Here is a 121896-nt window from a genome sequence, read left to right on the forward strand (position 1 = left end):
ATTGTCTGCAACTCCACATTGGGACCTCTAGAGCCCTGTGTCTCAGTAGCAGCCAGTGCCAGGCCAAAGAACCCAGACTGTCCTAAAGAGATGCAAGTGACAGCCAGCACATACCAGCTCTGGGAAGTGATCAGGATTTCACAGGGCTCAAGGGTCCCCCAGAAACATCTTATACTGTGATTCATCCTTCACCATTTTGGAATCCAGCAAAATGACAGCCCCTCTCCTCCCTTGGAGCCAGTCAATGAGGAAGCCTCACAAGTTTGCAGCCCAGTTCAAGTCCCAGGTCTGCCACCTACTGGCTTTGTGACCTATAAGATTCCTAAACTCTCCAGCCTCAGTTTCTTCATCTGTCAAAGGGGAAATTGTGACAGCCAGTGAGATCATTCAATGGCATGTTTAGCCTGTTGCCTGGCACATGATTTTAAAAAAAAAAAGTACTAGTTGCTCGGTCGTGTCCAACTCTTTCTGACCCCATGGACTGTAACCCATGAGGCTCTTCTGTCTGTGGAATTCTCCAGGCAAAAATACTGGAGTGGATAGCCAGTCCGTTCGCTAGGGGATCTACCAGGGACTCCAGCATTGCAGGCAGATTCTTTTCTGTCTCAGCCACCAGCATACAATAAATTGCCCCTAAATAGAAGCTACTGTGGTTATGAGGCCACCAAACTCTGTGTGCCCCCAGGAGTATTATGTTTCTCTGGGGAAAACTAAGATAGTATGACACTCTGAAAGGGCTCTAAAGCCTTAAATATATCAACAACTGCAGCTATTTTAACATCCCTGGGAGCAAAGAGAAATCTTGGCAGCAGCCAAATGGCCTAAAAGAGAAATAAAATCAAGTAGTAAAATTAGCATCTCATTTTCCCGTCTTCACTCCAGGACGCAAGTGCTCCCCAGCTCCCACACACACCCCCCCCCCCCCCCCCCGGCCAAGAGTGAGTCAGTTCAGGCAGAAGAGAAATGAATCCATCCTGAAAGAATCTGTTCTTCTTGCCCTGCTAACCTTTCTCTTTCAGACTCAGTGTTTTGGTCTCAAGGAGGATGCTTGTGAATGACTAGGCTTACGAAAATGGTCCTGCGTGCTTCAGTTTCCATAAGCACATGCACTCTACTCTAAATGCTCCCACTTTACTCTGCTTTCTGAGGGCTTGAGGTTCTTCTTAGCGCCTGTTTCCTAGCACCAGTGATGGACCTGTCTATCACTGATCAAACTTCAACACGTCATTAGGCCCCCAAATGTCTACAGAGTCCCACATTTGTGCCAGGCCTTGGGGATAAAAAGGGGAGTCTCTAGGGAAAGACTGCTTAGACGGGGAAACACATCACAAAACAGGTGAGCGCAGAGGTTCAAGCATTTGTTCAACAGATACTGCTGAGCCCAGATGATGTGCTAAAAGCTATAGACTTGCTGCCTGCCCTTCAGAAACATGCGATCTAGGGGAGAGGGCCAACACAAGGAGACCAACAGTGTGAAAGGTGGAGTACTCCAATACGCCCTTTCTAGGTAAGTCCAGGAGTCTGTACCAAGATGCAGTGCAATTGAAGCCACTCTGTACTGAATTCCCGGACACACCTCAGTCTTCCTGTCTCTGGGTATCCTCCAAAACACTCCTCTCTCATCAATGACACTTTTACGTTTATCAAATAGGGCACAGATTTTCTTAAGGGTTGATAAGCATTCCCCTACAAGATTCTTTCCTGTCTAGCTAAAAGCCACTATTGAATTACCAAGATATCTCAGTCCCCAGGATCATAAGGTCTGGAGAGAGGGGTGAGTTTCTCCTACCCCACAGAAAGCCTGCCTAGCAAATTTCCTATTTCCGGTCCCCACACTGCCTCTTTCCAGGTGATGACAGTGGCAAAGTCCACTCGGTTCAGGGAACATCCCTCTCTCAATGCCAAGGCTGTATCCATCTAATATTCATGGAGTCTTTGAAGTGTGTCTCTGCTTCCTAAACTAGCAAAAATTACCGAAAGAATGGACAGCTCTTTTCTTAATTATATCAATGTTTGTTGCTATACAATATACCTCGAGAAAACTGCACAAATTCTAAGGCATGTCTGGATGAATTATCTCCAAGGAACACCTCCCTCCCAAGGCAACTATCGTGGTCAACAGCCATGTTTTCCACTGTATTATTACGTTTTATTTATTTATGTTTATTTTTATGTATTTGTTTCCTTGGCTGTGCCAGCTCTTAGTCTGCAGCATGTTGGATCCAGTCCCCTGACCAGGGATCGAATCCAGGGCTCCTGCATGGGAAGCTTGGAATCTTAGTCACTGGACTACAGGGAATTCCCTCCATTTCTTATTCATTCATTTATTTTGGAGTATAATTGCTTCCATTTTATTACATTTTAAAGTCTAGATTATTCTGAGACGCAGAGGAAAGCCAGTGCACATTTGCCAAATGCAGTCCAGCATTTGCATTGCCCTCTCTCCAGCATGGGGCCAAGGCGACGCCAGCATCCTCTTCCTGTGGGCTTCAGCTCTCAGCTCTTTGTGGTCTGCAAGCAGCTGAGCCAGACCTAACACACTCAACTCCACAGCACATGGTCTGCAGGCACTGCACTGGGTAGGTCTGTCCCAAAGGAAATATGGGGTGCAGAGATACTCCCCTCCCCACCTATACAAAGATAGCCTTTATATCTGTTATTACTGTTGTTGTGTGTGTGCGTGCGTGTGTGTTGGCCTCACCGAGCAGGGATCCTAGTTCCCTGACCAGGGATTGAACCCAGCCCTGGCAGTGAAAACACTAAGTCCTAACCACTGGACCACTAGGAAATTCCCACAGCCTTTATATTGTTACAAAGAGCAGCAACTAACTGTTGGCATCTCTGACTTCTCAATTCAATGGCCCATTCGGGTGGATCTCCCTAAAAAAAGGAATGCGTGCTGGCTCAGTCGTGTCTGACCCTTCGTGACCCCATGGACTGGAGCCCACCAGGCTCCTCTGTTCATGGAATTCTCCAGGCAAGAATACTGCAGTGGGTTGCCATTTCCTTCTCCAGGGGATCTTCCTGACCCAGGGATCAAACTCACATCTCCTGTGTCTCCTGCATTGGTAGGCAGATTCTTTACCACCTGGGAAGCTCAAAAAAAGGAATGGTTTCCATCAAAGGTATATTCAAGACCTTACCTCATGCATGATTGAAAACGGCTGAGAGTGCTGAAATGCTCTTCCCCGCCCCCCACCCCCCCATCTCAAAAAGGTTTCAAAGACCTACTATTAAATCCCACTTTCCCCCAGAGGGCTCTGAAGGAAGGAAACTTCTCTCCAGCACGTAGCCAAGGACAGGGATCTTCACTAGGAGATGAGAGCAACAGAAAAGCCATTTCACTGGACCATGGGACAAGCTGCCATATCCACACACACATTCTCCCCTTCAAGATCAGCTCTGGGACTTCTTGGTGGTCCACTGGCTAAGACTCCAGGCTCCGAATGCAGGGGGCCCAGGTTCGATCCCTAGTCAGGGAACAAGATCCCACAGGTTGCAACTAAGAGTTCCCATGACACAGCTAAACAGCCCACTTGCCACAACGAAGGTCAAAGATCCTGCATGCCACAGCTAAGACCCAGTGCTGCCGCATAAATAGATCAATGTATTATATACACATATAGACAGATAGATCAGATCAAGCTCCATCTCTGCTCAGCCTTTTGTGCCCACTCCAGGGGCCGCATCTGGTACATGTCATCTACTTTCTCATATGCCAAACCATCACACGTGCTCTGGTACCTAATGGACATGTAGGGCTCAGACAAAATAATTCACACCAACGACATGCTAAACATCAACTTGGTGTCAGACATGGGGTTAGGAGCTAGGAATGCCAAAGAAAATATGCCTGGAACAGCTAACTGACCAAATCAAGGGAAAATATCATTAACAAAAGCAAAACAAACAAACAAAAAACCTTTAAAATGGTCACTCTCTCCCATTTACATCTCACCTGAAATCCTAATCTTCAATTTACAACTTTATAATTCTCTCCAGTGATGACTAGTTGCAGCGTCATGAACAAAGGATGATAACTCTAGTTGAGGAATAAGCAGTAGAAGGAAAGACCCTGACTCCCTGTCAGTGTTTCTGGCAAATTCGTTTTCAAAGGTGCGAAATAGACCGTTCACTTTATCCTCACGTTTGATAATAACAAGAATGCCTAACATCTCTTGAGTCTCTTGGTGAGTACTCTGCTTCATACATCTTCGTATACGTGATCCTGATAGCAAGATGCCTTTCTACATCTTAAAGCCTATATCCTCTGCTCTCAGTGCATCCAGAGAAAAAGACAGTCCCTCTCCCCACAATTTACAGACATTCTGGAATTTCATCTCCCCTGCTTCCAACTGGCCAGTGTCCACTGCTGAACCAACCGTGTATAGAGCGACATTCCCACACCTGAAGTCAGCTCCACCCAAACCACAGGGACAGTAAGTGCAGGAGGGTGAGTGTCTCACAGACAATCAGAATGCTACTACCAGAGGGAGGCGGACAGGAAACAGGAGATGTCTACTGAAGAGTGAAATCCACAGCCTAGCCCAGTTCTCCTCCAGTTACATGCTCAGTCCCTTCAGTCGTGTCCGACTCTCTGCGACCCCATGGACCATGGCCTGCCAGGCTCCTCTGTCCATGGGATTCTCCAGGCAAGAATACTGGAGTGGCTTGCCAGTTCCTTCTCCAGTGATTAAGTATGAAGTGAGTGAAGTGAAGTCTCTCAGTCATGTCTGACTCTTTGCGACCCCATGGACTGTAGCCCACCAGGCTCCTCCGTCCATGGGATTTTCCAGGCAAGAATACTAGAGTGGGTTGCCAGTTCCTTCTCCACCCAACCAGTTACAACAGAGGTTAAAACAAAGTCATCATATGATACAAACTAAGAAGCCCCCAGACTCACAGCCCTGTCTCCCATCCTCTGTGAAGTTTGGTTTTGCAGCCAATACAATCTTGAACAGACCGGAACATTCATCTTAAATAAATAAAGACACAGTTTGATGTAGCAATACAGGGATTCTCAACTTCTGCGATATTGACGTTTGGGGCTGGATGCTTCTTCGTTGTGAGAGGTCTGTTCGGGGCGTTGTAGGATGTTGAGCAGCCTCCTCCATCCTAGTCTCTACCCGCTAGATCCTGTCCCCACCCTAACTCCAGTGGTAAAACTAAAAATGTCTTCAGACGTTGCTAAATGTTTCCAGGGGGGCAAAATCAGCCTCCCAGTTATGAATCTCCATGTTAGAAGGCAAGAGAACAGAAAAGAAGAGTTTTCAACACACCAGGAAGGACAAACCCAAGTTACCTGGTCCATCTGGGTCCCTCTGCGGCCTTGAGGCCTGCCCAGTTGGAATCCTGGGTGGGAAAATTGGGTTACTGGACACTAGGTGCCAGAGACAGAGATCTTCCAGTCCTCTTTTAAAACTGCTCAGGGCTTGTCTCAGAGGTACCAGGGTCTCCCCTCTGATTTAAGTGTTATGGTCACAAATCTTACCCCTTACCGAGTGCTTACTGCATGCAAGTCACCACTGGGTCCGCTTATTTGTATTTTCTTACTTTATTACTACATCAGCATTCCAGTACAGATGTTAGCTTCATTTCACAGAGGAGGAAACTGAAGCCCTGAGAAGCTGCTGCTAAGTCACTTCAGTTGTGTCCGACTCTGTGCGATCCTATAGATGGCAGCCCACCAGGCTCCCCCGTCCCTGGGATTCTCCAGGCAAGAACACTGGAGTGGGTTGCCATTTCCTTCTCCAATGCATAAAAGTGAAAAGTGAAAGTGAAGTCGCTCAGTCTTGTCCAACTCTTCGCGACCCCATGGACTGCAGCCTCCTCCGTCCATGGGATTTTCCAGGCAAGAGTACTGGAGTGGGGTGCCATTGCCTTCTCCTCTGAGAAGTTAGCTACCCCCAAATCACACTTGGGCTTCCCTGGTGGCTCAAATGATAAAGTGTCTGCCTGTAATGCAAGAGACCTGGGTTCAATCCCTGGGTCGGGAAGATCCCTTGGAGAAGAAAATGGCAACCTACTCCAGTACTCTTGCCTGGAAAATTCCACAGATGGAGGAGCCTGGTAGGCTACAGTCCATGGGGTCACAAAGAGTCAGACACAACTGAGCAACTTCACTGGTTCACTGATTCAAATCACACTTAGTAAATGCTAAAGCTGGGATGTAAAACTGTCTTGCAGAGTTTAGAGTTCCCACACTCTGCAGCCTCCCTGCATGTCCACTTGTCAACTGGGGTCCTGCTGCTCACCACTCAAAGACCAATAAAAAGGCAAGGTTGGTGGAAAGGAAAGTGTGCTTATTTTGGATGGTGGCAGACAGAGAGTGGGGAGTGGGGGACACCTGTCCAAAGGCCAGCAATCAGTGGGCGAGAGCTTTTATACATGGAGGAAAGGGTTACCTACAAAAACAGCACAGTCAGCTTCGATCGTCATCTTGAAATTAGTTTTGCGGTGGTTTGATCAGCGTCATCTTGATTGTTTCAAGTACAGTTAGTCTTTAGTTCGAGGGCTGGTTGGTTCTCGTTTCTTTGAGGCCAGTTCTCAGCACTGTGGCAGCTTATGTCGTGGCTACAGTCTAGTCATCACGTAGTTAACTTCTTCCACCTGGTGGGAGCTTCAGTATCTACAAGACAGCTCACAGGAAAGGGCTCAGAATATAATCTGTATCCCTCAAGGAGGAACTAAACGTCCTTGACGTTGCTTCATAACTAAACTATTACTGTTTGGTTCTCTGACCATTTTTCTTGGTTTCTGCATTTTCTCACTTCTCTGATTAAACTTACCCTTTGGCTAAAGTTTTTCTATAGACAAAAGGCAGGTCGAGAATGTGGAGGCAAGGATCACATGGCCCTGCTCCATTTCACACTCAGATGGCTTTCTGTAGTCAAGCTCCCGTGACTCACCATTTCTATTGCAGTTTCTCTTTTCTTGGAGATTTGTTTTCTCTCCTTTTCCCTGAGATCTTGGTTTCTGCTTTGAAGGTTTGGTGTTTGTTGTTGTTGTTGTTGTTTTGGATATATTTGGCTGTTATTTTTGGCTGCATCGGGTCTTAGTTGAGGCACAAAAGATTTTTCTTGAGACATGTAGGTTTAGTTGCCCTGCAGCATGTTGAACCTTAGTTCCCTCAACAGGGATCAAACCCACATCCCCTGCATTAGAAAGCAGACTCCTAACCACTGGACCACCAGGGACATCCCTACTTTTAGAATTTAACTGCTTCACTTCTACAGATTTAACAGAACAAAGGAACTGAATAAAGGAACTGAATGACCGTACTTCACTATTCTCTTGGATATTTGGTTATTTTAGAGATTGGTTTCCTTACTTAACTCTGTTATCATTTTAAAGATCAGAGTATGATGAAGGGGCCTCTATCTGGGACTCAGAAGACCTGGGTTTTCCTTTTGGCCCTGCTCCAAACTCGCTGTGTGACCTCAGGAAAATGCTTTGACATCTCTGAGTCTCAAATTGAAGGGCTAGATTTTTTCGTCTAAGAGGACTCTTCTAGCAGTTCGATAAAGGCTCTAAATCTAAAATTAATTCCATGGCCAAACAGAAAGTCTGAAATATTTAGAATAGGTTTCAAATGTTAATAAGTAGCAAGTGCTGCTTCTCAGCAGTCAAGAGCCCCATTGTGTGGAATAACAGCTCATGGCTGACTTCAGCGTGTTCCACGAGGGCAGAGAAGCGGGCAGGCCTGTGTCACCTGAGTCTTGATAGAAAAGATAGTTTAAATTGCATGCCTGGACTGAAGGGGGACACCTAGCGATTCAGTGATGGCTCTCAAATGGCTGCACTGCATGGTGGTGGTGAGACAAGAGGTGGGGCCCCGAGTGAGGTCCAGCGGAGGATAGATGTAAAGGGAGCGCTACGCTCAGAGGCCCTGAGTATGACCACGGGGCAGAGATGCTGCCTCCAAGCATGAAGCAAACACAGCTCATTCAGCAGGAGAAGCGGGGCAAGCACAGTGCTTCTCACAGCACCAGTGCACCAGGCCAAGCCTCCTGCCTTCTGTCTCCCAGGCTGCTGGCTGCCCAGGAAACAATAGCATTGTGGTCAAAAAGGGGAGGCCCAGGGCTGGAAGGGGGGAGCCTCCTGCAGAGACAACAGAGTGGCCTGAAGCCCTTCCAGGAGCCAAAGACCTCTGAGGCCAGGAGGGACCAACTGCCTTCCTCCCTTCCTCTTAACCTCCCATCCCAAACTCAGCTGCGATCAAACTGCACTTTCAGTTGCGTCCTCAGAGAACGTTGCTAATGGATCCTCACAGCCGAAGAATTAGAAATCCAGGAGCCGGGGGAACACACCTCAGCTTCCTAGTAAAGGTGGTCTGAGGGCTTAAGAAGACCTCCACGGAGTGGCTAAGGAAAGGAAGCTCTCCCTGTCTCTGCCCACACCAGGGGCCAGGGGCCAGGGGCCAGGTATCGTGTTGAAGGCAGCTGGGGGGACAACTCAGAGATGCTGAGAAGTCTTACCCAGGGCCTCCCCTGGCTCCTCAAGTCCTGGGCAGATCCAGAGGCCAAGCAGGTAAGGACAAGCTTCTGCTCTGGTCCTGTGCACAGCTGTGGAGACGAGGGCACGGTTCAGAGAAGGATTTAGCACAAGAGGAAGGGAACGAGGATGGTTAGAGTGCTGCAGGCTGGGAAAGGGATCTGGCAGACCCTGGTCACCTAGGTTGGGAAGTGGACACATCCAGCCAGAGGTAGACAGAGGGCTTGGCGCTCAGGGATCATGCATTTGGGGTCATCAGGGAGCAGGAAGGGGTTGACACTAGGAGGCTGGACAAATATGCATAGCAGAAGTGAGTAGAGCGAGAAGATAGGTAACACAAAACATCGCTTTGGGATGTCCTTTGGGACTTCCAGGGGTTAAGACTGCACTTTCACTGCAGGGAGCGTGGGTTCCATCCCTGGTTGGGAACTAAGATCCCACATGCTGCACAGTACTGCCAAAACATTAACAGAATAAAATAAAATGGCCACTGTTGAGAGGCTGTGTTTCCTGGGTCAGGTCACTTCTGAGTTCTTAGGAAGTACAATGGTGATGATCACCACACATAAACTTTGCAAAGTTACAATTTTAAAAAGCAGTCTTTAGGGCCTTCCCCTCTGCTGGTCCAGGGACTAAGATCCCAAGCTCCAATGCAGGCAGCCCACGTTTGATCCCTGGTCAGAGAACTAGGTCCCACATGCTGAAACTGACTATCTTATGTGTTGCAACTAAGACACTGGCACAGTTAAATAAATATGTTTTCTTTTAGAAGTAGTCAGCAGACCTCCTCAGTGTCTTCCACACTTTTATGGGTAGCTGTGCTGAAATAGCTTCCTCAGCTACTTCAGGCCAAATGGACACCTCCTCCATCCACAGGACATGTGCCTCCTCCCTTTTACCCAGAGAAAGTAGCACCTTCGGCAGCTCAGTTTTACTTGTACCTAAGCAAATAGCACATGGATGGCACTCGGGAACTATTTGATGAATGAATGAATCATTTAATCATCAGTCTTTGGAGTAAGTTGTAGACTCCCTTTAGAAAAATCATTTCTAAATCCAAAGCCCCTGTACCAGTGCATAACACACAGTAAGTGCTAAATAAATGTTTTCAAATGTAGTAAATGTTTCCATGCCATCGGCAGGCATGTTTGAATGCCTCCTAAATGGTTGCTCCCTGGCTGCCCTGGAAATCATTTACCCAATGCCTCCCACCCCACCGTCCCCATCCCTCACATAAAATTGGGGTGAATTTCTGAGCTGTTCTCTAGACAAGCAATACAGTTCAGTCAGTTCAGTCGCTCAGTCATGTCCAACTCTTTGCGACCCCATGAATCGCAGCACGCCAGGCCTCCCTGTCCATCACCAACTCCCGGAGTTCACTCAGACTCACGTCCATCGAGTCCGTGATGCCATCCAGCCATCTCATCCTCGGTCATCCCCTTCTCCTCTTGCCCCCAGTCTCTCCCAGCATCAGGGTCTTTTCCAATGAGTCAACTCTTCTCATGAGGTGGCCAAAGTATTGGAGTTTCAGCTTCAGCATCAGTCCTTCCAAAGAACAAAGACCGGTCTCCTTTAGAATAGACTGGTTGGATCTTCTTGCAGTCCAAGGGATTCACAAGAATCTTCTCCAGCACCACAGTTCAAAAGCGTCAATTCTTCGGTGCTCAGCTTTCTTCACAGTCCAACTCTCACATCCATACATGACCACTGGAAAAACCATAGTCTTGACCAGATGCACCTTTGTTGGCAAAGTAATGTCTCTGCTTTTGAATATGTTATCTAGGTTGGTCATAACTTTTCTTCCAAGGAGTAAGCGTCTTTTAATTTCATGGCTACAGTCACCATCTGCAGTGATTTTGGAGCCCCAAAAAATAAAGTCTGACACTCTTTCCTCTGTTTCCCCATCTATTTCCCATGAGGTGATGGGACCAGATGCCATGATCTTCGTTTTCTGAATGTTGAGCTTTAAGCCAACTTTTTCACTCTCCTCTTTCACTTTCATCAAGAGGTTTTTCAGTTCCTCTTCACTTTCTGCCATAAGGGTGGTGTCATCTGCATATCTGAGGTTATTGATATTTCTCCCGGCAATCTTGATTCCAGCTTGTGCTTCTTCCAGCCCAGCGTTTCTCATGATGTACTCTGCATAGAAGTTAAATAAGCAGGGTGACAATATACAGACTTGACGTATTCCTTTTCCTATTTGGAACTAGTCTGTTGTTCCATGTCCAGTTCATGCAGTTGCTTCCTGACCTGCATACAGATTTCTTAAGAGGCAGGTCAGGTGGTCTGGTATTTCCATCTCTTTCAGAATTTTCCACATGGTCAACAAAAGAGTCTGAAATGCAGTACTTGGATGCAATCTCAAAAACGACAGAATAATCTCAGTTCGTTTCCAAGGCAAACCAGTCAATACCACGGTGATCCAAGCCTATGCCCCAACCAGTAACACTGAAGAAGCTGAAGTTGAATGGTTCTATGAAGACCTACAAGATCTTTTAGAACTAACACCCAAAAAAAGATGTCCTTTTCATTATAGGGGACTGGAATGCAAAAGTAAGAAGTCAAGAAACACCTGGAGTAACAGGTAAATTTGGCCTTGGAATACGGAATGAAGCAGGGCAAAAGCTAATAGAGTTTTGCCAAGAAAATGCACTGGTCATAGCAAACACCCTCTTCCAACAACACAAGAGAAGACTCTACACATGGACATCACCAGATGGTCAACAGAGAAATCAGATTGATTATATTCTTTACAGCCAAAGATAGAAAGGGTCTTTACAGTCAGAAAAAAACAAAACCAGGAGCTGACTGTGGCTCAGATCATGAACTCCTTATTGCCAAATTCAAACTTAAATTGAAGAAAGTAGGGAAAACCACTAGACCATTCAGGTATGACCTAAATCAAATCCCTTATGATTATACAGTGGAAGTGAGAAATAGATTTAAGGGACTAGATCTGATAGACAGAGTGCCTGATGAACTATGGATGGAGGTTCGTGACATTGTACAGGAGACAGGGATCAAGACCATCCCCATGGAAAAGAAATGCAAAAAAGCAAAATGGCTGTCTGAGGAGGTCTTACAAATAGCTGTGAAAAGAAGAGAAGCGAAAAGCAAACGAGAAAAGGAAAGATATTCCCATTTGAATGCAGAGTTCCAAAGAATAGCAAGGAGAGATAAGAAAGCCTTCCTTAGCGATCAATGCAAAGAAATAAAGGAAAGCAACAGAATGGGAAAGACTAGAGATCTCTTCAAGAAAGTTAGAGATACCAAGGATACAGTTCATGCAAAGAGGGGCTCGATAAAGGACAGAAATGGTATGGGCCTAACAGAAGCAGAAGATATTAAGAAGAGGTGGCAAGAATACACAGAAGAACTGTACAAAAAAGATCTTCATGACCCAGATAATCATGATGGTGTGATCACTCATCTAGAGCCAGACATCCTGGAATGTGAAGTCAAGTGGGCCTTAGGAAGCATCACTATGAGCAAAGACAAGCAATACAGTCGCTTCTAAAAATATGTGTGCAAACCTTCTTTTCTTTGTTTCTTTCTCTCTCTTTTTTATTTATTTTATTTTATTTTATTTTATTTTGGCTAAAAATCAAGCCCAGCAAATGTCTAGCCTCCTCCATCAGCAGAAAAACACAGGACATAGTAAGGACATGGCTGAGAGGAGAAAAATGTCTACCTGTTTCAGTTAATTTGAAGAGTTGGTTTTATCAGAAACTTCGTCTATTTGTCAGATTACAAATGAGAGCTTCCAGACCCCACGGGCTGTCTTTGGTGATGCTAACCCTCCCGCATCAATGCCCTCAGGAGCAGGCTGGCAGGACAGCACCTTAACCACCGAATCGGCGCAATACACAAAATGACAACCATCAGGATGAGTGCCAGAAACACTGTCATTAACACTGTTGTGTCACCTTGCTTTTTAGTGTTGATCTGCGGTAAATTAAGCCCCTCTCCCTCTCCTCTGCAAGGCTTCAGCTGTCCTGATCCCCTTTCTCCCCCTCCCCCCGCACTCCCCCACCCCCGAGTCTTTAGTTCTCCCTTCTATTCCCACCCCATGACCCACTGACTCACCTCCCCCTGATTTCCTCTGGGACCCAACCAGAAGCCCCCACCTCTCCCTTTTAATTTAGGGGTGTGACGTCTCTAACAAGGTCGTGAACCTTCATTTCAGAGACTGAGAGCCACTACCCATCGAGGCAGAGGGCGGCCCAAAGCCTTTGGTCTCGGAATTTGATCCGAAGGAAGCATCACTGCTACCCGAGGGCTTCCATTCGGAAACCTGTTTGGCGCACAGAATTCTTAGCTGTGTTTTCTGGGTGCAGCGGGAACTGAAGTCTAAGTGGTCGCGTTTGAAGCCACTCTGCTGGTGGCCAAGCACAGGGCAAAGGCCAGCCTTTTGCTGCAAGTTATGCCGCTTCTGAAAAGCAGGCAGTTCCAAGGAGGAAGAAGCAAGTCCAAGTGTTAATATAAAAAAAAAAAAAAAAAACTGAAAGCAGTTATAAAACGACCTTTTGTGCTAGTTTCCTAGGGCTGCAGGGACTACTGTATGTTAGTTGTTCGGTCACATCCGACTCTTTGAGACCCCATGAACTCCTCTGTCCATGGGATTTCCCAGGCAAGAATACTGCAGTGGGTTGCCATTCCCTTCTCCGGGGGATCTACAGGTTGCCACACACTGGATGACTTTAAACAACAGAAATGTATTTTCTCACGGTTCTGGGAGCTAGAAGTGCAAAATCAAGGTACTCTCTCCAAAGATTTGGGGGAAGATGTTACCCTGCCTCCTCTGAGGTTCCGGCACCACCAGCCATCCTCCATGGCGCCTCACAGATGCCTCACTCCCATCTCTGCCTCCATCTCCACGTGGCCTTCTTCTCAGCATGTCCCTGGGCTTTCTCTCCTCTCCTTTAAGGACACCATTCACTGAGTTTAGGACCCACTTGTAATCCAGGATGCTCTCATCTTATTAACTATCTGCATCTGCAAAGACCATTTCCAAATCTGAGATTCCAAATGGACATGAACTTGGAGAGGACATTATTCAACCCAGCACACAAGTTGAAAGACATAGAAAGGTAGATTTTTTTAAAATTTTATTTCTTTATCTTTGGCTGTGCTGGGTCTTTGTTGCTGTGTGAGGGTTTTTCTCTAGCTGCCGCAAGCGGGGGCTCCTCTTTGTTGAGATGTGACGGCTTCTCATTGTGGTGGCTTCCCTTGCTGTGGAGCATGGGCTCTAGACCTCGGGCTCAGCAGTTGGAGGCACTGGATTTGATGCTCCACGGCATACGCGATCTTCCAGAACCAGGGATTAAACCCATGTCCCCTGCACTGGCAGACGATACTTAACCTCTGACCACCAGGAAGTCCAGAAGAAGGATTTTTGAAAAGAACATGTCTGGATTTCTTCATATTCTCTTTGCATATCTTTCAAAAACCATGTAGGGGAGAAAGAAAAATTACAGTATTTTAATTCAGGGAGTTTTTTAATCCCAAAGAGTTGCCACAATGCTAATTTAAACCTAGGGGCCTCAAAATAATATTTCACAACGATCCTCCTTAATGCTTATTTTTCAGCTCAATATACACAGCTCCTCTTTAGAAAAGAGCCCTTTCCAATTCTGTGCCTTGCCTCTCCCACCTCCCAAGTTCAGGGCCTGCTTGTCAGGGAAGAGAGGTGCACATGGTAAGAAGAGTAAACATGGCAGTGTCAAGTGTGGAGGAAAGATCCCTCAGGGCTTTCACAGCCTCATTTTAGAGTGAATTAAACTTACCTGTGGGACTTCCCTGGTGGTCTAGGGGCTAAAACTCCGCACTTTCATTGCAGGAGGGCATGGGTTCAATCCTTGGTTGGGGTACTTGCATGCCATGTGGCACGGCCAAAAAAAAAAAAATTGTTTGTATAAACATCATATGAGCTTTTCTTAAATTTTCAAATAAAATTCAAGAATTCTAATGAAGGTTGCCTTCCCACAACTTAAAATTTCTCCTTCCTATGTCTCCTTCCTATTAGAGTGGAAGGAGCAACGTCAATTACCAAGATACTTCAAGTCCAAAAATCTGATTTTTGAAAACCAAAACATAAAAACGACCTAAAGCAATTTTTTTTAAGCATTGGCAATCATCTGGAGACCATTTTGGTTGTCATGCCTAAAGGGGTTCTTCTGGCATCTAGAGACGAGAGATATTGCTACACATCCTTCAATGCACAGCAAAGCCCTTCACCACAAAAAAAAAAAAAAAAAAAAAAAAAGATCCATCAACAGTGCCAAGCTTAAGAAGCCTTGGTGCAGTACCAAGGAAATGTTTCTAAAACCACATTTTGATCATGCTTCACTCCTACTCAAATGGCTGCACATTATCTTTGAGAATTTAAGCTCCTTGACCTTTAAGACCTTCTAGAATTTTCCCCAGTTTCTCTTTCCAGCCTTTATCCCCTACTCCTAATAAGAACCCTTCTCATGTACTACCCTGAACCTGCACTTACACTAGTTCAAGCCCTTCACAGTTCACCCTGCTTTGAAAACATTTTCCGCTTCTCTCAGACTTAAATCCTATCTGTCCTTCCAGGACCAGCTAAAGCTCCTAGCCTTCCAGAAACCCTCTGGGCCCAGCCCCTTCCTCTCCATCTCAGCTACCTCCCTTTCCCCTCACTCACATCACTCCAGACACACTAGAGCCCTTGCTGGTCCATTCACACCCCAAGCTTTTTTCCCACCTCTTTGCCTGGCTCCTCGCACGAGTGGTTTCTTCACCAGAGAAGTCCCTCTAGTCTTTTTTCTTTCTTTTTTTTTTTTTTTTTTTTTAACATTAGGATGTGCACTTTGAGGCCAGAAATCTTGATTAGCTTTTCATCCCTTTCACAATGAGTCTGACTCATAATAGTAAGCATCTTTTGAGTGAATGGATGAACTCACAGGCTGGCATTTTGTTAGTGAACTCTCAAGGTACATCTCTCTCATTCTCAAGGGCAGAGCTGCCGAACCCCCACAGTCCAGCATGACACTTTGGGCAAGGTTTTAGTAATTGTACACTGGGCGAATACGTGCCTGCCACACATTTCCTGTAACACTTACATTCCGGTATTTCTAGATCCAGACTCCACAGTGGACCTGCTTTAGAGTTAATTCTAAGTGGTTGAAGGCGGAGGCAAGAAGCAGTATCCTGACTGATGAGCTAAATTAGCTGGTAGCCACTACATTCTCATGAAGATTTCAGAATTGCTCCAATTCTGTTTTATGGCATTAACATGCCTTGTTTATTATAAGTGGGCTTAATATGTTTTCTAGGAATAAATTTTCATTGCTTTGTTCATCAAAATCCATGCAGTTCCTTGCTCTGCAAAGACCTGGCAGAGAATCTCTCAATTTCCATTTGATTTTCCTCCCCTGGGGCAGTTGCAAAGGAAAGCCAATATTGTACTTACAAGGCATTTGACTGTATTTCCTCCAGTCACCCATGGCAGATATGCTGTCTCCTGATATCCTTTTCTTTGTGGTTGTAGAATGTTCACTTGGGATGTGGCCACCTGGTTAAAAACCACATCTCCCAGACTCCTTTGCACTGAGGTATGGCCATGAGACAAAGTTCTGGCCAATGGATGTGAATGGAAGGTATGTACGAGCTTGTAATGTGAGTGTCTTTCCCCTTCTTTCTTTTTTCTGGTCTAAATACGGATGAGGCAGTGACCATCATGCAGATGAGGGCAGTATTCCAAAGATGGCAGAAAAAAAAACTGGAAGGCAATTGGGGCAATGACTCCATCACTGCCTTGCAAGCCATTAGTGCTTTAGGCTCATGTGAGAGTTTCCATGTGACAGAACACTTCTTATCTTATTTAACTGACTGTTATTTGAGGTCTGGCTCCCAAAGATGACCTGACAGTCTCACCCTTTCCTACCTTCTCCACTAAAAATATCAGCAGTACCATCCTCATTTTGCCAAAGATAAAGAGGGGGTATGCCTACATCATTCAATAAAATCAGCAGAAATGCTCGATTTGAGCCAGTGCCTCCTGAGACTTGCTTTTTTCTGCCTCCTCTGCTACCCAAGCTTCTCCTCCTCCCTGTTCTTGGCCTTTTCTTAGCTCCTTCCAACCTCGATCTTGCTCACGGGGATTCATCAGGAGGTCCAAGATGATCTGAGTAGAGGATGTTTTGAGAAACCCTGAGAAGGCTTACTTTCAGTCAGCAGTGCTCTTTATGTTCCAAGAGGGAACCCACCCCATTCCTTTTTCTCAGCTTCCCTGGAGGTTTCATTTACTGCACCCAGACAGAGCACCATTCCTTCAGACTTAAGGATGCTTCCAGAACTTGTGATCTGAGCCTGTCGCCGTGGTTTGCTTTCAGCTTATCAGAGACCCCTGAAGCATGAATACTCTTTGCCAATATCAAAGCGCGTTCAGTGGTCTCCACTGACCTTCTCCCTTTCCCCATTTGTTGAAAATAGATGATTGTAGTGTCCTGAAGGGCTCCCAACGGAAGCAGCCAAGAAAGAATGTGGGTGAGTCAGCTCGTTCAGACAACACGTGTGTGGAGCACCTGCTCAGGCAGCATCCTAGACACTGAGAATGCATCAGAGAGCAAGACAAACAAGTTCCCTACCTCCCAGAGCTCCCATTTTAGTCAGGGAGACAGATGAGGAAGGGAAACAGGAGCAACCAGGAAGGAGAGAGAGGGAGGAAAGGGGAGCTAGGACAGGGAGAGCAGAGGGTAGATTCATACTGGGATGAAAGTATGATGAAGAAAATACAACGGGGGGTGGGTCAGGCTGGCCCCTCCCCAAGGAGATTGATGGAGCTGAGGCTCGAATAATAGCAAGCCAGCCATGGGGATAAGGACCTGGGGAAGTATTCTGGAAGAAGGGACAGCAGATGCCCATGCCTTGGGTGGGAACACGCTGGGTGTTTAGAGGGGCACACAGAAGACCCTTGCTGGCTTCAGTGACATGAATAAGGAGGAGGACATGAGATGGGGTTAGCTCAGACTCCTTTTAGCCCTTAAAAGTCCACACATAGAGTTGGAAAGGTGGGCCTGGAGTCAGGAAAAGAGGAAATGGGAGGTCCACCCTTAATCAATGTCCTTCCCAAGGAGAGAGGAGCTTAAGAAATGTCTGAAAATCTATTTCAGTTGAATCCAGTCCCTCACAGTCTCAAAATCCTTTAGAGAGGTCTCTGCCTGTGTTTACACTTTGACGTGTAGTAACTATGGTGATGATGAGATGGGTTGACAATTGAAAGCTTCATTAAACTTTGGTATTAAATGTATCCACTTCAAACTTCTCCAAAATATGTATCTTCCAGCACAAGCAGAAATTTAAACTTCCATGCATATAAAACAGCAAAGATACATATTCTAGTGAGTTACATACGCCTCAAAAGACTATTTTACATTTTTATGACACATTGTGGATCAGACGGCCCCTCAAGACCTCAATCTTGAGCAACCCAAAATAGATGCTTCCTGATCAGGTCTCTGGGCTGAGAGAGATTGGCTCACAGGATTTGCTTTATGCCTTTGAACCTCAGTTTTATCTTTGACATGAATGTAAATACCTCGAGATTAATGTCAGCTACATTGGTAAGTAGACTCTAGAACCTGCCTGTTCTCATTTTTGTAAATCATGATGACTTCTGCCTCTCTCTGTGGCATACCTCCCATAATTTCCCAGGAATGACTGCTCACAGGTCTGTGATCAGTTACTCATTCAATGCCTGAACAGTCAATGGCCATAATATAATGGACAGGATGACCGTGTCCCCTGCCTTTGAGAAGCTAAGTCTAGCGGGGAACACAAATACTGAACAGGTAATTTCTGGAGTGAGTGTCATGCAGAAGAAATTCAGGTCTCTTTGGGAAACAGCCATCTACAATGTCTGGGATCCCCAGAGGTTCAGTGGCAAAGAATCTGCCTGCAGCGTGGAAGACCAGGGTCTGATCCCTGGGTCAGGAAGATCGCCTGGAGAAGGAAATGGCAACCCACTCCAGTATTCTTGCCTGGGAAATCCCAAGGACAGAGGGGCCTGGTGGGCTACAGTCCAGAGGGTTGCAGAGTCAGACACGACGGAACACACACAGCACACACACATCTACAGCGTTCAGACTTGAGGCTTGGAGAACCCACCCTCCGGAAGGTCTCATCCGCCCTGAGACCTTTTCTCCAGCCTTTCAAGATGGTTTTGCTTTATGGTGCATTGAAGAACCTGCTAGTCTTGCTTTCTGTCACCTGCCTGTGGTACACTGGCTCCCTAAGTATGGCCCTGCCCCATCTTTCTCTAAATATGCTTTTGAGCATTGTCACAGAAAGAGATGTGGAGTCATGGAAAGACCCAGCATTTGGCCTGAAATGATCTGGGCTCAAATCCCAGCTTTGCCTCTGAGACATCCCCCACATGCTCTGAGGATAATAACTCTTACCCATCCCATCCCCCAAGGATTATTGTGAGGATCCATGTGATCATTTACATGAAAATGCTTTGCAAACTATGGAGCATTATTCTCATGTCAGCTGCTATTTCACAAGTCTTAGCATATTCTGGACTTCAGCTTTTCCTGACACTAATATACAGATTCCTGCTATTCTTTTGTGACACCCTTCATTACGTCCCCCTCCTTCCATCTTTTGTTTGTGTTCATCTGAAATCAGAGCTCTAACAGCCTCCTCTCACCAGCACGTCGGTTCTTTTAGCTGCCTCTTCCTTTTCTTCCACGTGATGTTTTCAGTACCTGTACAGATAGCATGTCACATAAAACTTCATAACCTTCCCGGGTCCTTTTGGAATCTTCCTCAAATCCAAATCACGAGCATCTCTCTATCCTGTTCATGAACTCGGAACATCAGGAAACTCCTTTTAGTCCAGATCAAAATGATCTTTCTCAGCTTGGTGTCAAGTCAGGACCAGGGCAGCCCAGCTTTTTCAAGAAATCGCTCCTCGCTGGTGGTGTCCCTGGAGGAACTTTATAGAAGCCATAAGGGTCAAAGTCTTCCCCAATGGCTCAGTGGTAAAGAATCTGTCTGCAGTGAGGATGATGCAGGTTCGATCCCTGGGTTGGGAAGATCGCCTGGAGAAGGAAATGACAACCCGCCCCAGTATTCTTGCCTGGAAAATCCCAAGGACAGAGGAGCCTGATGGGCTACAGTCCGTAGGGCTGCAAAAAGTTAGACAGGACTCAGCATACATGCACACGTGCATGCAGGGGTCAAAAGTCCTCTGACGGTCTATGAAGCGGTTCAGAGAACCTAGCAGCTGCTTATCCAGGGACTCCTCCTATCAGCCCAGAGCTTTCTTAGGGCTCCCAGACCCACCCCATAACTGACCTCATCAAGCCAAAAAGCTGAATCTCTGTTCACTGGCCCACCAGGTACCCCACCACCACCTCCCAGGCAGTTGGCGGCAGGATGGGAGCAAGCTGGCCTGGGAGTAAACCATTTCTCCCAGGAGCTACCAGAGGCAATTTCAAGCCTAAGCTCCCCTTCCTCGTCCAGACAAGCTACCACCAATGCTGGTGGCAGCCTGCCAGCAGCTGCACTGCCCTCTCTGTTCCTAATCATCACCAAGGCCTTTCCAATCCAGGCGCTTGGAGTCAGAGCAAGAAGGTCCTAACCTTCACTCGAGAAGTCCCAAAGGTTGCCGGGTGACTGGCACAAGCAAGGTTTGGGGAGAACGCCTAAGGCAGGCAACCAAGGAGACTGGATATGATGAAGTACCAACATGGGAAAACCCAAGTACACGGAAAGGAAATGAACGTCACTTTTTGCCCCAATTCAGTGAAAAAAAAAAAAAGGGTTGCTGGGTAATTGCAACTCAGACGCAACTTCGTTATTGGAAGTGTCTTGCTCCCCAAGACAACAAACAGGGCAGCAAGTGGGATGGATGATAAGACCCTGAGTTGTTACCATGAGGAGTTGGGGGCAGCTGAGTGCTGCTGGCAAGGATGCTGCTATGGAAACAGCTCTTGCCCAGCTGTGGGCACCTCCGCCGAGGTCCTCAGCCCAAAGTCCACAGCTTGCTTCCCTGGCCGAAGCAGTGAGGTCCCTAGAGACACAAAGAAACATACACAAAGGGTGGCCCATTAAAAAGGATGAGGCTCTTGAGCAAAGAACCAAGGCATGGCGGGACTGTGGCTGCTCCCCAGCTCCCTGACCTCCGTTTCACCAGGCGACAGTAGCTTTCTCCCGAGTAACTCATGAGGAATCCCAGGAGAACGTTGCCTGTGTTTTCAAACAAAGACTCCAGAGCTCTTTGGTTACTGAGCAGGACACAGTCTTTCTTCTTCTCCTCCTTTTTTTTTTTTAAGCCTTTTCAATCTACCCATGTTCCATAGTCATTCCCCAGTGTCACTGAACCTCCCGTATCAGACAGAAATAACTACTGTTTGCCTGAAACACAGGTTCATTTATTGCTGGAATATGGCACATCGTAAAAACAGCAAATCTAGAGGCATTCTGAAATATAAGCACTAGCATTAAAAAAAAAAAAAAGTAGCTTTATACTGTTCAAAACACTTACTGGGAAATACCATCATTTTCACTTGTTGCAGTTAGAGACATTAAGTGGGCTTCATCTTCATAATTCGGAGTAGTTTTTTTAAATGTGTGTCCCTATGGGTTCCGGAAAGCCTGCTGGTTTTCTTGTTTTGGTCATATGGTTTAAGGGTATGTTAAAGCTGTTCAAGAAAGTTTTCCTTTTACCTTTTTTGGGGGGTTTTATGGAAATATTGACCCACGAGGATTTAAATCCTCCTTGGTTATAGGCCTCCAGAGACAAAGCCATATCCATGGCAACCACAGGCGGCCCAGCAGAAGAGAGAACATGCCAGACCCAGAGCTTAAAGGCTCTGTTTACCGATGACAGAGATCTTGAAAGCATTACTGTACTTTCCGACTCCCGGCTGAGGGCAGGACTCCAGGCAGTCCTCACCCTTCAGACCAAGCGATCTATGATTGGAGCCACAGAAAGGGGAGAAGCTCTTTTCCCAGCCCCTGGACACTTCTCCAAAGGCCCGGGTTGGTCCTGCAGGAAAAGAAATCCTGAGCCAATAGGAGAAGGAGGCGGGGACAGGGCACGGTCCTGGGGTGGGATGGGACGTGGCACCCATCAGGACTTCCGGGCTCTGGGTGGGTGGGGACCTGCTTAGCTGCGGGCCCCCTGAAGCAGGTCTCCTACCGAGACCACCTCACTCTTGGGAGGCAGACACACGCATCAGAGCAGGTCCTACAAGAGCTCAGGTCCCCAGGTCACAGCCAAGCGTTTTGTGAGTTACCCTTTAATGCCCCCATCTTGCACCAGCAGGCCTAATTCCATCAGCCTTTTCTAGGTGCCAATACAATTCGGGTAGTGACTTCCCAGGTGGCTCCAGTGGTAAAGAATTTACCTGCCAATACAGACGATGCCAGAGAGGTGGGTTCCATCCCTGGGTGGGGAAGATCTGCTGGAGAAGGAAATGGCAGCCCACTCTAGTATTCTTGCCTGGGAAATCCCATGGACAGAGGAACCTGGTGGGCTACAGTCTATGGAGTCGTGAAGATCTAACATGACTCAGCATGTGTGCAAGTGACAAATCAGACAAACACTCAAACCCAAGTCAAGAGTGTGCTCACCGAGCACCTCCTTGCTTTTTATTACCCGGGCACTAAACTGGAGCTCACATAGCTCTCCCTGCAGCTGAACCAATAAAGTCTCGGCCTTGCTGAGTGCCCTCGGTCAGCCAGCGGTGCCTCCTCTCCAGAAAGAGAGTTCACCAAAGTGGAAAGAATTCAACCCCCAAATGCATGAATTTTAACCCAGAACACAATGGAGCCCTCCCTAGGAAGTTTTCAGATGCCTGAATCTAGGGAAGGGGAGGAGACTGTAGAAAGAGGCTGGGTGGAGGGGGGGGAGCATAGCAGGGACCAGCGATCTGACTCTGTCGCTGTAGTGGAAACAAGGACAGACTTTATTTTCTTGGGCTCCAAAGTCACTGTGGATTGTGACTGCAACTGTGAAATTTAAAAACTCTTGCTTCTTGGAAGAAAAGCTATGACAAACCTAGACAGCATATTAAAAAGCAGAGACATCACTTTGCTGACAAACGTCGTATAGTCAAAGCTATGGTTTTCCAGTAGGCATGTAGGGATATGAGAGTTGGACCATAAAGAAGACTGAGCACCGAAGAATTGATGCTTTTGAACTGTGGTTTTGGAGAAGACTCTTGAGAGTCCCTGGGACAGCAAGGAGATCAAACCAGTCAATCCTAAGGAAAATCAATCCTGAATATTCTTTGGAAGGACTGATACTGAAGCTGAAGTTCCAATACTTTGGCCACCTAATGGGAAGAACCAACTCGTTGGAAAAGACTCTGATGCTGGGAAAGATTGAGAGCAAGAGGAGAGGGGGGTGACAGTGGATGAGATGGTTGGATGGCATCACCGACTCAAAGGACATGAGTTTGAGCAAACTCCAGGAGATAATGAAGGACAGGGAAACCTGGCATGCTGCAGTTCACAGGGTCACAAAGAGTTGGACATGACTTAGTGACTGAATAACAACTCCCCCCTGGGTCTCCCAGTAAAGGAGAAAGGCCATCCCCAAGGATTAAATTGCAAGAAACTTCTGAGGAAAGACAGGACCAGTCAGGCACTTCTGTAGCAGCTTGGGGGTTTTATCTATTTTCTATGCCTGGCTTCTACATACATATACATTTAAATGTTTTTAAAGTTCCAGACATGGGCACCCCCTGGCAGCCCAGTGGTTAGGACTCCACGCTCCCACTGCAGGGGCCACAGGTTCCATCCTGGTTGGGTAACTAAGATCCTGCATGCAGCGCAGCAAAAAAAAAAAAAAAAAAAGGAAGTTCCAGACATTAAAACAGTTTGAAAATTACCACTCTAGAGACAGAAAAAAGGGATGGAGAGCAGAAGAAGAGAAGGTAGGGGGAAGATTTTGGAGTGCTTCGTGGGTGCCTTTGTATTAATTTATTTGCTTATTCTTTCACTGACCTTATCACACAGGCACTGCATTTTCTATTGGTTTTCAGATAAAGAACTGTAAGTTGAAGAAAATACAGAATCTCCCCCCGATATCACACGTTGGCAATAAAATCAGTTCCAAGTCTATGTCAAGTTGAAGCTGTGCACCAGGGCTGTTTGATTCACTGCCCAGCTTTACTCCTCTATAAAACTAGCTGTTTGCCTATGATTACAGATGACAAAATAAAGAAAGCTTATGCAGTCGCCCAAGCCTTGAGAAGAAATTTGAAATATTCGTGCCCCAAATTGAAGCAATCACTGTGACCAAACCTTCAGTGCCAGATTCATTCTACATTCTAAAAGCTCTCTGCTGAGCAGGGGGGACTCTGTTGCTTGTCACCGGGGCCCCACGTACTTTCTGTTTTCGATCCCAGTGCTTTGGGAAAGTTCAGGCTGCTCCATGTTTACCATCACAGAGCAGGAGCCTCGTGGAATTGCTAGGGAGCGGAGCCAGCGCTCTGGGTACAGGCAGTCTGCACGGCGTCCTTGCCAGAAAAGGAGCATGAGCTCTGGCTGCCAAGTGGGAAGGGCTGGGGAAGAGCTCCATTCAGAGCTGTGCGCTCAGCAACCGCTAAGTGCATGGAACCAGCTTCTGCGTTCAAAGAGTGTCATGGAAGCAACCAAGGTTCTCTGACCAGACCTGCTAGCTTTTTAAAAATGTAGGCCAGTTGAGGATCTTGCCAGAAAAGGTTGGGTCTAGCTTCAGCCTCCAGGGCGAGCAGAACCAGTGAAGGAAGAGCATCCCATGGGCACCCCATCCAGTCACTGAGGTCATTTTATCCACCAGTGGCTTGTGCCCCAAGCAGAAGTTGCAGAATGAACCCACGACACCAACTGAAAAAAGAATCTTACATTGGCTGCACACTTGATCCCTCAGAACATCTCCAGGAATTGTTGAACTTGTTTGACCTAACTCAGCCCTGGGCGGAACAAGCTAGCAGCTGGTGGTGAGAAAAGGACAGAAGACCTCATGTGTCTATACTGGAATTCAACAGCAATGCCAGAGACGCGTGTCTGCACCCAGTGATCTAAATGTAAACAACCCAACCCAAACCAAAGCAAACCAAAAATCCACACGACCAACTCTAGCATTACCCCTCCCCCCAAACACTCACATACCCCCCTTCCATAATATTCCATCCCATAATACCAGGGCTTCCCTGGTAGCTCAGATGGTAAAGAAACTGCCCTTAATGAAGAAAGCCCAGGTTCCATCCCTGGGTTGGGAAGCTCCCCTGGAGAAGGAAATGGCAAGCCACTCCAGTACTCTTACCTGGAGAATCCCATGGACAGAGAAGCCTGACGGGCTACAGTCTGTGGGGTCGCAAAGAGTCAGACATGACTAGCGACTAACACTTTTCCTAAAATATTCAGAGAAATTCAACTCCTGCCCCCTCTGTCCTGTAGTAGTGGTGGAACAGTGGGACCCTAACTCGTTTCTTCTAGTCTCTCTGTATCCTGTCTACACCTTACCCCGAAGCCAGTTACCATCCACTTAACCAGCATCTAACTTTACCTTTATGTCATATTCCTAGGGATGGTGGCAAAAGTCACTATAATGAAGCTACACTCCTTAGGCCTCTAATGTTTCTCGTTCTCACTTAATTTCTTTTAACTTTCTATTTTCAAATAATTGTATACACAGAGGTAGCTGTAGAACATTTGAATGTTAACGTTGTTCACCTGAGATGAGAGCTGTAGTCACACGTGCTACGGTCCCCTTCTCCAAGGTCTCTGCCCTTTGGGGTCTCAACCTGAGGACAAGAGTCCTTGGTGACTAGAGAGTTACAAACTTTTGGAGTCTAACTTTCTTGGAAGCCGAATGACTTTCTACATATACATGTCAATGTTTTGTTCCCTCAAAAGACCATGTTTAAGGGATTTCCCTGGTGGTCAAATAGCTAAGACTCCAAGCTACCAGTGCAGGGGGCCTGGGTTCCATCCCTGGCTGGGAAACTAGAACGCACAGGCCGCAGCTAAGAGTTTTCCTGCCGCAATGAAAGATCCTGCGTGCCACAACAAACATGGAAGATCCAGAGCGGGAATCACAGCTTAGATCCACAACTAACGCCTGGCACAACCGAATAAATAATTTTTTTTAATCCATTAAAAAAAAGAGCATGTTTAAAAGATAGAGAGCTTTCTCTAAATATCCAAGTTATTTTGTTTTCGTGATTATTGAGCCTACTAGAAATGAATTCAATTTTCTCTTTTTGCTATTTTAATTTGTCATATCTGACACTGGCCTCTCCCCACCTTGTGAAATTACCCATTTTTTTCTGCTAACCCTCAAATAAGAATTCCAATTTTTGCAATTCTTGATATAGAATTTCATTTTGAGAAGTATCTCAGGGATTTCTACACCCAATGGATCAAAAATCCACCTGAAAATCATTTTTTTTAAGCCACTCTGATTTTCATTTGCAAAAGAGCAATAAGGAAAGGGAGCACTCTGTCAGGAGGAAAGTTACCAGATGGAGAAGACTAATGAGATCTAGGTTTGTGTTTTAAAATCTTTCAGTGCTAGCAAAGAGCTGTCAGTGAATGGTTCAATCCTGTCTTCCTAAAGGAATGTCAAGTGCGACCCCATGGACTGTATCCTGCCAAGTTCCTCTGTCCAAGGAATTTTTCAGGCAAGAAAACTGGAGTGGATTGCCATTTCCTACTTCAGGGGATCTTCCCCACCCACGGATAGAACCCACGTCTCTTACATCGCCTGCTTGGCAGGCAGATTCTTTACCACTGGCACCCCCTGGGAAGGCACTTGCAGCTAAAATGGCACTTCCTGCATGAGACCCAGGGCACTCAAATTTTGTTTTCTGATGAGAAGGTGGACCACCCACGTCAGCCTGGATGAGAACCCGAAGGGGTCCTTAGTCGGCCTGAAGCCTTGTCCCTCAATGCCAGCATTGCCCACTGCAGGGGTCAGCCTAGGACCCTCGTCTAAAGGGTAAGAGCACCAAATCGAGACCCACAAAATGTTGGATGGCTCTGAAATGCCCTTGTGCTGGGGGTTGCTGAGAGCTTACCATGGGGTATCTCATGGCACTCAAAACAGCTCCCAAACTGTTTGGTATTACTTTGGGGAGAAGTTCCTGACTATGAAAGCAATCATATACTCATTTCAAAAACAATTGGGGGAACTGAAATAAGTAAAAGGAAAAAAATTAAATGTAACTGGCTATCACTGTTAATGTTTGGTATTTCCTTCCTGTTTTTAGGTATGTGTGTATTGCCTTCTAGACAAAGTTGGACGCAAAGTATACATAGAGTTTGGGATTCTGCTTCCTTCCATGTCATTAGATAATCTTGGCTGTAAATAATCAGCTGTACAATATTCCACCATATGGGCGTACCATTTGTTCATTCATTCTATTACAGGACTTTTTTTTATTGTTTCAAGTATTTTTTTTTTAATGATAGATGATGCTATAAGGGAAAAAAAAGGCATCCTTGTTCATCAGTCTGTATTTTTGCTCTTCTCTGATTCTTCCCTGGATGTAGATTTCTAAAAATATAATACGCAGATAAAAGGAAGTAACATATTATGACTCTTGATGTGTATTACATGCTAAACAATTTTCCATGAAATTTGTACCAACTCAACTTTCCAGCATGTCCCACAGTCACACACAAAACATGTACAAGAAACACTGCGCCAACATTACAGTGCCCACTTTATAAAATAGTAGTTCAGGGTCTCTGATTCTTATCATGTAACAAGATCAGAAGGGATTAGAAATTCTGCAGGCTTTATTTATTTTAAAAAGGCTGCCCACATGGCACCAGTGGTAAAGAATCTGCCTACCAATGCAGGCAATGCAAGAGACATGGTTCAATCTCTGGGTGAGGAAGATCCCCTGGAGAAGCAATTGGCAACCCACTCCAGGATTCTTGCCTAGAGAATCCCATGGATGGAGGAGCCTGGTGGGCTACAGTCCATGGGGTCACAAAGAATAAAATAAGGGCGGGGGGACGTCCCTGGTGGTTGAGTGGTTAAGACTCTGTGCTGCTGACGCAGGGGGCATGGGTTTGAACCCTGGTCAGGGAACAAAGATCCCACAAGCCACTCAGTGCAGTCAGAAAAAAAGAAGGCTGACAAACACCCCAGAGCCCCTGGAAGCGTACATAGTACCTTTGCTCAAACTGGAAAATTCACACCTTTTCAAGACCCTCTACTGCCATCTGCCAGAAAGCTACCAGCATTTATGATGACTGCAGTGGGAGGCCCTGTGAGCTGTGCAGGGCTCGCTTGGTGCTCTTGAGCAATGTGTCACTGCAGGCTAGAGGTTTATGCACAAAAGTGTGTGTCTGTCACTGCAGGCCAGATACACGACAGCATCTCTCACTTCTTCCCCAGCACACACACTCTCTCCACCACACCGCTGCCTGCAACAGCCAGGCCCCATTCTTTAGAAAGCCTCAAAGCCTCCTGTTTGCCTGACCAGGACGATTGCCCCCCACGGTATCTGCTTTCACAGGTGTTTCAGCCTGGCTTGCCTGCACTCTCTGTTTGTTTCCTTCAGACGTCCCCGCAGTGCCTCAAATTTGTCAGAGGAGACAAATCTCACTCTCTCTGCCCCACTTCTCAGTCTCTCCCAGGTTGCTTATCATCTTGGGGTTGTCAGCAAATCACCCCTGCCCTTCACACCCCACCGCTGAGCTGTTGCCAAATTCTGATTATTCCTGCTTCACTCCCCTTAACGCGCCGTTCTCTTCGATGCCCCTGAATCCATTAACTCCAATCCCAGGATATTAACAAGCCCCGGTGATGGAAAATTACTCCAGCTTCTGATAACTGGCAGCTTCATTGTGCCCACCTCAGATTCAATGAATGCACTGATGCTTATGAAATCTCCTGCGTTCCTCTGCACCCTCCCTGCAGCCCCAAACTTCTATACTGAGCCTAGAATGGAAAACAGCACCGAACAGAGGTACCCAGAGGCAAGAAATAAATGATGGAGCTCTCTGCCTTTGGCAAATAGACGTTCGAAGTGTCAACTTAAAAAAAAAAAATAGTCACAACCTGGAAGTTGACAGTTATGTTTTATTCAGTGGGAATTTTTAGGACTTCAAGCCCAGGAGACAGCATCTCAAGTGATCCTGGGAGAACTAGTCTGGGGATGGGGTTGCGGGTGGGAGGAGTCAGATTATATAGAAGTTTGCAGCCAGGTGCAGGTAGTCTGAACATCCAAAGATTATTATTAATTAAGTAAAACCAGATATCTCAAGGAATTTAGCACTTTTCTATGTATGGGATGGCACAAGATTCTTGGCTTACTGAAATCATCCTGCAATTTGATTTTTCACGTCCTTACTTCCTCGCTCACAGTAGGGAGTGGCGGCAGTGCAGTGGCTGCCAGATAACAGACACTGTTCTTCCTAGGCTCAGAAATTCACATTCGGAGGGCCAGTATCCCAAATGACCGTGACACCCTTGTTTATTGATATGGCAGGAAATACTTCATTTCACTTAAGTTTATACATGAGTGAGTCAGGGTCAAAGGCAATGATGCCACCAGACTGCTGTAGGTGTTGGGGAAACATAGCTCAAACCCACTGAGGGGAGGGGGTGGGGTCCCTTGATAATAGCCAGATGAACACCTCAGCTCCACTGTCAGACACTGCAGGCTCCAGACAGAGCCCTAACAGACCTCCATTTTCTGCACGCGAGTGCAGTTTTGCTTTTGAGCTTCCAGTGGAAATGCTAATGCAGGTGACACCCCTCAGACTCACTGTGGTTCTGATGAGACAGAAACGCCCAGCATTGGACACTCCCCAAGGGGCCATTGTTTTCATTTTAAGATCAGAGCATGAGGTGAGGCGGCCAGACAATGTACACCTCAGAGAAAACCTGCTACTCCCCAAAGCCCCTCCTCACCTCTCATTGTGGAACTTCCCCTTGTGTTAGTTGCTCAGTCATGTCCAACTCTTTGCAACCCTGTGGACTGCAGCCCGCCAGGCTCCTCTGTCCATGGAATTCTCCAGCCAAGAATACTGGAGTGGGTTGCCAGTCCCTTCCTTCTCCAGGGGATCTTCCCAACCCAGGGATTGAACCCAGGTCTTCCGCATTGCAGGTAGTTTCTTTACCATCTGAGCATAGGAAAATTCCCCTTAGGAAATTGGGGAAAAAGAGAAAGCAGAGTCATGAGCTGGTGCCCTGAGCACCTACCTACATTTTGGCGAATAGTTTATGGTCATAACTAATCCTGTCTCCTCCATTTCCACTGAGGAGAAAACTAGGGAAAAAATGGTTCATAGTAAAGAATTTCACCTTGCCCAAAGAGATTTCTGAAAGGAAATCAGCCCTGAATATTCATTGGCAGGAGTGATGCTGAAGCTCCGATACTTTGGCCGCCTGATTCCAAGAGTTGAACTCACTGGAAAAGACCCTGATGCTAGGAAAGATTGACTCAGTGGACATGAGTGTGAGCAAACTCTAGGAGATAGTGAAGGACAGGGAAGCCTGGAGTGCCACAGTCCATGGGGTTGCCAAGAGTCGGACCCGACTGAACAACTGAATAACAGACAGACCTGACCTTTGCCCTTGACTTGTGGAAAGTATTCTTTGTCTCGAGGTGGAGCTAGTGGTAAAGAAGCTGCCTGCCGCTGCAGGAGATGTAAGAGACGCGTGTTCAATCCCAGATTTGGAAGATCCCCTGGAGAAGGAAATGGCACCCACTCCAGCATTCTTGCCTCGAGAATCCCATGGACAGAGGAGCCTGGCAGGATACAGTCCATAGGGTCGCAAAGAGTTGGACATGACTGAAGCGACTTAGGACAGACGGACCCGATAAGAGGGTCTTTGTCTAGGGCAACACCTGATGGCTTTAGGGAGTTGGCTGAGCCAGAAAGACCAACCGTGGAATTTAGGACGGGGGCTTTGGGTCACATGTTATCAAGGAGCCTAGAGAATGAGTTTAACCACATGGGAGATCAATCATGTCCATATAACGAAGCAAAAAACACACTTAGGTGAGCACCCCTGTTGGCAATATTCCATGCATAGTGCCACACATCAATACTTGGGGGGAGAGGACGCAGTCCATCCTGACCCGACAGGGCAGAGAGGACACCAGGAAGCCGGCCCCGACTCTGCCCTGTGTCTCTCCCTTTGGCTGATTTCAGTCTGTCCCCTTTTCCTGTAACACACCACAGCTGTGAGTGCTGCAGCTTCCACTGAGTTCCGTGGGCCCTTCTAGCACATCATCAAACCTGAGAGTGGTTTTGGCAAGGCCCCAAACTTGAGGACAGTGTCCAAAGTGAGGGCAGTCTTGACGACTGCGCTCCAAACTTTGCAGTTTGGCTCACAGGCAAATGGGCTGAAAACAAAGTACAATGCGATCCAGGTTGGTCCACAAGGACACTTTATGACAAAGTTGCCGGGTTCTGAAAATGAGGTGACATAAGCCATTTCAAAGACCTGTTAAACATTTCTCATCTTCCCATGAAAGTGTGGTTCATGCTGACCACAAACAGAGAAACTGGCCAGAAGATTCTCGAAGCCCCTCAAATCCAGAGAGTCTCATCCTGGGGGGTGGACCCCACTCTGTGTGTAAACCTCCAGAAGTTTCCCATCACATTTAGAATGAAACCCAGGCTTCTAACCCTGTTCTTGTGTTGTGTGTTTGGAGGATTCCGCAACTAAAATGTAAATCTAAATGGGTGCTGGGCCATAATAGACGCCTACAAATGTTTGCTGAATAAATGAGTAGCTCAAGTAAACGGAATTAGAAGTGCTCATTTTGCCAACAAAATTTTATCTCTGGCTTAATTCTTTTCTGTTTTCTTTCTTTAATTGATATATAATTCATATACCATAAAATCCAGCCTTTACCTTTGGGGGTTTTAGTGTATCTACAAAATTACACAATCATCACCAGTGTTTAATTTCTATAGCTTAATTTTTTATCATAGCTTTCTCTTTCTCTTTTATTTTTTAATTAACTAGCTTATTTTTGGCCATGTGGCAGGTGGGATTCTAGCTCCCTGAGCAGGGATCAAACCCATGCCTCCTGCTTTGGAAGTGCAGAATCTTAACCACTGGACCTCCAGGAAAGTCCCTCTGTGGCTTAATTTTAGTCGCTGTCTGTCCTTCCTCTCCACCATGTGGTTCTAATGAAAGTGTTAGTCGCTCAGTCGTGTCCTAATCTTTGCGACCCTATGGACTAGGCTGTCAGGCTCCTCTGCCATGGCAAGAATACTGGAGTGGATAGCCATTCCCTTCTCCAGGGGATCTTCCCGATCCAGGGATCGAACCAGCGTCTTCTGCCTTTCAGGCAGCTTCTTTACCCTTTGAGCCACCTGGGAAGGCTGCCAATCACTATACCCTATGCACATCAATCATCAGGAGGATACACAGCCCCGGGAAGGCCACACTCCTCCCCAGCACTTTCCAACAAAAACTAAGAACACCAAGAGCTTCCCTCTTAGCTGGAGGAGCTGTGAGAAATGAATATGGAGCTGGTGGTGCCCAGATCCCTGCCATGTGGAAATAGCTGGTCCCTAATAGGTGGAATACATCTGACACCCAGAGAGACAGAGAGAGGGAACACTGGTTCTGGTTGTCCCTGAGGCCAACCACACCACCTCACTTCCCACAGTTTGGTTACGTAACCCAATCATTCTCTCTCCGGCCAGTGGTTTTCTGTAACTGGGAACCTAAGATGTTCCTTGAGACAATACCGTCCTTGTCTGGCTCACACATTCCCTCTACACATGTTTATTAAGTATTTACTGCTTGCAGGGCACTGGTCTTGGAGCATGTGCTCTAGAAGGTGTGTGGCCAGGGTTTTGAGAGAGAAACATGCAGAGCAAAGCATCTCCTCCACTGCCAGTGAAGCAGGAGAGACGTAGGGCGAAAATGACATCTAAGCTAAGACCTGAAGTCAGAGAAGAATTAATATCAGAAGAGAAGTACATAAGATGCTAAGGGGAATCAGAACACATTCCCATCGGGAGTCTCCCAGCAGGAGAGGTAAGGGGTGCTCGGCAAAGGGCAGGACATTAGAATTAAGCCTTAAAGGATGGATAAGATGCAGATATTTAGGGAAAGGGCACAAGAACATCTCAGCAGAGGAAATGTTGAGCAAAAGCCAGATACAGGGCTCAGTGAGAAGTTAACTGGAAACTGGGATGCAAAGAGGGAAGTGGTAGGATTTAGGTTGTAAAGGTAGGTTGGGAGCACACAGCAGGTCAAAGCCCCAAGGTGCAGAGGAGCAGCACCCTCAGCTCTGCGCTGCAATGCGCAGTAGGATGTGAGATAGAAAAGTTGGATGAGATAGGGGGTCAAAGAAACCAATTTGGTGCTTATTTAACAGTGCAGGGAACAAGACGATCTGCCCAGCACAGTGGCAGGAGAAATAGATAAGAACATATCTTGGCATTACTGAAGAGGTAGAAAAGATCAGATTTCACATTGTGATTAAAAGTAGAGAAAGAGGAACTAAACATGATAACGGTAACAATGATGATGGTGGTGATGGTAACCAGTGGCCACTGGCCCCAAACTGGACCAAGCCCTTTAATATGCATTATCTTGTCTAATCTTCACAACCCTATAAGATAGATCTGATTATTACCCCCCCCCCCCGCCCATTTTACAGTCTAGGAAACTGAGGAACAGAGAGATGATGTCATTTACACAGAGAATCTGAATTAACACTTTTTTTTTAAAGGAATCCAGGCAGAAAAGACTCAGGAAGGAGGATAGAGTCATTGCTGCATAGAACGAGGGTAAGCTGCCTATCAAGATGAAGCTGAGCCCCAAACTTCAGCTTGAATGTGTCCCTGCCAGACAGCAGTAGTCTTTCCTACATTTTATCTTCATGAGTACAACAAAGTACAAAATCCCAAGGTTTCTTAAATCAGGATAGATTATCTTGACTGCTCCCCCATCCACCGTGCCTGTCACTCTGTGACAAAAGGAAATTAGATTAGTCTGATCAGCTTTGTTTTTCACAAAACTATGTGGGATGATTACCCAGTACGCTGTGGTCTTCTAGGTGTTTGCAAATTGATTTTTTGATTATTTGTTCCAGTGATTTTCCAAGTATTCAGTGTTTTTCCAGGTTGTTCAGTTTTACAATGTGGGTAAGTTAAAATTCATATTTGCCTTCCTTTTCCTGCATTAATATGAAGTGTTAATGTTACAATTAGTTAGGACATTTTTTATCTGTAACATATATTTCTGAGGGAACATACATACAAATCTATGTGATTCTATGTAGATGTGATATAGGCATAAAGGCATATAGGCATAAAGTGCTATCTATGCAGACTCCCCCAAAATTTATGACCATATACAAAAATAAAAGCATACTGAGAACCTACAACTAATTCAAATGTCCCAAAGATCATCACTCTCTAGAAATGTTTATATGGTGAATTAAAAAAAACTGTGAACACTGACCAAAAGCAAGATACAATCAAATTCTTCAAATTTATCTTCTCTGCACCCAGCGGTGCAAGAGGGAGTGGTGCCTGTGGAGGACACCATGAAAGATTCAATTTAGGGAGATACATAATCTAAAAATTCAAACCTAGGACGACCCTGCTGGAGCAGTGGTTAAGAATCTGCCTGCCAATGCAGAGGACACAGGTTCGACCCACAGTCAGGGAATATCCCACATACCACAGACAACTGAGCCCGTGCACCGCAAATACTGAGCCCGTGAGCCACAGCTACTGAGCCCTCATGCGGCAACTCCTGAAGCCCGCACATCCTATAGCCCGTTCTCAGCGACAAGAGAAGCTATTGCAATAAGTCCGCCCACCTCAACTAGAGAAAGCCTGTGCGCATCAGGGAAGACCCAGCGCAGCCATAAGTAAATAAATATTTTAAAGATAAATAAAATCCAAACCTGGGGAATCCGAAGCATAAAATCCAGGACCCAGTGCTCCATGGGTAAAATGAAAATCTCCATCAAATGATTGCAAAGGGCATTTGTAGCTCAAAATAGTCCATGAATATAAAGACTGATAAGGAAGATGATTAATGAAAACTACGGCAACATGTTTTGCAAAAAATACAAAGTTATAAAAATGGCAAATAAAACTCAAGCAAATATTTCCCCCACAAAGTTAAGCTGTTTTCATTTAATTAAGTACATGTCTATAGAGGTATCTACTATGCTCTGTGTCTCTTAAGTATCATATTCATCCAAAGGATGCTTTTGTCAAATCTATGAGGCCACAGATCTATTTTATGGAAATGAACGATTCATAGGATGAGTGGATTTAACAGTCTTCATGTGAATGGAACTCACTTGCCATAAGAAAGCAAGTTTTAAGACAAACAGAAACCACAGCTCCTCCGTGGCAGCCACCCTCTCTCCACTTACTCATTTTAGATCCAGGAGTGCCGGAGACTACATTACTCCTTGTTGTTTTTCTAGAACCTCAACAAAACCCAAGTAGTCCCTTTATTAAACTCTGTTAAGAATGTCATCAGTTTCCTACTGGGCCCCTGGTTCATACAGACATAATAATATTATCTGATAAAATAAGGATTAAATTGAAAAAATGTATATAAAATATTTATCCAAGTTCATAGTACGTGCTCAATAAATATTTATTATTGTTATTATTATTGGGTTTTATATTTTCCTGTCCTGTCCTACTCGATTTAATAAATGCAGATCACCTGCTGATGATCAATTTCTCCTCCAGGCTCTTTATTAGAAAATTTGAATAAGCATATATTTAGCCTAGTATGTTTCTCATTGAAAGTGACATTTTTGTGTCCCCTTAAAATTCCAAAGGACTTTAAAAAGAGCAAATTTCAAACAAGATTATGTGGATGCCAAGTCTTTTTCACAGTCGTTTCTCAGGGTTAATGGTAGTCTGAGAACAAATTGGGGAAGCTTTAAAGAGTTCAACACCAGTGGGACAGAAGTGTGGCTTCTAAATGCCTGGAGGTTTTTCCTAGCAGCAAATGTTTGGAGAAGCAAGCAAGATAAACGATCACAGCAGAAGATGCACTTATTTGGGTAACAGTTGGAAACTGTCTTGTCACACATCAGTACTAACATTTCTAACTCTAGAGAGCTTATTGAGTGTATCATGAATTCCTGAAGTTTTTTAAAACAGAATGTGTCAAACAGGGCGTGAGAAGAAAGTGTTATTTTTTGCCATTGCCTCATTCCTCAATATGTGTAATAATATAATTTTCTAGTTCCTTCCTCTTCTCCCCCCTCCGATAACTGCTTCAGTGAGCTTTTGAATCACAAAACACAGTAGACTGTACTCTGAACTACTCTGCCCTCAATAATATGACTTTTCTGAAAATCTTGCTGTCCTTCTCAAAGGAATGGCTTTAGGCAACTTAAAAGCCTATAATGTCTTACAATGTGTTTTTTTCTTTTTTTTCCAAAGAAGAGCACTTTTTGATCATTTGTTCCCTATTCACGGTACAAAGAGAAATTACGCAGGAAAACCAACTGAAAGATCTATCTTAGCATGGGACCGGCTGACTCCCTGCTCCTCAGATTTAAAGACTTGTTTCAAAAGCACACTCAGCACTCTTTCGAGTTACTTCCTTTCCGTGTGCTCCTGCCGGTCAACCGGCTTCGAGTGGGCTGTACGACCATTCACTCTAGGGTAGACCCCGATTCTCTTCAGCTTCAATTTCCGCTGGGTGCTCTGAAATGGGGTTATAGCTCTTTCTAAAAACACCAGCATTTCCCTAGTTTAGGGGTCTTTGAATTATTTTCGTTTTCTGTTCAAAAAGGTGTTGGCGTTCCCACACCGGGAGTCGAACCCGGGCCGCCTGGGTGAAAACCAGGAATCCTAACCGCTAGACCATGTGGGAGACGACGAGCATCGCTGCAAACCTAGACAAATTGAGTCTTCAGTTTCAGCTTCCTCCCGCCCCGCCCCTTCCGACCTCCGCTGGCTGAGCAGCTTCTGCGCATGCGGAGCTGCTTTACGGCCGGCGCCTCAGCCTTCCGCGCCCGAGGACGCCGCGCTGGAATCTCTTCTGTGCACGTTCGCGTCTTTTATGATCTCATCCGGTCTCCTGATTCTAGACCCCGCGTCTACGCCTGTGTAGATTCTAGATTGATGAGTCATTATTCATAATTTCTCAGGAGAAGCCGGCAGAGTACCAGAGGGCTGACACTGCTTTGGGTGAAGACGTAAAATCGCTTCCCCAGAGGCCGGCGTGTGCTGGACGCCGGGGCCCCTGCGAGGCAGCCGCCCGGAGCGCCGCGGACGCGCCTCGGTGCCGCCCGCCCTCTGGCCCCGCTCGCCGAGCTCCGGGCAGACCCGCGCGCCCGGGGAAGCGCCGGAGCTGCGTCCCCTGGCCCGCCGAGCCCGAGTGTCCCCGGCACCCAGGGGTCTGCCCTTCTCCCCTCCGCGCCGTGCAGGGCCGCACGCAGGCCGCATCCCGTCCCAGAAATTTCCCCTTTCAAGATAACAGGACACGGGGCTGCCTGGAACATTCCAGCTTCTGTTGACCCAATGGCAAAAAAGCACTATTTGTGCCGTTGAAAGTGGGAGATGGTGGCTTGTGAACGTAGTTTTTAAAACCGGAGAAAGTCCCTCGTTGCAAGCAGGCATGAAGGATGGAGGGTCCCCGCGGTTTCCCTGCCCGGTCTCGGCAGCATCTCGCCGGGGCCAGTTTTGGGATGAGGAAGCCCGTGTGGGAGAGCTGCGGTCCTGGTGTTCTCGAGGCGGCTTCAACTACCCAGAAGTTGTTTGCACGAGCGCCAGACACTTTTGGAGCCCAATTTAAAGCTGGTTCTGGTTCTCATTTACTTCCTCCTCATCCCCCACCTGCCAAAGGGTCTTAGAAGGTGCTCGTTCTTTCCTTCATTGAGGCTGCCTAAGGCTTCCCTTGTGACATTCGTCAGAGGGGAAATAGAAATGATTCTTGATTTGTTTAACACGGAAGATGCTCCTCAGAGGGAGTCAACATCCAACACCACTGAAATGCAATGAAGCTCTGAAGGAAAATCACAACCTGCTGACCGCAAACCTGCTATGTGTGTTAGACACGTTCAAGTCTGTTTGCTCATTCATAGTATTCCTGTGTGGTAGGTCTCATGCGCGTCTTTGGGGGTTCTTCCTGCACCATTTTTTGCATCTTTGAACAATTTTCACTTGTTTATTTTGCAATCAGTGAGACAGCTGCCTTCCTCTGGCGGACATCTGTTTCGGAACAGTAAAGAAAAATCTCCAAAACAAACCTCATCAACTACAGAACATCCTGCATCTGTGGTTCTCAATGAGGTTTGAGAGTTCACATGGACCTTTCAGTTTTGTATTTCCACGTGATAATTCTTTTTGAAAAGTATCTTACCAGTTTTAAAGATAAAAGTTCCCCTAGTAACCCATAAGACAGGCACCATCCTTAGGATATAACCAAACTGTCACTTTCCCTGGCCTCTTACTATCCTCAATCTGAAATTTGTTCAGTTTTCCCCTTGTCGTTGGATGAGAACCCGAAAGCCCTATGGTCGCTTTATTTTTATATTATTTTATTTTTATTGACTATTTTTATATTTATTTATATGGCTGTCTCCCGCATGTGAGATCTAGTTCATGACCAGGGAGCCAACCTGGGCCCTGGCTGGGGTAGAGCAGCAATCTTAAGCCTGGACTAACAGGGAGGTTCCCCTATGGTCACTTTAAACAATAAAGCACAGTTCAGGACAATATACTATTTAGCAACTCTCCTCATTCTAGATAGTTCTTTCCCACCACCCCAGCTTGGGCATGACTTCAGGTTAGGAACAGTGATGAGCTGGATCAGGCTCCTGCCAGCTCACAAGTTCTTATTTTAGCTTCTCCTTCTAACCCTGTATTCCTGACACCACATTGGTAGATGGCCATGGTGGTGAATATTTACACCAAAGAAATAGGCAGATGCTCCAAGGCAGGGCTTATTACCTTGGAGAGCTAGTGTACTGGTTTAAGAATAGTGAGCTGGTTAAAGGGACTCTGGGCTAGGGTCTGTTGAGGAAAGAGGGTGTGTTCTATTTCTCACTTCTTTCTTCGGCCTTCCTCCCATCGATGCTTCAAGGCCCTCCAAGATTGGAGTGTGTGGAGGGCATGAGAAAGGGAGACTGAAACTTCCTACTGGCCTGCTGCCCCCAAAAGTCAGCCTCTTGCTCTCTGGCCCTGAACTCTTTTTTGCACGGTTTTAGGGCTCTTTTCTCAGTGGTTCTCTATGAGTTCACAGAGGCTTCCTTGCTTGGACCCCTTGGACGGAGTCTCCCAGAAGGCTGGCAGTGGCCGCCCAGTGTAGGTCTTACACCAGTGATACCAGGAGCACCATTGCCTGTTTAACTGCAGATTCCCAACCAAATGAGAACTTCTAGAAGCAGGGCCTGGGAGTCTGAATTTTAACAAGCACACCACCCCCGCTCCTCCCAAATGACTCAGATGCCACTAGAGCTTGAGAAACCCTTACATGACCCTAAGTTCCCTTCAACCTCTAAAAGGCCATGACCTTTGAAGCACAATTTCCATCATTTCCTTTTCCTGCTCAAAAACCTGAGGGGGAAAAAAATGACCCCTAGTTGTCCTTTTTGTTGTTGTTTAGTTGCTAAGTCATGTCCAGCTGTTTGGGACCCTATGGACTGTAACCTGGCAGGCTGCTCTGTCCGTGGGATTTCTCAGGCAGGAACACTGGAGTGGGTTGTCGTTTGTCTTCAGGAGATCTTCCCAACCTTGGGGTCAAACTCAAGTCTCCTGCATTGGCAGGCAGATTCTTTACCACTCAACCACCAGGGAAGGCCCAGTCCCCTGTTAAGTAAAACCTACAAATTCCCTGGCCAAGCCTTCCCAGCTTTCTATAACCCAGCCCTCACATAACTTGCTAATATTATCCTCCCATGCCTGCTCTTCAGCAGTCACGTGCCGGTCACCCTGCTTTCTCTGTCCCACTTGCCCCTTGTGATATCCTGCCCTGATCTCTTTGTTCCATTTCACTCTGCACCTTCCCTACTTGTCTTCCCACATCTGACCCCAACTCCAAGGCCAGCTCAACCCCCATGAAGCCACCTCAGGGCTGTGGGTTCATTTCCTCTGAATCTCAAAGCACTGGCTTCCAAAAAATGGTGGCATAGGCTTATGCCTAGCCACCCTTATTATTTAAGTTATTTAATAGGAAAGTCCATGAATAAAAATCAGATTCCATAATCCCCCTGGGAACCCAGTCCCGCAGTCTCTCCTTTTGCCAAGCAGTCCTTCCTTTTATCTAACTTAAATACTTCCTGCTGTACTTCTGTGTGAAAGCTGCCTCCTTTTAACCAACAGCATGAACAGAATGTTCCTGGGAGAAGGGGAAAAACACACATTTTTGAAGTTTAGCCAGACCAGTAAGTGAGCTGAATTTCTTTAGTTCCACACACACACACACAAAAAAGCCTCCTTGTTGACAGAAGGAACCGCTATTCCTGTTCCCATGCATCTAAGGCTGACTCTCACTGGGCAGCTCTCCCATTTCATCCACCATTTGATACATTTGATCCTGGAAAAAAAAGCCCCAAATACATTCTACTTGCCGGGCATCTAGATTAACCAAAGCGGAGAGTGCAGTTCAGGTCCCCTGCCTGCCAGTCATTTAGGAGCTCGGATGGTTTCCATTTCAGCGGGCCCAGGAGTCACCCTTTATAAGGGCATTGAAAATAAATGCCAATTAAGTTCCACTCTCCCAAGGAGAGCTCTGGTGGGCACAGACCCAGCCTAGAGCATTAAGTTAACCTCAAAGCTCTTTTGGGTAACAGCACCTGCCTGTGCTGACCAGTTGGGGTGAGTTAATCTTCATGGCCTAACACTTGGTTCAGTTTCTAAAAGTGGACTTGAACTCAGGAGGCCACTGGGATAACAGAGCTTCCTCGGAGCTTTTTTTAGGTTATATAACCCTGCCCTTCACCTTCACCCCAAGTCTAGTATCTCCTACTCATGCTAGGACCCAGGACAAGTATCCTTGAAGCCCCAAAACTGGGTTAGGTCTTGTTCTGTGGGCCCACCCCATCAGTCAGTGGGCTGGATGAATTTCCCCGCCTCTCTCTCCAGGGCAGATGTTAAGCTCCTGATGGCACGGTCTGGGTCTCACTCTGTTGTCTCCTCAGATTCTTGGCACAGCGCTTGGCAAGAAGAAGCTCTCCCTCAGACAGGTAAAAATACCTCCACAGTGTGGTGTCCTTCCTGCCACATCAGCCACACTCGGCAAATGTTTAAGTGGTCACCTACCTGATTCATTCATTCATTTAGTAATCAAGCCATCAGTCAATCCCAGGGGAATAGTCTCGGTTTCGACCCAGCACCCAAGGGGCAAAGCAACTGACTACAAGTTCTGCTGTGCTGTGCTAAGTCACTTCAGTTGTATTAAACTCTTTGCGACCCCATGAACTGTAGCCCACTAGGCTCTTCTGTCCATGGGATTCTCCAGGCAAGAATACTGGAGTGGGCTGCGATGCCCTCCTCCAGGAGATCTTCCCAACTCAGGGGTTGAACCTGTGTCTCTTACATATCCTGTGTTGGCCAGCAGGTTCTTTACCACTAGTACCATCTGGGAAACCCAGTTATTATATATATATATATATTTTTTTTTTTCAGATACTGATTAATTAAATTCTCACTTATGATAACTACTAATCTAAAAGTCACATGGCAATGATTAGAATGAAATAAGCCTTCCACATTCACAATCCAAACAAAATACACTGGTTAAGTATAATAAAGGCTGGTGTAACAGCATCTCATACAACAGTACTCCTTACCTAGATCTTGACTGACTCCTGGAACACCTTAAAACTTAGTTATCCACCATGAAAGATTGGTATGGCATGAGCTTTTATCCAGTTCATGGTACCGGACTATAAATAAATTCCATTCAATTAATATAAATGGATTCTGAAAAAAAAAAGTCTATTATTGGAAACTTCCAAATACACGGTCCAAGTCAGTCACTGCTGTTTTATTCTATTTTTATTTTTTTATTTTTTGGGGGGCCACATTGCAGAGCAGGTGGGATCTTAGTTCCCCAATCAGGGATCCAACCCGAGCCCCCTGAACTAGAAGTGCAGATTCGTAACCACTGGAGTGCTGTGGAAGGCCCAGTCACTACTACTTTAAAAGTGACAATTCATGGCCTAGAGCTCTATATTGAGATATTTACCCAACTTACCTGGGTCCAAATTCTGGTTTCTAAAAGAACAGTCGGGGGCCATAATTTGTAAACACCAAATCTTAAAAGTATAAAACTGCTCTGTTAATTTTGTAAATTCTGAGCCTTTGCTCTTGATTCTCTTTATCTCCTCTGAAATCCTCCCTTGGGTACAAAAATCCATCACTTCTGTGGAACTCAGTTAAGGACCAGGAAGGATACAAATAATAAAACCACTTCTCATTTACATCATGCTTCACAGGTTATAAAATCAGCTCATAGACAATGAACTCATGTGGCTCACAAGTTAAGGGTGAGATATAATCAAACATCTGTGGTGTTCTATCTTAAAAGATATCGGTCATTATCAGGGTGTGGGTCAGACATGGGAATTTACACAAGCTTTGTGACAAGGCCATAAAACCGTATGTAATCTAATAAAGTTGCAATAGGTTTATCTCCTTGGATCATCTGAATATGTTTCCTCCTTTCTCCACCTAATGTACCCCACAAAATAGGCCCATGCTGCCAAGTAATAATACAGGAGTTCCAAGTCAGCTGTCCTTGGCTGCTCCCTTCCCTGACCTAGAGAAAAATATTAAGTTCAAGGTAATGCTGGAGACTCCTGTCCAGCTGTCCCCAGGAAATGAATCGTTCCCTCCTCCCACCACCTAACCTCTAGTCAAACAGGCTTTTAAAATCCCTGTGCTAGTTCTCTCTCTCCACCGCTCAAAACTCAACATTCAAAAAACTAAGATCATGGCATCCAGTCCCATCAGTTTATGGCAAATAGATGGGGAAACAATGGAAACAGTGACACTTTATTTTCTTGGGCTCCAAAGTCACTGAAGATGGTGACTGCAGCCATGAAATTAAAAGATGCTTGCTCCTTAGAAGAAAAGCTATGACCAACCTAGACAGTGTGTTAAAAAGCAGAGACATTACTTTGCTAACAAAGGTCCGTATAATCAAAGCTGTGGTTTTTCCAGTATTCATGTATGGATGTGAAAGTTGGACCATAAAGAAGGCTGAGTGCCAAAGAATTGATGCTTTTGAACTCTGGTGTTGGAGAAGACTCTCAAGAGTCCCCTTGGAGTGCAAGAAGATCAAACCAGTCAATCCTAAAGGAAATCAATCCTGAATATTCATTGGAATATTGATGCTGAAGCTGAAGCTCCAATACTTTGGCCACCTGATGCAAAGAGCTGACTCATTAGAAAAGACCCTGATGCTGGGAAAGACTGAAAGCAGGAGGAAAAAGGGATGACAGAGGATGAGAATGGTTGGTTGGCATCAATGACTCAATGGATATCAGTTTGAGCAAGGTCCAGGAGATGGTGAAGGACAGGGAAGCCTAGTGTGATGCAGTCCGTGGGGTTGCGGAGCTGGACACCACTGAGCGACTGAACAACAAAACCACCCTGTGATGCTGGGGCATCACTCCGGAGCCATGCTGCCCTCTCCAGCGGGCTCCCTGTTTGGCTCTGCCAATAAGGGGCGCTAGAAGGAGATTGGGGAGCTGCTTCCAGTTTCTGAGGGTGACCATGGGAGAAGTGAAAGTGTTAGTTGCTCAGTCGTGTCCCACTCTCTCAACCCCATGAACTGTAGCCCACCAGGCTCCTCTGTCCATCGCATTTCCCAGGCAAGGATGGGTAGCCACTCTACTGGAGTGGGTTGCCATTCCCTCCTCCAGGGGATCGTCCCAACCCAGGGATGGAACCTGGGTCCCCCACATTGCAGGCAGATTCTTTACCATCTGAGCCGCCAGGTAAGCCCCACGACCATACTGTAATTCATCCTAGCAGCAGTTGCTTCCAACATTTCCAGAATCAACACACCACCATCTCCCCCTCCCTGCTCAGAGACACCAGCACTGACTGGCCAGCATGCCCTCAGCAGAGGTGGGAGTGCCAGCTCCACAGTCTCCTGTTTAAGCTTTTGAAGAAGCAGGACCAACAAAGCAGGATCTCCTCCAGCCCAGAGGTCTCACTCAGGGTGCAGCACCAAGCTTCTAGGTTTCAAAAATCCCAGCCTCTTCCTTGTATTAACCCAACACTAGGAATGATTGCTATTTCCTGTAATTCTTACCTCTATGGCACCTATGTCCCGTCTTTGCCTTTTTTCTTTCCTGATACCTGGCTAACCTTTTATATATAAAGTTTACTACTAAAGCTCAGACGGTAAAGCATCTGCCTGCAATGAGGGAGACCCGGGTTCGATCCCTGGGTCGTGAAGGTCCCCTGGAGAAGGGAATGGCAACCCACTCCAGAAGAATGGCTACCCATCCTTGCCTGGGAAATCTCATGGACAGAGGAGCCTGGTAGGCTACAATCCATGGGGTTGCAGAGAGTTGGACAGGACTGAGCGACTTCACTTTCTTTCTCACTTTCACTACTAAAATACCTGCTGTGGTTTCTGTCTCCTGATGGACTCTGATGTGCGTGCTCAGTCACTTCAGTCATGTCCAACTCTTTGTGACCCCATGGACTGTAGCCCACCAGGCTCCTCTGTCCATAGAACTTTCCAGGCAAGAATATTGGAGTAGGTCACCATTTCCTACTCCAGGGGATCTTCCCGAACTAGGGATCAAACCCATATTTCTTGTATCTCTTGCCCTGGCAGGCAGATTCTTTACCACTGTGCCACCTGGAAAGCCTGATGGACTCTGATACAAGTCCAGTAAAGGAACTCATTCAGTCCGACTTCATGTCAACATTTCTTTAAGAACACAAATGCTGGTTGCTATCTTCCAAGAGGTCCTTATTTATCTCTGTTAATTCGTGCTCCTTCAAGGCCAGGGACTGGCCCTCAGCTTGAAAGAATCAGAACTACATCAGAAAATAAAAGCAAATCAGTCTCTTTTATCACTTCCATGGGGGAAAGGACATCTGAGCCAGCATGACCACAAGTTAGCCTGGCCAGGTTTCATGGGTGCCGGAAGCCCTCAAACTCCTGGATTGGAGAGAAAGGGCTTTCTGCTCAGGGCAACAGTACAACCAAGTGTCAGCATTCCCATTATTTTTTCAAGCCCCAGTTCTCATGAGGCACTGACAACAGGGCTAGGCGACACCTGTACAAGCAGAGGGTTGAGTCAGAGGGACCCTGAGTTTAGGGAACCTAGATATTTTCATAATGTGCAGTCTCTAAAGCATGTCTACCCCATGCTTTAGAGAGACATCTCTTTTCAAGGCTGGTTGTTACTGAAAGATCCTTGAAAAAGGAAACACAAGAGGTCCCAGGAGAACGGTCTCCCAACATTTACTGAAGCTTGCATGTGAGCACTGGAGAAGGCAATGGCACCCCACTCCAGCACTCTTGCCTGGAAAATCCCATGGACGGAGGAGCCTGGTGGGCTGCAGTCCATGGGGTCGCTAAGAGCCGGGCACGGCTGAGCGACTTCACTTTCGCTTTTCACTTTCATGCATTGGAGAAGGAAATGGCGACCCACTCCAGTGTTCTTGCCTGGAGAATCCCAGGGATGGGGGAGCCTGGTGGGCCGCCGTCTGTGGGGTCGCACAGAGTCGGACACGACTGAAGCGACTCAGCAGCAGCAGCATGTGAGCACAGAGCAAGGACAGTCAGCTGGGCAACTGAACTGCTTACAGTGATCTATCAGGACCTAGACTAATCGAGTCTTTGGACCAGGGTTCCCCTTTCTTATTTAGTGCCATTAAGCCTCTCTGAATCTAGATTTTTCTAAGTTGTTGCTATTCAGTTGCCCAATCATGTCCGACTCTTTGCAACGTCATGGACTGCAGCACGCCAGGCCTCCCTGTCCCTCACCGTCTCCCGAAGTTTGCCCAAGTTCAAGTCCATTGCATCGGTGATGCCATCCAGCCATCTTGTCCTCTGACGCCCTCTTGTCCTGCCCTCTATTTTTCCCAGCATCAGGGACTTTTCCAGTGAGTCAGCTGGTCGCATCAGATGACCAAAATACTGGAGTTTCAGCTTCTAAATTACAGGATATCAATCTCATTGACATGGAAGTAATTTTAATATATAAATGTTAGTCTTTTATGACCAGCAACTAAACCATCCTGTCGCTAGAAAGTGAACACACTGTCCAATGTTACCGATTATATGATTTAACTATATAGAGACGACAGTCATTATTTGTAAGTAAAGTAGCCCTCACTTATCCCTGGGGGTTATGTTCCAAGATCCCCAGTAGACACCAGAAAGCATGGATAGTGCCCAACCTTATAAATACTATGTTTTTTCCTATATACACATACCCACAATAAAGTCTAATTTATAAATTCGGGATAGTAAGAGATTAGCATAATAACTAAATAGTAAACTATAACTATCTTGAGAACATACTGTAACAAAGGTTACGTGAACTTGGCCTGTCTCTCACAGTATTGTATTGTACTGTACTTGCCCTCCTTCTTGTGATGATGTGAGGTTCCTGTCCTGGGCAGGACAGAGTAGGACGGTGTGGGACTTCATGCTGCTCAGAGTAGCACACAACTTAAAACTTATGAATTATTTCTGGAATTTTCATTTAATATTTTTGGACTGCGGTTGACCACAGGTAACCGAAGCCACAGAAAGTGGAAAAGGAGGGACTAGTGCAGCTGGAAACCACCCATCCTCAAAGCCCACCTTAGAGATTTAGTTTGAGCATGCAATTGCTTTCTGCTGTTTTTCCTTAAGATAGAGCTAAGGAAATCTATCTTCTATCTGTAGATATCTTTACAGTACACCTTGGCTTTTAGAAGCTTGTTTAGTCGCTCAGTCGTGTCCGACTCTTTTTGTGACCCCACAGACTGTAGCCCTCCAGGCTCCTTGGTCCATGGGATTCTCCAGGCAAGAATATTGGAGTGGGTTGCCATTTCCTTAGAGGAAAGTAATGCCCTAGATACTAACAGACTAAGATTCTTGACCTCCTAGATCAATGTCGAGTGTGAGATCATAGCTGATGCCTGACATATATAGGAAGCATTTGATAAATAGCAGTTGTACCGTCATGACTCTGGCAAATATCAGAAACCGAGTACATTGTGCAAAATAAAGAATTTGTTATAACAGGGTGTCTTCCAGAAACCCAAGGCGGGAATGCAGCCTATTTTGAAATGCCCACCCTGCCTTTGCCTCTCTGTATAATGTAACCACATTCATTGTCATTCAATCAGCTCCTACACACCACACACAGTGTTTGCAGCTGGAACATAATAAGAAACACAAATGGATTTTTTTTTTTTTTAATTTTTACAGTGTAAGCCCCAGAGCTTACAGTCTAGTGGAGACATACAAATCAAACAAGCACACAAGTAAATTTAAAACCACAACTTTGGCAATGCTGAGAAAGGCAGGTACATGGTGTGAGTATGTGAAAAGGGAGGACTTGACCTACTTGGGGAGGTCAGGGAAGGCTTTCCTGAGGAAGTGAGGGCTGAGCAGAGATCCAAGTCAAAGCAAGCAATAATAAGATGTTAGGAGAAAGGGAAGAACTTTCCAGGCATGGAGGGGAGTAAAGGCCTCCTGGCAGGAGGAAGCATGCCTGGAGAGCAGAGAGATCAGGTGACCTGCCCAAGGTCACAATAAAACCAAGGTCAAAAATGGGGAATTTAGCCCAGAGCTACACATCCCATTCTACTACCAAGCCATCCTAGCCAACAAACATCACCTTCTTTCCACTCAGAACTTTCCATAGAGGGAGTTCCCTGGCAGTTCAGTGGCTATGACTCTGCGCTTCCACTGCAGGGGGCGTGGGTTCGATCCCTGGTTGGGGAACTAAGATTCCAAACTAAGATTTGGCCTGGCCAAAAACCAAACAAAAACCACAAAATTTTTCGTAGAGACAGAGGTTTATCAGTTAATGCTCACACCAAAGGATAAAAATGACCAAGTAGAACATGAACTGAGAACCTTGCCATAGAACTCAATTTGTTGTTTCCTTGTTGAGTCTAACCAGTCGGGGACTGGGGAGCCTTGGGGAGTAGTCTGTGTCAGTGGTACTCAAAGTGTGGTCCCTGGGCCACTAGCAGCAGCAGCTCCTGGGAACTTAATAGAATTGCAAATCCTCATGACCCACCAACGGGTTTCCCTGGTGGCTCAGATGGTAAAGAAACTGCCTGCAATGAGGGAGACCCGAGTTTGATCCCCAGGTTGGTAATATCCCTTGGAGAAGGGAATGGAAACTCACTCCAGTATTCTTGCCTGGAGAATCCCATGGACAAAGGAGCCTGGCGGGCTACAGTCCATGGTGTTGCAAAGAGTCGGACACGACTGAGCGACTAACATACACACAGGACCCACCAAAGACCTGTGAGTCAGAAACTTGGGAGGTGGATCCAGCAATCTGTATTGGAACAAGCAAGACATCCTGCAGGGGCTTCTAAAACACAGAATGGCCTGCGTGAGATGTTTTCAAACCTGTCCAATCACCTGAGGAACTTGTTAAAATATTCCTGGGCTACATTCCCATATCTACAAAACCCAGAATCTCAGGGTTGGAATCTGTATTCAGGTGACCAGCCTGATGTGGGAGCCACTGGTCGACATCAAAGTAATTCAGCGTCTGACATGGTGAGCAATTCATCTTCATATGCCACTTCTCCTTGCTAGGTGATTAAGGGCAGTAAGTACCACAAACTCTACAAGCCAAACTCAGTATGTAATTTGATTCGTATCTTCTATCTTCTCAGCTCTTTGATTTTACAACAGTACCTCTCAGAGTTCTCTTTTGATGCTTTTTGATGAATGTCTCCTTGTCTCAGTCTCATCATCATACCCACCAAAAACCACGTTGAGATCTAATAGGCGCTTACCAAATTCAAACATTGTTATCTTAGTTGCGGTCAAAAAACTATTCCTTGAAGATGTCCCCAACATTCCAAAATATTCAAAAGAAAAGTGCCCAGCCTTATAACACATATATGCATCTAAATCAGTTTTTTTCTTTTTCCTGCTTCTGCAAAGAAATAGATTTCTATCACAGTGATTTGGCAGTGTTTTAAATAAACATACAAATAAATATGGGAAGAATTGAGACAATGTCTAAAAACAAAAACTAGAAAATATTTCCAGAGTTGAAACCATAAGTGTAATCCTAGATTTATTTTCAAGCAACAGAATTTTTAAGAATTTTCCTATCTTAAAATTCTTCCATATCCTGGGATTTATACAGTTCATCTGCCAGTAACATTGACTGGACTATTGTAGGTAATTTTACATGTCTCAGAAACTCTCAAACAAGATAATGATATATGACTTCAGTTCAGTTCAGTTCAGTCGCTCAGTCGTGTCTGACTCTTTGTGACCCCATAAATCGCAGCACGCCAGGCCTCGCTGTCCATCACCATCTCCCGGAGTTCACCCAAACTCATGTCCATCGAGTCAGTGATGCCATCCAGCCATCTCATCCTCTGTCGTCTCCTCCTCCTCCTGCCCACTAATCCCTCCCAGCAGTAGGGTCTTTTCCAGTGAGTCAACTCTTTGCATGAGGTGACTTACTTCCCTCAAGATATAAGGCCATAGGTCAGTGAAAAGGGACAAAAAAAAGAGTGGTCACTGTCACGTAAACAAAAAAAAGGCCTCAATTATTGGTTATCTTCAGATAGTTTAGTGGTTAGGGAGAGCAATCTTTGATTGCGTAAAACCAGAACTTGTGAAGTGGCTGCTGCTATCATTCCAATAAAACAAGGAAGTGGGACCTCCCTAGTCCAGTGGTTAAGACGCCATGCTTCCACTGCAAGGGTGCGGGTTTGATCCCTGGTCAGGGCACTAAGATCCTGCGTGCCATGCAGCCAAAGAAACCCCCCAAAAACAAGGAAGAAATTTCAGTAGTTTTAAGAAATTGGAGAAAAGTGCATAGGAAGGAAAAAAAGGGAGCCTTGATTAAATAACTGTGCCTTTAAAGATATTAATTCAAATAAAGCCTGTAGTTAAGCTTTACAAATTAAAGCACAAAAATAAGCAGAAAAACATGCAGATACTGAACTGCAAATACTAAACCCAGGAAATGATGGTATTCCCTCCTAATAACCAGAAATCAGGTTGCCAGAAACTGGAATGTGGAAACCTTCATACAAGGGGTGAAAGATCCTAAAGGGAAGAGGTCATAGTTTTTCCAGGATTTGTACAGACTTACGTAAGTCAGCCGGGTACAGAGGACCAATAGAAGAGACTTGCTTTTTCTTTTATTATTAATTTATTTCTGGCTGCGCTGGGTCTTCGTTGCTGCACAGGCATTCTCTAGTTGCGAGGAGTGGCACCTACTCTCTACTTGTGGTGTGGAGGCTTCTCATTGTGGTGGCTTCTCTTGCGGCGGAGGACAAGCTCTAGGCGATCGGGCTTGAGTAGCTGCAACACACAGGCTCAGCAGTTGTGGCTCCCAGGCTCCAGAGCACAGGCTCAGTAGTTGGGGTGCAGGGGCTTAGTTACTCTGTGGCAGGTGGGGTCTTGCCAGACCAGAGAGAGAACCCATGTCCCCTGCACTGGCAGGCAGATTCGTATCCAGGGTACCACCAGGGAAGTGCCACTTGATCTCTTTATGAGAAGACCCAGCAAGTGTTCCAAACATTAGCCACACCAGTGCGTGTTTCACAGGGCACACTGCACCGCAGGGCACCGTCTCTAGGCCTACAGCTCTAAAGAACACAACTTTGAGTCAGGGTCTTTTGTCTGTACATCAGAGTATCTGTCTTCTTTAGTACTCCATTTAATCATACTTACTGATTTTCCTCTCTTCCAATTTTGAGAAAGAATCCTTCGTTTGCTAGGTCACTCCCAAGCTGCGTCCAGGTCTGCTAACAAGAGACTGATGGGGAGCAAGTCTGCCCTCCAGAGCTCAGCTTCCATCAGAGGAAGTGGCTTCTCTTCTCCCGGCGACCTCTCAGTCCATTTCAGCCTTATACATCAGGCAGTCACCAGACAAAGGAAGTGAATAAGGAAACTTTCAAATGCTAATTCAAGGTGTGGGCTGTGGAAGTTAGAAAACCCTCAGAAGAAAGACTGCCCTGGCCTGTCCATCAGTGGGGGTCTCGCCTCCTCTCTCCCTCTCTCACTGACCCTAGCACCCAGCAGTGGGGAAGAGCTCCACAGAGCACCACCATCTTCACACTTAAATTCAAACATACTGTCCTCCTCAGAATTTAACTCTCATTTTGTAATGGAAAAGAGGAAGGTGTTAGTAAATACAAGAAATAGGTTGAGCTTTCAAATACATCCAAAATATAGTTTTCCACTTCTCATACACAAAATGAGGCACAATATGAAATATACAGGATGATCGCAACTATGTTATCACAAAAAGTTTTAGAAGCTTATCTGATTGTATGGTTGATGATTTTAAGGCGTTAATTTATAAATGATAGTTTGGTTTTTTTATTTTTTCAAGTCCCTATCTTCTAGAGATGTATACTAAAATATATAGGGATAAAATATTAAGATTCTTGAGCATAAGCTTCAAAATAGCCTCCAGTGGGGTGGGGTGAGGTAAGGTGGGCTGGCGAGGCTAAAGGTAACTGAACATGACCGGCCACGGACGCATGAAGTGCTGAAGCTGCAGGATGGGTGGGAAGAAGGGCATCACTACATCACTTTCTTTCTATACATCACATACTTTTACGTGTGCTTGAAATTTTCCAAAAGAAAATGCTTTTTAAAAAAGCCACAGGGACTTCCCTGGCTGTTTTCATGGTTAAAATTTCATGCTTCCAATGCAGAGGGTGAGGGTTTGATCCTTGGTCCAGGAACTAAGATCCCACACGCCATATGGTGCGGCAAGTAAAAATTACTTAAAAAAAAAAAAAGCAACAAAAAGGAGAGAGGAAAAAAATACAGATACCCAAAAAACTGCAGGGTATAATGAAAAAAGAGATTCAGTTAAAAGTCTTTATTAAAACAATCGACTACTCTCTCCCTATGCTCCAAATTCCTTGAAATGATCATTTTTAAAAACAATTCAATATTTACAACAGGGAAGAAATACAAGATAAAGGATGGCATCAGGAAACCAGTGGCTTGAGAAACTCCTAAGTTCCTCAAAGTGGTTCTCAAAATGCACCCCCCCACCAAAAAAAAAACTCGCCAGCACTACCTGAAACCTGCCATAAGTGCAAATTCTTAGGCCACATCCCAACTCTTCTTAATTATAACCTTTGGGGGCAGAGCCCTGCAATCTGGTTTTAACGAGCCCCCCAAGTGATTCTGATGAACCAAAGTTTGAGAACCACTATAAAGGTGACCAGGAAACTTGGAAGGAAAGTTATAACCAACCTAGATAGCATATTAAAAAGCAGAGATATATTACTTTGCCAACAAAGGTCCGTTTAGTCAAAGCTATGGTTTTTCCAGTGGTCATGTATGGATGTGAGAGGTGGACTGTGAAAAAAGCTGAGCACCGAAGAATTGATGCTTTTAAACTGTGGTGTTGGAGAAGACTCTTGCGAGTCCCTTGGACTGCAAGGAGATCCAACCAGTCCATTCTGAAGGAGACCAGTCCTGGGTATTCACTGGAAGGACTGATGCTGAGGCTGAAACTCCAATACTTTGGCCGCCTCATGCGAAGGGTTAACTCATTGAAAAAGACCCTGATGCTGGGAGGAATTGGGGGCAGGAGGAATAGGGGACGACTGAGGATGAGATGGCTGGATGGCATCACCTACTCGACGCACATGAGTTTGGATGAACTCTGGGAGTTGGTGATGGATAGGGAGGCCTGGCGTGCTGCGATTCATGGAGTCGCAAAGAGTCGGACATGACTGAGCAACTGAACTGAACTGAACTGAATAAAGCTGACCAGGTTGACAAGAAACAAGAGGAAGGCCTCCGCCCAAACCAGCCCCAGAGACAACCACAGGAAAGGTAAAGGTGATTCCAGAGGTACTCTAAGCCAAGTCAACAGATGACAGAAAGCCGGGGACTAGCTGCATTAGTTTGGAGAAGGCAATGGCACCCCACTCCAGTACTCTTGCCTGGAAAACCCCATGGACGGAGGAGCCTGGTAGGCTGCGGTCCATGGGGTCACCAAGAGTCGGACACGACTGAGTGACTTCACTTTCACTTTTCACTTTCATGCATTGGAGAAGGAAATGGCAACCCACTCCAGTGTTCTTGCCTGGAGAATCCCAGGGATGGGGGAGCCTGGTGGGCTGCTGTCTATGGCGTCGCACAGAGTCGGACACGACTGAAGTGACTTAGCAGCTGCATTAGTTAAGTCCTAAACCTGCCCAGCTCCAAAACCAAGCAGTTGGCAGATAAGAGTTCTGCCCCAGAGAAAAGCTCCATCCTCAGATTAAAACTCTTGGTATTTTGGCAAAGAGATGGGACTGACGCCAAGAGCCTAGACTTTTTTGCCCACTCCCCCTCAATTCTAAAAACTCTGTGTGAACAAAAAGCTTCCTTTTCTCAGTCAAGGTAAACATCTTTTGGAGCAAAGAATGCTTTATACAAATCTGGGAAAAATCCATGCCAACCCATTAATCAAGAAAATCTCTTTCATATGTAAAAGTGATTCTTTCAACAATTAGCAGTAAGATAATTGTTCAGTAAACTGAACAAACAGAACAACTGACAATCAACGGGGAAGCAAATAATTCAAGGAATAGAAAATAACGAGAAAATTCTCACTGGTATCCTTAGAAATATAAGGGTACTACACCTATGAAAAAAGCAATTAGACTAAGAAAGCAATCTTGAATATTTGAAAGCAAATTGCTAAATATTAAAAACTAAATAGAAAAGCTGAATGATTGTAGCATATCACAGCATATCATAAAGTAATTAAATGTTGAATCCTCATTTCAATTCAAAAAAAACGAATTGGAATTAGGGATTTGGAAGATAACATTTTTGGGGGTGGGGGCGGGCTGCACCACGCAGAGCATGCAGGATTCCTGACCAGGGAATGAATGAACCCTTCCCCCTGCAGTAGAAGCTCAGAGTCTTAACCACTGGATTACAGAGCAAGTCCCTGGAAGATAACATCTGGAGCAATCTTTCAGAATAGAGCAAAAAGACCAAGACAAATTATGTAAGTCCAGTGAAAGGATCAGGTCACGAAGTTCCATATTCACTTGGTAAGTCCAGAAAAACAAAAGAAAAAATGGAAAGAAAATAAATCATTTCAGAAATTGTCCTTAGTCCAAGAATGGTACAATTCTTCAGAGTGAAAGGACCATCAGGTAAGCAGAATGAATGACATATATTATATCCCACATACCTGGGCATTATTGGTGAAATTTTAGGACTGTAAGCATAAAAAGAAAACCCAAGGTTTTTCATGAAGGTGAAAAGTAAGTTTTTGCTAATAAAGATAGAACTGGAATGTAGAAGGCCTGACAATTAACAAGGTAAATCCAAAAGAGAACAAGCATGGCACCCTTCTCCCCTCAAAACTCAGAATATTTACAAATATTGACCATGCATTCCATAAAGCAGAAACCATACAGGTTACACTCGACCTGCTTGCGAATTGTAAACATACTTAAGCAATTCCTGGGTTAAATATAAAGTGAACAGAATCTGAAATTACCCCCTAGAAATAAACAACAGTCACCACAGCTTAACACTGTTGGACATAGCCAGGGCAGTACTCAGTGGGGCATTTTCAGTCTTTACTACATTTATTAGAAAACAAGAAAGATTGAAAATAAAACTTTGCACAGTATACCTCAGAGCAGTGATTATCAAAGCCCCTGGAGACATGATGGTCCTTTGAACACAGACTAGGAGTCTGTGAATTCATTTATATATTTGAAACCTATGGAAATCACATGCTAACCTGAGATAAAACTACAGACTAGTCACAATTTGAATACTGTAATATTGGTTACTTCTCTGTCCTGTTGAGATGAACTGGGTTAAGAGTCACATCTTTGAATAATGCAAGGTTCTATTCATTTTTCTTTTACTCCATTAAAGTATTATATGAACTGAATTAATGAGTGAGCTGGTTGCTAATTTTCCAAAATACGGGGCTCTCTGGAGGAAGAGAGTAAAACAGATTTAAAAGGTCTGTATGGTTGTTACCAGGTTGGGAAACACTGACCTCAGTATGACTGTTACTCTCAGGTCTGTGATGTCGCAGTGTTATGTACCAGGTGTCCCAGGATTTGGGATGAGATCTTACAGATGTCGAGGAGCAAAAGGGGCAGAGGGCTGCTGTCAGCTCTCTTGCCCTACTTCTTAAAGTCAAGATTCGTGGATTTCAAATATCACCATGTCAAATGAAATTAATTTTCCAACTACAAGAGATAAATTTTAAAAATCTAGCTCCTTTGGCTGAATGTCAAGACAGGAGCTCTAAGGAATGCACGTGAGTCAGTTCTGATGAGATGGATGAACCTAGAGCTTATGATACAGAGGGAAATAAGTCATTACGAGAAAAACAAATCTCATGTATCAACGCACACGTAGGGAATCTAGAAAGGTGGCACTGATGGGCCTGCTTGCAGGGCAGCAGTGGAGACGCAGACATAGTGGACAGACACGGACCCGGGTGGCAGAGGAGGAGGAGAGGCTGGGACGGACGGAGAGAGGAGCATGGGAACACAGGCGGCCACTGTGAAACAGACAGCCAGTGGGGATTTGCTGTATGACTCGGGAACTCAAACCCGGGCTCTGTAACAACTCAGAGGGGCGTGATGGGGTGGGAAGGGGGAGCGAGGCTCAGGAAAGAGGGGACGTATGTATACCTGTGACTAATTCATGTTGATAACAGGGCAGAAACCAACAATATTGTGAAGGAATTAGTCTTCAATTAAAAGTAAATACATTAAAAAAAACAGAGTAGAGCTCTAGCACTAGCTAGCACAAATGACTAGAACATAAAAGACCAGAGCCTCCAGCATTACAGGAGATAAAAAGACCTTAGTAGCTGTTATTTATTTAAAACATATTTTAAAGCTTTAATTATTACCTTTATAAGCAAATTTTAATTCTCTAAAACTCATGTAATATTTCACAAATTACTGTTTACGCCATAAAAAATTAACTGAACCTCATCAAGTACTGTACTTTACATACTTTTTCACAGGAAAAAAATTTTAAAACGTCCAGTTCTGAACCATACCAAAAAGAAGCACTTCTACTGAACTGGAACATAAACAGAAGCCGTATCTGTAATATTTCAAAGGATCAATACCTGAGCTGCCAATAGGTGAATGTCAACATGTCCTTTGAAATAAACAGCAGAAATTTAAATTTCAAGATGTTCTCATCTTATTAATTCGCTCTGGTTTATTTTAAAATACCCTCCTTTTGCAGGAGTTAAAGAACAACTCTTCCTCTCATTTATTAAAAACAAAATGACTGTATTTCTCTCCCCAACCTACAGTACTCCTCAGCTGAATTAAAAAAATTTTAAAGTTTTTTTTCTTACCACTAAACCAGCATCTTCAATTCTTATCTGGCCCAAGAGCAGACTTCTTTATACAACAGCAAGAAATACAAAGTAGAATTCTGCCAGCAAATATTACATATGATCCCAACAATACAGACAGTCTTAAAAATCAATAAGGTATTTATTTATATAGCATCAAAGACTTGAAAATCCTACATGATAGCCCATGAGGCTTACAATTTAATTACTAATCCAGTTGAAAAAAGAAGAATTTTCACCCACAAACTTGAGGTTGTTACCATCTTACATGCTTCAGACATGTGTGCTAAACACCAGATACCGATTCATCTTTAGTGTTCACAGTAGTAGTATTAAGTCCAAAAAAGTCTTTTTTGATGATGTACCGAACACACTGCAAAATCACATTTCTTTCATGTCGAATGTCCGGAGCTAACAGCTAAAAAATAATAAATAAAAAGATTAGCTTTTAAATAAAATACATCCAAGAAACACCATCTAAGATATTTCTATGTGCCTTCTCTATATGAAGAACACAGAATAATAAAGATTTGAATTATATTTACTAATTATTTCACTAAAAAACAATGTAAGACTATCTCCTTTTAACCAAAACTATCGAGATTTAAACACTAGTATTCAAGGTCTTCTCCAGAAGTATCAAGGAAGGGACGGCAAAATTGGGTTTAGAAGCTTACAATTCTTTACATCTAAAAACCATGTTAAACAGGATCCTCCCAAACCCAAATCTATAAACAGCAGAGAAACTGGTATGGAGCTATAGCAAATATAGTAATAATGAAACCAGCAGTAACTAACCCCAACATTCCTGGTCTTTCAGGACTTCCCACTTTTGTGCTTACTGTAATTGAAAGAAGGCTGAAAATCCCTGGTATCTAGACTACATAGCCAAGGAATCACATGTGATTCGCCAAAAAGAATAATGTAACTACTCATTTTATTTCTGATGTCAATGTAGTTCACAAACACCCACAGAGGAACTTTCAGTAAACAGATGATTTAATATACCACCTACAAGGAAAACATTTTAAAAATGCAGTTTCCTTTACATAGCACCCAAATTTACGAAATAGTACATTTCAGATCAATTTTATTAAGAAGCAACTGTGTCTGCATGTAACATGCCATGGTCTCTAGTCACAGAACACTTGAGCTGCAGCACAGGCACCTCCCTAACCAGGCAAAAACCTGACTTTGCACAGAACATCACCAGGTAGGTTTACGATTCCACTAAAAATTTCAGGGTATTTCCATCACTCTTAGATATGAAAGTCTTAGATCTTTGAACAGCTTCATGTCCATTACCCAGAATCAAAAGAGGCACTGTTTCTTTATAATTTAAAGAAAATCGTAAACTTTGAGCACATCACACTGAGAATAAAGTCAACAACCCACAAAAAAAACACACAAAACCGTTTTTCTCCCTTTAGCCTGCACTGTATTTAGTTGTGCTTTCAATGAAAATTTTAAAAAGGTCAGTACACTTCGATATGCTTTATCAACTACCTAAGACTAGGTTCTTTTATCTTAAGCAGTTCTGAAAATTGTAATTATCCCACACTTACTGAGTATCAGCTATATTCCAAAGGCAGTTTCAGAACTAAGATACATTGGTAACTCTTCAAGGAGCATATGTGTCTGGTAACCTTAAAACACGCGCACACACACACACACAGACACACACACACAGATACAGACACACACACACAGAGACACACACACACACACAGACACACACACACAGACACACACACACACAGACAGACACACACACACAGACACACACACACAGAGACACATACACACAGACAGACAGACAGACAGACAGACGCACGCACGCACACACGCACGCACGCCCAGTAGCTCTATTCTCAGGACAAGAGAACACAACAGCCACTTACCATTTCCAGGAGATATGGATGGTGTGTTCTTGGTTCAAATAATGTTCGATAGTTGAGGTTATTTTTTCTCCTCTTAGGATTTGTGTTTTTAAAACTTCTCTTTTGGCTCTCACACTTGGCTTCTGAGGAGTTTCTAACAGTTGCTCTAACATCTTGACTTGGTTTCTTAGGAGTATTGCTATGAAGAACCTGGTCTTCTGCCAGAATGTCTGCTTCAGTCTTGATGGGAGCTTCTACATGGGACGAAAAATAAACACAAAAATAACAAATTAAAAAACAGGTAAAACTTCCCAAAATATCCAATAAAAAACACCACCCACAATAATCTCCTTCCCCAGCCGTAACAGTTACTTACTTGAAACTGAGCATGTACAGTGTATTACAATATTTTTCAAATTGGGAACTATGACTGCCAAGAACTGAGGAGATTACTGCAAAGAGCTATGGAAAATGATCCCTATGAAAGAAGGAACACCAGACGGAAACTTGGATCTACACAAAGGAATGAAGAGGGCCAGAGACAAGTCAATATGTGGATAAATACAAATGACCTTTTCCATTTGAAAAAATTCTGTAAAGATAATTGACAACTGAAAGCAAAAATGCGTAACAACAATGTATGTGGGGTTTATTAGCATCCACAGAACTAAAACCGGAGAGAACAGCACAAAGGAAGGGAAGAGGAAAATCTAAGTGCACTGCTGTAAAATTCTTAAATTGCAGGAGCACCTTGCTTTACTGTGCTTTGATTTAACGGTCTTCAGACACCGCATTTTGTACAAGTTGAAGGTCTGTGGCCACACTGACCAAGTCTGTTAGCACCATTTTTCCAACACTGTCTGTTCGCGCCTCTGCATCATATTCCAATGATTTTTTCTCAATGTCTCCAACTTTCACTGTCGTTCTATGTGATGGGCATGTGTAATCACTGATCTTTGGAACTACTACTGTAACTGTTTTGGGTCACCATGAACCACGTCCATGTGAGACAATCAATTTAACCATGTTATGTTCTCACTGCTCCACCTACTTGCCATTCTCCTCTCTCTCTCCCCCTCCTCCTCAGGCCTCCCTATTTCCTGAGACATCATACTGAAATTAGTATACAATGAATAACCATACTAATGGTTAATAACCACAGGCTTCCTCAGTGGGTCAGCTGTAAAGAATCCGCCTAAAATGCAGGAGCTCCAGGAGATGCGGGTTCGATCCCTGGGTCGGGAAGATCCCCTTGAGTAGCAAATGGCAACCCACTCCAATTTTCTTGCCTGTGAAATCCTATGGAAAGAGAAGCCTAGCGGGCTATAGTCCACGGGGTCGCAAAAGTAGGACATGACTTAGCGACTAAAACAAAAACAACAGAGACGCTACTGGTTCAGAGAAGGCTCTCTTTATTTCCTTGTTTTACTTATTGCAAAGTCCTGCTGTGTCAATATCCTATCCCAACCTAAAGCCCAGTAACACTGCAAGCTAGAAATCTGCTAGTGACCTGGATGGCTTAATAAATTCAAATTACATAAAATAATTCTTAAGGCTTAGGAATGTGAAGCAAGGACTTTTTCCTGAAGGCAGGACATATTAGACAATCAGTCAAACTGAATTCATACAAAGTCAAAAGAACAGCTATGCACCACCTATTGCCACACAAAGAAAGACGCAATGGAAGGCAATATAGTTGGCTTCTTTAGACCCAAGCTTTATGTCAGCTTTGCCACATACTAGTTTTGCCAGTGTCTCCTCTTGAAGCTTCAGCGTCTATAAAATAAAGGACTGAAACCTTGATCCCTTCCAGTTTCCTCTCTGCCTTCTCAAAGTGGCAGTCTCAAAATGAAGACATGAGTATAAAACTATTAAATATCTTATCTTAGGAATGAGAGAGGAGAGCATTTGTATGGCTTGTTTTTATGGGATTCAGTAATCTGGTAATAGCTTTCTTTGCTATCACCTGTCATAAATACACAAGATAAGCAGTAAACATAATATGTGTTTAAAGAATAACTTCATCTTCATATCAGTGAACTGGAAATAAGAGTAAGGAACTAAATACTGTTTTTCTTAAAATTCAAAAAAATAAAAAAGAAGAAGAGGCAACCATCTGTAAAGGACTCCTCTGATAAAGCCAAAGTAGATTATATTTCAAAATTCAAGTAGCCTTTAACCAGTTACCACAGTAAAGCTTACCTTTCAAAAAGAGGAAAAAAAAAAAAAAAACTCGTGTTATAGAGACCCAGATCTAAACCTTAACTTTCATATTAAAGCCCAACTCTTCCTTCTTCAGCATCTTCCAACTACATAAACATTGATTTTCTCTAGCTTAGTCAACATTAAAAGTCCTGCCATCTTCATCCAATTACATTTAAATCTCCCTTTCATCCTACATTTTCACTTTGAAGACCCTCTATTCCTGTCTTCGGTAGAGCCCCTACTGTGATGACGCATCTGAGACACACACTCAGAATTCTCTCGCGGCTGGTGAAGCCCAGATATAACGCCCATGCAGAGCCAGGTTCAGAGGCGCAACAGGACACACGGTTATTCACTAAATAAACGCTGGGTTACTGACGTGAACCTTGGCTTGAGTTGCCCATACTGCCAAGCCTACTCGTAGCCCTTTTAAGTAAGTAAGTAAGTAAAGTCACTCAGTTGTGTCTGACTCTTTGTGACCCCGTGGACTGCAGCCCACCAGGCTCCTCAGGCCATGGGATTATCAAAGCAAGAATACTGGAGTGGGTTGCCATTTCCTTCTCCAGGGGATCTTCCTGACCCAAGGATCGAACCCGGGTCTCCCGCATTGGAGGCAGACGCTTTAACCTCTAGGAGGCCCTAAAAGAGACGCTAGATATTGAGTTGGTTTATCACCATTGCTTTTTTTGGGGGTAGGGGGAGTTTGTCATCATCTCTTAAGGTTAAAACATGTATCCTGAATAACGTTAACTTCTCAGAAACAGTCTCAAAAGGATTCCATGTCTCCCAATCTTTAAAATACACCACTTAATGCAACACAAGCATATACGATTCCTGTGTTCTCCAAATGAGACAGCTTAGGTAAATGTGCTCTGTAAGGAGCAATGCCCCATATACAGGTATTTTACCATCCTCTTTGTCATAAAGGACCTCTCTCCAGCTTCAAAAGGTGCGAAACATGTTAAGACAAGGGTTCTTGAGAGTGGGAAGAAGTAATTAACTTCCTTTGCTTTATCTTTTAGAATCTTCTCTGATTTCACTAGTGGATACTATCTCTTCCCCTTCCTCTTCCTTCCTTATGTTATTTTGCCCCTTTCTCCTAGAGAAGCAACACAGTTCTCCATCTCTACCACTTCCCTTCATCCCATGTTAACTTCTGAATCAAATGAGAAAGGAATCTGAGGCTCAGCTGAAGAATGTGCGTGACACATCTCGTCCTCAGACACATACAAGTGAAAGGATGCTACTGACGCATAGTGTACATCAAAGGCAACAACGGAACGATCCACACCCACTGTTACCGCCTGGAACCAGGCTCACCTTCCGGCTCACTCTCTGACCCCGAGAGGCCGCCGTAGCTGCTCATCAGGGAGCACAGCGCTGGGGTCACTTCCTTGGGTATGACAGCACTCTGCGGTTTCTCCTCTTTGTCAGACTCTGAAACAGGAAGCACTGAGAATGAAACTGTACATCAAAAATATCTACCAGCATAAAAAAGAAAGCTGACAGCCCCCCACTCCCTCATGTGTTAGTGAAAAGAAAGCACTTTCTGATCATTTCCTCAATCTTCCTGAAAAAGAAACCCAGGAGACTTGAAAATTTTCCCCTTGGTTTAAATCGTTACAGTCAGAGAAGCTATCTGCCCAAAGAGAAAACAGAGAGAGGGGCAAATGGAAGCTATATGCAACTCAAGTCTCTTAGCATGTTTCACTGGTTATGGAACTTGAGTCTTCTCTAAATTAATTATACAGTCTTTGTTATTAATTATCTTACTTTATGCTATTAATTAATTTTATTACAATACCAAGAAGGCCATAAATGTATTTAACATCACTGGACTAGGATCATGGACTCTGAAAATTAGATTTGGAGTAAATAACATATAAATGGCCACTCTTTTTAAGACTGGTTTAGAGGGTACAAGTAGTATTTCAGCCTTTCTACCATTAAAGGCATAAACATAACGCTTCACTGAATCTGCCCTAAATTTTTATTATTTAGAACTTCTAAGAACTTAAGTAAACAAGCCAAGTACGAGAATTCAGCGAGTACTAAGAGCCTGCCAAAGGTAAAGTGTTTGATCAGAGCCCAGAAAGTTTAGTTGTAGCCCCAGGACACCACCTATTGCGTTTATTTTTGGCACCTCTGAAAGTGTATTACATTTATTCTGAACAAGTCAGTAGTGCCTGATGGAAGAATGAAGACAATAACTTGCTTGTGTAATGAACCAGCTCAACCCACAACCAATAGAAAATGTTTCAAGACAGTACTGAACATTCACCAAGTCAGTCTAAGGGAAACCGAAGCACGCCCGCAGGAAAAAGGAAGTGAGTATGGAACTACCACCTTCCGGTACATGAAGTGAGAGCCTCTCTCCACCAATCCACACTGCCCAACACCCACTCCAGAAACTGCTCCTTGTCAATTCGGAGCTAACTTCTTATCTTTTCTCCTGAATTAATAAAGGGGAATTGAATATATGCAGTTTTATTTATAAATGACTAGTGGATAAAACAGAATCTGCAACAATATTAGTGTGGAGACTGCTCATCTCATTGCTTCAATGATGATATGCCAAAATGTAGAAGCACCAAAAAGTACAATACAGATGACTAAATAATGCTCTTTAAAAGCAAGAGCTCATTTAACCCTTTTGAAGTATCACCTTCACTATTAATTACAGGGGATAAAACCAAAATTCAAGAGAATCTGAACTGGATGATCCCTCAGGTAACAGAACAATACAACAGCTGGGTCAAATTTAAATCCTGGCTGCTGCTGCTGCTAAGTCACGTCAGTCATGCCTGACTCTGTGCGACCCCATAGATGGCAGCCCACCAGGTTCCCCTCCAGGGACGAACACTGGAGTGGGTTGCCATTTCCTTCTCCAATGCATGAAAGTGAAAAGTGAAAGTGAAGTCACTCAGTCATGTCCGAATCCTGGCTACCTGACTCTAAATCCCAAGTATTAACTAGTGGGGTAGAATATCTCCTACAGATATATGAAGTCTTCTGAAAATTAAGTCGTCCTACCAAACTCTCTCTACGGTCAAGAATAATGCCAAGAAATGTCTTTCAGCTACAGCCCATTTCTCTATTCCCTTTCAGAGCAAAACCCCAACTATTTATATAACTCACAGGGAAGTCACTTGGGCCTGAAATTTCCTACAACTATCTGACCCTCTAGAATCTCCTTCAATCTGTCTTTCAGGCCCACCACACCAGTGAACTTTTTCTTCCAAGTTCACCGGATTCTTCTGTGTTGCCAAGTCTAGAGGTCACCTGTTGGTGTTCATCTTGTTTAACCTAGTGACATGTGACAGTACGACTGACCCTTGAACAACACAGGCTTGGAGCTCACAGGTCCACTTACACACAGCTGTTTTTCAACGCGAAATGCTACTGAAACCAACCTGCAATTAGCTGAATCCATGGATTCAGGGCTGTGGACGCAGGAGAACCACATCACATGAAAGGCAAACTACAGGGTGGACTCGAGTTTTCAAGCACGTGGAGGGCTGGCGCTCCTAACCCCTGCAATTGCTCAAGGCCAACGGGAGACCTTCATGGGACTTCCAGAACCCTTTCACTTGGTTCTCCTTTCCCAGAATTTAAGTCTCCCTACTAAATTCTCTTCATTGACCAACTTCAAATTTCTCGAGTTGTCCCTGGGTCCAATCCTCAGCAACCTTTCCCTCTGTGCCTCTTTCTCCTCTTATGATTTCACTGTATCTCAAATCTTAAAGTACTATTTAGAGGCCAATAAATCACAGCTGTATACCTTCAGTTTTCCCCTAAAGCCCGGAACAAACTAATTGCTCAACATCTCTACTTAGATATCAAACAGGCATCTCAAAGGTTAGCATGCCCCAAAACAAAAAAGTTGATTTCTCCTCCAAACACGCCTACCAGTTGGCCTCCATCTCAGCAAATGCCAGCTCTTTTCAATGGTTACAGCAAAACCTGTTTTGAACATATATCCAGAATCACACTGATCACTTCACTCCTACAATGGCAATCCAAGTCAACATTTCTTACCCAGACAGCTCTAGCATCCTCCTCAAAGAACAGCCTGACATCATCTGCCCACCTCTGCAGTCCATTCGCCACTGTAACACATCACATCCTCTCTCTGCTCAACCTCAGAGTCAAGTCCCAAGTCCTTTCCTGCCTTAGACAAGACCCTACTCGAGCTGATCCTTCACCACTTTCTTCCTGCCTTACTCCACTCCAACCCTGTTGTTCCCCAAGTACACAAAGCATGCTCTCCCCATGGGGTGCTTGCACTTGTTGCTTTCTCTGCTTGGAAAACTCTCAGGTCTCAGCTCCTAAATTCACTCAGATCTCTCAGTAGCCCCTTATCAGAGATGCCTTCGCTAATTATACTAAATAGCACACTCCTTTCTCCAGCTGCCATTCTCAGTCCTTTCCCTTGGCGTTACACGTCCTCATGGAGGATATCAACCCATATTTATTTACTGTAGCTTCCCCAAGCAGAACATAAGGTACAGGAGAGAAGGGGTTTGGCTGTGTTCAGTATACTGTATCCTCTGAGCCTAGAACAGTACATAAATGCTCAACAAATATTTGAAGAACAAACTATTGCATGAATGAGTTAAATAAGGACAAGTTCAAAACGGGTAGCTAGAACAGAATGACAGAACTATGCCAAGGTGGGGCCATAACAGAAACCTGGCTTCATCTGGATTCAGAGACTATTTCTTTTTTTTTTTTTTTTTCAATAAAATGATTTCGTTTTTCTTAAAAAATCACATATATGTATCTAAGAAAAATACTGAGGGATATAAAATGTGAGCAGTGGCTGTCTCCATAAGTTAAGGAAGTATACTGCTTTTTATGTTTTTCCTATTTTTTTCCTTCTATTTTTTGCATCACTTATATAATCAGAAAATGAATTATAAAGAAAACACAGGAAAATGAAACGTGGAGGCAAGTATTTCCTCACAATTCAGGAAGCAGACTGCACAGCTTTAATTGGCCTACATATCAACTCTTCTTCCTGCCTTCCTTTTTCTCTAGACTTCATATTTTGAATCCATTTTAGATTTACACAAGTGTTGCAAAGCTAGTGCCAAGATTTTCCATAAACCCTTCACTTAGCTTCCCCTAATATTAACATCTTACATAACTACGGTGCATTAACCACAGCTAACAAATGAACACTGGGATAGTACTACCACCTGAACTACAGACTGTGTTGTAATTTCACCAGTTTTTCCACTAATGTCCTTTTTCTGTTCTAGAAGTCAATCCACCAGAGCACACACATTCAGTCTCCGGACTCCTTGATCTGTGTCTTCTTTCAATCTGTGACAATTCTTCAGTATTTCCTTGCCTTTCACAAACTTGACTGTTTTAGAGACTACTGGTCAATTACTGCAGAATATCCCTTAGCTGGGTCTGATGTTTTCTGATGATGAGACTGAGCTGATGGATTTTAGGTAGTGTCCTTCTCGTCATGTATCAGGGGGTACACACCAACCCGACTTATTACTGGTGACGTCAGCCGTGACCACTTGGTGGTCCCCACCATAAAGTTACTATTCTTCTCCTTCCTTATTTGATTTCTAGAAACAAGTCACTACGTCCAGCCCACATTCAAGGGGAAGGAAATTAAGCTCTATCTCGTGGAATAAGGAAGAGCAAAGAATTTTAGACAGATGTTAAAACCACAACCTGGTGGCTGGTGTACTCATTACTAGGAGTGCCCTACAGCTCACTACTCCTGACTGCCTTCCTAAGGGCAAGACCTAGAAGTTCACACAAATGAACAGCTCTTTCCCTATTTCATTACCTTCAGTTATATTCTGGGGACACACCACATGTGACTCTGGCTCATGTGAAGGAAGCTTCTCTAAACAAGGTAAAATTGATAACTGGAGAGTTGAGACACTGAGGATATTTAGGGTATGTGAAAATAAGGGTACATGTGGTTTCCTGGAGCTATACTTGGGAGTGGAAAGTTGAAAAACCAGTGCTCGAAAACTTAGATTTGTAAAGCGTAAAAGTCCAGAAGAAATCCCAAGTAAAGGATAACAGGAATTTAAATGGAACCTTTCCTACAAAATCCAGCAACCATAATTTGATTGTTGGTATTCTGATTTCCTCAAAGAACAACATCACAAGTTTATAGCTTACTTTTAGGATTTTTATATTCATGCCTTACATGTTCATCTCTTACCTTCACAAAAGTAAGGATTTCAACATTAAGCCACAACAAAATGACTTGATATCTCTCACTCAACTGCTCCTAGGAACCTGACTGAATGCTTTCTATTATTAGGATGAAAGGCATTTAACTACTGTTTCTCGGGTCTAAAGTGTCTCTTGAAGATCTAGACACAGGCTTAAATACAGGCAAGCGTAATACAGTCATCTTTCCGTTAGTGCTTCACCAGACTAGCACACACTGAAACACTTCTTTAAAAAATGGGAAAACAGAATTGCCCAACCAGAGCTAACAATATGAAGGCAAAGACTTATTTAACTTCTATGCAGAGTACATCATGAGAAACGCTGAACTGGAAGAAACACAAGCTGGAATCAAGACTGCCGGGAGACACATCAATAACCTCAGATATGCAGATGACACCACCCTTATGGCAGAAAGTGAAGAGGAACTAAAGAGCTTCTTGATGAAAGTCAAAGTAGAGAGTGAAAAGTTGGCTTAAAGCTCAACATTCAGAAAACGAAGATCATGGCATCTGGTCCCATCACTTCATGGGAAATAGATGGGGAAACAGTGGAAACAGAGTCAGACTTTATTTTTTGGGGCTCCAGAATCACTGCAGATGGTGACTGCAGCCATGAAATTAAAAGACGTTTACTCCTTGGAAGAAAAGTTATGACCAACCTAGATAGCATATTCAAAAGCAGAGACATTACGTTGCCAGCTAAGGTCCGTCTAGTCAAGGCTATGGTTTTTCCTGTGGTCATGTATGGATGTGAGAGTTGGACTGTGAAGAAGGCTGAGCACCAAAGAATTGATGCTTTTGAACTGTGGTGTTGGAGAAGACTCTTGAGAGTCCCTTGGACTGCAAGGAGATCCAACCAGTCCATCCTGAAGGAGTTCAGCCCTGGGATTTCTTTGGAAGGAATGATGCTCGAGCTGAAGCTCCAGTATTTTGGCCACCTCATGCGAAGAGTTGACTCATTGGAAAAGACTGTGATGCTGGGAGGGATTGGGGGCAGGAGGAGAAGGGGCCAACAGAGGATGAGATGGCTGGATGGCATCACGGACTCAATGGACTTGAGTCTGACTGAACTCCAGGAGTTGGTGATGGACAAGGAGGCCTGGCATGCTGTGATTCATGGGGTCGCAGAGAGTTGGACACGACTGAGCGACTGAACTGAACTGAACTGATTCAACATGACAGAACCCTTCAAATGTTCATTTAGAAAGTTGCATTAAGCAAAGAACTATGTAATTTTCAAGTTAGTTAATGTTTATAACAGTAATCTTCATATTTGTGTTTTAAGTATTTTAATGACGTGGAAGTTTCTATTTAGACACAGACTGTATTTCATCATCAAGGTCACAAGCTGTAAGCTTGAATAAGTATGTGGGCACTCTCCAACACTTTTTTGAAGGAAAAAAAAAAAATCAGTACCCAAGAGTAACTGAGCCCTGGCCCCAAACATCTTCTGCCTTTCCCTCGCTATCAGCAAGGATAAGAAGATGCTTTTCTAAAACTCTCTTTCACATCTCAACTCTCCTAGACCCATACAACACAGATTCACTTTTTGGGGCCAGATTCAGACTTCACATTTGGAGGTAGTGCCGTGTACTAGGAGTAAGACTCCCAACTCTGACTCTGTCACTAACTAGCAGCATGACGAAGGTAATGACTCTAAGTTCCTTGGTTCAAAAACGGAAGCAGCAGCTGCACGCACATGAAAGGTCGTTATGAAGCAAAGAGCTACTATGCACAAAGCACTTAGAGCACAGTTAGGCACCTTACTTAATAAGTGTTAGTTGCCGTTAAAATATTTATTATTACTATTCCTACTGAATTTTATCTTGTCATTCTTAGCCCAGCATCTCCTTATGCCAAGATCTTTTTCCATCCTGATTTAGTCAGTGAAGCAGTTGCCACGTCCCCACCCATTTCTTCCCATCCTTTAAGTTCAATAATCTGCTGTGTGGTTACGGTAGAAGACACCTTCCCCCAGGCTGAGCAGGGCCTGCTGGCAAACCTACAACAATCACCCATCAGTCCACTCACTGGCAACACGCCTTTGCAGAAGAAGCACTAGCAACTAGATAAAGCCTCACACCTTGTTACTGGAAAGAAAGATGGTAAAATATTTACATCGATGTTTTCATTTTTCAGAAAAGAAATGAAGCCTTAGAGGCTGAATGATATCTTTCTATGACAGCAACATTTCTGTCCTTTAATTTTTCAACTTGTAAGCAAGAGTAAACTTATCTCCTAAATTCTAGAGGGAACTCAAGACATATAAATATATTCTATGCTGTGAGGAAGAACAGTATTATTTAATATACTGAATTAATGTTATTTACCCAAAGAGACCAGGTTCATGCTGAGCAGCAAAAATACTGGCTTCCCTTAGAATTACTGCTTTCTAGGTGGGAAAATTCATCTAATGGTGTAAATCTGAATTCACAGCATCAACCCATTCGAAACAGTCTTAAGATATTTCCAAGATTATACGATACTATGCAAATTACCCAATAAATATAATCTTTCTCCCACATTCTGCCTGCTTCATGCATTCATTCCCAAGGTTCATAAAAAGTTCCTTAAAGTGAGGTTTTAAATAAGACACTCATATTAGGAACAAAAGCATCATTCTATTTTTTTACATTTTTGCCATTGAACTCTCCATAAACAAGGATGTGAAGAAGCAACTTCTGCATCATTGTCTATACTCTTAAAAACATGGTGTTTTCCTATTTAGCTTACCAGAGTCAGTGTTTACCAAAACACCCAGGGGGTCTGAATTTGCCTCACGTGGACTTTCAGGCTTCACATCACCCAAGCGGCTGCCTGACCCAGCAGCTGTTCCCTGTTCGGCATGGCCATTTTTCCACTTGTGATGTCTGCCAGGACTTTGGATTTTTGCCATCTGCGAATGTCTGGTCATCCCCTTCATCTTGCTGCAATAAGAAAAATGCAATTCTTAATATAAAAGGCACTGACCTGTCAAGAAAAATTTGAAAAAGATTACTGAATGCAAAAGAAACTTAACTGTCAAATCAATTACTTGTCACCTACTACACTGAAGAGATCAGAAAAAAATAAACTCAATGGCTTCCAAAGACAGAACATTAAATGAAAACACAAATATATCACACTTTATCAATTCCAAATTGCATATTTCCTTCCCATAATTTAATCCCTCTAAATTGGGCTCTGTTGTACAATCAACAGCAAGTGAGTTGAATTGGCAGCATTTTTTCATTCCTATTATACATAAAGTAAAATGTTCCTCGGGGCTTCCCAGGTGGCCCTAGTGGTAAAGAACCCGCCTGCCAGTGCGGGTGTGGGTTCCAGCCCTGGATCTGGAAGATACCCTGGAAGAGGGCACGGCAACCCACTCCAGTATTCTTGTCTGGAGAATCCCATGGACAGAGGAGCCTGGCAGGCTATAGTCCACAGGGTTGCAAAGAGCTGGACAAGACTGAAGCAACTTAGCACACAAGATATTCCTTAGACTTTATGAAGTGTGTTAACTACTTAATTTTAAGGAGCCTTAAAGTTTCTGATGATTTTACAAACATATTACCTTGTTTCTTGTTTGAGCTTCATGATAACTCCTTGAAATAGATTAGACAGGTATTGGGGTGGCAAAAAGGTTCTGGTTTTTCCATAACATCTTACGGAAAAACCCAAACAAACATTTTGGCCAACTCAATTATTATTCTCTTCATGTTACAGGGGGATAAACTTAAAGATCATAGACCAAGCACAATTTCACAGCTAGCTCAAATCAAGTGCCCTCTCAAACCACCTTAATTACTACACTTAAGAGGAAAACAAATAATTATGTGAGCACATGCTTATGTAAACTATGCTCAGGAAAAAAAAAAAAGACCTTTTGAAAAAAGGTTCATTACATATACTCTCAATGGACAATAATACAAGGTAAGAAAATAACACTAAGGCATATAATAATAAACTCAAAGGTAGTGATGAAAAGAAAATCTTAAAAGCAACCAGAGATAAAAGGTATTTACACAGAGGAACAAGGTAATGGTAACAGCAGAGTTCTCTTGGAAACCATGCAACTGAGAAAACAGTGGGGCAACATCTTTAAAGTACTGTAAATATCAAAAACACCATTAACCTAGAACTGCTATCTAGCAAAATTATCTTTCAAATAAGAAGGCAAAATAAAATCTCTTCAGACACATAAAGCTGAAAGAAGTCTTCAGCACGCCCTCACTATAAGAAATGTTAAAGGAAGTCTTTTAGGCAAAAGAAAAACAGTATCAGATAGAAAGATGATCTACACTCAAGAATGAAGGCTACGAGAAATGGTTTACTACACAGGCACCCTGCCCATCAGCTAGCCAACCCCTGGCTGACTATCAAGATCAGCAGATATCCCCCAACTGACCCCAGATAGGTGTGATGAGAGGGGAAAAAAAAAAAAAAAAGACACCTACTAAGAGTAAAAAGGCAAGCCACAAGTTGCAAGACTGTATCTGCACCACCTATACTCTATACAAAAAGTGACTTGCATCTAAGTAACTCCTACAAATCAAGAAAAGCAACTCTGTTAAAAAACAGTCAAAGATTTGAACTGGCACTTCACAAGAGAATTATCAAAATGACCAATAAGCATATGAAAAGATGTCCAACATCATTAGTCAGGAAGGAAATGGCATGACATGAGGAAAAGGTGTAACGTATAACAATACTGCATACTGAACAGGATACAAAGAAATTAGATGCAGAGTCACAGCAGCAGCAGCAGCAGTAGGCATATAAATCAGTACAACCATTTCAGAAAACTGCCTGCGTCTATCATAACTAAACACACAGTAAGCAAGTACTTACATCCACAAACGACACTTAAAAGAATGTTCATAGCAGCTTTACTCATAATAGTCCAAAGCAGAAACAACCCAAGCGTCCAACAGCCGAATGAATATATAGGCACAGCCAAAAGTTTGTTCCGCTTTTTCCGTACCATCTTACAGGAAGACCAGAGTGAACTTTTTGGCCAACCCAGATACATTCTCATAGCTGAGTTCTATACAGCAGAATGGATTAAGAATGGATTTACAGCTACATGCAACAATGCGGACAAACAGCACAAAATAATTTTGAGCCATAGAAACTACACCAAAGAAGATATACTATGTGATTCCACTTATACAAGGTTCTGCTTCCCTGTGGCTCAACTGCTAAAGAATCCGCCTGCGACGCGGGAGGCCTGGGTTCAATCTCTGGGTTGGGAATATCCCCTGGAGAAGGAATAGGCTACCCACTCCAGGAGAAGGAATAAGCTACTCCAGTATTCTCGCCTGGAGAATTCCATTCCTTGGGGTCGCAAAGAGTTGGACACAAATGAGCGAATTTCACTTTCATACAAGGTTCCAAGAACAGGTAAAATAAATCTATGATGATACTACTCAAAAGAGGTTACCTTTGTGGGGAGGCGTGGAACTAGGTAGGAAGGCCTAAGAGAGAAGCTCTGTGAGGTAAATACATCCTATATATCATTAATCCATGTGGAAGTTACACAGGTATGTAGGTATGTGTGCATGGATGAATTCATTGAGTTGTACACGATACAAAATAAAATGGGAAAGTTCTGTGAAGGTGAGATACTGGGAAAATGGGACGTCTCATACACTGCTGCTGGGAGAGTAAACTGGGATAGCTTCTGCGACGGATGTTTGGCACTTAGCTATCAATATTATGAATACATGTCTTTGACTCAGCAAATCCACCTCTAGGAACCTACCCTCAGAAACATCTGCATGTGTAAAATGCATGTACAGGGGAATAAGGGTAACTTTTTATTAGGAAAAGATTGAAAATGAATGCCTGTCAACAGAGAATTGGTTTAAGGAAAAAAAAAAAAAAAAAAGACGACCTTGTGGGGATATTCCTACCCTTCCTACACACCCAGAGAATGAGGAGTCTTGCTTATATATTAATACAGGACTATCCATTATTTGGCTAAAATAAGCAAGACGGAGGACCATATCGAAAAGGAAAAGAACAGAAGAGACTACTATCTCTGTGCTGTATACAAATGGGACATCTCTAGAGAGGCGAAACGGGTTGTATCTGGGAAGGAGGACTGCTCAGCCAGGGGACAAAGACAAAAAAGACCTGTTAATATATATCATTTTGAAAACCACAGGAGTATAGCGTATTATTATACTCATACTATACCTATGAATATATTATTTTAAAATATAATTTTTAAAATTTAGCAAAAAAGTTACAAAAGCAAAAATTTCAAAATTGAAAATACAGAGGTTTTAGGATTCGGGTGTGTCCTCTTTTTATTATTTGTAAGAATGTACATTCATTTAAAACGAGCATTGAGAGTGCAAGCGATTTTCAGGAACTTACCCATACTGTGTCGTCGTCAACACCGCTCCTCTCTTTTCCTTTTCAAGTTTTAACTTTTTCTTCCTTTCAATATTAGCTAGAGTTGGGTAGTTTCTAGAAAACATTAAGAATCCATTATAAAAGGGCTTTTTAGAGTACAGTTTTAATTATGCAGTCAAGCAATTGCTGCATTTAACAGTTTTGGTTTAACTAAAAACGACTAATACAGTAAATTAACGTAAACTTTTAATTCCTTCTAGATTTTTTTAAGGGTAAAAAAAGTAGGTCTACAATGATGTTGACCAGTGGCCAGTCCACAAACTCTACCAGTCTGCTACCAAGTAAGGAACTTAAAATAGAATGCAAGTCAAATATATAATGTGCTGAAATGGATATAATTCACATATTTGGCACATATCCATAAGTACTGTAAGAAAAAAATGTATTTTCTTAGGCATGTACTTACGCAAACACATACTAGTAGGTATATCCAAAGTTACCAAGATAAGGAAGAGACACTTCTCAAAAAATAAACAGTCTACCAGGAAGGACAAGAAAAGCATCGTTATTTCTAAAGAACAACTATAACAAGGTACAAAATAAAATAAGCACCCCCTTGGGAGCACAAAGATTGGAGGGTGGGGAGGAAAGATCGTTATCTAGATGAAGAAACCCACAGAGAAAGGAACAGGAAAGACACTGGCCTTAAATGGTGTTAACAGACACAATCCAATGGGAGAGGGGCAGTGTTCTAAGCAGAGCAGACAACCCAGACAAACCAAGGTCTAAAAGTGCGAGAGATATCCAGGGAGTAGCAAGTGGTTCATTTCGGATGAAACAGTTCCAGGCAATCAGACCAGAAAGGGAGGCTGGGGCCCAAATGTGCCTTGAATGCCAGACTAGAAAGCCTATTTTTGATTCAGGGGTGATGGGGAGCCACTGAAAGTTTTGAACAGGGAGAGAGATGAACAAGGCAGTGGGTGAGATTAAATCTGACAGCAGCGTGCAAGATGAATTGCTCCGACAAAGCTTTCTTTGTTCCTTGGCACAGCTGTGTGGAAACGGAGGCACCAAACGTTGGTGGTGAGAGGAGCAGATCCCAGGCGGGCGAACACGGACAGCTCTCCTACCACTCAGCCTGGCTGCTCACCAGAATGAATTCTGAGAAACATCAACACACCGTGTTTTCCACCCTTCTTTTTAAAACATCTGCATCACTGACGTGCACAGCTCAGACAATATGAAGCTCATGGGCTGGGCACATTGGAAGATAAGAATGGAAATGACATTGAGTAAGTGGTGAAGTAATTAGGAAAAAAAAAGCAATGGATTTCAGCGAGGACAGAACAAAGCAATCTACCCAGCCAAGAAAAATAAACTTCATAAATAAAACATGATTAATGTACTAGCTATATATAAACATAAGAGGAAAAGACCAAGGTCACAGGAGATAAAAATCTGACAGCCAGTCAGCACCGCATGACTACACTTCCAGAAAGCAAATACAAGGACTCCAGCACAGGTACGAGTGTGAAGTCCTCCCCTCACGACACTCAAAAGGGATCAGAAACTCTCAGGGTGATACAGCCAGCTTTGTACCGCTGAACTGAAAAGGAATGTTGAGGAAAACTCAAACTTGGGAGGGATTCAGAAGGGACTCACAGATGATTAACAGGATGAAAAATAAAACCTCCGAAGAAAGATGAAAGGAACTGGAACAACTTGCAGCCTTTAAAAGGAAGAGAAGTGACAAAAACACCACAGTCTTACAGAGAAGATGGCCGACAGCTGTTCGCCATCTGAAGACAAACTCCCACAAGCAGAGATGCTGAGGGAAAAGGTGATGACTTTCACAGGCCCCACGGTGTCTAGACATGTAACACACAGCTACTCAACACTTTCTCACATCTCTGAAATTCACTTATTCTTGCTGCTTATATTTCTTTAACATTTCTCTTCTGAGTATTGCAAACCGGCCCTGACTTAACATGTTGGGCTACAGCTAAACCAAGAACTTGGCCCTACAGTGCTGCGTGAATAAGCAGGCGGAGTGGAAGCGCTTCTCAATGATAAGGAATATATAGAATTTGTTACAGCAAGTGGATTCCAGGTGAGATACAAGAAAGAACCCTGTAAATGAGACATCAAGAATGTCGTGGAAACTCCTTTGGTGGAAGTCTTTTAAAAACAGCTCGCTTTTTCTTTCTGGCTGATTATCACTTTCCTAAAGGTAGTGGCTGTTTCTAACCCTCCCAAAGTTTTAAGATTCTGTTTTTCAGTGCTTAAACAAAACTTTCTTCCCCAAAGTTATGCCACTCTTCGATACACAGAGACTAAAAACTACAGAAAACAAGGGTACTAGAAAGCAGATTTTTCCCCAAAATGGGAATCCAGGAACATAAGACCTAGTTGTACATACGATCATCAGGAAGCTCCTTCCGGCAACATACTACTGAGATACAAGATTAAGGAAAAGTCTGGATCTTGGACATAGGCACAGTTCAGGTTTCTAAAGTACACAAACACACAGCAAACCATTGGAAAAGATATCACAAACGGTCTTACACTGACTGCAGTTACATAATGATAAAGCTTAGTTCAATATCTCCTGGTAAAGAACGGATGTTATGAAGCTATGAAGACTGAAAAGTGATATTTTCACAGTTGGTCTCTCGATTTTTATCACTTTTCTCCCTATTTCCATCTTTCCCCAACACCCCAAAAGGAACTGACCCTGAAACGGTAACACTTTTTTCCTTTTTCTCTTTCACTTCTTAACTCCTCTTTGCCTTCCCCCTGCCTAGGCCATAAGCCTCCAGTGACAGCTCTTAAGCCCCAGAGTCAATAAATGGGCAACACGGGACCAATCACTGTCTTGGCACATCTCATGCTGGTTATGTTACCCTTTTCCTTCTCAAATCTCCACCCACTCACTGGCTTTTCCCTTAAGCCTGTTTTCTAGAAAAACAAAATCCCTCTGGACTCTCACTGAACCACAGCTGCTTCAACCCGACTACATTTTTATTTCAAAGTCTTTTCAAACTTCAAAAAGATGTGGCATTCTTCAGGAGCACACCCCCGCTACTGGAATTCTGCAAGAACTGGGGGCGCAACTGTTAGGCGTTTCCTCAGAGCCAGTTAACTGCTTCAATAAATAACACAGAACTACTCCACCTAGTGGACAGCCCATCTGCTGTGAAGTGGGTTTCAGTCTTGAAAAGCCAGGTTTTGGAAATGAACCTCTCACTCAATTTTCCCTAATGCCAAATCATACAGCGTTTGTACCCCCAGAAGATGAGACTGAAGAAAGAATCACTTTGAGTTTTTCTGGCTGCGATTTCTTTTTTGCAGATTATTAGTGGAAAGCCTTAAGGTTTTTAACTGAACAGAACTTCGTATGTTTGTCGGAACTACACATTAAAGAAGAATAAACACCACCTTAAAACATATTGGGGTGGGGAGAGGGGTGGCATGACCCCTCTTACAAGAAATCTTACAAAACGATCTGATTGCTCTGCCTTCCAGAGACACCAGATATCCCTTGACTGACAGTGTTAGCCCCACATGGCAAAAATGAAAACTTCTGTTGCCTGTGGTCTCCTGACGATTTATCGATCTTCCTACATCTCCTATTAGAGTAAGGGTCTTAAGGGCAAGAGTCTACTCCTGTTTTTCAGTAACCTTGGTCATATATAAAACAATCTTTGCCTTTTCAAATACTGAATGTTATGCTGTGCTAAGCCACCTCAGTTGTGTCCAGCTCTTTGCAACTCTATGGACTGTAACCCACCAGGCTCCTTTGTCCATGGGATTCTCCAGGCAAGAATACTAGACTGGGTTGCCATGCCCTCCCCCAGGGCATCTTCCTGGCTCAGGATCAAACCTGTGTCTCTTACGTCTCCTGCACTGGCAGGTGGACTCTTTACCATGAACACCACTTCAGTTCATTCGCTCAGTCATGTCTGACTCTTTGCGACCCCATGAACCGCAGCATGCCAGGCCTCCCTGTCCATCACCAACACCCGGAGTTCACTCAAACTCACGTGCATTGAGTCGGTGAGGCCATCCAACCATCTCATCCTCTGTCGTCCCCTTCACCTCCTGCCCTCAATCTTTCCCAGCATTAGGGTCTTTTCAGAAGAGTCAGCTCTTTGCATCAGGTGGCCAAAGTACTGAAGTTTCAGCTTTAGCATCATTCCTTCCAATGAACACCCAGGACTGATCTCCTTCAAGGGACTCTCAACAGTCTTCTAACACCACAGTTCAAAAAGCATCAATTCTTCGGTGATCAGCTTTCTTTATAGCCCAACTCTCACATCCATACATGACCACTGGAAAAACCACAGCCTTGACTAGACGGACCTTTGTTGACAAAGCAATGTCTCTGCTTTTGAATATGCTATCTAGGTTGGTCATAACTCTCCTTCCAAGGAATAAGTGTCTTTTAATTTCATGGCTGCAATCAACATTGGCAGTGATTTTGGAGCACCAAAAAATAAAGTCAGCCACTGTTTCCACTGGTTCCCCATCTATTTGCCATGAAGTGATGGGACCGGATGCCATGATCTTAGTTTTCTTGGGAAGCCCCAAATACTGAAGGTTTACCTCTAATTTCAAACTAAACTCTCGTCAGGAAGTTACTCAAAGCTATAATGTATATCAACATACATTCAAAGGTGGCTGAGATTTCTTGATTATATTAGCAAACCAAACTGGTCTTCCACCAGGAACTTTATATAAACATACACTACCTAAGCTAGTTCACATGTTCCGTGAGTTTCTCGAGCCAGTGGACTTTTTCCTTTAAAGCACCTGCGGCACAAAAACCACAAGGTGGCAGAGCTCAGCTTCACAGGAGGAGCTACTGCAGAGAGCAGCACCTCCAAACACACACCAGCCTGCTTTGTCTCAGAGACGACTTGCCCTGTGAGATGAGAAATTTACTGTTTGAAACCACAGCGGTTTAAGTACCACTAGTTATATTAACTCCAACTATCATTGCTAATCAGATCAACACTGCCCAATTTCTTTAACAATGATATACAATTTATAACATGAATTAAAAATATGAATCTCAGTACAACTTCTCCAACCACTTACTTTGAAGTATCAAAACGAATTACACCCACAATAAAAACATCTTCAAATCTCATTTACATATATCAACCTTTATGTTGTTATGGTTCAGGTGCTAAGTCCTGTCCAGCTTTTGGCAGCACACCAGGCTTCTTTCCAGGCCTTCACTATCTCCCGGAATTTGCTAAGATTCACACCCACTGAGTTGGTAATGCTACCTAACCATCTCATCCTCTGCTGCCCTTTACTCCTTCTGCCTTACAATCTTTCCCAGCATTAACACTTATAACCAACCCTTGTATCTGTGCCACCACAGGATATAAACAGTCCCATAAACTGTGGGTATTAACATTTCTAAAGATTGTGAATTTTTTTTAAAGACTCATAAGCAAAAAAGTTCATCAACCGGACCAGAGTAAGGGGCGTCTACACCAAATAGGCAGAGGGGATACCATATTCAAAGAAGGACAAGATATTACTCTAGACGGATGAGGAAAAATATTCACCCAAATTTAGGCTGGGAGGGTTTCAGCTGGACTAAACCAGTGAGCAGAATTTCAAGGCTGGAAAAGGTAAGATTTTTCTAGAAGCAGCAGCATGATCAAAACTGAAGTTGAAAGTTCAAAGAACCTGTTTGGGATATGATGGGACAAAGAGCTCCTATAAGCAAGCAATGTGCGGTTAATCAGAAAAGATGAGACGTATGAACCCCACCTCACATTACTCTCACTGTCAGTTCCAAGGCATTCTGTTTTCACTGGCATTTCAGTTGGCTAAAATAAAATCAGCTTAACAAATTTATTTTTAAATTTTCTTCTACATAGTCACCTATATAACTACGAAATACATGCATATTAGCATCTAATTTTGCATGGAAAAAGACAGCAAACGCAAAGAGAATAACCAAACCTTACTGGTCAAGTCAACTCCTTAAGTGTGATAACACTGCAGAATATTCACCTGAAGAGCACACTTAAGCTGTGTGGTTTTCTTCACCAACATTGAGAAACTGAGGCAGAGCTGAGATTTTTGCCGGTGGGTGTGATGAAGGGCAATAGAATGAAGGAGCTGAGCTGCTGAGAGGGGTGGAAATGATTTCAACTTGGCAGGAGGACAAGATGGAAGAGGGGTAAGAGATGAGAGGTCTCAACTCGTCCAGGACCGGTGCCATCCACAGAGGTAGAAGGGACAGGGAGAGAGCTAAACAGAACAGAGGTTAGGCCCAAAGAGGAGTTAAGCCCAACTTTAGGACTTCTGGGGCAGAAAGTCCAGAAAATCAGGTCCATGGTGCAACCGTGAAAGTAAGTGGCAGAAACTGCATGGAGATGAAGGACCCTGGAAACTGGAAGGTAAAAAGGTGCCAGATGAACTCTACGGTAAACTGTGAGTCTCAAAAAGTCAGTGGAATTCAAAGTATACACACTTCCAGTGGAACCACAACCCCAATGGCCACGACAATGGCAATCCCTCTTGTTAAGAATCACGTGGAAGGGTGTGAGAGCTGCAGAAAGCTGTAGAGACAGACGGTGGGAAACCCCAAGAAGGGCCAAGGAGCAATCGTCTGGAATCCGCATCAAGGCGGCCCTACAGGTCGCAAAACCAGTCACTCTGGGGGCTTGTTTTATTTGACCTTCCCACAGCAATCTGCACTGATCCCCACATTTCCTGTCTTGAGATCCTCCCCTCTCCTGGCTTCCAAAACAGGTTACATTCTGAGTCGTCTTCTGCTTCTCTGGCTCTTGCTCAGCAGGCTTGGTTTCACTCCCTATCAGACTATCTGCCCTCTCTCTGTAGGTGGAGTAGAAAGGGAAGATAGTTTGAAAGGGAGTAAAACCAACCAGTTTTCCTATCTGAGAAAACTGGACCCACTGTTCAATTTCTATTCTGTAGCTGCTTGAGTCTCCCACAATCCTCCACACCACCCTCCTTTTTAGCCTATAAGAAAGAGGCCTTCATCTAGTCTGGAAGGGTGGGATGTTCCTTGACAAAGCGAGGTTGAGTTGAACCTGGACCTGATTGGGAACTTTAACTTAGTTCCTAATGTCTTCCGAATTCATGGTTTCGTGATTTTCAAATGTCTCTCTAGCCAATCTGTTCTGAGTCACAATGCCTACACAGCATCTTCAAACAGATGTCTTGGAATCTCCTCATACTCTTGTGATGTCTCAGAGCAACACCCCCACACCCCCTCCTCTGCCAGGGTCCCTGTCTCAGTCACAGGCACCACCTCACCCCAGGAACTTGGGACGTCTCCTCCAAACCTCCTTCCTCAACCTCACAATCATTCAATTGCCAAACAGTGCCTATCTTCATCTCCCAAGTCTTCTCTATCCACCTCCTTCTTTCTGTCCCTACAACTGCCATCTCTCAAAAGCTGTTATCATCTCTTATCGATGCCCATGCCAACCCATCTGACCACTAGTCCCTGCCCCCGCTTATTTCTTCCCAACTAGGTCTAAGTTCAACTCAACCTCCCTTCGTCAAGGAACACCCCACTCCTCCAGACTCGATGAGGTCCTTACACTTATATGCTGAGGAGGAAGGTGGAGTGGAGAATTTGGGGAGAGTAATACAGCTATAGACAGAGAAGTTTAATAATAGGTCCAACTTTCTCAGTTTTACATGATTTAATTTAAACAACTGCTAGAGATAAAAGAACCAAAGATGGCAAATCAGTGACTCATTTCAGACCTTCCCTATTGTCTTAAGGGAACTCCAAACTTGAGAGATTAAACAGCTTACACAGTTAACTTATTTGCTTTATGTGAGTGTAGTGTGTTGGTCCGACTCTGTGGAACCCCATGGACTGTAACCCGCCAGCCTCCTCTGTCCATGGGATTTTCCAGGCAAGAATACTGGAGTTAGGTTGCCATTTCCTTCTCCAGGGGATCTTCCCAACCTAGGAATCGAACCCAGGTCTCCAGAACTGCAAGCAGATTCTTTACTCTCTGAGCCACCAGGGAAGCCGGTAGTTGCTTCATAATCATTGCCAACTAGTCTATCATTCCTCAAAAGGATTAAACATCTATCAGCACAACACTGGCTAGCACCACTGAGCTGCAACAACTTCCTACTGACCAAAGTCAGAGGAAAGTCAGTGGGAGAAAGTCAGTGGGGAAAAATTTTTGCAGGTAGGACACTTCTGATCCATCTAACAGGATATAATCTTCAATACCATCATCACCAGGGCCTCAAAAACTAAGTATCAGGAAGTGGAGCTAACTCCTGTTTGATTATTCCTCTGTGCAAAATAATTTTTTAGCGTATGTGCTGCTGAAGTGAGCACTCCTCCTTGCAAAATAATGAGAAAAAGATACAACCAACAGATAAAGAACAAACAAGTAAAACAAACAAAAAAACCAGAGTGACGTGGAATCATGAGGAGAAAAGCATTATACCTGTAAAGAAGCCACCTAGAGGAGATAAGACCCTTTACATGCACTGCTTCGAATTCTTCACTAAGTCAAATCAAGGCATGGTCCGGACTCCTTTGATTTCTAAGTCTGACTATGCCATGGCTAAGGCTTCTTATCAATGCCAAGACTGGTTCTTCTCATGTTAAGTTGAAGTTAGTTGCTCAGTCGTGTGCGAGTCTTTGTGAACCCATGGCTGTAGCCCACCAGGCTCCTCTGTCTATAGAATTCTCCAGACAGGAAACCTGGAATGGGCAGCTTTTCCCTTCTCCAGGGAGCTTCCTGACCTAGGGACCAAACTGGGGTCTCCTGCATTACAGGCCGATTCTTTAGCATCTGAGCCACCAGATTCTTCCCATACTGCACCATTTAACAGTCATTCTGTCCACAAATACTTATTTTCTACATACTTAATTCCAGGTACTGTACAAAGAGCGGCAGAATCAAAGGTGTCTAAGACTAGGGCCACTTATAATGCAAAAAATGCTGTTTTGTTTATATTAATGAGCTATGTATTCATACAGAAAGTAGTGAACAATACTTTACAGTAGTTTGGTCCATGGACTGGCAGCCTATCCATTACACCTAGGCCAGGGTATAAATCAACTATGTCCCTAAGCAAGATACTTAGGTTAGCTAACTACTTCTTACCAAGACTTCCTCAATGAAGGGAGTAAGGTACAGATTTACATTCTGGTACAAGCTCCTTATCTCATTATAGACTGGTGCTCCGACAGCACTGAGCTAAGAGGAAATGAAGAGTAAGAAGGGAACGACAAATGAAGTGACATTTAAGCAAGTCTCACAAGGTAAGTAAGATTCTGCCAGAAGATAACGAGGAAAAGGCATTTTAGTACATCATACTCCTGGTGACCAAGATTCTTACATTTGTTGGCCAAAAACGCTCTTGAAATTCTGTTAAATCCATTGAGTCCATGCTGACTGGCTGGATCCAGGTTTATTTCCTCTGGTTGTCCAAACTCATCCAACTCTGTGCACAGTATTAATAACTGATATCTATACACGCGTTGGAGAAGGCAATGGCACCCCACTCCAGTATTTTTGCCTGGAAAATCCCATGGACGGAGGAGCCTGGTAGGCTGCAGTCCATGCGGTCACTAAGAGTCGGACACGACTGAGCAACTTCACTTTCACTTTTCACTTTCATGCATTGGAGAAGAAAATGGCAACCCACTCCAGTGTTCTTGCCTGGAGAATCCCAGGGATGGGGAAGCCTGGTGGGCTGCCGTCTACGGGGTCGCACAGAGTCGGACAGGACTGAAGCAACTTAGCAGTAGCAGCAGCAGCATACATGCGTTTACTGAAAGCTATTTGTTCTCAGTTGGTCCTAAATCTTTTTGCTGGTTTTCCTCAGAATTACCTGTAAAGCTTTGAAGGGCAGTAACTCACTTTTTCACATAACAGTGTAACATCTGACATAGCACTACATAGGCATACGCACAGTGGATTAAAGTTGAAAACTTTAAGCTGAACTAAGAGCAAGCTGTATCAGCTGGTCAAGGTTTTAAGCATCTTGACCTTTGAGGATAACTCTTCCTAACTAGGGGTTCCCTGGTGGCTCGGCGGTAAAGAGTGCAGGGGATGCAGCAGACGCAGGTTCAAGCCCTGGGTCGGGAAGATCCCTGGAGAAGGAAATGGCAACCCACTCCAGTATTCTTGCCTGGAGAATCCCATGGACAGAGGAGCCTGGCAGGCTACAGTCCATGGGGTCACAAAAGAGGTGGACACGACTTAGCAACTAAACAGCAGTAAAGAACAACCTTCTATCTCAAGCTCTCATTTTTTAATTTCAGAAAAACAGCTATTGACCTAAAAGTACAGCTGATCACCCCCTAATAGTTCTGATTTGGTCTTGTGCTTCAGGATGAGGTATCCTGGTCCTTCCTGAGAAGACAATATAATAGCATCTTCATGGGATTTTTCACTGGTAGATTCCGGATGGAGATGGTGGTTAAGTTGCTTCAGTCATGTCCAACCCTTTGCGACCCCATGAACCGTAGCCAGCCCGTCTCCTCTGTCCATGGGATTCTCCAGGCAAGAATACTGGAGTGGGTTGCCATTTCTGATTAGATTCCTACTAAGCTTTCCTCCCTGGTAAGCATAAAACTATAGGTCATCATGGTAAGGCTCAAATTTCTTAAGACTTTAATTACAGGAAAATATTTCTTGTCTTTGCTTTTTTTTTTTTTTTTTAAGGCCATGCCACGTGGCATGCCGGATCTTAGTTCCCCAAACAGGATCGAACCCATGACGCCTGCATTGGGATCGTGGAATCTTAACTACTGGACTGCCAGGGAAGTCCCCTGTCTTTTTATAAATGAGGACAGGCATTTGTATTATTCTGTCACTATACTCCCTCTGCCTAGCATACTGCAAGCATTCAACAACTTTTTAAACAATAATCAAAACAATAAACATAGCAAAATATTACGCCTTTTTTTTTTTTTTAAATAGCACCACCCATCACTCCCTTGTATTGAACATCAAACTGAGGGGGCACATAGTGACTCCCCTCAAAGAGCAAAGTCCCATTATGACATCAGTTATTTATCAAGAGTTTCTATTAGGTCTACCAAAAGCTACATTTCATAATAGCCTCATATGATACAGTTGACAGTCCCATTTCCTAGCAGCAAGATTATAAGGGAATGCAATGAATCAAAACTACAATAAAAATTGTGTGATTATCATACATCAAGTAACAATACTCTCAAAGTCACTGTAAGCCAATTCTGAAGAATAACAACAAAAGTTAGGACTGGCCATTTTGAGCTGCTGCTGCTGCTAAGTCACTTCAGTCGTGTCCGACTCTGTGCGACCCCATAGACGGCAGCCCACCAGGCTCCGCCATCCCTGGGATTCTCCAGGCAAGAACACTGGAGTGGGTTGCCATTTCCTTCTCCAATGCATGAAAGTGAAAAGTGAAAGTGAAGTCACTGAGTCGTGTCCAAACCTCAGCGACCCCATGGACTGCAGCCCACCAAGCTCCTCCATCCATGGGATTTTCCAGGCAAGAGTACTAGAGTGGGGTGCCATTGCATTTTGAGCTGAACATCTACAATGTTATAAAAGACCAAATTTCCTTTTTCAAATTGTTCCTTAGGGCCAGATGGTCTTTATTTTGAAGTACTCAGCCCTGCCAGGGTAAAACAAAGTTGCTGCACAAGTTCTGAACTCTTTACTCACTTTCTTCTTTCTTCCCTCCATCTTGCAATCTCCTCTGGAGTGTCTAACTTGATTTTCTTCATACCAGGAGCATGCATCTAAGGGGAAAAGGCCTGCTGAATATCAGGAAGCATACTGTATGTTTTTGACTAAATCTCAAGAATTATAGGAGATAATGAAAACGCTGTACCCAACAGTACATTTACTAGCAGAGAATTTTTAAACTAAGCAAGCAGATTTTCTCTATCCTTATTATGACTTTTCCTTTAAAGAAAAGAGAGTAATTTTTTTCATGTCTTTAGTGCTATTGATTAAAAAGAAAAGCAAGCCATGATATAATCTTGGTTGTAAAGCAAATGTCATCAATTTCTTGAGTAATATTAGATACTCATATGACTGACCGACTATAGTTGAGGGAGTTAGCTAGAGAAATGATGAGTACACAAAACAATCTGAAACAGCACAGTTTAGTAAAACAAGCACAGAATTTGCAGCTAAGAAACCCAAGTGCAAGAATGAGTTCTGAGGCCCTGGGCAAATCATTTTATAAATCTTTTAAACAGGGCCAAGATTTATCTAGTCCACAGTGGATCATGACACTGAATAATGGATTACAAAAATGCCTTATCAAGTACAAAGGCTCATGAATGTTGCTTATTATTAGGCTATGTAGATAAAGTGCTATGAAGATAACAGATCAATGAAATAAAAAGAGCGTGTATCAAAAAAAAAAAAAAACAACTTACATTCCTCCAATGGAACTGGACAATCTTCTCATGTGCACTAAAAGAGCAATCTACCTCAGGGCACTGCACATAGTTTTGTTTTTGTTTTTTTTTAAGGAAAAAAAAAAGATTCAATTCAACATTTCCCATAAAAAACATACCCTTCTACTATACATACAGACATATTCTGGCATTATTACCTAGTATCCTGTCTATGTGGTATTATCTGTGAATACTTACAACAATCAGTTCAGTTCAGTTCAGTCAATAGCAAGACAAAACTCACTCCAAAACCAAGTTGCCCTCTAAAGGTATATAGTACAATAATACATAGCATTCACTTCTCCATTTGAGTGAACGCAGGACATCAGCAATGTTGTAAAATGCTCTTATTTCCTAAAGTCAAGCATGACTCCTACAAACTGAAGAGCACTTACCTAACTAAGAACTTCCTAGCTTTTTTTACTTCTCAACAGCTGCCAGCCCTCCCTTCTCCTCTGCTGCCATCTCACCGACTCCTGAAGTGGAAGCTCCCCATCCTCAAACTGCAAATCCCAGGGTTACTGTCTCAACTTGTCTTCAAACAACATTCCTATGATAACTCTACACTTTTACAGGAAGAAAGCTCAGAATTTCTACCAAATACACCCATTTTGCTAAATAAAATCAGGATAACCAAGAAACCTACTTTCGTATGTTCGGACATGTGTTTATCATACTTTTCTTGATTTTTAAAACCACGATCACAGGTATCACAAAAATAGTGAAAAACGGGTTCCTTTCTTTTCTGCAAATAAAAATGAAGAAGCATTAGGCTTTGGCTGAGAACTCAATCAGCAGTAAAAATATGTAGGCTTTGATTTTTCACATACTCTTACATGTGGAAGAAGCTTCTGAATATATTTCTAATGAAGGGGTGATTCTATTTCTTTAACATATACATGAGGAAAAGCCAGGTTTGTTAAAAAAAATTTTAAGACTTCCCTGGTGGTCCAGCAGTTAAGATTCTGTGTTTTGAATGCAGTGGGCAAGGTTTGATGCCTGTTCAGGGCTACCCAGGTGGCTTAGTGGTAGAGAATCTGCCTGACAATACAGGAGATGCAAGAGATGAAGGTTTGATCCCTGAGTCAGGAAGATCCACAGGAGGAGAAAATGGCAACCCACTCCTCGTTTCTTGCCTAGGAAATCCCATGGACAGAGGTGCCTGGTGGGGTCACAAAGAATCAGATATAACTGAGTGACTGAGCAGGCACGCAGGGAACTAAGATCCCACATGCCACAAGGCATGGCCAAAAAAAATTTTAATCTGAATAGAGTTAATATAAACCATTAATAGATTTCAAATTGGTAATCTAATTAAAATGCAGTAGAGCATATGTCAGAATAACCTAAAAATAAATATTCAGGGTAAAAACAGCATTTCTTTCTTTAGGATAAATAAAACAATGTGTGTGTGTATATATACATAACTACTAAATGAAAAAAAAAAAACTAGGTAAATAATATTTTCTTATTCTCAATTTACTATTTTTATGTTTAAACATAAAACAAAAAAATTATTACAATGATAAGACTATATAGGAAGTAAACTCCAATTGTTCAATGTTGAGATTATGTTATTAAATATATTATACACTCACAGTATTTTGTAAATATCAGCAATACACTTTTGATACCAAAATGAAGGGTAGTAACTTCATGATATAGATCTTATTCAATTTATTCTAATGACATTATTTATACATCTTAAAAGTCGAAAGACCAGATTGTTAAGCTACATGAGAATAAAGGAAGTCTATTTTAATGCTCAGTTTCTGAATATAATCAAGGGTTGAAAATACACAAAAACTTTTCATTTCATCCTTCCCCTCCCAAGCTGCTAGTGGAGTCGGGCAAGACTGAGCAACTTCACTTTCACTTTTCATTTTCATACATTGGAGAAGGAGATGGCAACCCACTCCAGTGTTCTTGCCTGGAGAATCCCAGGGACAGAGGAGCCTAGTGGGCTGCCGTCTATGGGGTCACATAGAGTCGGACACGACTGAAGCGACTTCGCAGCTGCAGCATATATTTTTTACTTTACTGAAGTTCAATAACATTTACATTTATCTGTAATCATAATTCCCCATATTTACTCCTGATACTAAATGTAAATGGATCGACTGTTTTCTTTTTGTACAATTTCTCCACTTTTTCACAAGAAGATTTTGCTTGAAGTTTTTACTTACAGCCAAGACTCTTAAAGATACTTTTATAGCAAAGCTATGGTGTGTCAGTGATGAATGCAAAACAGCAACAGTTCTGACAGATGAGATATGAAGCAGTGACATAGGGACCAAAGTGTCACATTTAAGAACATCTTTAAAAATACCTTTTTTTTCTGTTTTCTTCTGGGAGAGACGCTGAAGTCATTGACCCTTGCATCATGCTTTCGTGGAAAATAAGAATGTTTAACTGGAAAACAAAGAGAGATTCACAAATGTTAAAAACTGTACGATTATTTAATATTTTGCTAGAGCACATCATAAATACTTGAGTTAAAATAGTGGCAGCCCACCATTTCTAGAATCCTCCTGCAATGCAGGAGACCCAGGTTCGATCCCTGGGTCAGGAAGATCCACTGGAGAAGGGAATGGCAACCAACTCCAGAATTCTCACCTGGAGAATTCCAGGGACAGAGGACCCTGTCAGGCTACAATCCATGGGGTCACAAAGAGTCCGACACGACTGAGCGACTTTCACTTCCACCCTTTCTAGGAAGAATAGTGATTCACACACAGTTCCTGCCTTACAAGTTCTGCACTTACAAGTCTCTCTGCCTGCATGGCCAACCCCCAGACATATGCACTGCAAGAGACTCGGGTTCCATCCCTGTGTCGGGAAGATCCCCTGGAGAAGGAAATGGCAACCCAGCCCAGTATTCACGCCTGGGAAATCCCATGGACAGATGAGCCTGGTGGGCTACAGTCCATGGCGCTGCAAAGAGTCAGACAAAGAACAACTGATCCCTCACCTCCCTTAAGTCTCTGCTCCAATGTCACCTTACTCATGACTGACTGACATTTAAATCTGCACTGCCTGTGACTCTGCTTTCCTTCTCCACAGCACTCACTGCCTTCTAATACACACTGCTTTATTTTGTTTATTGTCTGCCATCTTACACCAGGAGATGCCAAGGCCTAAGATAAGAATTCCTGAATGTTTTGCTCACTGCTGTACCCTCACGTCCTGATTCATAGTTGGAATTAACCAAATAATTGCTGAACTAAATGAACAAGTCGGGAAAACGTAACTGTGGAACAAACTGTGAGACATTAATGACCGGAGTGCAAGGCAGTATCAGAAGAGGAGAGGGGAACAAGGGTGGAAGAGGAGGAGGAAATAGGGATGGAAAAGAAAGATAAGGGGTGGTACGGAGAGGCGTTAACAACCTACCTGGAGTGCTGTGGGGCTGCTGATGCCAAGGAAAACCACCAGGAGACTGCGTCCAGTACCGTGACGCTGAAGCCTGGAAATTCCAGGAAGGCTGGCCATTGGGTTGAGGCTGAGAATCGAAGGGGGACTGGGCGTCAAAGGGGGGCTGCGCCCCGGGGAGAATGTGGGCGTCGAAGGGGGGAGGTGCCCCGGGGAAAGTGCGGGCTTCCTCGCGGGGCTGTGCCTCTAAGGCAGGCTCGGACCCTGCTGCGGGAAGCGACGAAGGCGGCGGCGGCGGCGGCATCGCCCACAGCATCCAGTTGTTCGGCCGCGAGGCTCGGTCGCGTAGAGGCCCCAGCGTCGGGGTCAGCTCGGGGGCTGGGAACCACCCGGCGGGAGGAACAGCACCACCAGCCGGGTCGCCCATCGCCACCCGCCTGGTAGTCAACCCTGCGTGCGAGTGCGCAGCAAGCCTTAGGCGTCACTTCCGTTATCGCCAATAGCAAGGATCAGCCAATCACAAGCTGCGATGTCATCGGCCGGCGCCGGAAGAGTTTCCCTAGCGTTCGGCGGCTCGCTGGCTGCCCGTCGTGGAGTTCTGACTCTGCTTGGAGACACTTGTGTGCGTCTTCAGTGTCTGACCCCGCGGATGGCGAGGGATCTGATTGGGCCGGCCCTGCCGCCCGGGTTCAAGGCCGGCGGGTCGGCGGAGGACGAGGAGCGGGACTCCAGCCCCGGTAAGCGGCGGCGATTTACCCGCCCGCCAGGCCCTCTCTCATCCTTTGAGCCCTAACTTCAACGTCAGCTCAATGAAGGCTTTGCAAACTGTCACGCCCCCTCTTTACCCATGGGGTTTTTTTTTTTTCTACTTAAATACAACAGGTATTTAATAAACTTTTGAGATAACTTGTTGATATAGCTGTCTACACCTATTACTCAGTAGTCCTCTAGTCTTAACACATAACTGGTACCTCGTATTTGCCAAAAAAAAAAGATTCTCAGACCCCTCCCTGAGCATCCATCTCCTTTCTTGTTTGTTCTGATGTGTAGCCTGGGGCTGACTGAAGTTAGGAAACAGTAAAGCTGAAAGAATAACCCTCCCATTTCTGAATCTAATTTGCACTCTTGACTACCCAGAGGCCATGTTTCCACCTAGAGCTTTCTTTCCAGATCTTGTTTTCACTATGGTTTTTAAAAAGTTAGGTGTTTATTTTACCAAGGAAAGTTCCCTTCAACAATGACTAAAGAAAAGTTTTATTTAGCACACAGGTTTGAGATGGACCAAATTAATTTTATTTGACTACTCTGGAAAACTGAATTTTGAGAATTGTCCCCTGAGATCATGTTTTAAAACTGGGGTGCAGATGTTTTCTTGAGACAAGTCCCAACATCCAGATACTGCTTTGCGGAAGCTGAGTGGAACCTGAACCTTTCTTACTCTGACTTTATTCTCTTCATCTGCAGTGACCTTCATACCACTCATCTCAGCTACATTTGCAGTCACACACGGGCCTTATTCCATTTCTGAAAACTTTTTTGGGGAGGGAGGAAGGCACCTCGTAGCTTGTGGGATCTTATTTCCACGACCAGGAATTGAACCCAGGCCCTCCACAGTGAGACCACAGATTCGCAGTCCTAACCACTGGACCACCAGGGATTTTCCACATCGCTGAAAACTTCAGTGTCATTCTCAGCCAGAACCCCATCATTCTTGGTTACTCTCATTGTTCAGTTGCTAAGTTGTGTCTGACTCTTTGCGACCCCATGGACTGCAGCATGCCAGGCTCCCCTATCCTCCGCTATCTCCCAGAGTTTGCTCAAATTCATGTCCATTGAGTCAGTGATTTTATCTAACCATCTCATTCTCTACTGCCCTTTTCTTTTGCCTTCAATCTTTCCCAGCTTCAGGGTCTTTTCCAGTGAGTCGGCTCTTTGCATCAGGTGGCCAAAGGATTGGAGCTTCAGCTTCAGCATCGATCCTTCCAGTGAATATTTCAGGGTCGATTTCCTTTAGGATTGACTGGTTTGATCACCTTGCTGTCTGCGGGACTCTTAAGAGTCTTCTCCAGCACCACAGTTCGAAAGCATCAGTTTTTCAGTGCTCAGCCTTTTTATGGTCCAGCTCTCACGTCCACAAATGACTACTAGAAGAACCATAGCTTTGACTGTACAGACCTTTGTCAGCAAAGTGACATCTCTGCTTTTTAATATGCTTGGTTACTGTCATCACAGTTTTTTTTTTTGTGGTTTTTTTTTTGTTTTGTTTTTTTTTTTGGTTTTAGTCTCATTGAGCCTCTCTGCCTCAGTCCTGGCGGGCCTCCTTCCTTTTATTGTTTCTGTCCCTGCTTTACTTAGCCTCTGTGGTCCATCCATTCGTCCCTTCTCTTGTCAGTGTCTTCCGCTGCCTTTTCCCATCCAGTAATTCTGTAAATCCGTCTGACAAAACTTCCACCCTGGCTCAGTCCAGATGTTCACCTCTAGTGGACCACACCCAGGCTTCCACATGCTGCTAGATGAAACCTCGCCCCTCCACAGGCTACTGCTGCTACAAACCATAATCTCCTCCCTGGCTGGGTCCTCAGCTCTGCCCTGCCATCCTGTGATGTCTTCCCACACAGCTCTCCGCCCCAGTGGTCAGCTTTGACTTTTTAAAGCCTACTCTTTCTTCTTTAGCCTCTCCCTCCATCACAGAAAAAGTAGATACCATCTTAAAAAAACTTCCTCACTTTTCTGGTACTATGCCTAAAAACTCTCCTGCATCTCTGCTCTTTCAGCTTCCCTTTGATTGTAGTGGAAGAGGGGAACTACCTCCTTCCAAGGCTAAACATTCCATTTTTACTCAAAACCCCTTCCCTCACTTCTCCTGGGGGTTCTTTGCCTTTGAACTTTCGGATCGTTCCCATCTTCCTGAAGACTACTCCACATCGTCCTGTAGCTGCTGCTGTCTCTCTCTGACCAAGTCTGGACCTTCACCGTTTTCTTCTTAACCCACTGCATCCTGGCTTCTGTTCTTCCCAGTCCACGGAGACTGCTGTCACCAATTTCACTGTGAAAATAAGCAATCCGCCAGTTGTCTCTCAGCACCTTTTTTCATTAATAGCTTTTTCTATTTACGTATTTATTTTTGGATTCACTGGGTCTTCATTGCAGCTTGCAGGCTTTCTCTGGTTGTGACAAGCCGGGCCTACTCTAGTTGCGGTGCGTGGACTTCTCACTGCTCCAGGGTACGTGACTTCAGTAGTTGCTGCACGTGGACTCGGTCACTGTGGTTCATGACCTCTAGAGTACGGGCTCAGTAGCTCTGGTGCACAGGACCAGAGATTGAACCCAGGTCCCCTGCATTGGCAGGCAGATTCTTAACCACTGAACCGCTCAGGAAGTCCTTCTCAGCAACTTGTTGCTAAATTCAAGGCACTCTTTTCAGTCCTGACCTTGCTTGACCTCACAGCAACATCCTCCCACCCCCGCCACTCCCACTCCCATGATCCCTCCTTCTCTCCTCTCTTGGCTCCAGCCACTCTGAGCACATTTCTAGATGCGTCAGCCCCTTCGGCTTGCAGGGCATTGCAGGTGCTTTTCCCTCTGCGTGGACCACGTTTGCCCCAACCCACACTCCCTTTGCCCAGCTAACTCAGTCTCATCCTTTGACCTCAGCCCACCCAGCGCCCTTTGTAGGCAGCTTTCTCTGATGTCACTACCTACTCCCATCAAAAGATACTTGGATGCTCCTTCTTGATATTTCCGTGACTTAAGCCTGTCACAGGATCAGCAAGCTTTTCCTGGACCAGACGGTAAATATTTTAGACTTTGCCTGTCAACAGGCAAAATCAAGATTATTGTGAAAGTCTGTATGAAACAAAAGAGAAAACAAATTTCCACAAAATTTTTTAAGTCTTCATTGAATTTATTACAATGTAGCTTCTGTTTTATGTTTTGATTTTTTGACTGAGAGGCACATGGGATCTTCACTCCCTTACCAGGGATTGAACCCCCTTCATTGGAAGGTGCAGTCTTAAGCTTGGGACCAGTAGGCAAGTCCCTAAATTTTTACTGTTGAAATTGAAAACATAATATGAGTGTAATTCTTTTGTCGTATAAACGTACTAGTGAGAAGAATGGAATTGCTTTAGAGGGAATAACATTTTACTTAATTGGTGTTCAGAGTCAGTGTTTCCTGTTACGATCAGTCACTGGTCTGTAAAGAGGTTTGATGTACTATATACTGAGTCCTTCTTTTTGTGTCTGCATAATTCTGTCTGATAGATATTACAAGGGGAACATAATGGAGTATATAAGACATAATCTGTATTCTTATGGAAGTTGTAATCTATTGGTAAAATTACCACTGCGGTGGGAGAGCTGCCTTAATAACATGCATCACTGCCCTAGGAGTGAGATGGAATTGTTCATTACAGGCACCTAAAACAGTATTTTGAGACATTTTCTATAGTTCTATAAAAAAGTGAAGCCAGGCATATCCTCAATTTTATTAGAAAGTCTGTAATGGTGCTTATATTGTACTAACTTATGTTTTCAATATTCTTTTTTTAATATTACCATTTCTTAGTATTATCTTATTGTGTAATAATTGTTTTGACACAACCCAAATGGAAAATCAAGAAATATATTCTGAATGTTACTTTTTTACATTATTTTTCCTGGGATCATTTTTTTAAAAAATAAGGCCTTACATTCTTCTCAGAGGACTTTGGTCTTCGTCTGTTTATTCCCATCTTTAAACATATATCCCATGTGTTTCTTTAAAAATTCAAGGCAGATTCATCTCTTAGTTATAATACAGCACATGTTTAACCCATTTAACCTTTTAATCATTTGAACTTTACAAAAGACTATTAAAACCTCATCTTGATTGGAATCAACCCAAAATTAGCCAGTAGTGTCAAATCGACAAATTACATTGATAACACCCATATATAAGAAAAGAAAGGAGCAAAAGAGAAAAAAAATAAAGGAAAAAGAAAAAACTTCCCTCCTCAATATTTAGAAACAAGAAGATGGAAAGAACCAATCATGGGAATGAAGTGTAATCTCTTAATCTCTTTCAAGGGATTCCCTGGTGGCTCAGACTGTAAAGTGTCTGCCTGCAGTGTGGGGGACCTGGGCCTGGAAAATCCCGTGGACGGAGGAGCCTGGTAGGCTACAGTCCACAGGGTCACACAGAGGCAGACACGACTGAGTGACTTCACTTTAACTTTTAACTTTAATCTCTTTCATGTTAAACTATGACCCACTCCCCCTAGAATTTTGAAGAAAGGATTATGTGTGGAAGGTGGTGTTCTCCCCTTGCTATATTGTAAAAGGTGCTTTCTCTGGGATTAGTACTGCATACAGAGATAAACCAGAAATCAGTAAGGGCATTATTCATCACAATCAGAAGTCATATGTAATCTCCATTTATGGTTGAGGAACATTTACATACTAAGACATTAACTATTCTGCAATCTTAAACAGCAGTGGGAGACACGAGTTCTGTCCCTTAATTCTTAATGGTTTCCGCCTTTTGCTGCTTGATTGTTCTTTTCTAGGCATGCTGTGTTACAAATTTAGCATTTTTTGTCCTAAAAGTCCTTCCTTTATTTAATGATATATAGAAGAAAATGTATCCAATTTGTTAAGATAGGGACTTCCCTGGCAGTCCAGCCCTTAAGATTGCACGTTTCCACCGCTGGGGGCATGGGTTCAATCCCAGGTGGGAGGACTGAGATCTCACATGCTGTGCAGCACAGCCAAAAATCAGTCAGTCAGTCTTATTTAAAAGAAAAAAAGGGAGGGCATGGCATGGGAAGATTAAATAACATTCAGATCACACAGCTGATAAGCAGCTGAGCTGGAATTCATGGCTAGAGTCTGACCCCAAAGCATACAGCGTAACTAACGCCTTTATACCTTCAGGTTTTGTCTTGTCACTTTGCTTACTTTGCTTTAGCCACCCTGGCTGCTTTGTCCCTCAAGCACTTCAAGCTTGTTCTCTCCATAGGACCTTTGCAGCAGTGATTCCCCATCTAGAATGTTCTTCCCTCAGATTGTTCTGTGGCCACTGTCATCATTTAAGTCTCCGTACAAATGTCTTCTCAGGGGGACCTTCCCTCACCTCTGTCTTTAAAATTACCCTCCCACATGTTCACAGTCACCTTTTTAAATTTATTTTCTAAGTTATGTCTCTAGAAGTATTTACTCAATAAACATTTGTTGAATGTTGACCCTTTGTTGAATGTTGTTTGGTGTAGTGGTTAAGAGGCTCATATCATAACTCCTCTGTTTAGTTGTGTAGAATTGGGCGAGATACTATCTCTTTGCCCTAGTCTCCTTATCTGCGAGATAGACTACTGTCCTAATAAGGTTGTTGTCAGAATTAAGTAGGTAAATGCGCAGAAGTTTCTCTTAAGTTCTTGCTGTTGTTAATACTGAGTGAATGGCATACCTGGAAAGCTCTTTGGAAAATCATATTTCCAAGTCCTCCGCCAGGCCAACTGAGTCAAAATCTCTGGGGCAAGGGCCCAGGAATCTCTCTCTCTTTTTTTTTTTTAATATTTTGGTGAATTTATTAAACATCCAGGCTGGAGAACTACAGCAGTAGAGTTTTGGCATCACTGCTCAGAATTGACATAGACAATTTTGTGTGTGTAACGTCTTACAATAATAATTTTTGCTAAGCCATAAAGTAGGAGCAGTTGGCTCTGTTAGTGGGCCCAGAAGACCATTATCCCTCCTTCAGCATCCCCACCCCAGTGCAGCCTCATTCCCTTCTCTGAGTCTCTGTCAAGAAGGAACAGAATTTAGAGTGTGTCTGCCCTTGTCTCTGCTTGGAAATAATCTTGAACAGAAAACTAACTGAGAAGTATGATAATGCTAGTAAAGATATTTTTTAAAGTGGTGATTCTTAGAAACCAGAATGAAGAATTTTGATTTTTAACATATTAAAGTATGAAATGGCAGATTTGTTGTTTGGTTAGCTCCTGTGATGTATTATCTACCATATGTTGTCTGTTAGTAAAAAAAGAGTCATGAAGCCATTTGGCAGTTGCACCCACCAATATCACAACCAATGCAAAAACTGTAAGATGTCAGGAAGATTACATGCTGTTGCTGTAAGTTCAGGTTTTAAAATTTTTGTGAATCTCATAGCTAACGCTGTATAAGATATGATCTCTGCCTTCCTAGAGTTGGAAAGACTAAACTACTATACAGAACAAGAGCAAACGAGATTAAAGTCCGTAATAAATGATAGCCCGCCAGTGCTGTGAATTTCAGAAAATAAAGTGTGAAATGTCAGCTCAGGCAGCAGTCTCCAGCCTTTTTGGTACCAGGGACCCGTTGCGGGGAAGACAGTTTTTCCACAGATGGGGTAGGGGGGTGATTTTGGAGTGATTTCAAGCACATTGCATTTATTATGCACTTTATTATTATTACATGTGCCCCCACCCCAGATCATCAGACATTTGATCCTGAAGGTTGAGGACCCCTGAGCTGAGAGATTCACTGAAACAGTTGTGACTACTTACGGCAAACACAAGACATCTTTTTCAGTTGCAGGACCAGCTCTGCCTCCTAATTATAAAAGCAGTAGTTCAGAATCATCAGACAGCGACGAGGACAGTAGTTCTTTATCTGAAGAAGGAAATCAAGAATCTGAAGACGACGACACTGGTCCACCAGCACGGTCAGTCCGTTATTACATTAAATGGTAAACGAAGCTCCAAATCTGGTACATATTGGTTAGAGTAGATAGCTGGAAAGGGGCTTCCCTGGTGGCTCAGATGGTTAAGAATCTGCCTGCAGTGCAGGAGACCCAGGTTCAATCCCAGGGTCGGGAACACACCCTGGAGGAGGAAATGGCAACCCATTCCAGTATTCTTGCCTGGAGAATCCCACGGACAGAGGAGCCTGGTGGGCTACCGTCTGTGGAGTTGCGAAAGAGTTGGACACGACTGAGCAACTAACACTTTCCCTTTACTTTCTCAAGGAGCTATCATAACCTGTATTTATACAGCACAAGAAGAAATCACTTCATATTTCATTTCCTCATGAACTATACCTTTTATAGAAAAATGTATCTTAGTAGTATATAGCTCCAGAGATATCTAGAATTTCAATAAATGTCTTATATAAAGGATTTTTCCATAAGGTATTATTGAAGTGATTAAATATTCTGTATAAACCATACATCTTCTTTTAAAAATTGTATGTGCAGTGTGTGCTTTTTGTTTAAGGAAATGAAGAATTCCCTCTGACCTAGCCTTACTCACCAGAGGCCCATGTAGATAAGAAATCAAATCTTTATTATTGGATAGCAAGGGTTTTTTTTTTAATGCATTTTAATGACTAAGGGACAAAAATAGCAACCCTTACAAAAGTGAATTTAAAAGCCAATGTCGTAAATTCTTTGCTTAAAAATATCTCGCAAGTAGAATATTTGAAACTTCACTGATTAGAGTCTTTATCAACACAGAAAATATAGAAAATTGATACACTACTGCTGTAAAGAAGTAACCAGTCTCTATTTTAGACCTCAAGTGAATTCCCGGAAAAGATTAGTATAAGATCTGTGATAGCTTTTCTTTTTTACTTGGCAAGATAAATTCATCCTTTCAGAGTTTATACAACTAAGTTGAAGTTAATATGCCTTTAAAAATTAAAATTTCCCTATGAAAAAGCTTCTGACATACATGCACAGAATTACACTATGTTTTCAGAAAACTGAGGAGAAATCAAGATGACGACGACGACGATGATGATGAAGGGTTTTTTGGACCAGCTCTTCCTCCTGGGTTTAAAAAGCAAGATGATTCTCCTCCACGGTAAGAATGTGTACCCTTTCAGGACGTCTTTCCTCATGTCTGTTAATTCAGTAAAGAGTTGTCTGAAATTGTCTTTTTGTTTGTTTGTTTTGTTTTTTAATTTTGTTTTTTTGGCTGCGTTGGGTCTTACTAGTTGCGACATGTGTGATCTACTTCCCTGACAGGATCGAACCTGGGCCACCTGCATTGTGAGCTCAGTGTCTTAACCGCTGGACCACCAGAGAAGTCCCTGAAATTGTTTTTTAACTTCTATGTTTATAACATTTGAAATACATTTGAAATGAAAAAAAAATTTTTAATCCACATGAGAAAAATAATTATTTACATGTTTATGACACTTAACAATTCATGAAAAACACTCATCTCTTATTTGATACTCACAACAGCATTCTGTGACAGGTTGGGTGAAACGTGACCCTTCCCCCACCCTCCCCCTTTTTTTTTTAACAAAGTTTCACGTATAGCTAATGACTAGAATGCTGGTATTTGATCTTTTTTTCTTTTTTTCTTTCTTTCTTTTTTTGGCTGCACCACTTGACACATGAGATCCTGGTTTCCCAACCAGGGATCTAATTCAGACATCTTCTTAATTATTTATTGAAAGAACAGACAAATCCCTATGTACCAAATTACACAGTTAACTTAACCTCAAATGTGTCATCCATGGATTAAGATAGCAACACAACCCTTACAGAATTGCCATGGTGATTGAGATGTCGTATCTGTATACATATATAAACGTATGATTCTCCTATAGTGCCTCGCACAGAATAAAAGTATAGTAAATATTGTCTTCTCGAAATTACAAAATTTTTAAATGCTGAATATGAAATTGCACACCAAATTGTTTATAATTCATAACATTATATCCCAGTGTGCAAGAACAAGTAGGAAAGGCTGTTGTACACTTTATATTCAGAGGTTGTAATCACAATTGTCAGCTTCTAATTTTCATATAACTTTCTGGAAATAACTGCCTCTGACTATAACTCAAAAAAACACTTTTTGTTGTGAATATAAAACAGTTTTTGTAATGGTGTCTGCAAATAAAAGGGTGCTTATTAGTAAAAAAAATTAGAGGGCTGGGCAATCTGTGGCTGTTTTTGTATGGCCCTCAAGCTAAGAATGATCATTAGGGGACCATCATGGGAAATAGATGGGGAAACAGTGGAAACAGTGTCAGACTTTATTTGTTTGGGCTCCAAAATCACTGCAGATGGTGACTGCAGCCATGAAATTAAAAGATGCTTACTCCTTGGAAGAAAAGTTATGACCAACCTAGATAGCATATTCAAAAGCAGAGACATTACTTTGCCGACTAAGATCGGTCTACTCAAGGCTATGGTTTTTCCAGTAGTCATATATGGATGTGAGAGTTGGACTGTGAAGAAGGCTGAGCGCTGAAGAATTGATGCTTTTGAACTGTGGTGTTGGAGAAGACTCTTGAGAGTCCCTTGGACTGCAAGGAGATCCAACCAGTCCATTCTGAAGGAGATCAGCCCTGGGATTTCTTTGGAAGGAATGATGCTAAAGCTGAAACTCCAGTACTTTGGCCACCTCATGCGAAGAGTTGACTCATTGGAAAAGACTCTGATGCTGGGAGGGATTGAGGGCAGGAGGAGAAGGGGACGACAGAGGATGATATGGCTGGATGACATCACTGACTCGATGGACGTGAGTCTGAGTGAACTCCAGGAGTTGGTGATGGATAGGTAAGCCTGGCATGCTGCAATTCATGGGGTCGCAAAGAGTCGGACACAACTGAGCAACTGAAAGAAAATAGTTATTAGAGGCATAGCAGTTTCTATTCTGTCTTGACGATAATATATGTTTGAAATAAACAGGTGGTAGGATATATCGGAAGCAAAACCTTCCATAAGCCTGTAGCATGCCATGGTTATGTTCCTTTACTATATTTTAAGCTAGTATGTTTTAGTAATTTTATCCTCCCAAGATTCCCCAAGGCCAGAGAATTGAGCTGTACTTGCATTTGTAGATCTGCTAGAAACTCAGAAAAAACTCTTAGAGCACTTCCTTATACTTTATAAATGACAGCTGATTTGATGTCTCTTAACACCACACTTCTGCATTTTTCACATGTACAGTTGTTTCTGTTCATAGCAGTTTTATGAACCAAGACAAGAGGTAGCTAAGTGGCCAGGATCGGAACCCAGACCTTGAGACTCTGGTACTGTTTTTGCCCTGCTGGGAAACCTGTGTGTAAGACTGATTGAACGTAGTGCCATCTGGAAAATTCAGCTTAGGACGTCGCTGCCATCTTGGTTGGTCCCACTGACATAGGGACATCTCTGGAAAAGAGCGAAGATAGAATGGAGAAACTGCAGTATGAAAGAGAGTAGGAAGTATCATTCCTCTTTTCGTTTTTTCCACACAAAAAGTAGCACTCTCTCTTTCGAAGACCCAGAATTTCAGCAGATTTTCTCTTTTGAACAGATGTTAGTTGCCTCAGACTGTGGCAATAGGGCAACTTGAAAGAAAATGAACTTCGACATCAGATAAACCGGGGTTCAAACTCCAGCTCTGGGCACTTCCCTGGCAGTCCAGTGGTTAAGCCTCCATGCTTCCAATGCAGGGGATACAGGTTTGATTCCTGGTTGGGGAACTAAGATCCCATATGCCATGCAGCGTGGCCAAAAAGAAAGCAAAACAACCAGAGCAAGAGCTCCAGTTCTGCCGCATACCAGTTTGTGTTGTCCTTGGGCATCATTTTGCTTAGGTAGAAAATGGAGCGACTTATACCAACCAGGACTTTTTTAGGGAAACAGAAAAATGCACTCTCTGGTTGAAATGAGGTTAGCATACTACCGTTTCCTTTCTCTCTGGGTCTCAGGGGAACTATTTTCTTTGTTACACATTTCCACATCATAATTGGGTTGTTAGGATGAAATGTTGGCTTTTGTACTGTCTTGACACATGTAACCATAAATTACTAACAGCTGTTGTACGCATTCGCTACATATGTCCTTAAGACTCCATTTGTGCTCAAGTAGTTGTAACTGTAATTAAAATGCCACTAAGGTATTTTTCAGTGGACAGTGACTATCAAAACCGAAAGTCACGGCACAAGATAAAAAGATCTTCACAGGCTTTAGTCCATAATACATAATAAGGATTCTATTTTTTTTTTTCTGGTCTTTATTTTTATTTACCATAGTTCTTAATAGTTTAGCATCTAATCATTAACTAATAAATAGAAAATTAAAGTGTAGAAATTAAATTTTTTATGATACTCAGTGAAAAAATGCTCGGTTTGTTGTTTAATGGCTCAGTTGTGTCTGACTCTTTACAACCCCAGGGACGGCGGCACACCAGGTTTCTCTGTCCATCACCAATCCCGGAGCCTGCTCAAACTCACGCCCATCAAGTCTAACGGTGATGCCATCCGACCATCTCGTCCTCTGTCACTCTCTTCTCCTGCCTTCTATCTTTCCCAGCATCAGGGACTTTTCTAATGAGTCGACTCTTTGCATCAGGTGGCCAGAGTATTGGAGCTTCAGCTTCAGCATCTGTCCTTCCAATGAATATTCAGGGTTGATTTCCTTTAGGATGCACTGATTGGATCGCCTTGCAGTCCAAGGGACTCTCAAGAGTCTTCTGCAACACGACAGTTCAAAAGCATCAGTTCTTTGGCACTCAGCCTTCTTTATGATTCAACTCTCACATCCATTCATGAATTCTAAGTTACAGAGTAAAAATAACACATTGAATAAGATTCTCATTTTTGACATTTGTCATTATTATCTGGCTTTTTATTATTTTACTGAAAAGTAAAAGTCAACTGAAAGCTGACTTTTTAAAGGTACGTTTTATTTTTCAGGCCTATGATAGGTCCTGCACTACCACCTGGTTTTCTTAAATCTACACAGAAAAGTGACAAAGGCAGAAGTGATCCAGGACAAGTATCATCATATTTCAACTCTGAGGTTTGGGGATTTTTCTATTAAAGAACAAGATGTAAGAAACTCAAGACTTTACGTAGCCATGACTATAATCATTTGTCTCTAATGTAAGATGTGTCATAGTCCTACTAATTTAGGATCGTAGCATACGTAGACGAAATCAAAGGCTGTCACAGACCTGAGATTCTGTTAGGAAAATAACAAGGCAGTCATGTGTTGACAGGGTGTGACCGATTCATGCTTCTCATCCTTAAAGGGAAGCTTTTGAGTCCTAGAAAGTAGAATACAGTGAACAGTTTAAGGAATCGTTGTGATTTGATGCAAAAGAGAGCAGGCTGAGAAACGTTTAAATAATGAAATAATTATTATAAAATATTGAAATTAACTGTGTCCCACCCAGTTCTGGTACCATTATTTAACAGGGTCACTCGTGGGTACATGATGTTTTGAAAAGAAAGAGCCGGTGATTCTGAAATCAAGGAGGAAGTCTATTTTCTTATTAGAGGGCTGCTGCGGATGCTGCTAAGTCGCTGCAGTAGTGTCCGACTCTGTGCGACCCCATAGGTGGCAGCCCACCAGGCTCCCCCATCCCTGGGATTCTCCAGGCAAGAACACTGGAGTGGGTTGCCATTTCCTTCTCCAATGCATGAAAGTGAAAAGTTAAAGTGAAGTCGTTCAGTCGTGTCTGACTCTTAGCGACCCCATAAACTGCAGCCTACCAGGCTCCTCCATCCCTGGGATTTTCCAGGCAAGAGTACTGGAGTGGGGTGCCGTTGCCTTCTCCATATTAGAGGGCTAGTCCTTAACAATGGCTGAGATTTGAAGAATATAAATTTGTAATGCATTTTCTCCATATATGGGTACTATTTTCAGCTTCTCCAAAGCCTTATGAAATAATTACGATCTGTATCTTAGAGATGCCAAAAGCCAGAGAAATTGGGTAACTTACTCCAAATAGCACAGTTTCTGCTTAGCAAAGCCAAGAACTCAGAGCCCAATTCTTAGGACTTTAAACCACTGTTCAGTCTGCTGTTCTTCAGTGCCTTCCTCTGTGTGAATCCATAGACTCCTGTGCATCTCCACTGAGAATTCATCAGTTCCACAGAGGTTGTTACTGAAGTGAATGTAATTCAGTGGTTAAGCTCATAAACTCCAGCATTTACTCATTCTTTCAATGAATTATATGGAATACCTACAGATGATTATAGAACACCTAAGTGTGTCAGGCACTTAGTCACAGAAATCGATCTGACAATGCATGTTCCCACCTTCCAAAACGCCCAGGATCCAGCCACTTCGGCTGCCACCCTGACCCGAGCCAGCGTCCTGTTTGACCTGTGTGATTGCTGGTCTTTATGTCTTAGCCCTCGACGCTCTGCTGCCTCTTCTCAGCACAGCAGCTGGAACGGCCCAGAGAAAGTCGGATCGCGGCAGTCACACTCAGAACTAATTTGCTGCTCCCCTCTCTGCATAAAAGCCAGAGTCCTTACAGGGCCCTCTACAGTCTGGCTCCCATTAAACTCCCTAGTTTCCTCTTACTTTGATCTGACCACACCGGGCTTCTTGCACCTTAAATATGCCAGGCAGGCTCCTACCCCTGAGCCTTGATACCTGCTGTCCACGTCTCCCCCAAATATTTATGTGGCTGGCTTGCCACCAGCTCGAGCACTTTCAGCTGCTCATAACAGAAAGTCCAACTCACAATGAAGCTTAGTCTCAACCTTCCTAGTTAGCAAATGGGTTGTTTGTATAACTTCCTGGATGATCTAAAATCTGTATTCCCAAATTAAGGAAAATGTGTCTCATGCCTAAGATGAGGTCTAGAGATAGGGACACTCCACGGTTGGTTAACTTGGTAGCCTCACGAGATCACCCAGCACCCCAGTTTTTCTCTGTCACTTGCAGTTTGTTAATTCCTCGTAGGCCGACCCCTTCCTTATACCAAGAAGCCTGCCAGAGTCCTTAGATTGACACGCAGGTGGCAATGTCCAGACACAGAGGAATGAACCCTGTCTTGTACCCCCTTTTTAGGGGGAGGAAAACCTCTCCAGGTTTCCCATAGACCTCCCCTCACGTTTCTGTGGCCCACACTGAATCATATGCCCGTGCTCAAGCCAATCAGTTGGGCACAAGGAGTGAGACCAAAGTGATTGGCTTAGAATTATCACCGTTTTCCCCAGGAATTAGAGAAGGTTTTAGTTTCCTGAAAAAAGCATGATTCCAACCAGCATGAACAAACACTGGGTTGTCTTAGCAATAGTTATTGGTTGGAGCTGTTACAGTCCCTACAAATTTCAGGCCTCTACCTTTATAAAACTATCTCTTATTAGAAGGAAGTATAAATATCATTAGCTTATCCCATCATCCTAAATGTGAACACTCTATTGATATTACGTTTCTTGTAATTTTTAAAGTTTATTATACCTTTTACATCTGCTTGTTTTATGTCACCAAGTATTATGTTTGTAGGGGGCTATAAATATGTTTAAGATAATGTCTTTGCCATCAAAGAGCTTACTGTTTTTGAGAAAAGCTAAAACATTTAAAGTTAAATCTTTAGCAGTCGAAATAAAGGAAATAATAGTCTGCTATAGTCGGAGAAGGCAATGGCAGCCCACTCCAGTACTCTTGCCTGGAAAGTCCCATGGACGGAGGAACCTGGTAGGCTGCAGTCCATGGGGTCGCTAAGAGTCGGACACAACTGAGCGACTTCACTTTCACTTTTCATTGTCATGCATTGGAGAAGGAAATGGCAACCCACTCCAGCGTTGTTGCCTGGAGAATCCTACGGACGGCAGAGCCTCATGGGCTGCCGTCTATGGCGTCGCACAGAGTCGGACACGACTGAAGCGACGCAGCAGCAGCAGTCTGCTATAGTATAAGTAGAAGAAATACTGGCTTTGATCTTAGAACATTTACAAGTTTTATAACCTCAGACAAGTTGTTTAATCTTTCCAAGTTTATTTCTCTAAATCTAGGTTTCCTCAAAAAGAAAACAGGAATAATAATGCTATTTCCCAGTTTTATTATGAGGTTCAAATGAGACAAACTCTCTCTCAGTTATTGAGACAGAGAGAGTGTGTGGCTTAGAATCAGCCATAAGACAAGGTGTAATTATCTAGTTATTTGTACTGAAAACAATTGCTATAAAGGTTCAGAGAAGAAACCACAGAGATTTACCATTGAGTGGTTAACAGGGAAAGTGTAAACAACACAAAGTAACTCGCCTGGTCCTGGTAGTTGAAAAAATAAGAGGAAGAAACTCCCGGTCCCAGCGGGAGTACAAACATCTTATTGTGATTCATCTTGTTGTTTATCTTATTCTTTCTCCTCCTCGAGGTCAAGGACTATTTTAAACCCTAGTGTATATAGCATCTAACACAGAGTCTTACGTGAAAACCCTTTTTAAAATGATTTACCAAAAACAGTTTGAATTCAATTTTTGCAATAATATTGTGTCTCTAGAGTACTTTGGGCACCAAATGCACCCGTTTGGGCCAGCATTTTGGAAGGCACTGCACAGCATTTCTGTCTCAGTGGACTGTATTAAGTCATGAAGGCTAATATAGCTTCCAAGAATGTCTTATTCATATGTTTCTTCTTCCAAAGAGCTCTTTCTGTACCAGGAAAGAGAATGGCTTCAACTGTGTCTTCTCTGACCACTTCCCTGGAGTGTTATAGAGGAATTGTGAGGCTACATCTGTGTCCATCAGGAGTAGAGCTGAGTGAGTTAATGAGCTCTGCCGTGGACACAGGGGCCGAGGTGGGACAGATCCCATGCCCTCGGTTTGTGGTCTCCGTTGGGTGCGCTTGACGAAGGCACAGGAAAGGTGCCCAGTGATTAGCCAGTGGCACGGCGTTTGCTCTTTCCTTCTGTTTCTAGGTTATCGGTCTCAGTTAAATTTTGAGTAATTTAGGATCATTTTCTATAATGTGTCGCCCCACTCTTGGTTTAAAGGTCCTGTCTTCTTTCAGAAGGAAATGGATAGCAGTGAGGAGGAAGACATTGTCGGGCCGATGCCTGCCAAAGGATCAGTTAACTCCAGTGTAACATCAGAGTTTGAAAAGAGGGCCCAGAGAATGAAAGAAAAACTGACTAAAGGAGACGATGTAAGTTTCAAATACACAGTACACTTTACTCTGAGGAATCGACCAGATAGATCAAAAATCTCAATTTTGATAACAGACATTAAAAAAATGTCCTTCTGCATGTGTATGTATATAAAAATTTGTTCTCTAGGGTAACTCAGAAGCCATAAAAGGAGAAAACTGACAAATTTGCACAATTAAAAATGACAGTATGGCAAAAGATAACATTAAGTCCAAAGAACAATAAATTAGATGAAAGTATTTATAACATATTTGACAAGAAAAATCAGCCATCTATTAAATCATTTTCTCTTCAGTTCAGTTGCTCAGTCGTGTCCGACTCTTTGTGACCCCATGAATCATAGCACGCCAGGCCTCCCCATCCATCACCAACTCCCAGAGTTCACTCAAACTCATGTCCTTTGAGTCGGTGATGCCAACCAACCATCTCATCCTCTGTCGTCTGCTTCTCCTTCTGCTTCTGCCTTCGGTCTTGCCAAGCATCAGAGTCTTTTCCAAGGAATCAGTTCTTCACATTAGGTGGCCATAGTATCGGAGCTTCAGCTTCAACATCAGTCCTTCCAATGAGTATTCGGGACTGATCTCCTTTAGAATGGACTGGTTTGATCTCCTTGCAGTCCAAGGGACTCTCAAGAGTCTTCTCCAACACCACAGTTCAAAAGCATCAATTCTTCGGCACTCAGCTTTCTTCACAGTCCAGCTCTCACATCCATACATGACCACTGGAAAAACCATAGCTTTGACTAGATTGGCCTTTGCCTTTCTCTTAATGTCTCTTTCTCTTAACATCTGCCTCAGGTGAGAAGCATAGTCACTTAGGTAGTATTCTACACATATATACACACATGTCCACACTTTCCAAGCTACTTTTTTTTTGTTTAACTTTTTATTTCTCTTAAAGGATTCATCTAAACCAATTACAAGAGAGTCTTGGATGACTGAACTTCCTCCAGAAATGAAAGACTTTGGTCTCGGGCCCAGAACTTTCAAGAGAAGAGCTGATGGCAAATCTGGAGACCGATCAGTCTGGACTGACACTCCAGCCGACAGGGAAAGGAAAGCTAAGGTGAGAGGGCTTGTGTGTTCCTGTATTTCTGTCCATGTTGGCTCTATTTTGAAAAAAATAGAAGGCAGAATTGTTCCAGGGTACTATTTCTTAGCTTATGATTCCAAAGGGAAAAGATTTCCCCTGAAGGAAAGTTATAAGAAAAGAAAGCGACACCAGTTGCTTCCTGGGTATTCACTTATACTGTTTCCCAACAAATTGTCTCATTAAACCTCAAGAGAACCTGATTACATAAGTTCATTAACCTCATTTTATGAAAGGAGACACTCTCCCCTATGAGGTCATATTTTTCTGGAATTAAATGCTGGTAAGTGATGAACAGTAATTCCGGTCTAGACCTTTCTGATTCCAAATCCCCCAGTCTTTATACATCATACTGTCTCATGAAAGTTTCTTTTAAAATATCTTGGAAAAAAACAAGGCACAGATTAACCTAGCAAGTTAAGTGATAGATAGTGACTGTCTCTGAAAATAACAGTAGCTCCAGTGCACTAAACTTCACATTACTGTCAAGATAGGCAAAAAAGCCCTTTCCTTAACACATTGAATAATTTACCAAAAAAAAGAAAAAGAAAAAACTTTGCATAAAATACATAATTATTATTAGATTTTCTCTTCTTGGATTTCTACACTTATTATGAAGTATTCCATTGTTAAGAATCCAGCCCGTACTAACTCCTTAAATTCACTTCATCAGAGATTCCAATTTCCTTGAGTTGTGAATGCTATCTTAAATGCTTGACTAATTGGCACCTTATGGTTATAACTTATCAGTTCTAAATTAAACAGTTCCTTACTTAATTCATGCCCCTAACTCTGTTTGTCTTGTTCATTAGTACCTAGAATTATGAAGATTTCTATTTTCATTCTATAACCAAAAATTGAATGTCTCCTCTGGCAAGCATCATGTTTGGTCACAGGTGACAGAAAAAGCTCCTTAAGACACTTTGATTTTCATGAAGAATTGGTTGTGAAATAGTGTTGTTCTTAAAATGTAGATGATATGTGGAAATCACCTCATTTTAGCAGAATATGTGGCAAAACCGTAAGTTCTCTTTTGCCCTGAAGACTCAAGGAAATCCGAGAGTTGTAACAGACAGGTGAGGTGAACCAAGACACCTGGGGGGAGAGGCGACAGGAGGTGGGGGATAGAAGTGAGCCACACCCCACAGCCCCACTGCTGGGCATATACCCTGAGGAAACCGCCACTGAAAAAGGCATCGTGTTCCCTGCAGCACTGTTCACAATAGCTAGGACATGGAAGCAACCTGGATGCCCAGCGACAGATGAATGGCTGAAGGGTTCGTGGTATTAATACATATACATAATGGAATATTACTCAGCCATAGAAAGGAATGCATTTGCGTCAGTTCTAATGAAGTGGGTGAACCTAGAGCCTGTTACACGGAGTGAAGTAAGTCAGAAAGAGAAAAATTAATATCGTATATTAACACATACGTACGGAATCTAGAAAGATGGTACTGATGAATCTCTTTGCAGGGCAGCAGTGGAGACGCAGACAGAACAGACTTGTGGGCACAGCAGGGGAAGGGGAGGGTGAGACAGATTGAGAGCTTAGCTTGGAAGCACACGTTCCCATGTGTCAAATAGGGAGCCAGTCGGGATTTGCTCTATGACTCAGGGAACTCGCACCGGGGCTCTGTGACAACCTGCGGGGGTGGGGGGAGGTTCCAGAGGGAGGGGACGTATATATACCTACGGTTGATTCTTGTTGATGTATGGCAGAAACCAACACAATATTGTAAACCAGTTATCTTCCAATTAATAAATTCAAAAAATTAAAAGATGTGAGCCACACACTGTGAATGACTAGTGTTGGAATGCCTGTCTGCTCTTTCTTAACTGGTCTTTTATAAAAATCACTTACTGGCATTTTTATAATTTCACCTGTAAGATTGTCTCCAAAAAGACAACTTAATACTTAATACCCTTGCTTACATGGATTTTTTAAAAAATATTTTTTAAATATTTATTTATTTGGCTTACTCGGGTCTTACTTGCCACGTGGAGAATCTTCCACTGTGCCATGTGGAATGCTTGATTGCAGCACACGGACTCTCCAGTTGTAGCATGCAGCCTCAGCTGCCCCATGGCCTATGGCATCTTAATTCCCCGACCTGGGATTGAACCTGTGTCCCCTACATTGCAAGGCGGATTCTTGACCGCCAGGAAAATCCCTTACATGGACTTGTCATTTGTGCTTTTTTCAGACCTCCTGTTCCTCATTGTGTGTGAGTACATGTCTAGCCTACAGCTAGATATGCAAGAAGTCTTCCTCAAAGGAAAATAACACAGAAAAATGGAAAGAAGAGAAAGTAACCAGTACAGTTGGAACTTAAGATTTTAGGTCCTGTAACTGAGTTCTTTAGATCTAGTCATTCTTTTTATGGCTGAACGTGTTTTGTTGTATATTTACAACAGACTCACAAAGGGATTATTAATACCCCTTAGATCTTATGTGGTACTGTATCACAGCATGTAATACCGCAGACTTATATTTGTGGTAGAATTTATCACAGAAAGTATCACAGAGCTGTCCTTTATAAAGTGAAGTTGCTCAGTCGTGTCCGACTCTTTTCAACCCCATGGGCCTACCAGGCTTCTCTGTCCATGGGACTTTCCAGGCAAGAGTACTGGAGTGGGTTGCCATTTCCTTCTCCAGAGGATCTTCTCCACCCAGGGATCAAACCTCGGTCTTCCGCATTGTAGGCAGACTTCTTACCGTCTGAGCCACCAGGGAAATCCTTTATAAAGGTCATGACTAATTTTTTGTTTTTGTAATGGATCTTCGTCAAGTTTCCTTTGTTTCTCTCTCCCCAAATATCCTTTTCGTATGTTTTTTCCATCATTTTCCCCCCTTTTTTAAAATTTATTTTATCATCTTACTTTTTATATTTGGTTCCCCAGCATTCATCTCCCTACCACTAATGCCAACATGGCCTAAATGAAATAAGATTAGAAAGAAATGAAAGTGTTATGCATAAACTAATTGAATAAGATCTGTTATGGTCTCACCTCCCAGTCTTGACTAGATTTACTGACTCTTAGATGGTCAGGTCTTTACCTTCATCTTATCAGAACATCTTCTTTCTCTTAATATTACAAGTAAAGAATCTGTTTCTTGGAATATTGTTATGGAAAAATGAGAAATGAGCTACTCCTATGTTTTTTTAACATACTTTATTAAGTACAGTGTTGTTTTAGTCCATTATTTAGATAAAAATTGGGGTCCTCTTTGACTTTCTTAAGCAAATAGCAACAGTAAAAAAACATGCTTTGAGAAAAATAGTTTCCAGTTGTTTTTGTCTGAGCCTTATTCATTCCTGGTTGGGGCTGTATTCTCCAGAATATTTTTTTTCCCTAACTAAAATTTATTGGAAAATTTCCTAAGTATTTCGTCAGTGTGTGTGCTATAGTAAACGGTCTGTCTTTTTAAATTTCAGATTCTCATTGTTCCTTGCTGGTCTGTTTTGCTTGTTGGCCTGGTATCCTACAGCTTTGCTGTGCATCTGTGTCTGCTCAGTCATGTCCAGCTCTTTGCGACCCCATGGTCAGTAGCCCATTGGGCTCCTCTGTCCATGGGATTCTCCAGGCAAGAATACTAGAGTGGGTTGCCCTTTCCTTCTCCAGGGGATCCTCCTGACCCAGGGATCAAATCCACACTTCCTCTGTCTCCAGCATCAGCAGGCGGATTCTTTACCACTGAGCCACCTGGGGAGCCCCAGCTTTGCTGTACTTGCTTATTAATGCTAAGAGTTGTTTAATAGACTCTGTGGAGTTTTCTACATTGACACTCATATATGTCTTCTGTGACTGAAGATAGTTTTGTTTTTATTTTTCTATGCCCCTTTTGTTTCTTTCTCTTTATTTTTTCCCTCAAGAGCGCTTTTCCTGGTTTTGAAAACAGTAATATCAGATTTCTTCTTAAGCCTTATTTTCTCTTCTGCATTTTATTACCGTCTGCCAGACTCGTCTCTGAGTTTGGTAAAGTCCAGTTAGTTGATTGGATGGGGTTTTGTGGGCTTTTCCCTTGTTCTCAGGACAGTGTTAGAGTAGGAGACACAGACCCTTTCCCAAGGACATGGCCATTTCCAGAGGGGAGAGGACCAGCAGGCCTGGCTTTCTCTAGTCTCCTGTCACTCAGTCTCAATTAAAATGATACTTCTTGTTCATTTTTTCCTGATAATATGTCCATAATGTGTTATCTGTTCATTCCTCAGGAGATGCAAGAAGCAAGAAAGTCATTCAGTAAGAAGGATGAAGACTATATACTGTCAGGAAGGGATAAGAGATTGGCTGAGCAAGTATCCTCATACAATGTAAGTCAGAGAATAAAATGCATAACCTTTCTTTTTTTATATCCATCTTTTAATGCTCTTCTCATTTTTTTCTCTTTTTCTTGTTTCTCTTTCTTTTATATGTTTTTCGTTTCATCTCATCTTTTTCTATACATCTGTTCTGAAAAATATTCTGCTGTGTACATATATATATACACACATATATGTATAATCCTTGTGTGGGCTTTTTTAATGCATCTCTTAATATTTTCAGGTTTTTTTTTTTAGTTTTAGTTTTGTTTTTTTTTTAATTTATTTATTTTAATTGGAGGCTAATTACTTTACAATATTATATTGGTTTTGCCATACATTCACATGAATCCACCACGGGTGTACATGTGTTCCCCATCCTGAACCCCCCTCCCAACTCCCTCCCCATCCCATCCCTCTGGGTCATCCCAGTGCACCAGCCCCGAGCACCCTGTCTCGTGCATCGACCCTGGACTGACGATTCATTTCTCATATGATAATATACATGTCTCAATGCCATTCTCCCAAACCATCCCACCCCAGTTCATTTTCTGCTTGAATCATATATCAGAAATTCAGTCCCTGGAGATGGGTAGCACATGATCAGAAAGAAAGAGCCCTATTAACTCCTAGAGATCCCAGTTCATACATTTCTAAATACAAGCCAATTTGGAATATTTGATGTAAAGATTTAAATAAAAGTATGAAACTTTAAAATACGGTTCAATTTAAATTTGAAAACAGGTTCCATTGGGCAAATTATTTTTGTAGTTGTCTCTTACTCATTTAAAAAAAAAAAAAAACAGCAAAAAAACCTGGTAATTCATTCAGAGAATAAATAAACCACTGAACCCTTCAGCTCCTGAAAGGTATTCAGGTGTTTAGGAAAATTACCTTCTGTTCCCAGTGCATTAGTTTATGAAAAGTTCTATAAGCATTAAAAATATAGTTAACAAAGTATTCACAGACTTGAGAGCGCTTCACTCACAATCGCCTTAAAAAGACTTCTGTAGGAATCTTCATAGGAACTTTATTCATAGCAGCTAATTTCTTTGACAAGCCCAGGTATCTATCAGTAAGCAGGGGAGCGAGGGGGAGTGTATATATGATGAAATACTTGGCAATAAAAAGGAGCAAATTACAAATACATGCAACATTGTGGATTAATCTCAATGCAGGGAGTCATACCCGAGATTTCATACACATGTACCACTATATGATTCCATTTACATGAAGCCCCACAAAAGCAAAATGTGTCTGTGGTGGAAAAAAATCAGAATAGTTGTTGTTGGAGCGGGAGTGTGGAGATGGACGAGAAAGGAACAGGCAGAGCTTCTGCAGTGATGGAAATACGTCCCACGTATTGCTAGGAGTTCAAGTTGCGAAGCTCAGTGGATACAGTGTTAAGATTTGCACGTTTCATCCTATGTAAGTTACTTTAAAAGAAAACAGTGTAAACAAGTACAGAACGTGTAATGATGCCTGCAGTTTACTTTAAAATGCTTCCAAAAAATTAGGGTTTGAGTCTTATCGTGAAATTTTGGTTTCTTATGAGACCTACTTTTCGAACTATTAATATCGTCTTCAGACTGATCCACCTCCTCGTATTGATAAATTGAACAATCTTTATAAAATATGACCATGAAGGCAAGGGTCGGACATCACTGAGCGACTAAGCACAGGAAGGCAAAAGAAAAACCAAACAATTAGAGTCTTAGCATGAATTTTCTAAAGCTTCTGAGAAACTGTCACATTCAAAATTAATTGCCCTAGCTTTTTACGAATTAGTATAAAACATACACGTTTTGTTAAATTAAGTTTGGCAAATCAACCAACTGGTCGTTTAGCAAATTGATCTCACGTGAGTTGGCTTTTGGTGTGATTTCCTGCGAACTAACTGCTTCTAGATGTTTTTATTACTTACTTATAAGTTCGGTCCTCTGTGCCAGTCACAGTGTGCAAATGTGCTAAACCAGGTAGACAGCGCGCCTGAAACAAACTGATATCACAGCTCATTTCTTTTATCATAACAACGGTCCACTTGAATTGTGTGAACTGACTGTAATAGTCTAGCGGCTTAATGTATTCCTCTGTCTTTCTTGGTGTTCAGTTTACTACTTCGGGGGATCAGTCAGTGGAAGCTGACCATTTTTCTTTCTCCATCTGTGTTCACTTTTTGTTGCCTTCTGCACTTTCACCCATCAGCGAAACTCAGCACTGCTTTCCTCAGCACCAGCTCTAGGAAGTACCAGCAGGACTTCTAGCGCGCCTCACAGTTTCTCCAAATTCTGCTGTCTGTTCCCTCCAGCTCTTTCTTAAACCTTCAGCCTTTCCCATCCAACTCGTGATAGCCTGTCTGCCTTCATCCTTATTGTCTCATTAGTGAATTATTATCTCATTAGTGGAAGAAGGCAGGGAACATGTGGGGAAATTGCACTAAAAGATTAAATTTACAGCATAAATATTTTACATTTATATGTACACATATAATTATATTTATTCTCCATTATAGTTCTCCATCCTCAGATTAACCCTACTCCTGTGCTTTCCATTCTCTTTTCCCCTCTGTTAATACCGAACTACCAGACAGAAGCATCTGTTTTTACGGGACACCTGTGTGAGAACCTGGTGGATTTTCACAGCACAGGTTCCTGAGATCCACGGTGGCAGTTTTGATTCACTGGATCTGTCATGGGGCTCAGGAATCTGTTGTTCTTTTCAACCAGTCAAGGGTGGAGAGAGATGGCCTTTCAAGTATTTTTACTCAGTATTTACTGAGTATTGTCCCCTCAGAAAACTTCTCCTGGACATCCAAAAATAGTTTGGATGTCATTATAAGTTTCAATAGTTTGCAGAGATACAATTTATAGCTTGTTTTATTATTCTTTTCAGTGTTTCAAATGGAATCCAAATGCCTTAGAAACTTATTATCTATTATTATCCTTTAAAAATATGTATGAACAAGCTCTTCCTTAACAGTTGGAAATTTTATTTCATCCTTTTTTCTCCTTGAATACATAATTTCATTTTTCTTATGCCACAAATTTTATCTTAATGGAATTCACTTTTACGCTTGAAAGTCTTTTATGATTATACTCGATAAGTCATATTTCACTTCAGCAAATCTATGCACATAACCTGAAACCAAAAGGTTTTAATTTCCTGTATCTAAAGTCTAAATGTTTACACTTTCCTTTCCTTTTGGATTAAGTTGTAAATTCAGTTGATCAAACAATATAAACATATCTCAGATTTTTATAATTATTAAATGTCAAAAGTACAAATGTAAACTTAGTATCTTAATGAAAGACCTTTTCTCCAGTTACTTTCTGGTCTTTTGATGAATGTTACTCACTGCTAGAATAAGACAGATTTCAACATCAAATATGTTCTTTAGTTTGTTCATTTGTGCAGTTAAGAGTCTATGGTTAAGAGTTAGAGAACCATGTTCACATACAGCAGTGGGTAAGAATGGAACACGGTTCATTATCATGATGTCATTCAGTTCTTTAAACACTTTCTATTTATTTACTTAAACCTCAGAATGATCTATTAACAAAAAATTATTATTAATGATATCTGTACTTTCAGTCTGTCTCAACTTTGATTTTGTTTTTCACATCAGTCCCTTTTTTTCCTTTTGCAATTAGAACAGCTTGACATTTAGTAACTTCTCAGCTGAGGGCTGTTTCCATCTTTTTCCAAAGGGTGCAAGCTGGCAGCATTGCCCTCTACTGGATACTGAAGGGCGGGTCGAACAGGGATAGGAAGGACTGTAGTGCCCTGACTTCCTCAGTCTCTTTCCAAATCCGCATAATGGCAATAATAACATTTAATTTATATTGATTATAAATTTAGATGTTGTCCAGATTACAGTATAGTAAATGCTCAGTAAATTGAATACTTAACATTTATTGACTGATTCTTACGTACCCCAATACGGTACTAAATCCTTTGTATTCTTTAGATGACCTAACTCCTACCTCATCCAAATATTTGGACATTATTGCTACTAGGATTTATTATTTTACAGCTGAGAAACTTAGGCATAAATTACTTGCCTGTGATCAACAAGTGTTGAAAATGTTAGCACCATCATTGCTACTCTGATTTTTCCAAATTCCACGCTTATGTTCTTAACTGTTTCTCCATGCTATGTGTATTGATAGGTTATTTTTTCTTAGCAATATTTGATTCTTTTTACCTCCAATTTCATTAAAAATAAAGACTTAGAAAGCACTTAACTTGCAAATCAATTTGTTTCCTAAAGATGTATGAAATGACCAATGTATGAAATGAGAGGGATTGAGAAGTTGGAAATAGTGCTAATTTAAATAAATACTTAACTATTACAGCATCCAGCTAGAGCTAAGTTTATAGGAAATAACCACATAACCTAGTTGACAAAGTCAGATCTCATTGTCAAATCAGACAAGTGAGGCTGACTTTCTGTGAAAAAGTCTGACTTCATTTCTCTGTTCAAATAAATATGATGATGATCATTTCTATGGCACTCCTGAATTGTACCGTAGGTGGGTAGGTGCCGTGAATTTGTCTTCTAATGAAATAAGATGCTGCCGCCTTCAGCATTTCTTACCAGTTATTTTGCTTTCACTGAGTTCTCTTCATGTCTTTGCTCTCAAATACATTCTCTGACAGGAGACAGGGTCTGGAAGAGAGGTGGTTGTTAAGCAAAACTTGCCCTATCTTTCGTTGTCCCATTCTGCAATGTATCTGAATTCAGAAACATTCCAACAGCAGCAGAAATACCATTCCAAAAGGATATTACACTCTTTAAGAGAAATTATGTTTGTCACACAAAATAGCACAAAGCCTCCTGGGTTTACGGTTCCTTGATTAGAAGTTTCGTTCATACCAGTGTTGCAGGGTTTCTTATTGATGCTCTGGAGCCTTGCTCCCCAAGACAGTGTTCGCTAATAAGATTCTGAAAGGCCTCTCCTTCATTAAATGGAAAAGGGCTGTAATAAAAGGGTAGGCAGCCTCACAAGATGCATTATCAGGCGAGTCCGTTTTAAGTGAGGCTACATGAAGAAGCTGAGAATCATGGGTAGAGAACGTTGAAATTCCCCATGCCTTCAGTACCCTGGTCTGTACTGCCTGCACCTACTCCTGCATCACACACACACACATACACACACACACACAGAGCTGGTCTGTACTGCCTGCACCTACTCTCACATCTGACACACAGACACACACACACACACACACACACAGCTGGTCTGTACTGCCTGCACCTACTCCCGCATCACACACACACACACACACACACACACACACACAGCTGGTCTGTACTGCCTGCACCTACTCCCGCATCACACACACACACACACACACACACACACACACAGCTGGTCTGTACTGCCTGCACCTACTCCCGCATCACACACACACACACACACACAGCTGGTCTGTACTGCCTGCACCTACTCCCACATCTCACAGCCTGCTCCTCCAATCCAGGGCTATTCTATCTTGTCCTTTAACTAATACCAAAAGGTCTGTGATGAATCTCTAATTTATAAAACCAGTTGCCTCTGCTCAAACCTCATCCTCCTAGATATATTTGAAAATGTGAAACTAATGTCATACTATAAATCACCTATACTTCAATTTTTTAAAAAAAATAGAATGTGAGCACGTTCCCCAGCTGAAAAGAAAGAAAATGAGGGCGATAAGGAAGGCTGAAAGGGACAGAAGCTCTCTTGGCACACAGTCTATGCCAGGACCATGCACTTTACCTGCACCAGCCTTGGGCTTTGTCATCTCTGTGCTGTTGATTTTCTGCTTTGAGTGTGCTTTCGCTTCAACCTGGCGATGCCTGTCTTTTCCTTTCTACCTACAGAGGCTTCATGGACCAGCGCATCCATGAAGCTTTAATCAGACTCCCAAGAGAGAAAGTAATTGCTCCTTTCTCGCCCATTCACACTGACTCGTCATACGATGCTTTGCATGATGGTTATTTAAACATTAGTTTCATGTCCATCTTGTCCTTTTTTGATCATGTAGCATGAGTTCATAGATCCCTTTATTTTGGTTGAATTGAATTTGCCTCTGATACATATTTTCTTCAGAGATGCTGTCTTGGATTTAGAAAAACCACTGAGGGATTTCCCTGGTGGTCCCGAGGTTAAGAATCCACCTGCCAATGCAGGGGACATGGGTTCAGTCCTTGGCCCAGGAAGATGCTGCATGGCGCAGAGCAGCTGAGCCTGTGCACCACAGCTGCTGAACGCATGCTCTAGAGCCCGAGAGCTGCAGCTTCTGAAGCCCGTATGCTGGAGCCCATGCCCTGCCGCAGGAGAGGCCACTTCAGAAGCCCTCACACTGCACGTCAGGAGTGGCCCCCGCCTGCTGTAACTAGAGAAAGTCCTCGTGCAGTGAAGAAGACCCAGCACAGCCAAAAATAATTTTTTTAAGTATTAAAAACAAGAAGGGGACTTCCCTGGTGGTCCCGGGGCTAAGACTCTGTGCTCCCAATGCAGGGGGCCTGGCTTCAATCCCTGATCAGGGAACTAGATCCCACATGCCGCAACTAATACCCAGCACAGCCAAATAAATAAAAGTAATAAAATTTTTTTTAAAAAATAAGAAAAACAATTGGGGTTTGTAAATAGCCTTTCTTAATGTTTACCATTACTAATCATTCTTTTATTTCATGATTATTATATTCTGCCAATGACATATCCAAACTAAGATTTTTATTTCTGCCATCTTGCTCTCCCCAGGAATCAAAAAGGTCAGAATCTCTTATGGACATTCATCATAAAAAATTAAAGAATAAGGCTGCTGAAGATAAAAATAAGCCCCAAGAGAGAATACCATTTGACCGTGATACAGATCTCAAAGTTCATCGGTTTGATGAAGCTCAGAAAAAAGCCTTGATAAAGAAATCTAGAGAACTAAACAGCAGGTTTTCACATGGCAAAGGCAATATGTTTTTATAAGTAAGTATCTATCAGTAAGGTGTATTTTCATATTGATAAATTTTGAACTTTTTTTCTAAATACTGTTACCTATAACTGTAAAAATTGATTTCCTTTTATAATAAAGTAGATTATAAACCTACAGTTTTTTTTTTTTCTAAATGAGTGTGAATTTTGAAAATGCAGCCTTGTGGAATAAAAAATATGTTATCCTGGGAAAGTAGACTTGTCCTGATAATAACTAACAGGGCATTACTATTCAGAATGCTGAAATAAAAGCTTTTCATTTGTGAGAAGCAGCAAAGAAAAGTGTGATTTGAAGCTTGAGTAAATATGCATGCTTTATTAAAGAATGAGGTTTCTTAGCAATTTTCTTATGTTATTAAATAAGATCACAGAAGGTGTTCATTGCTTTTGAAAGATTCTGTGCAAGTTAAGCCATTACATCACTCATACATAGCCCAAACTGACAAGGGTTCATAATGGTGATTGCATAAAAGCTAAGGTTGCGTCTTAAAATCTTTGTGATTTTTAATTGGATGAAACCTACATCAGTATTAAAGTGTGGCTTTAAGGGAAAATACTGTTCAGATGAGAATTATTTTCCGACTTACTGAATTTTCTTATTCTTACTTCAGGGGGATTTCCCTGTGCAATGAAGAAGAGTTGAAGAATACTCTTTTTTTCTGTCTGTCCACCTTTATTCCTTTCTTTTGAGTTTCTTAAAATTAGAGGATGACTTTAGTCTAAAAAAACCAAAAAGATTTACCTTGTTCTGTGTATCCTTTAAAATCAAGTGAAAGCATAAAATTGGTGTGTCTTTTTAGAGGAGAATTTTATTTATGTGTCTTTGGCTTCTGAGGACGTGTGGGCTTTTCTTCAAATAATCATTTTTAGGATCCTCCCACCTGCCCTCACAAGTGCTCCATAAGATCTGCTCAGGCCGATCCAGGGCGTCTCTCCCACAGCCCGAACCCACCATCAGATATCACCAGCCTCTGAGAGACTGAGCGGGATCCTCCCAGTGAATCCATGAATGTGAAGCTGTTTTGGTTTCCCTCTAAACTGTCAGTGAACAGACAACATTTACTTGAAAACAGAGGGTGTGAAGGTTTTTTCTGTTTTGTTAGCAGTTTGCTTATTTGGGCTACCAGAGCTTTTTCTTTGTGGTTTGGGTTTTTTGGTTGGTTGGTTGGTTGGTTGGTGTCACAAAGAGGGACCTGTGCATTATTTCATGTGCTAAGGGAAAACCATTTTGATTTTTCCAACCTTAGTAAGTAATCCTAGAGGATGCCTTCAGAGGTCAGTCTGAGACCTGGGCTCTGTGTTCTTCACCAAAGCTTTGTAAGTCTTTAAACTGCTTTGGGATGATCTGACTTGGCCCATTTTTATATGTAACATGTTTTAGCTAATTCATTGTGGACAGATCTTTGCAATCAACCATGAATAACTTTAAAAAAAAAAATCAAACTCATATTAAGTAATTAAAGCCACCGTGATGGAGGATGGTAAGTCTGTGATGCTTCAAGCACTGCCTCTGAAGATGTTAAACAGGAAATTCTCAACAATTAGGCCTAAATTCAAATTATGGAAGTTACACTTTCTTACAGATTAATCCCAATTGTTCTGCTAGTTCTGTGTTCTAGTTTTGATGAAGCACATGGTTTTAATGGGGAAAGATTCTGAGTCCTAGTTCATTCATTGAGGCTTCATGAAAATTGAGTAAATTATTCAGTCAGATTAGGGGCCAGATTTCTCTTCTTAGACTTCTTAGACTATAGAAATACAATGATACCTTCCATAAGAGTAACCCACTCAGGAGTATTACTGTTTAAAAGATGAATTTTTTTCTCCTGAGCAAATTGGAAAGGTTCCTAGTCTAAGCAGAATTGAACAGAGCTGCCTTTTGATTGAAGATGTCATTTTTAGTGGGTGATATTTTCTGAACACAAAACTCTGCAGAAGAGTATCTATTACTTCCACTGATTTTGTTATAATTTTTTTTCTTCTGATGAGATGTTTTCTAGTTCCTCATCCTCATGTAAATTCCTAATATATATATATTTTTGAGAAGCTTTTGGCATTTTTAAGATAAAGATGTGGTCTTTGAATACTTATTTTTGCTTTGCTTTCCTCACTGTAAACTAGAGAGGGATATTCCTATAGTATGTATTTACTGTTTCTCCCATCATGCTTGGAATGTCTGTAACCTCATCAACAGGGAGAAAATACTGATACTTTCCACGAGTGACCACATCACTGGTAGCGCAGGTCTAATGCTATTTCACGCCACCCTGAGGACAGTTTTACAAAATGTGAGGCCAAACCAGAGGTTTTTTGCCCTGTGGAGACACTAAACCCAATATAACAACGCTGACAATAAAAGAACAAAACAGCTGTTTGCACAGGATGGGAAAGTGGCCTTCATTTCATCTCCTCCCCGCTTCAAAGCTGCCCAAGGCCTGAAAAATCAGGTCTGTGCTCCACCTGGCAGGAAATTGGGATTGTTGACATTTTCTAAGAACTTTTAAATTTTCTTTACTTCTTGGCCCAATTTTGTAGAACTGTGACCTCTTTTGAAACCTAAAAATAAAGAAGAAAAAAGAACAACTCAAGTTCAAAGAGTGAAGCAGACACTTTTAACATTTTTTACTGTTTGGTGAAGGTGATGTTTTAAGTTCATTGTCCCTGAAATTATACGATTTTTGTTCAATCCTCTAAATTGTCATCTCAGATTTTGATGCTTCAAATAATACCAACATTACCGGTAAATCAATGGCTCTAGCAATAGGGGGAATTGGCAGAGGAAACAAAAGGTGAGAGGTGGTAGCTACACCCATAATAAAGTTGTCTGATCAGATGACATTTTTTTGTATCGGGAAAAATATCATAAATTAATCCCTATGCCCAAAGAAAAAGAAAAGCTACAGTTTTGCTAAGAAGTTTTTATCTTGTTCAGGTGTAGCAGCTTCTTGACATTTGTCTCTTGAACGTTTTATGGTTCATTGAAATAATGACATTTTTTTGGAAATAAGGTTGAACTTTACATGGTACCAAGGCCTACATGCTGCATACTCCAGAAGAGATCATCAGTCATTATATATAAATTATTTGATCCTGAAACATCTTGGTACTTTTTGTCTCTTATATAGGGTGGATAATGTTAACATTATTGCTTAGAAACATATGATCATGGGAGATAGTTTTTAGACTATTTACAGGAGCCCGTATCACTTCACTTCCCCTGTTTTCCACGGCTGTGATAGGTATTAGGGAAAGGAAATTCTCTCTTGAGTTGCATACCTAAGAGGAGGAATCAACATGGGGGAAGTAGCTAGAGAGAGTCACCCATATAACAGCAATGCCAAGTCTTCTACTTGAGAATGTTAATTTTTTTTTTTTTTTTAGTTTGACTTCTGAAACCATCATGTAAGTTTAGTCTACAGTTCCGGAAGGTCATGCATTTCCTGTTATTAGAGAGGTATATTTTTTTGAAGCTTAAATATTTACTGTGACTATAGTGTGTGCAAAATTAAAAAGCTATACCCTGTCTTTCAATCTTTTCATTTTGATTTTATGATTAAAAGACTTTTTAGAAAAGAAGAATTTCTGAGGTGTTATTTTTTATGTATGAATAAAGATGCATCTATATCTGAGAAGTTGTGGCCTTTTATTTTTGCTTTATTTGTTAATGTTAATTAGCTTATCTGAAGCAGGCAATGTTTTTGAAGAGAATGTCCTGTAAAGATTTATTCTAACCAGTCAGATCATTGTGGGGGTAAAGTCTTTCAACCCAACTCACTTGCCAGATTTTCATTATCCCAATATAACTGCAAATATTAACTATTTGGGACTTCCCTGGCAGTTCAGTGGTTAAGACTCATACTCCCAATGCAAGGGGCATTGGTTTGAGCCCTGATTGGGGAAATAATATTCCTCATGCCACATAGCTCAGCCTTAAATAAAAAATTAACTATTTATTTGAAACATTTTTTTTTTCTAAGTCGCTTCAGTCGTGTCCAACTCTGTGCGACCCAATAGACGGCAGCCCACCAGGCCCCTCCGTCTGTGGGATTCTCCAGGCAAGAACACTGGAGTGGGCTGCCATTTCCTTAAGATAGACAATTTGGAAATGCTCTTAAGAGCACCATGGCTCAAGAGGGGCTAACACTAGCTTTGTAGCCAATATTTCATGGTTCTGCATATTGGAAGATTATAGGACAGTTGTGGGTTTTTCCTGGGTTGGTTGATTATGAGATTCTGTGGGTTTTGCTTTTTGTTTTGAG

The 121896-nt window shown here is 42.9% G+C and overlaps 2 protein-coding genes, 1 long non-coding RNA gene and 1 other non-coding gene across 5 annotated transcripts; 1 reads left to right on the plus strand and 3 right to left on the minus strand.

Moving 5' to 3' along the window:
* Nucleotides 1–13584: 13584 nt before the first annotated feature.
* LOC114116685 (uncharacterized) lies at nucleotides 13585–16002 on the minus strand. The gene is made up of 3 exons (XR_003590534.2): nucleotides 15932–16002; nucleotides 14280–14363; nucleotides 13585–13932 (listed from the first exon to the last, which is right to left on the minus strand). It is a non-coding gene; the product is annotated as an uncharacterized LOC114116685 (long non-coding RNA).
* Nucleotides 16003–36250: 20248 nt separating this feature from the next.
* Nucleotides 36251–36322, minus strand: TRNAE-UUC (transfer RNA glutamic acid (anticodon UUC)). The gene has a single exon. It is a non-coding gene; the product is annotated as a tRNA-Glu (tRNA).
* A 19762-nt stretch (nucleotides 36323–56084) lies between these two features.
* On the minus strand, nucleotides 56085–88882 carry NUFIP1 (nuclear FMR1 interacting protein 1). Its single transcript, XM_027973546.2, has 10 exons — nucleotides 88442–88882; nucleotides 87378–87460; nucleotides 85695–85793; nucleotides 85028–85090; nucleotides 84303–84379; nucleotides 72628–72720; nucleotides 68995–69188; nucleotides 61367–61483; nucleotides 57863–58095; nucleotides 56085–56379 (listed from the first exon to the last, which is right to left on the minus strand). The coding sequence occupies exons 1-10, from the start codon at nucleotides 88845–88847 to the stop codon at nucleotides 56248–56250; spliced, it is 1497 nt and encodes a 498-aa protein (XP_027829347.1). The 5' UTR covers nucleotides 88848–88882; the 3' UTR covers nucleotides 56085–56247.
* Nucleotides 88883–88981: 99 nt separating this feature from the next.
* On the plus strand, nucleotides 88982–121266 carry GPALPP1 (GPALPP motifs containing 1). 2 transcript variants are annotated; one of them, XM_004012055.6, is made up of 9 exons: nucleotides 88982–89157; nucleotides 95969–96101; nucleotides 97135–97239; nucleotides 101078–101183; nucleotides 105135–105269; nucleotides 106171–106335; nucleotides 110577–110675; nucleotides 117413–117631; nucleotides 118249–121266. In XM_004012055.6, exons 1-8 carry the CDS (start codon nucleotides 89070–89072, stop codon nucleotides 117629–117631), a joined length of 1050 nt encoding a protein of 349 aa, XP_004012104.4. In that variant the 5' UTR covers nucleotides 88982–89069; the 3' UTR covers nucleotides 118249–121266. The 2 variants fall into 2 exon arrangements, with proteins under 2 accessions (XP_004012104.4, XP_012039780.3); XM_012184390.5 differs by having other exon boundaries at nucleotides 105138–105269.
* The last annotated feature ends 630 nt before the right edge of the window (nucleotides 121267–121896 follow it).

The sequence above is a fragment of the Ovis aries genome, chromosome 10, assembly GCF_016772045.2.
Source record: "Ovis aries strain OAR_USU_Benz2616 breed Rambouillet chromosome 10, ARS-UI_Ramb_v3.0, whole genome shotgun sequence".
NCBI lineage: Eukaryota > Metazoa > Chordata > Mammalia > Artiodactyla > Bovidae > Ovis > Ovis aries.

Coding starts and splice junctions, on each gene's coding strand:
- NUFIP1 (XM_027973546.2), bottom strand. CDS start 88,847: ATGGGCGACCCGGCTGGTGGTGCTGTTCCTCCCGCCGGGTGGTTCCCA. Junction 85,794..87,377: donor GAAGAAAACAGAAAAAAAAG/GTATTTTTAAAG, acceptor TTTTATTTGCAG/AAAAGAAAGGAACCCGTTTT. Junction 84,380..85,027: donor TCCAGTTCCATTGGAGGAAT/GTAAGTTGTTTT, acceptor TTTTCCCCTTAG/ATGCATGCTCCTGGTATGAA.
- GPALPP1 (XM_004012055.6), top strand. CDS start 89,070: ATGGCGAGGGATCTGATTGGGCCGGCCCTGCCGCCCGGGTTCAAGGCC. Junction 105,270..106,170: donor AACTGACTAAAGGAGACGAT/GTAAGTTTCAAA, acceptor TTTCTCTTAAAG/GATTCATCTAAACCAATTAC. Junction 106,336..110,576: donor ACAGGGAAAGGAAAGCTAAG/GTGAGAGGGCTT, acceptor TTCATTCCTCAG/GAGATGCAAGAAGCAAGAAA.